General features: G+C 34.4%; 2 protein-coding genes across 3 annotated transcripts in view; one reads left to right on the forward strand and one right to left on the reverse strand.

Annotated features, from left to right (window-relative positions):
• Positions 1–4,852: 4,852 nt before the first annotated feature.
• On the reverse strand, positions 4,853–100,684 carry NCKAP1 (NCK associated protein 1). Of its 2 annotated transcripts, none has more exons than XM_063099033.1 (31): positions 100,342–100,684; positions 86,793–86,903; positions 71,160–71,246; positions 70,902–70,958; positions 70,040–70,182; positions 69,868–69,958; positions 67,938–68,075; positions 67,121–67,169; positions 63,303–63,459; positions 58,537–58,593; positions 56,055–56,151; positions 55,593–55,699; positions 54,694–54,826; positions 52,119–52,200; positions 50,399–50,457; positions 44,376–44,521; positions 42,350–42,482; positions 39,473–39,592; positions 35,809–35,948; positions 34,782–34,913; positions 32,238–32,456; positions 31,931–32,061; positions 31,570–31,667; positions 21,391–21,484; positions 14,774–14,856; positions 14,268–14,348; positions 10,656–10,749; positions 8,734–8,850; positions 8,011–8,120; positions 6,733–6,822; positions 4,853–5,759 (listed from the first exon to the last, which is right to left on the reverse strand). In XM_063099033.1, exons 1-31 carry the CDS (start codon positions 100,447–100,449, stop codon positions 5,643–5,645), a joined length of 3,381 nt encoding a protein of 1,126 aa, XP_062955103.1. In that variant the 5' UTR covers positions 100,450–100,684; the 3' UTR covers positions 4,853–5,642. The 2 variants fall into 2 exon arrangements, with proteins under 2 accessions (XP_062955103.1, XP_062955093.1); XM_063099023.1 differs by having other exon boundaries at positions 71,160–71,252.
• A 24,403-nt stretch (positions 100,685–125,087) lies between these two features.
• Positions 125,088–144,179, forward strand: part of DUSP19 (dual specificity phosphatase 19) — a 19,596-nt gene continuing 504 nt past the window's right edge. Inside the window, exons 1-3 of the mRNA XM_063076526.1 lie at positions 125,088–125,383; positions 130,332–130,378; positions 137,763–137,915. Coding sequence (XP_062932596.1) covers positions 125,158–125,383; positions 130,332–130,378; positions 137,763–137,915 — 426 coding nt within the window. The 5' untranslated portion in view covers positions 125,088–125,157. The remainder of the gene's footprint in view (positions 125,384–130,331; positions 130,379–137,762; positions 137,916–144,179) is intronic.

The raw sequence follows: 144,179 nt of genomic DNA on the forward strand, positions 1-144,179 counted from the left end.
AACATTTGTGTTGACATAGAAAGTAAGTACTCTGTGAGTTTGAGACATAAAAATAAAACGAGTATTGTATTTCCAAACTTGGTAAACACGTGACATATTATCTACTACATATGTGAGGTGGAGGAAGGAAATTTGATTCAGTAGCGATTAAGCTGAGGAGGATCACAGAGAAAAAGCAAAGAAGCATATTAGAATCAGGAAGAACAGACACAGGCGTGGTACGCCTGCACTCACTGTCATTTACCCAGGAAACATTTTGCAGTGCCTTGGGAAAGAGCATGATGTACTAGGACAAATATGGGCTAAAAATCCAGCAGTCATAGATTTTAATCTCTACACCATCACTCATAATTCTGTGACACTGGGGCAAGGTATTTAAAGTTCTACGAGCCAGTTTCCTCGTTAATTTATGAAAACAGAGAAAACAATTCCTACTGGGCAATTTGGGTGTGGAGACCAAATGAGGTAATGGGTATAAAAATGCCTATCTAGTATCGAGAGTGGCATAATGTCAACAAGTGCTCAGTGTTATTTTCTGTCCCTTGAGCTCTAGCTAAATTAACATAAAGCAGCTTTAAATGCTATTAAACAGAAAAGTCCACATTCATATGCGAGAGATCTGAGAGACAGTGTAATGATAAGAATACAGCTCTGAGGCCAGATTTAAATCGTGGCCTCTGCTACTTCCTTGCAGTGTGTTTGTACAAATTACTTTATGTTCCTGAGTTTCAGTTTCCACATCCATAAATGGGGATAATCACCATGTAGGGTTATTGTGAGGAATAAATGAGCAATATTTAGAGGATTAAATTAGATAAGACTTAGCAGAGTGGCTGGTACATAGTGAGCTCCCAATAAACACTAGCTCTCATTATTACTCTAATAGGCATTTTTGGCTTGAACAAAACCCCTATTATCAGCCAAGGTCAAATTTTCCCTTCCTTCCCATCTCAAGTTCTGCCAGCTGGGCCCTTGCTTCAGGCTGCACACAAAGGCCTTTGTACATTTTGGCTGAAGGTAAGAATTAGGAATGAACTGAAGTTCAGCTGCAGCCTGGGAAGTTGTGCATTGTCTGCTCCTCAGCTTCAGCTTCATCCTTTGCAAGGTCTAACTGTTAAATGCCTATCTCAATGTGCTTTCTGGCATCCAGAACTCGGGTGCTATCAATGACCATGGGATTACATAGGTTACAGTAATACTTCATTAGTATGGCATTCTGATTTGTTATTAATAATTGAATATTCAATTTCAAATAAAGATAAACATTAATTATATGACACAGTAGATGTATGCAAAAAAATTAGAAATAAAAAATAAGGGCAATATATATTAGGTTTGTTTCTGAAAACATTCAGAAAACATCGAGTAGTGCACAAAATTCCAGTTTGTGAGAATGCTTCAGTAAAATTATAAATCACCACTGACCACCAAATCTTCAAATACAGGAGTTAAAGAGCAAATGCCTTTACCTTATTCAGTTACTAATGGGAAAAAAAGCAAATCTTAATAATTTGTATCATGGATGGCCAGTTAGCTCAGTTGTTTAGAGCATGGTGCTAATAAAACCAAGGTCCAGGGTTTGATCCCTGTACCTGCCAGATGCCAAAAAAAACAAAACTCATCATGAGTTGCTCCCTGCTCTATATTCGAAAGTAATTAATATCTTAAAATGAGTAAATGAGTGTGGGTGCAATTTAGCAGCTTCCAAAGCTGAGAAATTAATGATTCTGCACTATGTTAAATTTTAAAAACATGACTAATATTCTAATAAGACTGTAGTTAATTTTGAATAAAATTTCATATTTATTCACATATTCTAGACATTTACCTTAATCTTCAGTTTAGGCCTTCGCCAAACATTAATTTCAACATTCAGCCATTTAGCATTTGGTCAACATGTGTACTTAAGTGCACTAGAATGTGACACAGCCATATACCACAGTTGAGACATGGCAATCACCAAAGTCACATACCCAGTACAGCCCCATCTCCAGGTCACCCATTTGCCAAGTTTGTGAATATCACATAAGAGGCTGACCAGGTTGCTTCTGCAGCAAGAACTTGTCCATCCATATTACTTCTCAAATGAAAAGAAGGTAAGTGTCAAGGCAGCAGAAGGGTGCCCTTAATTCAGAAATGAGACATGGCCTCCTGTAGCCGGGTTCCTACCTTCAGATTGCTAATTTATCCTATTTTACCTTTAGGCCAGAATGATAGGCTGAAAACTTTTCTTGGAAATGAAACATTCTCGAGTTAGACATGCTTGATCTGGACCACTAATGACAGCAATGCATATGGAAAGTTCAGTTCATACAAGAGAGAACGAAATTTTAATATACTTAAATCTATTTTCCACTTTGAAAATAACACCAAAGTGGAGTCCAAAAATCACTTTTGTGCCAAGATTAAAACATTTAATATTTCAAACAATTCCTTTTCCCCAAAGGCAGAGGTCATGGCAAATCCTCAGAAAAAGAGCATGTTGTCTATTTAGAAATTCAGGCTAAGACCATCAAATGAAACGATGGTTCATGCTGTTATTTCAAGTGGCTATAAAGAAGAGATGAAAGACAAACGTAAGCAGTTACTACTTTAAGGATTATTCACAAAAGTCTTTAGGAATAACACAGATGAAATCTCCCTTAAATGAGTCATTATAATAGAGTGGGAATGATTATACACTAAATTAATCAACAGATTATAGTTCATGGCCTGACAGAATTTAGGCTTGGTTTAAAAGGCCTAATGGTGTATAACAGACTTACCCATTTTCAGATTAATGCTATAGCGTATCAGTGAATTCATGTTAACCGCCTTATTAACCAACCCACTTTAGATAGGATTTGTGACTCTGAACATATATGTAAGAAAAAAAAAAAAAAGAAGGCAGGCAGACCACAAAAGGAAAAGAGCTAGCTAGGCTAATGAGGCTCCTAGAGGGGCCTCCAGAGCTCCTGAGAGAGAGATGCTAATTGATACACTTCTTTCTAACTTCTCATACATACCAAGTCTGTGCTGGGCCCTCTGGACCCTAACCTTCACTTACTGCTCCCTCTGCCCATGTCTTGTTCCTTCTCATCCTTCACATATCATCGCAAACGTTTTCTCTTACAGAACGCTTCCCTGATGACACTTTCTAAAGCAGTGCCCCTACGGACTCACTCTCTGCCTCCCTGCACGTCATCCTGTATACTTCCCTGTCACTTTCAGAAGTTTGTTCCTTTACTGGCAACCATTATTAAAATGCAAATTCAACAGTGAAAGGGAAATTGTCTCTATTTTGCTCACCATTACAACCAGGCATCTAGAAATATCTACTGAATGAATGACTGGAAAAGTAGGAGAAAGCAAGCAATTATACTTCTGAGAAATTGTTCTAAGGAAATAACAGGTCACATTCACCAAGATATAGAGACAAGATATTTATAACAATGAAAAACAAGAAATTGTCTAAGTGTCCATCCAAATGAAATTTGTTAAATTAGTTATGATACATGAAGGTATTAAAAAAAAAAATCAAAGAACTTTTTCTACTATTGAATGAAATAAGAACAGGCCAGTATGTATGGTATGATCACAATATTGTAGAGAAAACAATAAAAACAACATGTGGTAGCTTAAGTTTAGAAGAAAATAAAAAAGGATAAAACAAACAAGATGTTAGAAATAGTTGTCAGTTTACTTTTAACTTTAACTTTTTCCTCCAAGTTATCTTTGTCCTTTTTGGGGGGGGTTGGGAGGGTAGAAAAACATTCTGTAAAGAATAATTAAGTAGTATGCCAGTCAGTAAGTCTGCTTGGGTATATGAGAAAAAAATTTGGAGAAGAAAAACTTCAGGTGACTACACAAGTGTGTTCTTTTCTTGACCTAACAGTAGTAAAGAATGGCTTATTTACATTCTATCCCCTTCCACATATCACTCCAAAATGCACAAACTCAAATGCCTACTTTACTTCTCAGAATATCATTTCCAACAAAGTTATCACCATTCTAGGATCCTAATATTTTTAGACAAACAGCATTAAACTTTAGTTTCAACTATTCACTGTGTAAACAAGCTATTTCAGGTCTGAAACTATTCAATTTTAAAATATCCATTTTATCAAATTTTCACGGAACCACTGAAATTTTTTAACAGATAATGACAACTATTCCCTGCTTTAAATATAGACTGGAAAAATCATGCACAAAATAGCTGTATGATAATCTTGTGGCACCTCGATTTCATTCCACTCTCTATATCTGAACAAAGAAAAACATTATAACTGAATTCACCGCAGCTTTCTTTTATCTTAACATAAGTTAGCAGAGTACACATAAAAAGCTGTGAACAGCAGAAGCTCTTTACAATATCCAAATAGAAAGCTGTTGAGAAACAGTCTTTACAATGACAATCAAAGAGCAAAACATCTGGTTAGTTTTTAAACTAAATGAGCTGCTTTGCCCTCCATGCCAAGCACCAAGCAATAGGCCCTTTATATCTTTCCCATTCATTCCTGACTGATGTAGCAGTTCTCAACAGCATTCTCACTAGTTCCATGATCATTCAATTTTTTCCCATTCTTTCAAATAACTGTCCATTTTGTTACAGATACAATTAGCAAGCTGAGAGCATATGTTTCCTTTTAGTTCTCACTTTAAAAAAATGTCATATAATTTTATTTTCTAATTTAAATATTTTTTTACAATGGAATGTTTTTCAAATCATTTAAACAAATCTGTAATAGCTGACTTGGAGTCAAATGCTGCAGTTAGACATTCCTAAGGTTTATTTTAAGTTAAGTTTAAACTAAAACTTTCATATTACTAAATAAATTTCCAAGAATCTTAATTAAAGAAATCATTCAAAATGTGATAGTCTAGTGTTTATTTTATGTTATGGCAGGTACACTTGAATCTCAAAAATTTAAAACATATAAAAAAGTGGTTAAGGACTAACATTTGTATCAACAGTTGATAAATGTCTAAGATTGTTTATTATACAGCAGGGTACAACGGTAGTGGTAATGCCAACAGGGCACCATGGAAGTTAGTCTAAAAATTATCACTGGGCTTTATACAAGCAACAACATATGCTGCTGTTTTAGAATTTCAAGACATGATCTGCTAACACTAAGCAGTCCTTTAAATTTTTAATGTTATACAGTGTTATAGTATTTAGTTTGGCAAATGTTTCAAAATAAAGTAGAAATGTATTCATAACATCACAGAAATGCACATCCAATATTGTTTTCAATAAGAACCATAGGTACAGATCAGAACTCTTCCCTATATGAAATAATTTACACACAGATGAATGCTATCTTGCTATCTAAAATAATCACTAAATACAATTCTTTTTCAGAAATAAACAAGCAAAGATTTTTCTCATTATCAAATGTCAAAAACATGTAGATAATGTATTTTTTTAAACAAATGATACTCTAAAATTATAGTAATAATTTCAGTGAATGTGCAACCTAAATCAACCAAGTATACTGTAGTACAACCATATTAGGAAACCAATGATCAGAAAATACAACCGTATGAAAGAAATTTAATCCACAAAACTGTTTTTCAGGCCTTAAGGTAAAATAGTTCCACAGTCTACAGGTAAAATCGAGGCAACAAAAATGCGTGCTTGTCTTAGATAAGGTGATATTTTATGCAGAAGATGTAACACTTTGTTTGTAGACAGCATGGTATGCATTTCTCAGCAAGACATAAGGAAAACAAGATTCCAAAAGATCCATAGTCAGGAATGGAGATTCCTGTACAATCTGAAAAATTCCAAAAATGCATCAAAATTCAAGTTATTTGTAATGAAAACATTTACTGACAACTAGTAAGCCATAATTTCTATATTGTTCTTATTAGAAATAGACACAAATTATTTTCCTTTTACATTAAAATCTAAAATGTAAATGTGCCATGGTAAATACTACCAAAATGTTTATAGGTGCTACTTCACAAATAAATCAATTAATCAACAGGAACATATTGAGCACTTTTCCCTGACCTGAGCAGAGAATACAAAGCTATTTAAAATATGGTCTGTTTAAAATATGGTCTATATCATCAAGTCTAACTGGTTCCAAGACTGAGCTAGAAAGCAAAACCAAAGATAATCCAACTATAATTAAATGGAAAACTGTAAACTCAAGAGGAGTTCAAACGGGAAGAAAGATTAATGTAGGCCAGAGTACTCAGGAAAGACTATCTGGAAAAAGATATGAGTTATGGGGTGTTCTGAGTCATCAGGAAAGACACAGATCTCTGTAGGTAGGAAAAATGACTCTAAGGTTGGGAAGAGCCACATGACAGAAATAAGCAAAGACACTGCAGAAAAGGACCTATCTAGGCATAGAGAATTATAGAAAATTGTATTAGATGGGCAGAATGGAGTTAGAATGTAGAAAACTCAGAAAACCAGAAGAGAGTTGAAACTGATATACTAGGACAAACTAATAAGGCCCAAGTGTTCCCCAATAGGTTGAAAAACTGTTCATAAAATACCTTATAGTTAAGGCTAATCTTTGATTTTGTTTTCTGATATTACTGTAATGGCAAAATGTCAGTAATGTCAGTCTTTTCAGCAATTTTTAGAAAGTATGTGGCTTGGGTAGAGTGAATACAGGGGCTCAAAAAAACACTTCAGCTCTTATTGTTGTTCAATCCCTAAAATGCCAAGAAAAGACTCTCAGGAATGACTGGAACTTTTTTGTTGTTAGTAAAAATTGAAAAGAGACCTACCATATCTAGCAGTAAATAAACAGATTCTCTATTTCTTGTTGTTGTTTTATCTGTCTCTTGGCCAATTTTCAGTAGACTGGAGGATGCAAGCTTAAAAGTACACAAACGTATTAAGTAAGATTTTTTAATAAAATGTTCACCAATTACTTGTTTATTTTCAGTATGCTTCAACTTCTAACAATTTCAATCATACAGTGCTACATTTTAAATACAAGCAATTAAATAACATGATGAGCTTAGATACTTTACATTCAAGCAATAATTTAGAGAGTTATAAAGGTATAAAGAGACACAAGGATAATAAATGTAACCAAAAATTCTTTTTGGTCTTTAAAACTGATTTTTTTCAGAACAAGTCTGTTTTTTAAATGACTTAAATATTTCTGTCTTTCCAAATATCTGTATTAACTATATTTCTTAGTTCCCAAATAGGAAGACAATCTCACACTGGGTTTGAATTCATAGGAACTGAGAGATAAGGACAGTAAGCCCTGAATGAAGTAAATAAAGAAAATGGAAAGAAAAAAAGCTTAATTTTAATACAGTTTTTCTTGAAGTAAAATTATTTTCTCAAGTTAGTACTATATGTGCTTTTAAAAAAAAATTTTTTTTTTTAAAGATAACAGGATTTATATGCTCTAGAATTCATTATGCCATGGAGCATCTTTCTTTAAATAAAATATGAAAAAGGTTATATTGATAAAGGAAAGAAAGAACTACACTGACATAGAAACTAAGAGCCATATTTCATGAGGCTAGATGTAGCACTACTCTCTTTTGGTAGCAAGTAGTATTTTTATTGTTGAGTTTGTCACCATTTATGGTCTTTCTACAAATAAATGGAAATAAGTAAAATATATCTTTTGATAGGGAACATTCTCTCTCTTTGCCTGAATTTTCCTCTGTCTCTTTCCTCTTTCAAAGCCTAGGAAAATTTCTAGGGCAGTCCAAACATCAGCCTAGAAAAAAACAGTCATGTTACAGAGCTCTAAAAATGGGAGAGAGACTTCTGAATCTAAGGAGAACAAAATAAACAGACTGCTCCTTGATTTCAATGCCCTGCCTTCACTTGTTCCTCCTTCCCCCCCCCCAAAAAAAAAAAAAAATTAAAGGAGACTGAAATTCATATACCTGAGAAAAGAATCTGAAAACAAAAACGCCATTAGAGGATACTAAATAAAATGTAAAAATAAAAAGAATGTACTGTTACATCTCACAGTTGTGATTATTAGTTTTCTTTATTAGATGTCATGAGGTTTGAAATTTGATCATACATACCGCCAGAAATTCTTTAAGGCGGTCTTCAATGCTTCCTTTGTGAATTGTAAACAAAGCTGCAGCGATCTGGTTGATGGCTTTGGCCAAGCAATGTATATTGTTGCAGTGCCCTGAGAAAGTGCAAATAGCATTGTGTAGATTCTTTGTGACCCCAAAATATAAAATAATACATAGAAAGTAAATCTTTAATGACTTTACAATCTATACATAAATAGTGGTATGATTAAAAGTAGAGTAGGGACATGGCCCAATTTGTTCTCATTTTTCAACTTCATGAGGACTTGGTGTTTTTAAAAATAGTGTAGCAACAGAGCCACAAATAATCATGTCTGTATTAAACAGGCAAATACTTTCAAAAACCCCAAAAGAAATCATACATCAGTCTTATAGTGTCTTGGAAACTTAAAAAAGAAGTGCACAGCTGCTTTACAAACATTTTATTATTCAATTCTTAAAATAATCCTGTGAGTTGAATACTCCCTCTCTACCCTCTATCACATACATATTCAAGCACACATGAGCTCTCTTACACACATTTCATATATCAGGAAACAGAGGCACAGAAAAAGGGAAACAGACTATCCCACATTATATAGTTATTAAGTGGCAGAACTTAAGTCACATTTTATTATAAAAGAGCATCAATAACTTGAAAAGAAATGTATCTACTGCACCAAAACCCATGATTTTTCCGTTGTCAAAACAATTTTAAACCACTATTACCTTCTATAGCAGGGCTATACTGGGACATCACATTACTCGCCAGTGTTGGCAAAGAAACTGCCACAAAGACCATGAGGAGGCAGGCAATTTTATATTCTTCTTCTGGACTAATGTTTTCTAAGGAGAAAAATTAAGAATAAAACAAAGGTATTTCCTCATGACTAGTTATAAGAGTTGATTATCTAAACTAAACAAAACAAATTTTAGGCAAATTTAAAAACAAATATTAAACAAGTTAAGAATAATAAAAGAAAAAGTATTTTAATACAGCTCCATGGAACTGGTCACAATTCTGTTTTAAGAAATAATAGAATAAAGTTAGAAACAATATACATTACTATTGGCTATTATCAACTACTCAGGCATATTTCAAGGATCTCCAATAAAACAGTAAGGCAAGATTTTACATTTTTTAATCATAAGATTATAGAGCAAAAAATAAAGTTATGATAACTGGAATCCTAAAATTTATTAATTGAAAACTGATAAGAAATTATTTTATAAGAAAATTCTATTTACTACAGTTCAGAATAACTGTTGTCTCATAAATTATTCTGCAAAAATATGGGAGAAAAAAACCTTAATTTTTTTCTGAAATAGACATAAATATGATTTGAAATTTAAAATTTAAAATATATAAATGTGGAAAGTGGATTGGATTTTCAACCTCTCTTTTTAGAAGACAGAAGAAACTAGTCATGAATGAAAATACCTACCAATGCCCTAAAGTTTTAAAGACATAACCCTTTGTAAAATATTTATCATAATATAACTCAAATTGTGGGTTACCTAAGGCATTTGACTTCTTCACTGCTACCTGGGAACTTCTATTTACCCCACTATTCACCATCACGTATAATTAAGAATTGAACATAAGAAAAAAGCCAGAATATGTTTCAAAAATTGTAGCTGTAGCAAATCAAATAACAGTAATAATTATCCATGTGACTATAATTATTGTATGAATGAGGAAACAAAAAGCATCGTTTAATTGGAAAAGAACTGATGAACTCAGTCAAACACCATGCTGCTTCCTCAAGGAAGTGGGGAAGGGCATTTCAGTACCAGAAACAGACAAAATGCTATTTACTTTGTAGACGAATCCAGAGTATTCTGGGTGGGCCCCCAAAATTTCTGAATGTTAAAATTATATAACTATGTGCAAACTCTTTATGGTGAATAATTCTTGTCCAGTTAAAATAGGACACTCTTTTCTAGATATTTTTTTGCTATCTACTGGACCATCTCCCATCAGTTTACAAATGCTGTCAATCTCTCCCACCTTAAAAAATCCTTCTCTTGATTTTACTCCTGCCTCCAGCTACTGCAATTTCATTTCTTTGCTGTTCTTTACAATAAAACTTTTTGTAAGTTCCTTTATACTTATTATCTCCAATTCCTTTCCTCTTATTCTCCCTCAAGTGGTCTCTAATCAGCCTGTGCCCCTAAAACTCCACTGACATTGATCTTGCCATCATCATCCATTAACCCAACATAGCTGACCATTCCCTTTCCATTTTCCTGGAAGCTCCTTTTTCTTGGTTTTTATTTTATTTCATTGGTCCTCCCTTCTCAGTTTCTTTTTCAATGGTTCTTCCTCTTCTCCCTGAGCTCTGAAAGTTGGAGTGGCTCAAGGCTCAGGCCTTGATCCTCTTCACTGCTGCATCTACATATACTAAATGGCCTTAATAATCTCATCCAGTCTTATAACTTAAATAACAACTGTATGATGACTATTAATATAACATAAGCTCTAGGAGGCAAGGATCTTTGTCTTTTCTGCACTGATATATTCCAACTACCAGAAACAAAAGGCTTAACACAAACCATGCATTTGAATAAATGGATAAATACCACATCTACATCTGTGTTGCACTGGTAGTTTTAACTAAGAGTACTACATATTTACTAATCCATTTTACCTGATTTTTGTGAGGAAAGAGCTACCACTAAGGCAGGATCAATCTCACAAGGTAATCCAGCAGCTGATGATAATTCATACACATTCATTGCAACCTGATAAAATTATAAGAATTACAGAGTAAGAAATACACAAATTTCCGAGAAAGCTCACTTTTATAAAAAGATTTACTGTTGAAATTAGAATCTGCCTACAAGAACAATAGAAAATTTCAGAAATTTGACTGAAACAGGAACTACAGTGTAACTAGCCTATAATGAGCAACTGATTTAGTACTCTGTGATGTGTTGCTGGTTATAACTTCCTATTTGTTAAGACAAACAAAACATAAACCCTCTATGGCAAATGCCAATAGAATCATTCTAAAGTTACTGTTTTTTGGAAGCATGGATGTAAAATATCAAGTCAAAAGAGATGAATAAATGAACAAAAGTGAATCAATATTACTGACCCACATTTATATCCATAGTGGTTTAATGAAAAATTATAGTGGTCAATGCCTAATCATATCGTACTTATAAATATGGTAAGTTACTTATTACAATAGGTTTTTTAAGGAGTTAAAAATCTGATAAATGACTAATGACTAAAGAAGTTTTTCTGTATCACATATGGATTTTAAGTATATAAAATATTCTGACTGCTCAATACATCATTAAAAACTATCTGCATAATTGGTTACCTCTGATACTGCAACAAAAAAAACCTGAGAATAAAATACAAAGTAAAACTGTGTATCTTAGAATAAATTGAAACATGCCACAGATTAAGCTCTAGATAAATGTTTGTGATCTATTACTCACTTCACACATTAAAAATTAACTCGAATCACTGATCTAAATGTAAGAGCTAAAACTATAACATTCTTAAAAATATATATAAACATAAATTTTCATGACCTTGGGTTAGGCGATGATTTCTTAGATATGACATCAAAAGCATAAACAAAAAAAAAAAGAAAAAAAATAGATAAACTGGACTTAATTAAAATTAAAAACTTCTGTGCTTCAGAAGACACCATCAATAAAATGGAAAGACAACTCACAGAATGGAAGAAAAGCTTTGCAAATCACGTATCTATTAATGGACTTGCACCTAGGATATATAAAGAACTCTTACGCTCAAAAATATAAAAACAAACAACTCAATTTAAAAATGGGCAAAGGCTCAGAAGACATTTCTCCAAAGAAGATATACACATAGCCAACAAACACATGAAAAGATGTTCAACATCATCTGCCATCAGGGAAATGCAAATCAAAACAGTGACATGCCATGTCATACCCACTGGAATGGATATAATCAAGAAGACAGATAATAAGTATTAGTGAGGATGTATGAAAATGGAAACCCTCATACACTGCTGGTGGGAATGCAAAATAGTACAGCCACTTTAGAAACAGTTTGGCAGTTCCTCAAAACGTTAAACATACAGTTTACATATGACCCAGCAATTCCACTCCTGGTGTATACCCAGGAGAAATGAAAACACATGTTCACACAAAAACTTGTACATGGATGTTCATAGTAGCTTTATAATAGTTAAAAAATGAAAACAACCTAAATGGCCATCAACTGATAAATGGATAAATAAAATATTGTATTAGCCAGACAATGAAATACTTCAGAAACAATTTTTAAAAATAAAGTACTCATACACACTATAAAATGAATAAACCTGGAAAATATTATGCTAAGTGAAAGAAATCAGTGTCAGAGGACTATATTTTATGTTACTTATATAGGCAACCTACAGTGACAGAAAGTAGATTAGTGACTGCCTAGGGCTGGGAACTGGGAAGAAATGAGGAGTGACTGCTAATGGGTATAGGGTTTCTTTCCAGGATGATAAAAATGTTCTAAAATTGACCATAGTTATGATGCACAACTCTGTGACTACACTAAAAACCACTGAATTGTACACTTTAAATAAGAAAATTTTATAAGTGAATTATAACTCAATAAAGTTGTTAAAAAAACATGTTTGGTTTGTTGTTTTTTGCAGTTGGCTGGTATGGGGATCCGAATCCATGACCTTTGTGTTATAAGGCTGCACTCTAACCACCTGAGCTAACCGGCCACATTTGGTTTTTCAAAAAACAGTTAAGTTCTATCGAAAATTTGCTAAAAACAAAATATAATTATGTCAGGCAACAAGAGAATTAGATGGTTGTTCAGAATATTAATTAGTATTCTCATAATCTGCATACCAGAGTCCTCTCAAGGACTGTTTAATTTTTAATGTTTTCTTTCCCTTTTTTTTTTTTTTTGGTGGCCGGCTGGTACAGGGATTAAACCCTAGACCTTGGTGTTATCAGCACCACACTCTAACCAACTGAGCTAACTGGCTAGCCTTCATGCTTTCTTAACTTTACTTTTTTCTGCAGTGTTTCCATTTAAATAATCTTAAGCTATTCATACACAGTTTTCTATCATAAAACCATAGGATAATCATGGACATCAAATGTTTATTTTGTACAAATCACTGTAAAAGAAACAAAAATTAAGAAAACAAGGTCTTGGTCTTCAAGATGTTTACAACCTAGTATAAAATGTAAGTGGGAAACACAACGATAATATCAGGCAGAATATGCTTAGCTCTACAGTAGATAAACAAAAAGTTCTCTGAGAGCACTAAAAAAAATGAAATTCTTTATCACTGAAGAATCTAGAAATGATTCTTAATAAATGGAAATTGAGTCAGACCTTAAAAGACAGGTAGAATTTCAAAAGGCAGAGATAGAAAGGGGCAATATTTTTCAAGTAGAATAAATTAGAAGGTAAATGATAGATGTGAGAATACACACAGAAAAATCTTCTTAGCTCACAGGATATCTATGAAGAGAGGGGCACGGTAAGAAAGGGGAGAGTGTGGGGGAAGGAAGGAACAAGCGGTGGAAGATGAGCCTCAAAAAGTTTGAGTGGCACCAATTTGAGAAGAGACCTGAATCTCTTGTGAAACAAGAGTTTGGACATTTTTTCAGTCAGTGCTTTTCAAGATATGCAAAACAGAAAATAAGTGAAGCATGAAAGCATAGAAAACATAGTTTTGAGTGCTGATATATCACTTTCTAGATGTGTAACCACTGGTAAATCATTGCTGGGTTTAGATTAGTGGTGGTTGGATTGCATGGCTCAATAAATTTTCAAAACAGAAATTGTGCGCTCACATTAGGCAGCCAATAAAAACAGAATACTAAAAAAAAAATTTTTAAATTACAGCCTACAATTAACAGATTTTTATAATAAAAGCCTTTTTAACATCAATTTTTAAAAACTGATTGGATTCAGCTGCATTTAAATCAAAACAACTCTCATTTCATTGGCCCATCTTTCTCATTCTGCTCTATGACCATGTATAAACAGCTATCAGTTTAGGAAAACAAGACAGATTTTTAAACAATTTTACATTGCTATAGGTGATCAAAGAAGATTGACGTTCAGAATGGTAGTATTTTGGTGCTGAGTTCTCAAAGATGCAATTTCAAAGGCAAGCATGCTAACTGATTACTTTAAAATAGAAACTTACAGTAGTTTAGAATTTATTATATTTTATATGTAACTTAAATATTTCATTTTAGAAACTGTAAAATCCAAACAGAAGTTATATTACCTTCATATCAGTTTCCCTTGGAATGTGATCTTTAAAATCTTCAATTGAACTTACAAGAAAAGGAATGTGGTAGGACAAGACCTAGGCAAGACAACAAATAAGAATGTAGAATTATGTTTAAATGGCAACTCCTAAATTTATGAAATATTACCATTTGATTAATTCTAGTTTTCATAAAAATTATTTTACTTTATTTTTGTGTGACTTTCTGAAGTACCTAGATACATGGAAATGGAAGAAGGTACTCAAAATGAAAAATGCTTTAATCCACAGCAAACTTGAAAAAGTAGTGCAATAATCAGGCAAATTATACCCCTCAAATTTCAATACCAAAATGAAATGAGTTCAAATAACTCTAATTTCTATAATTTTTATTTTATATAAATATGAAAAGTGGAATTTTAATTATATCATTGCCAACTGTGGATTTAAAGACAAGTTTTAATTTCTGGGAAATTAAAAGGGATTATTTGGATAGAGAGTATGTACATGTAATGGTTTCTTACATCTCTAAGTGCTTCTTGTGCCAATGATCGGAAGGATAAAATTACACCAATTATTGTCATCCTCTTCAAGACACTGTCAACAGCTAAATGTGAAGGTAGGAGAGAAGAGAAGAAAAATGTGTGAACTGGATTCTTTCTTAACCTTGAAGAAAACTCTAAAACTCATAAAATTCCCATAATAAAAGTCACAATTAATGGCAATTTAATTACAAACAATGATTAAAGAGGCAAAGGTATTGATAGCTAATATTTAAACTACTTAAGCTTCAAAGTAAGTATAGTTTACTTCAAATGGAGTACAGTTACTTCTTTTAAATGGGCTAGAGGGCTCACTTGAATCTTAAAATAATCTTATAAGTAGCTGTCTGTTCAACCCTATTTCAGAAAAGGTGAAGGTAGGAGAAAGGGGAGTAAGACTAGAGAGAAAGAAGCAGCACATCAGAGTGGAGTTAAATCCTCAAATGGCCCAGGAACAAGGAGATATTCAATTCTTAAGTTGTTGAGGTCTTGAGTAAAGAAATGAAAAATGACTCTTTAGACCAAGCAGTTTTGGCAGGACCAGGCTGCTTAAGTCCATGAATAGATTTGATTGCTTATATACTGGTTAGAGAGGATTATTCTAAAAATTATTAACATGTATTCAGTATTAAAACTCAGTTAAAAAAAACAAAAGAGATTAGAATTGAAAGAGTCAATACCTTCACATTTTATAAAGCCAAACAAACATTTATAGAATTTCCCCAAATACAAATCATTGCACTATGTAATAAGATTACAAACATAAACAGAATAATGTTCTAGATCTCAAATAGCAAACAATCTAAAAGGGCTGTCAAGAAAACTAAGAAAACACGGTCATATTTATGTGAGAGAAAAAACATATATACACATCATATATTTATATATAAAAAATGAATTTCTGAAAAGAGGTGTATAGTATAGTAACTGTTATCCAAAGTTATTAGTTAAGGAGTAAGAATGGAGAGAACTGTTTTGTTTTGACTTTCCACCTCCTTTTGTTGCTTGTTTAAACTTTAACCATAAGCATCTTTTACTGAACCACACAAACAGGCATAACATAAGCCAAAATGTGATGTGAATTAAAATAATTGTGTTTAAAAAAATGACATAAGGCACAAGTACATTATTAATTCCATATGACCAAGAACCAGTCTTCTTAATCTTTTTTTTTATCTGTAGCACTCAGCAGAGTCTGATACCCAGCAGACCAGCAGATGTTCAATGAAATAGTGACTCAAGATAAGGCCAGGAAATTGATACTATCCAGAGGAGAAAAGAAATGGGGGGGTGGGGGTGGGAGAGAGACTTCTCTCAGAAAATGTTATCCAAGTTGGGCATAAAGGAAGAGTAAGAAAAGAAAAGCATTCTAAGCCAGAAAACAAAACAATAATAAATCCGGAAAAAATGACAGAGAATAAAGTGAAGAATTAGAGAGTAATTTAGTGTGATACAGTCATATATTTTCCAAAGATGTTCCTCATAATTTAATCAAATAAGTTTGCAACAACTATGCCCTACAACCTCCTCTTGCATATACACAATAATAACATATTAAAAGTTCTAAGAAAATTCACAGTAAGAAATATTGTTTAACTTATTGTTTAATGGACTAGTTGCCATATGTATTTGACCACTGATACCTCCCCTCATCCCCCATAATTTCCATTAATTTCTCAATGAACTAATACTAGATCAGAGGCTATATGGGCTCAGGCCAGGCAAGCACCAGGTAGTGGGAGAGAAGAAGGGAAAGAACAGCTGGATATGAGATTAATCCAAATAATGGCCTTTGAATGTCACGCTAAGGAGTTTATACTAACCTTCAAGCAATGAGAAGGTTGTTCAGGGTTTATAAAGAGCTATATGAAAAGAAATATGTTTGGAAATATGACTCAAAGTTTGATGGGGAAAACTGGGCACATACTAGGAAGCCATGACTGAAGTTCACAAAAAGATGATAAAACCTTAAACAAGAGTCACAGGTATAGACAGAAACAGATTCGGGGCATTACATTTAAGCGGTAGGATATGTAGCAGGAGTGGCAAGCTCAAATATCTACAGCAGGTAACATAACGACCAAAAATTTTTTATAACTTAATGTAGTATAAGGCCAAACAAAGTATATCTTTGGGACAATGTGACCCGTCTATTTGCTAACTCTGCTCTACAAGACATAGCTATTGCATGTGGAATGTAAGGAAAGAATCAAAGAGGACACTGAAGTTTTCCAGTGTGGGTCACTGGATGGATGGTGAGAGAGGTAATGAAATGGTGAGTAAGGAAAGGATATCAGGCTTTTTCTCCCCACCTACTTGTATCTACCATGAGGGGAAGATACTTTCTATTCCAAAGACGGTCTGATCCTATCTGTGGATCACATAGTTGAAAATGTCTAACACAATGTTTCACAAACTTGAGTGTGAATCTGAATAACATGGAGGCTTGTTTTAACAAGCCCCAGAATTTCTGATTCAGTAGGTCTGGGGTGGGGCCCAATAATTTACATTCTTAATAAGCTCCCAGGGGGTGCTGTGGCTTGCTGCTTCTGGTCCATGGCCATATATACTTTGAGAAACTCTGGTTAAACTAGCACTTGGTATTAAATATCTGGAGCTCAACAGAAGAAGAATTAAGGCTGAAGATGAATATATTTAAAACTACCTGGGTAACACTTTCCCAGTAGGATTGTAGAATAAGAATGGAAGAGTAGGATATCACAAACTGATACTACATAAAAGATGAGCCAGTAAAAATGACTAAGAAAGGGTAGAGATAAAAGTATTGGCAACAGAATAAAGTTTCTATAAAAAGGAGAATAAAAGAGATAAACTCTACAGAGAAATCAAGTACAATGACTGTTGAAGAAGAGCACAGCTTTTGCAAATGAGTAATCACTAACAAACTCTTTCAGAAAGGTTTCAGAAAAGTAGCCATATTACAGTGTACCAAAAGTGGAGGGTGGAGAAAACGAAATGGTGAATACAACTAGTCTAAAAGTTTAGCAGGAAGGAGCGTGGTAGGATGAATAAGAGGCAGGTTTACCAACAGGCTTCAAAAGTGTTCTTTTATAAGCAGTACTTGGCTTTCAGAGAACAGGAGACTTTTCAGGGACCAGGGAAATCACTTGGAGGAATGAAAATAACAAGGATATGACAGCACAAGGGAGAATACAACTAAAATCACTGACCAAATTTGATAGTCCAGAATGAAAAAATAAGTAAAGCCAGGAAGAGGACGGTCAGGAAATCTGAGAGGCATCAAAATTTCAATGAGCTAGAACAAGGTCAGTAGGAGCAAAGGAATGAGAGAGATGGCTGTAGCTATGGTCTATGGCTATGGTCTGTGAGTGGGGTTTTAAAGTTCAAGATATTTTTTGTTTTTACCTTGTTTGTCAGGGATGGGTGGCTGGCATGGGGATCTGAACCCATGACCTTGGTGTTATAAAGCTATACTCTAACCAACTGAGCTAACCAGCCAGCCCTAAAGTTCAAGATTTTCACTGGTGGAATAGTTTCAGGTGGTAACATCCAAAGCACTGCTAAAGTAAAGATCTTTGGAGGCAACTTGTAGGTTTGTAGATGGTGGCAGGATGACAAAAGTGAATAGATGATTTTTAAAAAGGAAGAATTACTGTAGGAAAAATGGAAAACAGTCTGAAATCAAGGAGCCAGTAAAGTGATGAACCTTGCTTTAAGCAACAGTGTAAAAGAATAGAAAGTAAGGAATAGGGACATTATGCAATTTGCTCAAGTCACACAGGAAGTTCTAAAACTGAAAATAAATTCCAGTTTGTCTGCTAATTCAGAGCTACTTTTAATAAACTATAATGCTTTATCTTTTTAAAAGAATGTGTTTCTTGATTGTGAAAATCAAACACCTGCAAAAATACAACAACTTCTGGATAGGGGGTAAAGAAAGCACAATGGAGGGGACAGCCTGTGGCTCACTTGGGAGAGTGTGGTCCTGGTAACACCAAGGCCACGGGATCGGATCTCTATATAGGGATGGCCGGTTAGCTCACTTCGGAGAGCGTGGTGCTGACAACACCAAGTCAAGGATTAAGATCCCCTTACCGGTCATCTTTTAAAAGAAAAAATAAATACATAAATACATACATACATACATACAGACAGACAGACATAAAAGAAAGTACAAAGGAGGGGATCAAAGACAAAAAGGGCATTTTTCAAAACAGTTAAACTAAAAGAGTAGTTCTCTGTACTGCCCCAAGTAAGTCATTCTCAAGTGAATCCGTTCTTTTTCCAAATCACAAAAAAGATTTAATAAATTCTATTTAAAGGCAAATTTGATATATATGTCTCATTAAGATTCAACAATTTAGATTTTGGTTTTGGCCAATTCCAAAGTCATGAATCACCACTATTATATACAAAATCCAAGTAAGCAAAATCTATGCAAAGAACTATGAACTTTATTTTGAGCACATGCAAATTCTGTATAGAATTTTAACAAATTCTATTTTGTTTTAATTCCACAAATATGAGAGTTAAGTAAATAAGTTATTAAACATTGCAGTAGATTAGCTGCTTCTAACCAGATGGTATAGGAGGAAATTATGTTAAGTGAAATAAGCCAGACAAAGAAACAGAAATACCGCATGTTCTCACTTATAACTGGCTTCTATGAAAGAAAGGAGGGAGGGAGGGAAGTAGAGAATGGGGGAGGGAAGGAGGGAAGAAGGAAAGAAAGAAGGGAAGAGAGAAAGAAAAGACCACAATACGGTGAACTTTCAGAAAGAGAGAACAAACCTAAGGATGCTAGAGATGGGGGGCAGGGAGCGAGGGAGGGGGTTTGGGAAGTGACAGGTAGGGCAAATGGCATAAAGAAATACCACAATTGGTAAGAATGAACATGCTAATAATAAATAAAAAATTTTTTAAAAAGCTGAGGATAGTCAATATGCATTCTTTAAAAAAAAAGATTGTTTATTTGTAGAAAAGTAAGTAAGCTTAAGGGCAGTGGAGTGGTCAAATGAGTATTAAAAAATAGAAACATGAAAAAAGTAATAATAAAGAAAAAAGATTAGAAAATATAAGCAGATAGTAAAACAATAAATAAGCACAACAAAAGATCAGGTAGAGATTTTAAAAAAGATCAGGTAGGATTTATTCGCATTCCTCCTCCTTATAATGCTAACAAGTCACTTTTCTTTTTTCTTTTTTAATTTTATTTTTTAAAATATCATATAATAAACCTGGCCTTTTTTTCACCTTTGGTGTGAAGCTCCACAGATTTTAACATGTGTAGGAGCACACATTTTTAACATGCGTATGAGCTCTACAAATTTTAACATGTGCAGGATATGTATATGTGTAGGATGTTACCACCATCACCACTATGGTGAACACTTTCATCACCGGAAAACTCCCTCATTGCCTCCCTTTATAGTCCTGGCAACCCCAATCTGTTCCGTGAGGCAATCTTTAGTGTAGTTTAATTTTATACTAATTCCTCGGGAAAACATTTTTATTTTTTAAAACAGGATAAGATAGCCTAATAAAGTGACTCTCCAAAGCATTTTGAAGAAAAATACCAAAGAGGAAGTATTAAAATACATGCATAGCTTTAATCTTCTTCAGGATTATTTTTTATTTCGGAAAATAAACTCTCTGATTTTCTCAAACACAAAGAATATTTTATAGAGGATTTCACTCTTTTTTTTTTTTTAGTGGTGGGAAGGATTTTAATTTAATCAATAAGAAGAATGACTTTTAAATAATTTTTAATTATAAGTTTAAGGGTTCAAGTACAAAGAACAAAATTAATTCAAGTGCATCTAAAACAGTTATCTGGCTAAACACACTTTAACAAATACTTAAAAGTCACTGTTATTTCACAATATACCTCCCACAAAGAATCAATTTCAAGAAGACATTAAAAAAAATTTTTTTTTTTAGATTGTAGGCTTAGGTTTTCATACAATGGAATAGTAGCAACAAAAAGGAACAAATTACAAATTCACTTAACACAGATGAATCTCAAAAATATTATGCTAAGTGAAAGAAATCAGCACAAATTTAAGCTGTAGTAACAGAAATCAGATCAGTGGTTGTCTGGTTTAGGAGCTGTGGGTAGAAGACTGGCTAGAGACAGGAGGCAAGTTTCTGAGGTGATGAAACTGTTCCATAGCTTGACTGTGGCTATGGTTACACGGATGTATAAATTTGTCAAAATCCATCGCATTGGTCACTTAAATGTACACACATTTTATTGTATGTAAATTATATCTCAGTAAAGTTGATATTTAGAAAGTTATAGGCTCAGAAGCTAATTCTCCTTCAGTCTAAATTAATGTATATTTACTATATCATATTTAATAGGTTCAAGAACTAATTGACAATGATAACATTCATTAAATATGACACAATACTAAGAGTACAGTTAAAAAAAGTGAAACAGAGAAACCATATACTTAAGATTCTTTGACTGCAAAAAATATCTAGTTCTCTTCATAAGCTCTTGAGTACTTTTCATAATTTACAAGTTGTATTTATGTTACAAACTTTGAGCAAAAGCTAAATACTGAGTGTCAAGATCTTCTTAATGTTTATAAAAAGTATCATGAGTTACCCACATGATAATCTTTTAAAGAGTGCAGCCATCTGGTCTGGTTTGTCAAAGCTGGTCCTCATTTGTGTTAGCACATCAACATTCTCCACCACAAGTTTCTAAAAAAAAAAAAAGAAAGATCCTGGGTCAGGCACAGACCTCCTCATGCTAATGAGATAAGAGCATGCTTGGAAATTACAATTTGGCAAACAGGAAACACAATTCATGAAATCCAGATGCTCTACGCTATATATTTTTGTTGTTTCAATAAAAGAATCTAAAAATTATTTATATAAGATTAGTGTTTTTTTTTTCAGTTTGCAAATTCAAGAAAGAAGGAGGAGTTCAGGAAAAAGCAACAAAAATAAGTAGTAGGACAAAGGATCATCTTACACGTAGACAGAGAACAGCAACAATAATAATAAAAAGTAGACACTAAAGTGAGTACAGAGAGCAACAAATTCCAACCAAAACAAAAAGAACATGCTACAGTTAAAGTTGGCAAAGACTCACTAGAGTATGTCTTTAGACAATGAGATCATCACTGGATACATCCAAACAGAGAAAATAACTTACAGGTGTATGGTATCACTTGATGGGGACTATATTAAAGAAATGTTTCCCAGCACAAATTATAAAATGGAAGTGTATACTATGTACTTCTCTTTCAGGGACCATGAAAAATGGAAGAGAAAAGAAGGAAGAGATATAAATAAGGGAAGGGAATAAAGGATTCAAGAAGAGTATGACTTATTAAATAATTTTTTCTTAAAAGAAGCACTGGAAAAATAAGTTTAAAAATTATAACTAAAACAAATATAATTAATTTCAGTGTGGCAGAGAGAAACCTGGACAACAATAAATTGAGTTTCTAAACTAGTGAGGGGGAAAGTGAGTGAGACATTCTACTCTGTTCCGCTGCTACCTGTGCCATCCTCCTTCATCACTAAGTTCATCTATCACACTTCCCTAGTTCTTTCATAATTCAAGTGTTCATAACCTAATTTCTGACCTCTATCCAGAATTTTCTTTACTTTTGGCTCTCTATAGGAGTTCTTAGCCTTTACTACACATCACAATCTCCAGTGGAGCTCTTTCCCAATAGTCATGCACCACATAACAAGGTTTCAGTCAATAATAAACCACATATATGATGGTGGTCCCATAAGATTATAATACCATATTTTTTACTTTACCTTTTCTATATGTAGATATATTTAGATATACAAATACCATTGTGTTACAATTGCCTACAGTATTCAGCACAGTACCATGCCATACAGGTTTGTAGCCTAGGAGCCATAGGCTATACCATATAGCCTAGGTGTGTAATCGACTATACTGTCTAGGTTTGTGTAAGTATACTATGACGTTAGCATGACAAAATCGCCTAACAATGCATTTCTCAAAATATCTTTCCACTGTTAAGTGATGCATGACTGTGTATATATCCAGGCTTTATCCCTGAATATTTCAAAACAGCAAGCTGGGTGGAAAAATCTAGCAAGCATATACAATAGCACCTCCTTATCCACAGGGGTACGTTCCAAGACCCTGGATAGCTACAATTTTGGACAGCACTGAACTTTACATGCACTATGTTTTTCCCTATACAAACATACACCTATGACAAAGTTTAGTTTATAAATTAGGCACAGTAAGAGTTTAACAAATAATGATAAAATAGAAGAATTATAACAATATGTTTGCAATAAAAGTTTTATGAATGTGGTCTTTGTCTCTCTCTCAAAATATCTTAGTGTACTGTACTCACCCTTCTTGTGAATAATGTGAGATGATAAAATGCCTATGTGATGAGATGAAGTTAGGTGAATGAGTCAGGCACTGTGACATAGCACTGGGTTCCTACTGGCCTTAAACACGTGAGCTGCGATAACTTAGAGTCAATCTGATAACCGAGATGTCTAGTAAGTAACTAATAGGCGGGCAGAGTATACAGTGTAGACATGCGGGACAAAGGGATGCACGTCCCAAGCAGACAGAGAAGGATGGTGCGTGATTTCATCATGCTACTTAGAAGAAGGTGTGCAATTTAAAACTTATGAATTGTCTATTTCTGGAATTTTCCATTAATATTTTCAGGTGGCAGCGGACTACAAGTAACTGAAACTGCAGAAAGCAAATCCATGGATAAGGAGAGACTATTGTAGTCAAAGTGTCATGATACTTTTACTACAAACAAAAGGTTCTTACAAATGAAAGGTTGATTTAAGGGGAATATGAACAATTATAAAGAAAATCTACAAAAATTATTTTTCCTAAAAAATTAGTATAAGTTTTGTTTAGGTTACTTGATATTACTTCAGATTATTTCTTGTTATGCTCCTAATCAGATGATCAGCTCTAGTCACATTTATTTGCTAAATTCAACTACTATTAGTCTCTGATTAGATTGCCTGCACTCTCTGGGCCAAATCAATACTGTCCCAACCTAAAACTTCACTCAGTACACACTCAAACCGTATGCACAACCCTGGTAGTGCTCATGCACTTTGAACATATCATATATTTGTGAATCAAAGATACCACTGAGCTTAAAATGCACCTTATTTTATGAGCCACTAAAGAAGAAAACCTCTACCAACACTATAAGATATAATTTCAGAAATATTAATAAGAATAAATGTTTCAGAATCAATAAATTATGACATATATTTAATAGTAACTATAATCATTTGCTAAACTCCTATATAAAGCAATTTATAAGCAATCACATCACATTTACTATAACCCAAATGAGGGAGGTGATATTCTAATATTACAGTTGAGGAAACTAAGGCTCAGAGAAGTTGAATAGCTTGGCCAAAGTTACAAAGATATTAAGTAGTAGAATTTGTCAAGTATGTCTGATTTTAAAAATCCACGTTGTTAATCGCTAAAGAAATGGTTCCCAATCTTTAGTGTGCATTAGAATTATTTGGAGGACTTATTAAAACATACATTGCTTAGTCCCAGCCCCAGAGTTTCTGACTTGGCAGGTCTCAGATAGAGTCAAAAATTTTTCATTTCTAACAAATTCCAAGGTAATGTTGCTACTGCTAGTTTAAAAACAGTACTTTGAGAACCACTACCCTAAAGTATTCATTGACTTATTACTCTTAAAAAAAGAAAGAAAAAACAAGGTCAGTGAAATCTCTTCTTGAAAGTATAGTTTATATATTTATTTTTCATTTCTCCCTAGCTGCATCCTGAAACAGACTCCCTATACATTTAAAACCATTGGTTAATATCACTGACAAATGTACTGAAAACTGGAAATAATAATAGAAATCACTAATTTCTATTACTATTTCTATTATTGAGACAAATCAGGTGAAACAAATGGAGTATTTAAAAAATTTTTTTAATCTACTTGGTATTCTGTTAAAAAGGAAGTATTAAAATTCTCAGCATAATTCATATTTAAATTTCCTACTTTATTTGAAAAAAAAGTCTTCTAGGACCCCATGAAGAACTAGAACTGATCTGTAAAATACCAAAACAATTCTTTTGGCAGGATTAGAAGGAGAAATTGACTCAATGGGCACAACTCCAAATGAAACACCCAAGAATTTTTGTAGAAAAGAAGACTGGTTGTTTTCTTCTCCAGAAAGTAATAAACACATTTAACCATGAGTACACATGCATAGTGTTGACTATGTCTTGACACATGATTTATGCACAACCATAAAATATAAAGAAGTTCTGCTTTTTTTATGGGCACACAAATTTACTCTTTGAAACAAAAAGGTACTCAGCTAAAACAGTAATTAAAATAATTAAGGTCACCTTTAAGATAAAAAGATGCAGCCACATGATATTTAGTTTATGTCAGTTTAAACATTTAAAAAAATAGAATTAAAAGCAGTCACAGAATGATCTTAAAAATATTACAATTCCAGAAAAAAATTGTATGGACTAATTTCAAAAAGACTATGCTATTAGAAGCATCATAATGCTCTGCTGGGGAGAATGTGAGCTCTAGTCTTCTCAGAGCGGTATTTGGCAATATCAAAAATATTTTAAACGTTCATTCTCTTTGATCCTTAGAAGTTTTTCCCATAGAAATGCTCAAATAATTATGTAAACTACGTGGAAGAACTAGATAAATGTAGAGAATTCTATACATATGTCTAAAACTGCTCCTTTCTGAAACCCAATATAAAAAAAGAGGAAAAGAATAAAACAGGCATAAACCTACAATAACAAAGGAAACAAGACCAAATGAGAGATGTCAACAAATTTCCAGGAGATGAAAACTGAAGCAAAGAATAAGGAGAGGTGAGAAATTTGATTAGCAAGTTCCTACAGAGGAATTACAACGTAGAAACAAGTTAACTCATGCCTTGCAAGTCAGGAAGAAATCAGAAATTGAAGGCAAGGCACAGAAAGGAAGGCTTGAGACTGAAAACAAGAGCATTATTACATGTCTTTATGGGGTATAGTCAGTTACACTCCCAACTTTCACCATCTGAAGGAGTAATGCCCACAAGAAAGGCTCTAAATTTAGAAACAATGACTTAAGAATCACGGCAGCCAGTCAGATCTAAGAAACCTCCTATCTCTACCCTCCAGTGATCTCCAACAGACTTCCACTTTCCAGCCAAAGGTCACTGTGTTTAAAAAATTATTTGCAGGAATCGTTTAATGCCTAGGATGAAAATTTCCTTCTCCAGAGAAGATATGTGTTAGCGTTTGCCAAGTACCTTGGGGAACTACTAATCGGGGACCACCTTAATCCAGGTTCAAGACTTGAGATTCCTTAGACAAAACAAGAAATCCAAACAGGGCTGCAAATCCTGGGACGGGGTGAATCATTTCCAGTTCACCCTTACCCTGAAGGTATAACCCTTTGGAGTGTCTGTGTAAAGAGGGTGGGAGGAATGAAGCAGACTTCTCACTCCCTGTTTTGGGCAGGCTATGGGTTTTGACTACTGATCCTCTTGCCCCACAAGGCTCCAAAACTACAGTTCAGTTTTACAAATGTTACTTCTGGATCAGCACGTGTCAGGTCAAAAGAGACTTTCAGTACTAGGCTTATGTCTCTGAGTTCCCAGGTTCTCTTTGACATTAGCCTAGAAATATCCCACTATCTTTTTAGCTCTTTTTTAAACAAAAGACTCTTTATATATATATAGATAGATAGATTCAGCTTTTTAAGTGTCCTTAGGAGAAAAGGTGGTCTGAATTACCTAGCCTACCAATATAGGAAGCAAAAATCTGTAAGTTCTTTTGTTTCTGTAACTTCAAAAATTAGTTTATTCTAAGGAAGGAAAGCAATTTTATGGGACACTAAAAAATGCAAAACAACTAGAATCATCACTGATGGAACAGAACTTTTAGAGATTTATCTAAATGAAATAGACTAGTACACAACACATTGAACTTGTATATATACTTGTATATAATGAAACATGATTATATTGTAATCTATAGGATTTCTTACGTAATAAAACACAAGAATACATATGGAAGAATGCCTTAGAACACAGAGGCTGAAAGAACAAAGTCATGAATAACACCTTTTACCTTTTCTAGTTTTTAATAATACACAAGTAGTTGAATCCAGAGCAATCTGGATTATATCTTGAGGTTGCTACAAGGAATCAATCTCAAAGAAAATCACTGTAAAGCATTATGCAATTCCAAAAAAACGAATCCTTAGGACTAACTTTGTTTTTAAGGAACCCAAATGACGAAGGCACAATGCTAGAAATGTAAGGATGTCATATGAAGCCTTCTGAAAGACACAATATTTACAAATGTGTTGTTTGTTTTGGTGGCTGGCTGGTATGGTAAAAATACAATATTTAAACAAATCAGGATGTAGTATTTGAGAAGCAAAAAAGTAAAACTAGAAAGCCCCTAAATACCAAAATGTAATCATACAATTTTTTTAAAGTCTTCCTACAATTAACATTAAATCATTAATAAAACATGGCAGTTATTACGATGATAAAATAAAAAGTTAGGTCAAGTAAAGAAGATCATAGGAGATTACTAAAAAGCTAAAATCAAACATTTTAGAGAAAAAAATATTTTAGTATCCTAAACTATCTTGGTTTTGGAGCATATTACATTTAATGAGAAACCTAAGCCAATTAATGCCCACGTATCTCAAAGACAATAAATCCAAGATCTTACACAAAAAGTATTTTTTTTTGTCTAGGATTTTGACTCAGTTTTAATATCAAATATTTGAAAAAGAATCCAGGCAAGAAACAACAATTTTCAGACAGCAAATTCAACAGCATTTAAAAAGTCAACATTATTTATACTCTTACCATATCAACTTCAAATCAAATTTTAATAACATCTGAGAAAGAGAGGATACAGTTCTCTAACATATGAGAAACGTTAAAATATAAGCTGCTTCCTCTTCTTTTCAAGAATAAATATGTATCTGATAACAGAATGGAAGAAAGTGTTTGCAAACTATACATCAGACAAGGTGTTAATATCCAGAATATGTAAGGAACTCGAACAACTCAATAGCAAAAAACAAATAACCCAATTAAAAAATGGCAAAGGACCTAAACAGACATTTCTCAGAAGAAGACATACAAATGGCCAACAAGCACATGAAAAAATGCTCAAAATCACTAATCATCAACAAAATGCAAATTACAACCACAATGAGATATCATCTCACCCCAGTTAGAATGCCTATTATCACAAGATAGAAAATAACAAATGATAGAGAGGATGCAGAGAAAAAGAAACCCTTCTACATTGGTAAGAATGTAAATTGATACAGCCATTGGTGGAAAACAATATGAGGTACTTCAGAGAACTAAAAACAGATCTACCTTATGACCTATCTCACTTCTGGGTATATACCCAAAGGAAATGAAATAAATATATCAAGAAGACACTGACATTCCCATGTTCATCATAATGCTATTCAGAAAAACCCAGAGATGGAATCAACCTAAATACCCATCAACAGATGAATGGAAAAAAAAAAAACTGTGGTACATGTACACAATGCAATACCATGCATCCATAAAAAGATGTGACATCCTATCATTTGCAGCAACATAGACGGAAGTAGAAAACATCATGTTAAGTGAAGTAAATCAGGCACAGAAAGATAAACACTGCATGATCTCACTCATATGTGGAATCTAAAAAAAAGAAGAAAAGTGGTTCTCATAGAAGTAGAGAGTAGCATAATAGTCACCAGAGGCCAGGAGGGAGACAGGTTGTGGGAGGGAGACGGGTTGTGGGAGGAAGAGAAGTGGTGGACTAATGGGTGCAAAACTATGCTAGGTACCCTAAGTGAATCATTGCATAATATATGCATGTATTGAAGCAACACATTGAAACATATTGTTTCAATACATACCTCACAGATATGTAAAAGTAAACGTTAAAATTTTTTTAAAAAAAAGAAAAATGCAGACTAAAAATAGAGACAATAAACTTAAAAACAAAAAATGAATACATGCATATTTGAGGACCATCTCAATGAACAACTTGTACCTTTAAAAAAAAAAACAAAATGTATCTGACAACAATTCTTAAGTACACAGCTAAAACAGTTAAGTTTATAAAAGAATTGCTGAAAGGCTGATCAAATCCATGCTCAAAGAAAAGATCCTTAGAAATAATGAATAATATTTTAGAAGATAAATTTTACTAAGAATAACTATAAAGCATATACTTAGGTCTAAAAAAAATTGTACAAAATATATGATGTGGAAAGCCATTGTTTAAGGTAAGCACATGTGAAAGAAAAAAGGAAAATTTATCTGACTGCAAGTTGATGTGACAATAGTATGGTATAGCTACCAAGAATGTTAATGCTCTCTCAAAGTGTATTAGTTAAGTATCCAGAACAGATAAGTGCACTCTAACTAATCTGACTTCTATCTCATTCTCAGTTCAGAGCAGTATTTTCTAAGAGTGACACCATGAAGACAGTGCAGAAGAATGAGTGACAAAGATGGTGAAGAGACTGAATGTTAATATATTTCACACGGAGAAGAGAAACTACATGACAGTAGTTTTTAAATATGTGAAAGGTGATCTTTCCTATATTGTAAAATAGTGAAAACACCTGTTTTAAGGATTTAAAGGAATTATATGTAAAGAGCTTTGAAAAGTCCTAGAACAAAGAAAAGAGTCAAGAAAGCTAGTTATTTTTATTTATAAGTGCTTACTATGTGTTGCACTCTATTTTAACAACAAGCTTTCAAGAAGGTTAATACTCTAGAGAGAGTGACATAAACAAATAACATGGCATGAGAGGTCACAAGTAAGATACACATACAGATGGATAGAATAAAATGTGATGTTTGCTATTTTATTATTATTATTATTATTTTATTTTGTCAATATACAAAATTGTGGTCAATTACTGATATGTTTGCTATTTTAGAAAGTGTGGTCAGAGAAGGATATTCTGATAGGTAACATTTGAAAAATACATAAGTGCTAAGGGAAGGCAAGCTATGACAACATCTCAGCTGTCCCATCAGCAAATAGGCCAGCCAGTTTGGAGGAGTAAAGGAAGTGAGGAAAAGTGGAAGGCCAGATCTGACTGGTGCCTTACAGTACTGATAAGGACATGTTTGAACTCTCACAGATATGAATTCAGAGAGGTTCAAAATAGGCTAATTTTTATTACTGTAAATAATACTCAATCCATCAAATTGAACAGCAATGAAGCACTAAATTTAAAATACTGACAATTCTAGAAGTGCCTATTTATTCGGTCTGAAAAAAAAATAATTGGTAAAAGTGAAATTACTGAGCCATAATTCTTCTATTATCTCAAACTGAAAGGAACACAAGAAATCAAAGAGAAGAAATTTTTTACCCGAGAACAGTAGGATAGAAAATAAATCACGTATATCACAGGGGAATGAGTCTAATAAAGAAGAATGATGTTGCTTCTAAAGAACCAAAACTAGCATTACAATTTTTGTTTACTAAAACCATGTAAAGTTTATGTGTTTAAAACCCACACTATGAAGTATCTAAAAGTTGATTTTTACACAAGAATTGCAGAACACTTTAAAAAATAACAGTGAGAGGATAATGATATGATGAATACCAAAATAACATTTACTCAATGCTTATTGTGTGTCAAACACTATGCTGAGTACCTAAAAGCTTGACATGCATTATCTCATATAATTCTCTCAAAGTAAAAGCTTAGTGAGTTTAAACATTTGCCCAAAATCAAAGCTCATCAGTGATAGGACTGAAACTCAGGACAACCTGACTTGAAAGCTTGAGTTCTCAACCACTGGGTAATACTACCTCTCCTTTTTAAATGTTTAAATATACTAAGCTTTTAGTCACACCAGCTCTTGCTATTTTATTCACTCAGCAAAATATTATTAAGCTTATGGGAATTAATTTATTCTATATATTTGCTCAATTTTCAGTAAATCAGATTACACTTAGAACTCTAAGTGCTACATTTGAAATACAGGCTACTTATCAGTACTATATGCCATTTTCTTAAATTAAAAATGCAAAGCACAAAAAACTTCCATAAAGAAACAGACATATTTTTAAACATGCCTTTTCTATTCTGCTCATAAATTCAAAAGTTTTAGTGGTCCAAGTTCAAATTCTTTCAAAAACCACATAGTTATATATATACAGACTCATTCAATATAAATGACCTTAGCACTGAGATATTTTGAAAAGGCTAAAAACCAAAAGTTCTTTAAAATACTGCTTCAGTTCTTTTACGTTTGTTGAAACACTAAGCATTCTAAAGACATTTTATCCATCTTAAAGTGCACAACATAATTTAAAATTATTTTGCTTAATAATAAGAAAATGCAATAAGCCTAATAATGCTTGTATCATAATCTGTGGAAAGCAACACATTCAAACTACAAATCTGAACAAATAACTTTGGCTGGAATTTTGAACCTGGTCATTCAAAGAAAAGCATAGTGATACAACAGAATGAAGGCTTGACCAAAAGCCAAGAAATCTGCGTTTCAGTCCACTTTGGCAAATCAATTCACCTCTTCAAGGTTTTTCATTTTCTCACTGGTAAAATCGAGAGAACTAAACTAAGATGTCACTGAAAGGCCAAGCTAGCTCTTTAATTTCATTTATATATTAGTACTTTCATGTCAGGTTAAAGTAATTAACATTCTAAATTGGCTCATATTCCTAACATGTTTTCTAGGAATTAAAGTTTAAAAGCTATAATTGATAAAGACTGTATTACCTTAAGTTCAGCAACTTGAGATGAAATATGCCACATAAGGCTTTCACTCAGGAACTTCATACCATACGGGCCGAGTAGTTCTGATAATGACCTCATTTCTGAAAGGAAAAGTAATTAATTTTATACTTTTGACAGAACAAATACTTTAAGAAAATGAACATTAGCACAATGGAATGTCACACTATAGAAACAAATTTTTAATGCAAAATCCTGAGGAAAGTCTCTGGAATTAAAAAGCTAACACAAAATGCAGAAGTAATTCTAAGATATAATGTGTAATTATGCATATAATTGAAATAAAATAGTCACATATAGTCACAATAGTTCTTCATTCTCTAAACCACGTTATAGTATTATTCACCTGATATGTCAGAATATTCCTCTGCATTGAATGTTAATTCATTTTCTGTGGGTAAGTTCACAAATGCTTTCATTGCAGGGAAATAAGCTATATGGCCATTGCTGACTTGTCTTAATAAGGTTTCCAAGTACCTAAGGAAAAAAGTAAATTTATAACCAGGAGAAATTATTATGGTATACATTTCTGCATATTATTTTAAATTGAGTGATAACACAAATGAGCACTGATTCATAAAAAATTAATTTTCCTAAATAGTTGATTACAAAGAAACTTTCTATCGCTTCAAATTTCTAAATGTGTTCCTTACCAATTTGTGTATAGACTTGTAATGGTTGGCTCTCCATGACTGTCTAAATGTTGTGTTTGTTGAAGAAGGACATTATTAAATACTCTTGTAATATCAATCTGCACATAGTTTTCTATTGACTGGAGTACAGTCATGTATGCTCTTACACTTGTTAGAAGCTCTGATGGTTTTGCAATTTCCTGTGTGGCTTGATTATACATAGTCATCCCAACAATTGACCTAAAGAAGGAAAAAATAAGACCTCTGACTTTTCTATTTACGTAAATAAGCCATTCAACCTACTGACATCTAAAATTAAATAAGCAATAAATTTAAAAAATAATTTGTTACAAAGCCATGAAATTACTGTCATTATCTTCCCATGAAACAACCTAATAAAAGAATGAATACCAAAAAACTAAAATGAAACAGGAATACAAATGATTAAAAATATCAGTAACAAAAATGATTTAAGCATAAAAAGTCTTTAAAATGCTTTAACATGATAGGTTGCACAACAAGGACAATGGACTATTTAATCCACAGCTTGAATTCATTTGTCACTGTTATATGCCATGAGTTTTTTAGGCTTTAAATAAGTTATCTACAATTCTCATATTTAATAAACTCTGTTATGTAGTTACTATCACCACCATTTCACAGATGAAAAAAACTAAGGCTCAGAACTTAAGTGAACTGATAAGGTCATTTTGCTTGGAACTGGTGTGTCTAGGATTTGACTCCATGTCTGCCTGACTTAGTGCTGTTTCTCCACAAACTGCATGACAGTCAAAACAAGGTAATAAACAAACGAACAACTTTACTGTCCTCTAATCACTCACAAAACATAAAACACAGTTCAGTTTATATTCCAAGGAACTGTATAAACTTAAAAGGAAACATAAATTTTGAAAATACTTCCCCATATGATCTTTTCCTACATTGCCCATCCATATTTCACTTTCTTTAAAACTCCCTGAGCATTTGATATGTAATGATCTTAGACCTGTATTTGTGGGAATGAATCCTTTAAAACAACAGACAAATCGCATCACTAGAAATAGAACCAAAAGAGCCAACGCAAGATGAAAATTGTTATCCTTGTAGATATAGCCCTTAAGTCCTAAGACTGCAAAAATCAACCCACTAATACTCACAAGCTTTTTGTCCTGGCATAAAAATATTTCCCAGGTAAACAAGTTGTTTCTTTTACCTTGATCCTAATCACTAAGTAGATGTTTGGTAAAAAGAACATTTGCTTCTCCATGGATTAACAGACCAGACTTTTTATAGAAGGAAAATGAGGGAACTGTAAACTCTACCTTCCACCCACCAGTCTCCTATACCCCTCCAACCCCCTCCCTAATGAGAATACCAGAAGGCATAATGCTCCTTTGGTCTAAAAACTAAGGTAATTGGGTTTTACTGTCAGGATGCCTGCCTTGCTAAGAAAAGCAAAGGATAATCTTCGTTCAACACCAGCCTCTTCTCTAGTCAACTGATGATTAACACTCAATTTTAAAACTCAATTTAGTGCCCATTTATATACTGTCCTATTTTGTTTCTAATTATTGTAGTTTTATCTCACTAACTATAGGTCTAAGCTTTATAAGCTTTATACTATTTCATTCTATTTACAGTACTTAACACAGTGTGAAGTATATGGTACAAATATACAAACACTACCTGTTAATGACTACAGAAACATTGAAAAACCTTTGGAAAAATTTTGTTTTATAAATTGCTTTAAGGATTTCACAAAAAAATTGTCAAATAAATCAAAATTTTCTTTAATAAGTGTGTAACTTTAGAAAAAGGTTGAAGTAACATTTATAAAATTGAAAGGTTTCTGACTGACTTACAACATACAATATCAACAACATGCTCTAACCAACTGAGCTAACCCTTATCACATGCAATATCATACATAACTTACAACATTCTAATCAGAATCGAGACCTTAAGCGTTTACTACTGGCATACAGCATACATTTATATTCAGAGAAGATATGAGTTCATCTAGTCCTGAGGTTTTCAAACATTTGACTGTGACCTACTATAAAATATGTATCTAATACCACAATTCAGTATACACATACATATACATAACTGAAGAGTCATAAAACAATATTTATATTTACTACATGCAATACCCCGATTTTTTTTCTATTTTTTCTTCCTTCTTTACCTCCCATGTTTTTCTTTCTTTAAATGTTGACTGCAGTCTACTAAACTGACTTCATGAGCCTACTGAGTTGCCTCCTACAAGTTGAAATGCACTGACTTGCTCCATTCTTCTCATTTTGCCTATAAGGAAGCTAAGAGTCAAAGAGATTAACTCCCTTGCCTGGTAATACGAGTTAGTAATAACAGGTATGAAATAAGAATCTAGGAAATTTAAGTAATTCTCAGTTCACTATTCTTTATACTTCTCAGTTCATTGTTCTTTACACTATACCAATTCTACTAAAGCTTATCCTCATAAAAGCCACTGTATAGATATTAATAATATAACAAATTCATTAGCTACACCAACAAACAAAAACAGTTTATATTTTTTCTTACTTAGTAAAGCGGATTTCCAGATGAGAAGTCAAATATTCTCGTGGGGTAAAGGTATGTTCCCATACCACCATGTTTGGTACATAATTTATAGAGAAACATAACTCAGAAAGTGCAGTGTGCAATTTATCAAGGCTGAAAAAAATATTAATAAATAGTAAATAAAATGGTCAATATTTCATCATAGACAGTACACAATTTTATAAACATATCAGACCTTATTTGGAGATAATAATTATAGAATTTGATCTTTTTCCTCTTCTAAATTGACAAAGTTCAAAACCTGTAACGGTATAACTAACTTATAGAGCAATTTTCTAAAGAGAGCATCATTCATTTGTTTCTACATTCAGGTAATAATGACTATACTGAGTTAATATGCAATAGGAAGAGCTTATTCTACACTCATAAAGACAATCATTTCTAACTCCTGCTGTACTTTCTGTAATGGGAGAAGAAAAGAAGTCTATAAAATGGCAAGGGCTTGATCAACTTAGGAAACAAAAAAGTAAAAAATATACTTTAAACAAAAAATATTCACCCAGTTGTTGCCCACTTATGCTTCCCCTCCAAACAATCAAACAAGCAAACAAACAGCCCTGAATTCTCCCTGGTCTAATATTTCTGTTTTAAATTAATGATACCAGGTATATTCTAATATATCATAACATGCCAAAATAAAGTCTCAGATATCTGATTTTAAATAAATTGAAAATCACAGATTGCTTATAGTGTACCCTAGAAAAGTTTTTAGATAGATTTTTGGCCGTCAGTATTCAGTATACAAAGACAAATATCATCTACTACATACATTTTTTTCTAAAATCCAAAATCTATCTTTTGGGATGAAATAAGCACTAACAGGCTAATCAAGTTCACAAAGATTAAAAAAACATGGCTAGAAGATGAAAAATATATAATTACTAACTTTTCCTCAGTACAAATGCCACAGAAAAAAATGAAAAAAAAAAAAAAAAAAAAAAAATCTTCTACCCAGGTCAAAAAGATATAGTAAAAGTGGATGGCTTACTTGGTCACTACCAGCCTGTTTTTCCTCATGCTCTCAACGCCTGGTTTTTCCCTTTCAGGTTCCCCTTTCTTACCAGTCTGTTTTTTCGACTTCTTATTCACTGCTTGACTGATGGTTTTGGCACAATGTTTGGGCAGCAACTAAATTTAGAAAAGAACGAAATCTTCTATTAAACCAATTACTATGAAAGCATAATCAACTATTCTAAGTAAACCTTAGCTGAATCCAGACTATGCAGCAAACATCATGCTAGCACTAAGGACAGAGAATAAGTGAGATGTAGAACTTACCTAGCTAGCTTGGGTAGCCCACACAGCTTGGTGGAAAACAGAAATAGGTAAATCTTGTTTGAACAAACACTTCATAGAAGTTATATCAAAGCTTATTTAAATTATTATTTAAAGGACAAATAAAAATATACCAGGCAAGCAAGGAATGAGGAAGAACATTTTACTGGGAAGATTAAATGGCCTATGAAAACAAAATTATGTAAAGATACAATACGTTCAGCGTCTAGTGAGAACTACTAGCTGGTAGAATGTAAAGTGCAGGGTAAAATAGAGAGGTTTCAGCTATTAGAAATGGCCTTAAATGCCAAGCTATAGATTAGATTTTAAACTGCAAGCAAACTTAAAGATGGTGGCAATTTTTAAAAACAGAGCCACAGTATGAGATATTTTCTAAAGCTAACTCTGACACTGGCCAAAGAAAACAATGAAACAAGGAAAATGGTAACAGGGAAAACCAGATCATAAAGCTGCTAGAAATAGTTCAGATAAGATATGAAAAAGGAGTATGAAATAAGGCAAGTATAATAAAAATTAAGAAAACAGGCCAGATTTGAGAGAGACTTCTGAGATAAAGTTAGCAAGATTCTGTAACTTAGATGTGATAGAGGCAGGAATTAAAGATGACACAAAGGTTTCTACCTAACACACTCTAATACCACTGATAAAAAACAAGGTACAAGTGAGAAATGATTCATTTAGTTCAACAGGCACCATAATAGACAAACAAGGAATGGAAAAGAACATTTTAAGTAGAAAGAGAGATGCACTGTACAGTTCAGTAGCCACATGCCATAGAGCACCTGAAATGTGCCTGGTTCAAACTTAGTTGTGTTGTGCGAGCAAAATACGCAGATTTCATAGACTGAGTATAAAAAATATAAAATATTTCATTAGTAATATGATTACTTGCTGAAATGATAACATGTTTGGATATACTGAGTAAATAAAATACAGTTTAAAATTTAGTTTCAACTGGTTTTTTTTACATTTTTAATGTGGCTAATGGAAAACTTTACATTATATATGTGGGTTGCATAACATTTCTCATGAACAGTGATGGGTCAGAGAAAGTGATTTAGTCATTATACATAGATGGTAACTAAAGTCATGGGAGGGGGCTATATTTTGAAAAGAAATGAATTAAGAAATTATATTGCATTTGTACTGTGACAGATGAAAGTTACTAAGGAAATGTTTAACTTCAAGAATATTAAAGACGGCGATGTGTTGAATCTTTGTAACTCCTGAAAAACAGAGCTATTGGAGCACAAAACCAAAATCCGTGAGTAACATTTACCACAAAATCAAATTTCAAAATATCTTCACAACCACCAAGATACAAGTGAGTGGTGACAAACTACAAATTTGTAAAAATGATCAGCCAGAGGTCTCTGAGGTGTTTAAAGGTCTCTCTTTCTATTGCTTAGAATGAAATCAAAATTGAGCAAGATAAAGACAACACAGATGAAGGAAAGAGAAGGTACAAGTAAACATGGGGGAGGAAAGAGTCAAGAAATCTGGAATAGCAAGTAGTCATATTTGCAAATGCCAAATGCAAACAGTAGGGCAAAATTTGGCACACCGTCTATTTTTGTAAGTTTTAATGGAACGTAGTCACTCATTTGTTCACATATTGTCTATAGTTGCTTTCCCACTATAATGGTAGAGTTGAGTAGTCGTGACAGAGACCATATGGTGCATAAAACCTAAAACACTTTCTAGCCCTTAACTAAAAAAGTTTGCTGATCCTGTACTAGAAAGTGTGCTTCAAACAATAAAAATCACTAGAGAGATGTCAACATATGACACTGTTGGGAACACCAAACACATACTTATTTGTAGAAATAAGAGTAAATGAATGTTAATAAGAAGAGAGTAGGACATGTAATGTCTGTAAGTTTAGTGTGGTACAATTATAAAAAAAAAAATGGGAGGAATACAGAGAGCATATGTAAAAATATTTTTTAAACTTTTCTCAATAATTATATATTGGTGGTGTCAGTATTATTATTATGAGACTATTTTGTATGTAATATTCAAAAAAGTAAATGTGTAATTATGAGAAATTATAATTCTTCCATGTTCTATGTCCCTGAAAACTAGATTCTCAATGTGGAAGAATGATGACATGAATGCAAAAAAGAAAATAACGAATCTTGTAATCCTGATTTTGAACTGGAGATATCAGTATGAACTCATGAGTGATGAGGAAAGAATGAGTCCTGATGAGACATGAATAAGTCCTAAGGAGGTCTAGATGAGACCAATAAGCATCCTTAATATACAGATCTGGGTCTCAAAATACCATTCCCCACTAAAAGAAACCAGGAGAAATGGCTGATTCCAGGTCTGAGTAAGAATATGTACAAGATGTGGCTCATATATCTTGTTATACCAGACAGCAAGTAAGCTCTCAAGTGACTAAAAGGGCTCTCACTGGCCAAACATGGGGCAATGTGAGTTTCAATATAGATAACAGGTATCATGGGTTGAAAATCATCAAATATGTTTAATTCCAGTTCATAACATAAAATAATTTGTCACCTAGAAAATAAAGGCAAAGAACCAAGCATTTATTTTGCCTTTCCAAACTGCACAACTGGATAAGCAAGTAGTAGATGAGGGAACCTCTTTAAAAATGTTATCACAACTGATGTACATAAAAGAACTGATAGAATTAGAATATTTTGCAACCACCAACGCAATACAGTATTTCCCCCTTTTCCATGAGGGATACGTTCTATCTCAGAATATAGATATTCAGGCAACCCCTGTGGCTGCCTGAAACTGCAGATAGTGCCAGGCCCCATATATACTATGTTTTCTCTATACATACACACCTATGATAAAGTTTAATTTATAGATTAGGCACGGTAAAAATTTAACAATAATAACTAATTATAAGTAGAACAATTAAACAAGTAGTGTAATAAAAGTTATGTGGATGTACCACCCCATTCTCAAAATATCTTATTGTAGTGTACGCACCTATTTTCAGACTGTGGGTAACCATGAGTAAATGAAAGTGCGAGTAAATGAAAGCACGGAAAGTCAAACCAAGAAAAACAAAATTTTGGATAAAGGGGAGCCTACTGTACTGGAATCAGGTACTACACCACCACACACACACACACACACACACACACACACAAACCACCACCCACAACTAGACATTATGTATCTCCTGATGAAAGAACACAACCATTACATATAGTCTTGCCAAAAAGTTTATATCTATAAGAAATACCTTTTAATGGAGTTTCATAGCAAGAGGTAATGAGGTTTACTGGGAATTTGCGAATAAAAAACTGGAAAGTAAAATAATAACCTACCAACATCATTTTCTTGACTAACACACAAATTTAAATTATTACCTGGTCACTAAGAGTACACTGTTCTGTGCAAATATCAGTGATGAGATTTCGAGCTTGTTTGGCCATTTCATCCAGGAACATATTACATAAGGAAAGACTGCGATCTCCAATATGATGTCGCTGTTAAAGCAGAATAACAATAATAATCATAAATAATAAAAGAAAGTAGTTTGAATTATAACACTTTTTAAATAAATGTGGAAAATTAGGTTAAAGCACTATTCTGCAATAAAGAGTGGGAATAGGGAATATCACAAATTTTCTTTTTTTAAACCATATTTTTTATTTGTGCCAGTTTAAAACTTTAAAAAATTTATTAACATATTCATTCTTACAAATCATGATATTTCTCTATGCCTTTTACCCAACCTATCACTTCCCAAATATAAATTTCTTTGTCTCTTATAAACAACTAACTGTATTTGCACACAGTCAACATAAAATAAGCACTTGGTGATTATATAAATAATGTACAATTGGGAAGAATCCTGAAAGAGCAGTATTTTCCTTAACATAAAAAACCGTATTTAATTGAAAATTCCACAAAGTCTTATATCCAGTTCTTAAAATATTAAACCTACAATGTGAAAGAACAGATTTAGAGTAATGTTTTCCAATCTTATCTCGTTTTAAAATTTACATCTAATATACAACAACTTTGTGATGTATAAATACAAAAGAAGAGCTCAAAAATTAAAATAAAATCATTAAAAATCAAGTCAGTAAAACAAATCACAAGCCATTCAAATCTCTAAAATCAAACACTCTCCCACAGTGGGCGGGGGGCACAAGGTAGGGAGGGAAAGCTGACCATTCATTCTTTAAACACATGGGGGGAATAAACATTATATTTTAAGAATATCATATATATATGATAGGCACAAACACACTCAAATCTACCTATCTCTAAGGGATTCTATTATCTTTTTAGTTTGGTGGGTTGCAATCATTTCATGGGTTTTTCCTGTCAGTGGTAACTGGAATGTTGAGTATATAATGCCGTAAATTTTTGCACTACACATTTGTAATAATTTACAAAGAAATTTTTCCTTCCCTGACCTTCCATACTTATATAACATATATAGAGATGACATACAGTACTTCTATGATGCTGAAATAAATGTAAGGTACATAAAATATAAAAATACTTGAACATACAAATAACTGTTCCAGATCTATCATGATACCTTATAATGTATTTTATTTAAAACTTCAAGAGGAAGCCAAACTAAAAGAGATTTGCAGCCAAATATAAACTTTGGTCCACTTTAGGAAGATTTCAATTAATAAAGGGGGTGGCCAGTTGGCTCAGTTGGTTAGAGTCCAGCATTGTAATACCAAAGTCAAGGGTTCAGGTCCCCAAACTGGCCAGCTGCCAGGAAAAAAAAAAAAAAAAGTGTGTATTCAATTCGTAAAGGTACTGTTTAATCAAATTCTGACTCTTGATAAAGCATATCCCTTGCTATCAATTCATCCTGAAAAAATCCTGAAAAAATACTGAATTAGGATGCTTCAAATTTATTCTTTGCAGATATTAACTTATATAAAAATACAGATCTGATTTTACTACTCCTCTTCAATAGTTCAGAAATGCTGAGACTGAGGGACAAAAACAACTAACGTATTTTGTCATACAAGTTTCTCTACTATCTGCATTCTGTCACTTTGTGCAGCAGTGTTAAGAATAAGACTTTAGGAGGACAATGGCAGAAGCAGAGAGACCACTTAGGACACTATAACAATAATTCAGGCAAAAGGTGGAATCCATTTAGAGTACATACAAAGAGTATTGAAAATCTGAACTACCACAGTAACAATAACAATGGAAAGTAGACAATGGACTCAAGAAATGATACCACATAAATAAAATAAGGAGGACTTCATGTGTAATTTAACGGGAAGGATGAGGAAAAGGAAAAAGTTAATAATATTATATTAGGTGTCAAGCTTAGTAGAACAAAAATCTATCAAATCTACAAAACCTATAAATCTATTAAAATTGTTGGTATTAATACCCTTACTGGTATTAATTCTAAAAATATTTTCTAATAAACTTTCTGTAGGCTAAACTCTGTCTAAAAGTTTGCTTCCCATAGAATACTGGCATATAATCTGCAATAGATGTTACCTAATGCTTAAAGATATTGACGATGTTACTGCTATCTCTAAGTTTCTTTTCTACAAGTTCTGAAGTTCTAAAGGGATTAAACACTAAATTAAATTATAAAAACATACATTATTTAGTTTTAATATACATTCTTATTGCATGTAAGATGATATTTCTTCTTTAAAGATTAGAAGAAATACTGAATACATTTTTGATAGATACTTAGTGTCAATAAAACTGAGTAGTACAATTACTCAGTAATTATACGTGTGTGCATGTATGTGTGTGTGTGTGTTTGTCTCACAAATATCAGCAAATATGGACTTTGCTTAATAGATCTATTACATTAACAGGTAAGTGAAATCTTTCTTTGACTTGTTCATGTTTACTCAGTAATTTGTAAATTCAATTTTCAAGTCCTTTCAACGATAGTTTAAGAGGAAAAGTAAGCATACAAAATCAAATACTGTATATATCTTTACCATAAATATTAATACTCATATCTGACCCACAATTTATTTTAATAAAGGCAATTCTAAGTGACTTTGTGATGTCCTTTTATATATGTATATATGTTTACCCATCCATCCACATATATATCTATTAGACCTATCTCATATTTATTCAAGCATTTTTCTGATTCTACATAGAAATGCATTAGGTGAGAAGTTAAGTTAGGTAATTATGACTTTGTGAACAATTGATTAGCCACAAATTTGATCTAGTTTACTTTGCGTATCATATCAATCACAGTACTACACCGAAATTACCTCTTCTGGACACAGTTCGTGTGTGCAACTCATAAAATGAGTGCAAAGTAGAGGAAACGCAATTGAGTATCTGGACTGAGAGGGTAGTTCCAAACACTGTTGAAACATCTTCTCAAAAGCACGACTATAAAAACTATGTAAGGAAGAAAATTAAAAATTAGAATCACAATTTTTATATTTTTCATTTTTTAAATAAAAATTTTCCAATACAATACCCTTATAGTTAATTTCATTTGATTCAAGTGAATGAAAGTTACCAAGTGGTAGCATTTATTCCCTTAAGTCATTTTCCCAAAAGTTACCTTTTCTATGCCAATAATCATTTTGGAGTAATAAAAATATTATTTGCAAAATATTAACAAATATTTTAAATTAAAAACTTACACAGAAAATAAATAATATCTATGGTGCATGAATACATAACGTTCAAATCTTACATTATCAAATTTCATCAAAGCTAGGTTACTATCAATCGTAAGAAGCACCATTATTTTACATACTCTAAGAAAGAAAAACAAACCAGTTAAATAATCATACACCATATATTTTAAATTACACTCAGATTGCAGATACAAGGGGACTTGAAAAAGTTCACAGAAAATAAAATTAAAAGATAATACAAATATTTCCATGAACTTTTTGATGTTCCCTCATGTGTTAAATCTAAATGTAAAAGAATATGAATCAATAAAATACAGCATATCTCAGAGTAGTAAGACAAACAGAAGGAGTAAACATGTCTTCACTTTGGATGTCATAGGCAAAACAGAATGTGACTATGAGAAAATATGAGTAAAAATTAAGTATGACTGAAAATTACAAATTTCAAACATTACTCAAAGTACTTTTAGTTCCAAGAAAGGGGAGAGGACTTTCTAATTGCTATATCCTTCTTTTGCAATAGGAACCTTTCCGTAGTCAAAAAATAGCTAAACATAAAATGTTCTATTTTCTTTCTAAGGTCGCCTCCGGTTCAGACAGTAGTATAAGGCTCCAAGTAATCTTAAAAATTTTAACAAATTTGATATGCAACGTATCTAAACTTAAAATAGTGTATTTTCTGATACGTTTAATTATTTCCATTAAGAGGCATGTCTCTTCTGCCTGGTGATTTGGATTTCTTCTGCAATCCTGCTATTTAAAGATATCCTAACAAACTGCCAAAGTCAATGTAGATTGGGTTATTTTCCAAAATAAAAGCAATGACAAGCTTTTCATAATGACCTCTATTCAATACACAGAAACAACTATCACTATCCACTGAGATTATCTCAGCGTTTTAAAAATAAACTAGGTTATTCCAATCCACTTAACTAAAGGTTAAAAAAAAAAAAAAAAAGAGCAAACAGGAAATAGAGTTGGTATCATATGCTTTGGAGCCAGAATACTTGGCCCCACTGTTTATTAGTCTGATCACAATCAAGTTCACTTATTCATTCGAACATTTATTAAATACCTACTGTTAGACATTAAGGAAACAAAAATATAACCTTCTATGAAGGACCACATTTTCTGGAGAGGATGAAAGGGGAGAAAAGTAAACTACTAAGTTTAACAAAAGAGGTCATACAGAAACAAAGGACAGTGAAGCTCACTGCAGGGAGAAATCACCACATCATCATAATATTAATACTGAATTTAATACTATAGAAGTGAAATTACTAGGCATTTTAATTCCAACACTTGCTGTATTTGACCTTGATCCACAACTTTTTTTACCCCTTTGTCATGCAAAGGAGGGCCTTAAGGTAATTTGAAGTGACTGTTTTTCACCTCCTCAAACAAAACATAAGAAACAAAATTTGTATCAATCATAATTGCTCTTACAGAGAATTAAAAATAGACATAAAATTCCAACTTGGTAACTTCTTTATGTTGGCAAGTTTTCACAAAAGTCCATTATTCCCTTTATTAAGAGTCTAGTATTGAAATGTCTTAAGGTCTATGCTAACATAAAAACAATCAAGAAACAAATCTTCAGATACTAAAAATTTCAAATCGAGATTTAAAAAAAATTACAACATACCAAAATATGGAGAGATCTGATGTTTCCACCAACATTTCCACCAAGGAATCTACCATTTTTGTATGAAAAATTATTGTATTCATCATTTTTCCAAGCTCTCTGTGATCTGCAAGGCTAAGTGACGCCTTAGAGACACTAGTATATGCCTGTAAAAGTACAGCAAAAAACAAAACTAATTAGAAAGATTAATGACTTTACACTTGTCATTCTATAGAAAAAATAAAACATTACTGAAAAATATCTTTATTAAACTCTTTATTGTGACACTGTATGAGTTAGATCATTTAAAAAATTGTCTGTAGTGATCCTAACTTGAAATTCCTGTAAGAAATTATTTAAATAAACAAACTGAAATACTAATGTCCATAAAACAGAATGCATATGGGTCATTCATCCTGACCACAAAGCAACTGAAGTTACAATATCAAAAGTATAAAACTAATTGTCATGTTAACCCTACCAAAAGAAATTTTCAACCTAGTTCAAGAGAAAAAACATACAAAGAAAACAATCAGATGGAAGTATTGTATATGTTGATTCAGTGAGGTTTTAGATTATACTGAATCACTAAAAACTAAACAATGTATATAATACGCTGTACTAATCTGACAGATTCTAGAAAAGTACTGAAGATAATACAAATTAATGTAGATTAGCCAAAAATGTGATAGGACCTAACCAAAATCAACAAAATAGGTTGTGGAGAAGGAAATTTCACGATTGGGATGCTAAATCACGAAGAGCAGAATCACGTTCATGGATAGTTGACATTTCAGAAGGGTGGAGAACAAGAACAGGAGGAGTACTTATAAAATAAATACTGTTCATAGCTGGCTGGTTAGCTCAGTAGGGTAAAGCATAGTGTTGATAACACCACGGTCTACGGTTCAGATCCCCACAACGGCCAGCCACCAAAAGAAAAATATTGTTCACTATGGCTAGAGTTTGAGTGGAAAGAAGAGAAAAGAAACGGTAAAAGATGAGATTCAACCAGATCACGCATAGCCTTGTATACCATGTTAAAGTATTTAAACTTTTTGGTGAGCAGCTGAGGATTCTGTGTGATGGCCAGTTTTTGTTTTAGCAAGATGGCTCTATATAGAGACGGGAAAAGGGGATACGGGGCCAGAAAGAGAAAGGGAAGCAGAAATCTGTTAGGACGAAGTGGTGGCAATAAGTCAAACAGGATTATGATGGTCTGGTCTAGAGTGGTGGTAGATTAAAAGAGTTGGGAAATGTCTAGATGCAGTAGGCAATAGAAGAATTATGGATGATGGCCAAGGTTCCAGCTGTTGGGAGACACTCTTTCATGGGTCTCATGTGTTCCTATACATCTCGCTGGGTATGTCAAGAATGCAAGGCCTGAACCACTCATTCCCCAAGCCAATAGGAGTGTATTGCAGCTATCAAGCTTGAGGGTTGAGATAAGGTCTCCTTTGGAACAAAGAGCAAGTATGCTTACTGTTGACAATAAAAATGAGGGTTCCTCAAACTCAGTGTTCCTTAGCTGCATTACATACATAGCATTCATATGTGTACCTCTGTACCACCCCTGCAGGACTCAGGGACACTGGGAAAATGATGCATATATGCTGATGCTTATGCTGTTTCCTGTGCAGTGAATAATTAAGTCCTTTGTCTCTGGTTCAGAAGCCCCAAGTCTTATACAGTATCCATGAAACGGTAAGAGACCAATTTATTGCCTTGTAAGTAGAATAAAAATTAAATCTCAAACCCTACAATGGCAAGGAGACATTAGGTGGATGATGTTACATTCACTGAGATAGTAATATTACAAGAAAAAGCAGAGGCTTGTATTTTATTGTTTTTGTCTACCAGGAAAGGGGAGGTAATGAGGAATAATGATAGCAATAATCTGATGGCAAAATACACTCTGGACATTTATCGCAGACTAAGTTTAATTCGTTTTAGTTACCATTAATCACCTTTAGAGTATAAAGAGTCACGAGTTCAATAAAGACTTCCATCGGGCTGGCCGGGTGAGTTCAGTTAGTTAGAGGTCAGTGTTATAACACCAAAGTTCTAACACCCTTAGATTTGGATCCAACTACCGGCCAGCTACCAAAAATAAAAATAAAAAGACTTCCCATTAACTGACCCTCATTTTTAAAAATCAGAATTTAAATAACATTGTGAAAACAGATTCAGATGAAATGCATGGTAGCAGTATGAGATAACTTGATTTAAAACACTCATCTGAAATCTTGACAAACTATGGAAGGAGAAACATGTTACTAAAAAAAGAACAGGTTTAAATAAGAGTGGAAGATATAAAGAACCCAAATAATTTAGAAGATAGAAGGGAAGAAGATATTTTGAAAGAGCAACTAAAGATACTCAAGGGACTGACAGAATACACAGAGGAATAAGATCCCTTAGGAAGTAGAAAAAAATGACAGAACACATACAAAGAAGAGCTCTTTTAAGAGTAGAAAAAAGACAGAAAAAGATAAAGTGACCTATAAAAAGCAATGACCTTACAATAAAAGTTGGAGAGAACTCCAGTGAAGGCACAGTGCACACTTCTAAAATTCTCCCAAAGGCTTATTCTTCTGCCCTCCTCTACTCAAGAGCTACTGATATCTCTAGAACTCTTCACCTCTCTCTGGCCACATGCTTTTATCTAACAACTTTTACACTTCTACCTGAAACCAACATCAAAGTCAGATCATTCATATCTCTTGTGAATACGTGCTCCTTCTTATAGTAATACTTTATATTCAGAAGTCTCTTTATTTGCTCTTTATTCAATGTTTGCTCTTTTCCTGTATAAGCTATTTTCCTATTCAAATTTAACCCATCTTTCAAGGTCTAGGTAAAATTTTGCTTTCTGTCTAAAGTCATTACTAGCAATTCCAAGTTGAAAAAAGCTTTCTATCTTCTAAGACTGTAATTAATTGATAATCATACTCTGTCACATCTCTTAAATTAATCATTTAGATTTTCAACTACTGTTTAATTTTTTACATCTTTTATACCTTATTGCTATAGCTACATTATAAAATTCAAAAAGAGGAATGTTCTATTCTTCTACAGATTATATAATACTGCTCAATATTTTATCCTCTGTATCCTACTGACCAGTCTATAAGTTTGGAATCTTCACCACTAATCTTCAACACATACATGAACCTCTTAGATTCTGGACATTGCTTCCTACCTTGCACTTTTGTCCTCTATTCTTAGCCAGGACTTCCTTGGCTTAGCTGTGTGTCTCATTCTTCCCTTCCCTGGTATGCTTTGTCCTACTGTCACTAAAAGAATAAAGGTCTATATGCAGTAGAAAGAGTTGGAGTGATTGTATGTCCCAAGTACGGTTAGTAGTAGTGTTATGGGTTGAATTGTGTTCCCTAAAAAAGATATGTTGAAGTCCTAACTCCCAGTACTTTAGACTGTGACTTTACTTGAAAATAGGGTACTTACAGAGGTAATCAAGTTAAAATGAGTCCACTAGAGTGGAACCAAATCAAATATAATTACTGTCCTTATAAAAAGGAAAAATTTGGACAAAGAAATGACTACATGAAGAATGCCATTAGAGTGATGCATCTATAAGCTAAGGAACAATGATTGCCAGCAAATCACCAGAAACTATGAGAGAGACAAATCTCCTTCTCATAGCCCTCAGAAAGAACCCTGCCAACGCCTTAATTTCGGATTTCCAGTCTCCAGGTGTTGCCCTGTTAGCTCAGTTGGTTAGAGCATGGTGCTGATAACACCAAGGTCCAAGGTTTGATCCCTGTACCAGCCAGCTGCCAAAAAGAAAAAAAAAAACAAAAAACTAAACAAACCCCCAAAATAAAGCAAAGATGGACTTTCAGTCTCCAGAACTATGAGACAATAAATTCCTATTGTTTAGTCCACCCAGTTGGCACTTTGTTATGACAGCCCTGGGAAACTAATACAAGCAAGCATAGATTACATGAAATAATCAGATAGATAGCTGGTAATGCTCTTATAAAAATCACATAAAAAGTTTTAAAAATCTTACACATGAGAATGTATCAGTTCTACATTCGTCGTTTTTCTTCCTCAATTAGAAGAATAGTTCTCTATTCTTAATGTTCACTCAGTGCTTTATACTTTGCCATATGATTGAACAAAGCTAAAATTCTCAAGTGAATACTTCAAATAAGTAAATTTAATAATCCTGGAAGTATATAATAAGGGTTCATTTGAAATATATCTAAATCTCTAAAATTCTCTGAACCTAGGTGTTAGTTTAGGCATTCCCACAAACTGAGAGTGGGAGACTAAAACAGTTCAAGCTTTGTGACAATGACATTCAAAGTTTTAGATGTGTATATCCTTTGGCAGAGCAATTCCACCTCTATTTTCACTTTACAATGTCTACTTCAATATTGTTTTACAGTTTTTTAAAATAAGAAAATGTTAATTTTTAAACTTTATTTGTAATAAGAAAATGGCATTTATTAATATCTTTATTTTATTTATTAATATTTTGAGACACTGGTATTTTAAGTGTACTTTCCTGATCTACCACTAACTGGCTCTGTAACCTCAGGCAATTTACTTAGTACCTGTGGCCTCGTTTATAAAAATCTTCATTTCTAAAAATAAGTTCCTTGAGCTCGCCAGTTAGTTCAGTTGATTAGAGCATGGTGCTGATAAAATCAGGGTTCGGGGTTTGATCCCTATACAACCACTTGCCCTCCCCCACAAAAAAGAAGAAAAAGAAAAGCTTTCTGTAGAACCTAGAACAAGATGGAGAAAGGTGCCTATGTATTTTGAGATTGAAAGGAAAGAACCTAAGAAAAGCAGAAGCACCTCAGGAAATTAAGCAGGTTGGCAGAAAAGTATGTTCTTTCCTAGAAGTCATTCCTGAGATTGTATCTATCCATCTAAAAATCTCTTCCACAAACATATCTTCACTTTTTAATTAAACAAATACAAATGTTATTTTTTTAAGTTGTAAAAACAATACACAGTATTATTCCATATACATGTCTGAACAGCTAAAAAGATATAGACAAATTATTAAAAGTGAGTATTTCTGGGGAATGAGATTGGGAAAGGTGCAAACTGGATGATTTGACTTTTTATAATGAGAATATATTATTGCTATTTTTAAATATACCATTTTTTAAAGATGCAGATTATTGAGAATATTGAGCCATTTCCCCCTAATAACTAGAAATATTTAAAGGGAAATTAAATTTCTTATTAAACTTACAATATGTACAAAGATGTTAGGCTTTAATTCTTAAAGCCTTTAAAAACTATTTATATGAGAGCTATAGATTAAGTGAACACTCTTAAAGTCTAATACTATGTATTTCTGTATTGCAGAAAAAAGCTTTTGACATTATTTCAGGTGATGGCAAACTAGAGCATGTGGGCTAACTGCTTGTTTTTACAAATATAGTTTTATTGGAATACAGTAACACCTTTTTTTAAAAAATGTATTGTCAACAGCTGATGTCACAATACAATGGTAGAGCTGAGTTGTTATGACAGAGACTGTGTGGCCCACAGACCTAAAATTTTTAGCAACTGGATCTTTATAAAAAAAAAATTTGCTGGCTCCCACACTGTATTATAAATATTTGTCGAAAAAGATTTTGTGCTTTTGGGCCTGGCTGGTTAGCTCAATTGGTTAGAATGTAGCCTTGTAAACCAAGTTTCAGTTCCCTATACTGACCAGCTGCCAATAAACAAACAAATAAATAAGATTTTCTGCTTTCAATTTAGAATTAAATATTTGAATCAGGGTAATTGAGGAATTCTGGGATTTAAATTTCTGGATATTTAAAAATTAGGATAATCTACTTTTTTCAAAAATCCTTTTATATTTGCTTAAGTGAGAAATATATTTATCCAAATTTAATAACTAGTACAAAATGTTTCTTTTATGGTCAGATATACAAAAGAAGTCTTCTCAATAAGTATACAAAAATGAATATAGTTCTGCTATGAAATTTTTCATGTTAACTAATTTTTGATAACAACACAGAATGACAATAAAAATAAGTTATTCTTACCTGTAACCTGAACCAATCTAATCTCATTCCTCTGAAATCAAATACTTCCCCATCTTCAACTGAATTAATAGGGAAAAAAAGGTTACAAAGCAAATTAAATGTTTTCACAAGTCTATAATTACATTTTAAAATTTAAGAGCTAAGATAATTCCACCTCTGGATATATATTCAAAAAAATTAAAAGCAGGGTCTTCAAGAGATATTTATAACACCCATGTTCACAGCAGTATTATTCACAATAGCCAAAGGTGGAAGCAACTTAAATGTCCATTGACAGGAGCTGGCCAGTTAGCTCAGTTGGTTAGAGATAGGTGTTAAAACATCAAGGCCAAGGGTTCGAATCCCTGTACCAGCGAGCCACCAAAAGAAAAGAAAAAAAAAAATAAGGATGTCCATTGACAGATTAATGGACAAACAAAATGTAATATATAAATACAACGGAATATTATTGAGTCTTACAAGGAAGGAAATTCTGACACATGCTGTATCATGACTAAACTTTGAGGACATTATGCTTAGTGAAATAGGACAGTCACAAAAAGACGAATACGTATGATTCTACTTATATGAGGTATCTAGAGTAGTCAAACTTATAGAAGCAAAAAGTAGAACTGGCAGGAGAGGAAAATGGGTGGTTATTATTTAATAACTAGAGTTTCAATTTTGCAAGATGAAAAAGTTCTGGAGATTGATTATACAACAACATGAATATACTTAATACTATTGAACTACACACTCAAAAATGGTTAATATGACCAATTTCATATTATGTGTATTTTACAATTAAAAAAAAAATTTTTTTAAATTTAAGAGCTAAGACAGTGAAACAATTCTCAAATCCTAAAAAGATGATTATAAAGGAAGCAGTTACGTTAAAAGAAATGCAGACCTCTCTCCTAAGCTCTCTGATTCTCAGCATGCTTACATGTCAATTTGAAGAAACTAGAACAGAACCTGAGGAATCATATAAATAGAAACTTTGAACAGCATGCTGAAGTTCCACAAAATAACTCCATATAAACCAAATATCACCAGGCAAGATTAATGCAATTTCATTACTTAAATGTGGTAACTATAAAAGTTGATTGAATTAAAATAAATATATATTTATTACTCAAGAAGTTTTCAAGGTTTCTGATACCCTTTATTTAAAGACTAGAAAACTAAAACATTATATCAATTTATTGGGATGAAGTATTCAGATAATAGAGAAGCAATCTAGTGTAGGATATCAATTTTTTAGATTGACAGATCCCAGCTTAAATTACTATTCTTACTTAATAGCTGTTAAAGTTTGAGCAAATTATGTTAAACAGTTGATAGGGTAACTCTCAAACCCTGAATTTCCAAAATTGCCAAATAAAATAACAGTGTTGAAAAAAGTGATGTGGCTTACAAGGGATTACATAAAGTGCCTGGCACAGACTAAACATTTTATAAATGTTATCCACTCATGTTAAGCTTGGACCAAATATACATTTTGTTACTATATGTAGTACTCTTCTTCTTTGTTTGATTTTTTTGTTGTTTTTACTTTTGTGTTGTTACAAAATGCCTCTATTTTTTCCTGCTGAATAACAAGAAATGTCAAGCTATAATTACAAATATATCCAAGACTGAGATAAGTGATTCTGTAGTTAACTGCTAAACTCTCTCCTTAATAACCAAGTTTAATAACCTAATTGGAAGAAAATATGCTTTTACTTAAAAGACTGATTACCTTGTTTTACACTTAGGGAAGTCATAGTGTTAACAAAAGAGGACATGATGATTGATTCATCTTCAGGGCAAACAGAAAGATTCTAAAAAAGAAACAAAAAGTAATGTTAAAAACATCTAGTTGAAGGGCTGGCCAGTTAGTTCAGTTGGTTAGAATGTGCTGATAACACTAAGGTCCAGGGTTTGGATCCCTGTACTGGCCAGCTACCAAAAAACACACAATAAAACAGAAAAAAACACATCTAGTTGGGAAACAACTCATAGGTCCAGAAACTAGTGGATGAATAAACAAACTATATAAAATTTTATTTTTTATTTTTATATGATTTCATTTATATGAAAGTTTTTTGAAAAGGCAAAACTATAGTGACAAACAGCAGATTAGATGTTGTCAGGGGTCTATTAGTGAATCCACCATAAAGGTGCACAAGAAAACTTAAAGGTGGTGTTGGAAATGTCCTACATCTTTAACATGGTGGTGGTTACACGAAAGTATTCAGCTGCCAAAATTCAAACTGTACACTAAATATGGGTGATTTGTATTATGTGCAAATTGTACCTCAATGAAATTAGGACCAAAAAAAAAAAAAAAAAAAAACCCTTTCAAACTGGCTAATGAATAATTGATAAATTGTATCTAAAGTGGATGCTAAAAAATAAATCTTTTTAAAAAGTGGATGCTTAGCTCACTGCATAAATAAAATACATTTTCAAAACATTAAAACCTATACAACAATATGAATGTACATAATGTTACTGAATGGCACTCTCAAAAATGATTAAAATGATAAATGTTATGTTATGTATATTTTACCATAATAAAAAAATTAACATCTATTATAATGAACTATATTAACAGGTTCACAATCTTAGTTCTAAATTTACATCCTAGCAAATGGTTAAGAACTCCATGAATGTACTTTGCAACTGAAGAGGGTGGTAAAAAGCTCAGGCTTTGGAATTAAGACTTGAGTTAGAACACTGGCTTTACTACCTATGAACTGTGAGATACTGAGCAAGTTACCTAAGATATTTTTTCCTCAACAAATAATAACTATACCTACTCTCACAGAATTGTTGTACAGATTTAATAAGATAATATGAATAAATCTGGCAATGTTAACGTAAGTATTATTATTGCTGCTGATACTATTAATGCTTTACTATAATCTCAGAAGAAATGCTAAGAATTAATTTTCTCTGTATTGGTAAACTCCACTTTATATAAAAGACACCAACAGATTTCAACTGATAATAATTTTAGCACTACAACAAAAATCTGTAAAATTTATTAATAAATATCCAAATAAACACAGCATAGTTTCAAAATTACATGAAACCAAAAGTTTCGGTTTACTTTTAGACTGTATGAGAGTATGAATAAATAATAAACAGCGTGACAGCTATTTATTTATCAAATATTCTGGCTTATCTGGTAATAACTATTCAAATAAAATTATATAACTGCAATAATACTCTAGGAAGGTAACAGGTTTTGTGTTCCTTTTTTTAATGGCCATTCCAGAAAGAAAATATCTGAGCTCCATCTAGTGGATAAAAGAAGAAATAAACTAGTTTAGGAGAGTAACCTGTAATTATACATAATTTAAGGTAAACAGTTACATGAACAATTATTTTTCTTATCCATATTTTTAGTTTGATTTGAAAAAAAATAGGATTTCAAAATGTGTTTTTTCTCTGAAAAATCAGTAGCTTTAGAGTAGTCTTAATATAAAGAGAGTTGTTATTGCTCTTTGTGCTATTAGCGTTACAGTGGTTTTAGATACCAGTGAAGCAAAATGAAATACAAAATAGAATTTTCCTTACAGTTTATTTGGAATAGAAATAAAGAAAATTTACATTAAGATGAAAAATTCTGAAAAAAGGAAGTATGGAAAGCAAAAACAAAAACACTAAGACTAGAAGTCAATAAAGGAATATCCAAAATGAAAATAAAGTTAGAACATTTAAATTAGAACACCTAGATGAAATCTTCATTTACTGGCTATTCTCTAACATACTATTCAAAAAGATTTTTATTCTGCTTTTCCTCTAATACTAATTATCAATTGCACTGTCTCCATTATCTCTTCTGTATCTCTATAGCCACTGTCCAAGCTCAAGCTCTCAATAGCTCTCACCTAGCCTACTGCAGTAGTTTTTCTTCTGGTTCTCTGTCTCTTCCCTTTGTCCCCAGCAATCCATCATCTACACTAAACGAGAGTGATCTTTCTAAGTAGTGAATCTGACTTATGATTAACCTCCTCTTTCACAATGCCCTCTATAATTTGGCTAGTATACAACTCGATTCCCAGAATAACCAATTCAGTTTGCTCACTCTGAGCTTTGTACACACACTCATGCATAACACCTATCACAGTGGACTACAACTAATTGTTTCCTCCCCTCTAGACAATGATCTCCTTGACAAGACATGAACGTGACTTATTTACATTTGTATCTCTACTGATTGGCACATGATTACATTTTATAAATGTTTGTTCAGCAAACAAATAAATTACTAAAAAGGCAGGAAGTAAGGAACAATAGGAGAAATAATATGAGATAGTTTTTACCTGCACAAGTTCATTGAGGACAACAGCATCAAAGCCCGAAAGGTACTGCACATAATACCTCTGCATTACAGGTCCGTATTTCCTTACATGTGCTCTAAGCTCTTCCATGTAAAATATTAATTCAGCAATGTGCCTTTTATAAAATTTCAGGAAAAATATTTCAAAAAATAAATTTGTTACCAAAAAATATTAAATGCCTTTGATATTACTTCTAAAAGTCTTTTCCTTAGAAATAGCATTGTTTAATATTTAATGTCAATTACTTTTTAAAATTATTTCATATGAATAAAGGAATCGTGGAAAGCAAATAAAAAATACAAAAAAGCCCCAAGCTAAGAGTAAAAATTCATAGCAGAAAATCCAAATTGAAAATAAAATTAGGACATCTCATAAATACATCATTAAAAAAAAATCACAAACAAAAGATTAACAAGAAGTAAGATTTTTCTGTATGTTCTATTTCTCTGCTTATTTATCTAACTTCTGTTGATAGACTGGACTAAAATTAGAGAAAGACATTCCAAATGACATACTGGGTTGTAACATTACTCTGTTAAACATTTAAATTCTTATTTAAATGTTTTGTGTAGTAAATAATTTTGAAAAATGGATTCCATAGAAAATATTACTGGGCATAGAAAGAAAACAAGCAAGAACTTTATCACCACCTAGCGTATTAGAAAGAAAACATTAAAAGCCCTGATTTCAATCTAAAGTTGATTTTGTATTTTAAATCCTATCATCTAATGACATATTACAAATATTTTTCTGTTATGACAAATATGAAAAGCCCTAAAAAAAGTTTTTCAAAATAACTACTTCAAACATAAGTCCCCAGATTCCACAGCCCATAAATTAGAATGTATGGAAAATAATGTTTTCTAATGTTGCTAACTTACTTATCTATAAAGTCGTCTGCACTCTTCTTTGGCATGTTATCTGCATGACGAAGTAGCCAGATAATTTCATCACGGGCAAAGGATAATGCCATAAAAACAAAAAGTGCCTATTAAAAAAAACAAAAAAACTTCATTCAAAGATTAAAAACAAAACCTATTCATAAACTTTCTCCAAGTGAAAAATCATTGGCAAGAAATGATAATATCAAATTCAAAAGAGAGAAAAGACTAACATGAGAGGACAGAAGAGAACTTGGAGGTATATAAGAGGGAGAGCATGCATATAAGGAAATAAGGAAAATGAAGGGAGTGTGATATGAGTGTCAAGTCAGCCAATTCATTCTCAGCTAAATATAAAAATTGTTAGTTACTGACTGAAATTTTAGTAAACGTCCTATAAAAGAAATGTTTTTTTAAAATTTAATATGGCATACTTGGTGAAATAAAAATTAAATCAATTACCTTGGGACCTAGCAAGCCAGGCTGATCAGAGAGGACAGTAGCCAATTCTTTCAGTGCAGACCTTAAAAACTTGCGTCTTTCTCTGTGCATTGAACCACTATGGGGAAACACACCATTATAGTTTCTACTAAAATTACTATTGGCAATTAGAGTGACCCAGCATTTCAGGGTCAATCTTCAAAGTTAGTTTTTAGGAAGCAGAAGTCTCTATAAAATCATCTCTGTGTTTGTTATTAAATAACTTTCTAATCTTATGTTTATCCTTACCTTTTTTGTGTTACTTCTTCAATCATGTTTATTGTTACTTACTCACCACCTATCAAAACCCTATCTAGCCTTCAAGACCAATCCTTTAAGAAGCATTTCCCAATATCCAACTGTTTATTCCTGAATAATTTCTGCAATTTTAGTACCATATAGTTTCGTACTTTATAAACTCGATTGTGAAATCTTTGAAGGCAAACTCTATCTTACTGTATAAATTTTTGCCACTTCCACATAGAAATTAATATATATAACAATAAATATCTGTTTATCTATATCCTTGTTTATTACGTATATCCCTAGTAAATATACAAAACTGACTAAACAAGAGGTATAGTCAATAAAGATATTGGGACGGGATCTATATGACGCTCTTGTTCAAAAATAGAAAGATGGGAGAAGGAAGGAATAATCATGGATATTCATATACTAGATATTTTTAAATTGAAATGCAAATTAGAAAAAAGAATTTATTTTCACATATTAACAGAGGGAAAAAAATAGAAAATGGTCTAAGCATTCCAACTCCTCATACTAAACATAATATATACTACTCCAAGAAAGTTTTAAAATTTAGATAGGTGCATAAAGTAAATGCATAAATATATGAATGACACATATGCCAAAAACCCAACTATAAAGAATATACAACACAAGTAATTTCGCTGTCACACAGTAAATTAGTTTTAGAAGATTCAGATTAAAATCCATCTTTTGTCTGTATGATCATAAGTTCTACTGCTCTATTTCAGCTTCTCATCCATAAAACAAATATGATGACACCTGCTTCAAAAAATATACATCTTTCATGATGCCTAATATCTAATAACATATAGAAATTTTATTATAGTAACATATCTATAATAAGTTACTTTAATTTCAATGACGAGCTCTTTTTACGGACAATAATAAAGTCATCTGGTGTCACTTCTAAGAAGAAAATGGGAAAATGTTATTTTGATTATTTTACTTCATATAATTGCTGTGAGGAGTCTGTGGTGTTTATTACCGCTGAGAATAAATGTCTATAAAGTACTTAGGCCTGGGGCTGGTCGGTTAACTCACTAGGGAATGTGGGGCTGGTAACACCAAGGTCAAGGGTTCAGATCCCCTTACCAGCCAGCTGCCAAAAAACCAAAAGTACAAAAAACAAAAACAAAAGTATTTAGGCCCGATACATGGTAACAAGTTCTAGGAATTACTATTGCTTACTACTTTTAATTATTTTATATAAAGGGAATAAAATAATTTACATGTAAAAGATCCTCATAAAAAATAGCTGTGAGACTATATCTCTGCCTACAATAGAGTCTACCCCATGAAAAAATGAAAATTATATGTATTTCAGGTCTAGAAAATAATTCTAATGAACTCCAGAGTATGTTATTTGCAGTAGAGGATCATTTTTGAATAATGTAAGCACACTAATAATGTCAGTACTTCATTCAAGTGAAAAAAATATGCAAGAGGGATGATATAGCACAGATACAATGAACAGAGATGGTTTAAATTCCCAATATCCAACCATGGCATAAACTTAAATTCTAAAACTTCTTGTGGTTTTATATTTTCACCTACGGAATGCTACTATGTTTACTAATACAAAAAACTAAAATTGGGAAAAGGAGTGGGGTTAACATACTTTCAAATGTAGCCACTACTTGGGACACTGTGAGGATTTATCAATTTTCATGAAGTAGTACAAAAATCAGCACAACTTGCGAATTGAGCACAACTTATAGGTACAGGGAACATAGTAGCGGTAAGAATTGATACCTAAAATAAAAGTCCTTTGTATGGTACTTCCATAGAGCATTTTACCAATACTTCAAAAAAACTTAAAATCTGTCTGCACTAATTCCAAGCTTACTAGATACTGAGGTTATATACTTATTATTATTATTATTATTATTTATTTATTTATTTATTTTTTGTCTTTTTCGTGACCAGTACTCAGCCAGTGAGTGCACCGGCCATTCCTATATAGGATCCGAACCCGCGGCGGGAGAGTCGCCGCGATCCCAGCCCCGCACTCTCCCGAGTGCGGCACGGGCTCGGCCCTATACTTATTATTTTTCACTGAATGAAAGTTCCCCTCTTTTACTATCACATTTTGCCATCTTGCACCCTGTTGATCCACACCTACTTCAACAAAATAATGCTTTAAGAAAGGAATTCTTCTTGACTAAAAGTATCGAGATAAAATAGAACTACTTACGCATGTGACACAGCTGCCTCCTTGCATTCTCTTATGTCATTAATACGTTTATTATAGCTACATGCAAAAAAAAAATTAGAACGATGTTAATCTTAATTTTATCAAGAATAGTCAAAATGAGTAAGTCAAATACTAAAAGTCAATTAAAAATTACTTATTATAACCAAAAAAACTGGCTCTCAAATTGGAAATGCATGGAAGAAGTCTACCCACATCCTTTCCTAGCACCTTATGTGCCCAGTCAAGCCTTCCTAGAAAAATAAATCTCAAATTATACTAAATCCAACAATAAAATGAAACTTTACAATGCAAATTATTTTACTAAATCTTATCACTTCCTTAAGCCCCAATAGAGACATTAAAATTATACTTCTGATGTAATTAATAGTAACTTCCAAAAATCTAAAGTGCTGACAAAGCTTATCACTTCTGACACTTCATCAAGGCTATCTCATAAACATAGAAAAATTCTGAAGAGTATACAGTAGTGATCAACAGTATTGACTAGGTATATGAGTTTTGTAGTGGAGAAGAACAAAGCAGGAAAGCATTTGCTTACTTTAAATTATTTTAAGAGAGAGAATTATAGATGATTTTTACCCACGAGTTTAAAGAAACACACATTTTTCAAATTAAAAAAAAAATCATTCAATTAAAAGAAACAATAGAAACATTGACCAATTTAAAGGTGCCACAAGAAAAACAAATACTAATAAATAATTTAATGAATACTAGATATAAAAACACAAAATTCCTAAAATGTTAAAAATATTCCTGACAATCTGGCTAAAACCACTTACACCAAAATAAACTCCAATGTCTGTGCTTGTTTTTGTGGTGTAACTTATTTTATTCCTTCAAGCACCAAAAATATACATTTTAATTATAAAAAGATGCTTCACAGAGATCATGGAATAAAATGAATTATAGGAAAAATTTCGACATGTAATAATTTTCACAATAAGATAGCAGCAACATTCCCAAGGGCTCAAGGACCTAGTCATATCACCTGACCTTCACTAATGTCTTGTCCATCAGACCATAATTCTGCTTTATGATCCTGTAGCATCTTATTTTTTCCAATTTTTAAAATTATTATTACAAATCATAGTTATTCTTTATGCCCCTTATCCAACCTCTCCCCATCACCCTCTCCCTCCTCTCCCACCTCTGATAACCCTAGATTTCTTCTCTCCTTCTGAAAGATTAACGGTTACTCTGTTGATTTGTTGCCTAGATGATTTGTCCAGTGCTGAGAGGTGTGTTCAGGTCCCCCACTATTATTGTAGAATAGATACTACTTCTATCACTCTGGAATAGGCTTTGTGAAGAGAGATATCCTTTTCTTTTCTTTGGTCTCCACTGGTGACTTTCCTTGTGTCAATGCACTTAAGAGGCTGGCAGGCCATCTGCATGGTGGTTGTGGCATCTAGCCACTTTTGCAGCAGCCATGGCTATTGTGGTGGCTGTGGTAAGACACCCACATGGAAATGGTGTTTTTGGCATGCTCTTTGCCTGGCTGTAGGAGGAGGAGTCATCCCCAGCTCCATACCTCAGGACCCTGGGTGGGCCCCACGGTGGCAATGGCATACATGATTGTGGGAGGAGGGGTTGGTCCCCACTCCATACCTTGGGACCCTGGGCAGGTCCCATAGCAGCAAGTATGCCTGGTTGTGGGAGGAGGGGTCGGTCCCTGGCTCCATCTGTTTTTACATTCTAAGATGTTGTTGCAGAGCAGTTGGATGGAAGGGGGAGAGGGGAAAAGGGAAGGAAACAGGGTGGGAGAAGGAGGAAACGGGAGGCGTGGTTGAGACCCATGGCTGCCCCCTCATTCCTGCAGGGGAGACCAGGTGGTTTGGTCATTGCTGAGCTGAATGCAGATGTCAGGGGTGTGTGGCCAAAGTCCTCAGCATCCCTCTGCCCCAGCTCAGGAGCCCAGGATGTTTCCTGCAGTGGTTTGGTAGTTGTTGCTGGGCTGCCTGTGGGGGTTGTGGTGGGGGGAATGGCTGAGACCCTTGGCCCGCCCCCCACCTTTGCCCAGGTTGCTTCCTGCAGCGGCTTGGTGGTTGTTGCTGGGCTGGTTGTGGGTGCTGAGGGGCATGGCTGATTCCCCTGGCACTCCCCCATCCTTGGCTTGGGGGCCAGGGGCTTCCAGTCCTTCTAAGTTTTATAGGTGTTCTTTGGTGAAGTGAGACCTTTACTAGTTAATATCAAACACTGTCTCTGGACTGTGGGTATTCTGTTTTTTCTTTCAGTTCTGTGTTGGATTATTCAGTTTCCACTACTTAAATTCTGCACTAGAACTAATTTGTTGTCCTTTGCTTACTTCTAAAATGGGGAAACTTCCTGTGGGAACCAGCACTTGAGCCCCGTGATTGAACTAAATTGCTGCTCTGTTGCTGATTCCCTGGGGAAGGCTTTTTGTGCAGTTCAGGTTTTAATAGTTGACTTTTTAGGTACTTCCGGGTCTCTTGAGATCTGGTACACGTGGGTTGTGTGGAAACTCTGGTCTGAGCTTGAGTCTTCTCAACAAACTACTCCCCCTGCAGTTCTATATTCCTGGCCATTCTACACAAAGTGGGCCTGTGCTGACTGAAGAGTAGATCAGCTGTCCTTGCTGTGCCCCAATGTCCCCAGGTGGACCCATCTCCCCCATTGCCCATACTCCAAACACTTTCCATGGAACAGATCAAGACCCTCTTCTCCCCTGATGCCTCGAAGCAACCTCATAGGTAGGGCACAGAAGCATTTGTCAGCTCTTGCTCCCATGCACTCACCAGCTCCAGCCTTGAAGTGGCCAGGATTCCAAACATCTGTGTTTAAGTACTCTAAGATAAATATGTTCTTTGAGCAAATGTCTTAAATAGAAGGGGTCTTCAAAAATCTCATGGAAGGATTTGTACTATCTTTTATTTACATGAACTTTCTGAGATACCCTTGTATACTAATTCTGTAATCATCAGCCTCTATAATTAATAAGCTTTTATACTTATAATTTGACTATGATAATTCATTTTAAATTGAATTAACCACATAATTTAATTAATAATTAAACTTCTCAACTTAAATACAGAGACTCTAAATGATAAATTTATCATTAAAAAAACATAAAAGGAAATTGGTTTCATGGTGCCATTAAATTTACTTGCATCATACATATCATAAGTTTATTCGGTATACACAGAATAACTGGTCTTAAATGTTTACATATATTTAAATTTGATGCCACAAGGAGGTTGTCAGTATGCTGAGACATAATACAAGTTTCCGGATTTTCAATCTGATTAAATTAGAAAATGACAAAGCTCATTTCACATAGGCTACTTCAGGGTATTCCATCATCTAAAATAAGAGCTAAAAAGTATATAGGGTACTGTTTCTAATACTGTGACTGACAGATCACCTGCATGAGAATATCAGAACCACTTATTGTGACAGAAGTCAGAATAGTGGTCAATTGAGAAAGGAACAGGGGAAAGGGGAACTAGAGGTGCCAATACTGACTAGAAAGAGGCATAAAAGAATTTTCTGGGGATGATGAAAATGTTCTGCATCTTGATCTAGGTGGTTGTCCCACAGGAGCACTCATATGCAAAATCAATGAGCTCTACCCCTGAGAATTATTTTTTTTGTTTGCAAATTTTACCTCAGTAAAGTACTGGGGGGAAAAGTGCAGATTTCTTTAACCTTTCCAAGGTATAGACATAGGAGGTTAGGGGTGATGCCCAAGAACCTGAATTTTAATTTGCATCCCAGGGTAATTTTTATGCGCACTAAAACTTGAGATATATTGACTTCAACTGTTAATGCCAGACACATTTTTATTTTCTAATAAGTAATAAAAGCTTTATTTTAGCTCAATTTCATTAGGACCTTATTGAATTAGATGTGAAATAAACGTAGGCAAATTTCATTTAGAATTTCAAAAGATTTCATAATTGCTACCAAGTCTGAGATCAAATTGTCTTTTATATACTGGCTACAGAACATCAAGTGGAGACAATGAAGGCATTAATTTCAGAGAATTATTTGCTTTACAGGGAATGAATGCAAATTAATAAATAAATGTAGAATACCTTCTATAATCACGTTTCAACGACAGGGACACATTCTGAGCAAGTTATCAGAATTGCATCGTTAGGCAATTTCGTCACTGTGCAAACATTACAGAGTATACTTACACAAACCTAAATGGTATAGCCTACTACAAGCCTAGGCTATACAGTACAGCCATTACAATCTCAGGGGACCCCTGTCATAAATAGTCCTTCATTGACCAAAATGTCATTATGCAGCACATCTGAATTATAAGGAAACATGATTTTCCTATGTGTAGCGGTCTGACTTCTACATTTGTTATAATTAATCTCATGAAGTATTTTTTATTGCTTCATATGCTTTTACAAACCTATTCTAAAATAACTCTTCTAAAAATTTCAGAATTTTAATATGTATATTGTGCTTTTAGTAATAGTTGTATCTAAAACCATACATGATTTGCGAAAAAGAACATATCTTCCTTTTCCTACAATACAAGTTTTGAAAGGGTAGGAACCTTCGATTTTTAATCTGTGAAGTTACTTGTAAAAATATGGTTATTCTCAGATCAGGATGACTGTTAAAAACAACTTGCTGGGACCACAGTAAAATGGTATAGGCTATATATTCTAGCATTGATTCGACACTTCTTTATACCTCAAACTTCAGTAAATGTAATCCACTCACCAATCTTCTCCAAAAAAGACAAAATAATTAAAATGCCATACCCTCGGATGTTTACAAATAAGTCTTCTGCAGCTTTGTGAATGTGGAAAACTTCATCCCGAAAGAGAGAGAGGCAAGAGCTGCTTTGAAGAGCTAGCTTCCAAAGGTTCAGTGCTGTAGCATCAGTATTTAGGATCCCATGACACAAAATAAAGCCAACTTTAAATAAAAAGAAAAGCAAATACAAATGTAAAAGTATTCCAAATTTAAATCCTTTTGTTTACAACATAGCTTTTAAGAAAAACAGAAATGTAGTCACAATTACTAAATTGAGATTTTCAAGTGACAGGTAATAATACACATACATCCATGATGGTAAAAATAGTTTTCTTTTCAATGATAATTTTCTATATTCTGCAAAATCAGTCTTTGAACCCACACTGACAAAAGGGGGAAAATGTCACTTCTGGATTATGAACAAAGTCATTTTAATGAAAGATATTTTCAGGAACATTTATAAAATATTTGAAGCCAAAAATCAAAAATTACTAATTAGTATTTAATACCTTAATCATTACAGTTGTTACTGGAAACAGTTGTAACTGGAAAATAAAACTAATCTACTTTCCTAAGTCATCAGAAGAAATAATAGGGTAATAGCATCTCGCATTTTCATAGCAATTTATAGTTTACTAAGTCTTTTCACATATATTATCTCACATGATTATCCTGTGTAGTACATAAGACAGGTGGTATCCTTCTTTACAAAAAAAAGTGAAGGTTCAATGACTTGCCTGAAGTTATACTATTAAAGTAACAGAGCTAGGACTTAGCCCCAAGTATTTCCCATTAAGTCCAATATTCTTTCAATATTATAAGCTGCTCTCTATTACATAAATTCCAAATATCTCTTTTACATTTAGTTATCTAATCTAGAAATCCTACACAAATGTATAATTCTATTTAAGTTGTTGATGTCTTCTCTAGCCCTCTATAGTAGGGCATAAGCCTTCATCTTTCATTCTTCCAACATTTACTCAGTGCCTACAATATACAAGGTTCTGTGCTGGGCCAATTACAAACCAATCCCATTTTCTGCGAGGTTTCCCTATGATTCTTAATAGTCACTCCCATCTTTAAACTCCTGAATCATATTATAGCTGTACTACTATTTTGGCATTTTAACATACTTTGCTATTTCTCTTTTTACTCTTAGCTCACTTTTCCTTTAAAAAGGCCACAACACAAGCAAGCTAACTCTTTAAGTAGGCATTATAGTCATACATACAGAAGTATATTTAACTTCCTTGACTTTCTTGAAATACATAAAAATGTTTTCCATACAAGAGGACCGCTAAATGCAAGACAGTTATTTGATCTGGTACACAACTAAAGAAACAAAATATATGCATGAAAATTTAAAGAACTCTCAAGAGAAATTTTGTTTATAAAAGTTTTTTGCCTTATGTACTGACTTTACCCTAATCTCCTGAGCAAAATGAGATTTCACTTAGTGACTTATTCCTCTTTGTATACTTAGATTTACAAAATACTTGCTACTGATAAAAAAAAGGTCCTTCTGAAAATTTTGTCAGTTATATTAGGTTATAATATTTGTTTGTTTTTTAAGACATGGGTTATATTATGAGTTAAAGTATCTTCATTTGTTTATGAGAGCACCAAAAAAGGCAAGTAAATTTAAAACAGACTGCCCAACATTAGGGGGATGACTTATTAATTAAATCACATATTAACTGCCTTTCTCTGCCCATGTCCCAATAAAAGACAAAAATAAATAAATAAATAAATAAATAAATAAATAAATAAATAAATAAATAAATTTAAAAGAAGCCATAAAAATGTTGGAGAAACACATAGCAACCAAGACTAGACAAGAAAGTTGGAGAAAATCTTTGAAGACAGGAAACAGACAAAACTAGACTATCAACTAAAAAAAAAAGCGGGGGGAGGAGGGTACAGGAATTAGTAATCTAAAACTCCAGAGGGAGAAACAGATTTTCCCCAAGGAGTTTCCCAAGTCCAACCAATAGAGCAAGAGTAGACCTGGAAAAGAATGTCAGAATAATTAATTTTATAATTGCACTACAAATAGCTGGGTCTGCAACATTCTACATCCTCCATAACACTTAGCCCCAGGGTTCAATGACTCTCAAACTTTAGCTTGCATCAGAACCACAGAGAGGATTTATTAAATAACAGATTGCTGGAATTCACCCATAGAGTTTCTGATTCAGTGGGTCTTGGGTGGGGATCAAGATTCTGTATATGTAAGAAGTTCCTAGGTAATGGTGATACTGTTGGTCCAAGGACCACATGCTGAACTAATCTAGAGCAAAAGCTCTAAAGAAAACACTCTTCTGAAGAAAAATCCTAGTGTGGGTACTAGTGTCAAAAAGAGAAATGCAGACTTTTAGATAACTCCTCACCTCTATCTTAGCTCTACTCAAAGTTCAAATACATGAAAGCAGCAAAACTCAGAATAAATACTCCTTATTTTGGCAATTGGGATATCCCCAATCTGTTTACCTTCTCCATGCCCAGATAGCCTCCATTAGGGTAGCCTGCTTCCTGACCTACCTCCTGGCTCTTTACACAAAGCCCTGCAATCAGCATTCCCATTTATGGTAAAGACTTGGGGAAAATAGTCCTATATAACTCCAGAGTTCACCCATAATAGCTAACTCTATTAATCAACCCAATTCTTCAGCCATACATCCATAAACATAAAATAACTAAGAATCAGCACACAAATGAGGAAAATCAAAACTCTGAAAGCTGTTTTTTTCTTTTTTAATCAACTAACAAAGCATAAAAATTTCAACTATCTTTATAGAAGAAAATATAATTATCACAAACCTGGTTAATGTAAAAAATAATGTAATTAACAAAAATGCCTAAGGGCAGGTAGTATGTGTTAAATTCCTCCTCTTTCATACTAAAAACAATGCTACTCAAAGTGCCAGTCCATAAAGAAATTAAGTACAGAAATTGACAATATTTAGAAATTTTCATAAAAATTTGACAGTGATTTCTGAGTAGAAACATAATAATAATCTAATTGTTAGATTAAATTGAATCTAATAATAAAAATGTGGGCTTTGATTTTATGTCTTTGCTTATTAGTTCATTTTTCTGGTAATTTTTGTAGATCCTTTTTCATTATTTTATTAAAGTACCAATCCAAAAAACATTAGAGAAAACTGGCCCTTTACCATAGTTTGAGAAACACTCTAGGAAAAAGTCCACAAACATTATCTATAGGTTAAAAAGTCAAAAATGAGAACCGTAAGAACTAAAAAACACAAAGTATTCAAAATTATTCCCTTCTGGCAGTGAGCCTAGGAGAGGGTAGAAGGAATTTGACATATTATAGCAATTCTCATTCTGTATTATACCTGTGTGTCTATTTCTCCCAGTTTGTGAACTTCTTAGGAGCAGAAACTAGTAATTTTATCCCCCACCCATCTAACAAACACTAAACATACGAGCCATTGGTTATATGTACTGAAGTAAACTAAAACCAAAAACCTTAACTCAACAGATACAAAAAATTATTTAAAAAAAAACCAAAAATTTAGCTTTGAAGGTTATATTGAGAGGCAATATAATGTAGCCAAGAGCCTTGGAGTTAGCCTGGGTTCTTATCTTGTCTCTGTCACTCACTAGCTCTGTAGCCTAAGCTTTAGATTCCTCATCTGTAAAATAGACTATTCAATCTGACAGACGGATCAACATGAGGACTAATGTACGTTGATGGCTTACTACAGTCCTAAGCACAGTGGTAAAACATGTTACCTGTTATATTTCTCTAAAACTTAAAACCTGAAAGGTAATCAGAAAACTAACCCATTTTACTTACAGATAATCCATTTTTCCATTGCATCTAAAGACAGATATTCACAAGGCATCTGAAAAAGAGAATATATACATTTGTGGTTAAAAGAAATTCTGAAAAAATATTCCATACTGAATCACTCCTCCCTTCCTCCTGAAAATTCTTATTACTCAATTCTTGACTCAAATACCACCACAACAAATTTGAAATGCTGGATAAAAGTTTTATAACCTATATTTAAATTTGCTGTCAACAAAGGATGAGAGCTGTGCCCCTTTCACATCTGCACACCCTCAAACCTCTCTTTAAAAAATACTGTTGCTAAATTTTCTTCAAACTGGTAAATAACAAGTTCCCAATTTCTCTATTTCAGAGTTTACGGGATTCCAAAGGATAAAATTTTAGTCATTAAAAGTGATTTATGTGCCTGGATGCTCACTATCTAACCAAAATCAGTAACTATGCGTGTGTACCTATGTTCACATACACAGAAAACTAAAAAGAAATATAACAGAATATAACAATGATTTTCTCTAATTGGTAAGATTTGGGGTGATTTTTGGGTTTTTTTTTCTTTATATTTTTCTATATTTTCAAATGTTTCTACCATGATAGGACAAAACAAACGTGTAAACTTTAAAAGACATTAATTTAACATTAGTTTTTGTTGAAAATGCAGAAATAAAAACTAAACAGTATGACTTAACTAATAATCATTTTACAATAAACTTCCCTGATAGGCTAATGCTAATTTGAAAAAAAACTGAAGTCCCCATTGCTTAACTGACATATTTTTTAAATCACTTTATTTTTATTCAAAAAGGAAAAAATAGAACCATACAGTGTCAGACTGTGCAGGATTAAGCATTGTACTAGGTGCGCTGATGAGACTCAATAATTGGGCATTTCTCCACTGGTCAGCTGAAAGATTCCTTCGAGGATATACCATCTGAAGAGAAATTAGTGCATCTGAAAGAGACTAATTAAAATAGGAAAAAGAAAGCTGAAGAATAAGACTCTTTTTTTCCTTTTCCATTTAAATTCCAGGTACAACTGCTAAGTGTTTCTAACTTTACCATCATAAAACAAGAGGCTAATTACAACCATGATCTCTATAATATCTGAGTTAGGTCGTAGCTCCCCTCCTTTAATTTCTTTTTCTTTTTCTTTTTTTTTAATAAAAGCTACATCAATTCTGTATTCCCAGGCAAAGTAAATTGTTAATTTAAGTTTTAAAATCCTGGCAAATGCGTGATAGGCTTTCTATCAAAACTCTTGAGATATCATGGAATATCAGAAAAATAAAGATTAGAAAATAACTGATCTTATTCAAGTGAACAATTCTCCTAAGTAATTATCAATAATCTACTATATGCTGAACATTGTACTAATGCCTATGGAGAATTTTTTAAAAAGAGCCAAAAGCCTTTAAGAAATTTTCATCACCTAAGTGGAAAAAGAACTAAATTTGAAGGGGTTAAATAAAAACAAGGCCATACATGATTAGAAAAAAATCAGAAATGGATTTAGAGAAAAAAAGGAGAGGAGCAGAAAGACAGCTCTAGATGAGGAAAAAAATACTAACAAAATCAGAGAAATAGGAGATAACCATAATATGCTCAGCATTTTGAGAAATTCTGACACTTTCATATATAGCGCTGGTTTCTTTGTTTGTTTAACTTCAAAACTGATGATCTACTAGCCTCTTGCAAGTAATGATTGAACTAACTCCAAGACATAAAACTTATATAAATATAGCTATGCAAAGAAACTGAAAAAGTATCTTCAGAATTTTCATGAAACTAAGAAAACTGAAAGAAAATTCTTGTTAACTGTATGTCAAGAAAAAGCATAGATTTATATAAAATAGTGTATTATTAAAAAGTTTAATGCTCATCATTCAAAGAGAACAACAAACAGATTCTAATATCCTGGGCTTCAGTTCTGGTTTTGCTACTATTGCTGCCAAATGGCTTACCTTGTCCTAATACTTCTCCAGACCTCAATCCTTATCTATAAATAATGAGGCTGGATGAGATACCTATAAATTTTCTTTAAAGCACTTAGGAACCATAATACTGTGAATTAGCCCTACTGCAGAGAAGTCATAATAGCAAGACTCTTTACAACCAAAATTATTTCATTAAGAACTATTTTTTAATATACCTTAAAAGACAGACATGTCAAATTATTTCCACAAAACTATTGTCACTTTTTTCTCATTAAGAGACTATAATATTTGGGCATCAAGCTAAAAGAAAAAAAAGAGAGAAAGCAAAAGAGACTATAACAATATAGCTAAAATTTATCAAATACTATGTATCTAAATACTTTTTATGAAGTAATTCATTTAATTCTCATAATAACCATATGAGGAAAGGGCTATTGCTACTCCATTTTTACAGACAGGAAAACTGGGGTACAATGAAGTTGGTTAAGTAACTTGCCCGATATTACATAGTAATTGGCAGAGTTGGGATTAGAAGCCAGGCAGATTGTTACAAGTAGACATTCTCAAATACTACATTATACCCTGTACTACCTCCACACATGCTATAACTGAATCTAAAAACTATAATGAATCATATATTCCTGAGTCTCTATATACTATTCTAAATCTAATTAGTTCTCTGGTTCACAAATTAGATAAAACCACAGGTAGCTATTATTCATATCCCAGTATAAATTTTTTTCCAAGTTTATCATTTTACCTATCTATCCTTAAGCTCTCTCATATTCTTATTACAAGACATCTAAAAACCAGCTCTTACTTTGCTATGGGGTACAAATTCTTCCATCATCTTCTTTAAAGGGTTTTCATAATCCACAATCATCTGACCAAGTCGTGGGTATTCTCGATCGCTTAAAATAGATGTATCAAATTTCACTGAGTTGTAAGCCATTAAACTGAAAATTTTATAAGATTTTTATAGGTAGTTCTACCTTGCTCCATGGGTCATTTCATGAGCATAGTTGTATAATCCAATGATTGCCTTCCTTTCTTCAATTCGAGACAGCAGTATCATTAGTGTCGTATAGGTTATAATCAAATCTAAGTAGTTCTTTGTTAAATCAAAGTTTACAGTCTAGAAAAAAAATCAAGTTCAAGTTCTTCCTATTTCTCAAATTTTTAAGCACACAAAAATCTTCACAGCAGCTACTGAAAGCTAATAATTTTCTATAGTTACTTATTTTATCCCCCATTTCTGAAATTCTAATTCCTTTCATTAAAAACATATAAAATCGGGGAGTTACAAATGACAGTTTGTATATGTGACACAATTTTACGGATGAAAGAAAAAGAGCTTGTGATTGCTGTATTCAAACTGGTCACAGTTTAAAAGGACAATAACCAGAATAATAAGAAACACTAGTGCCAATCTCACCAAACAAGAAAAAGGAGTATTAAAAAATAAAAATAAAAATTCATCATTAAGTCAGTGGAGATATTTTTCACTTTGACTTCCTATATATAGAAATTGTCATAGTAAGAAAAATTCTATCATGTATGCCTTTTGCAAAGAAAATTATTATCCACTTAACTTTTCAAAATTGGGTCTACTAAAATACTAAAATTAACAACTATTTCCCAATATATACAAGTCTTATACTCAGTGACAAACAAGTAAAAATAGAGAATACATTATAACTCTTTACTTTAAAAAAAAAAGGTACAAAACAAGCCAAATTAACAATACTAAAATTTTACATACTAGTTACATAAACTTTCTCTAAAGAAAAGCAATCAGTCCCGAGTGCTTGTAAAAACAGGAGAATTGGAAATTTTTCTGAAAATGACACTTACAATATCAAAGAAGACTTGGCAAACATCAATAGTATTCAGCAATTCACAAACATGGTCCTGAAAAGAAAAGCTTATTTTAATCTTTTATCTGTATAAATAATTTTAAATTAAGAAAACACAAACAAATAAAATATATTTTAATTTTCAGTTCTGGAAGAATTCCAATTTTATTATCTACAAGTGACAAAGCAATTTATACAATTAAAAAACATTAAATCTACCTTTGAAATGCTACCTTTTAAATATTAAAGTACATACCTTAAATTCCATAACATCTACAAATGTGAAGTAATATAATGCCAGATTTTTCAGAATCTCTGATTTTTCTTTCTGTAGTTGTGCAAGCTGTTGCTGTAAAAATAAAATTGGAATGCATTGTTCATAGAGAACAAAAGTAATTTCACTACAGACTATCTTCTTTTATGATTGCTATATGGAAGCACAAGCTTTTAGAATAATATTTCTAAATGATTAAGACTTTTTTAAAAAACCAAAGTACTTAAGATAGCAACTGCTAATAGTGATCAGCAACTGACAGTGTGAGGCTATAAAACGAGTCAAAGCAGATTAGTACCAAATTACACTACTACTGAGAAAAACTGGAAAATGTTAGGAAAAAACAATTATCAAGTGAACTCTTTAAAAAAAATTAAAAGCAAGTCATGAGCATGATCACATTACTAGATGTGGGAGAAAAGAAGGTGAAAAACATTACAACTTACACTACAAAAAACAATATGCTATATAAATTTGGAACTTACCAAAAAGAACATCCAGGCAAAGCCACGTTACGCATGCAAAATAAAATGTAGATACAAACATAAAATACAGTAACGGTTCCCTGACCAGATCCACAAAACATAATAATATATTAAACAAAAGCAAAAAACCACAACAACAAAAAAGAAATGAGAAAGAAGCAAAACTAGAGTTAAAACATGAAAGAGGGCAATGTGAAAGACAAATATTATTTCAATCAACTGTATTATTAAATGTATAAAAGTTCTAAGTTTTCTTTTAAATCAACTATTAATATAATTTCTGAAAAAATCTAGCCATATTTAATGCCCTATATCACTGGACTGCCAGAATTCCAATATACCATCTTGAACCTTGATAGTCTGTAGTCTATTGAATAGCAGCTTCCACAACACTTAGGAGCTTGTTAGAAAAGCAGAATCTCAGGCCCACCTCAGACCTACTGAACCAGAATCTGTCTTTTAACAACATACCCAGGTGATCTAAATACACCTTGTATGTCTAAGTAGCACTTATCTAGAATATGAGAAAACTAGAAAATATGAGAAAGTGGCTCAAAGTATTGAATTTGCTATCAAGCCCACACAATTTTGAGGCCCTCATATAGTTCTTATTTATACTCACACAGGATCATTGGGAAAGAAATGCCTCCATACATAATCATACCAAACCATTATGACAAGTCAGAAAATTTACAGCAGTGACACTAACATAAGGAGAAGATTAAAAATAATTACACAAGGCCAATTTAATACAACAGCAAGCACGGCAGTCTGGTAGACCCAGCCATATAGGGTAAACCACCCTAAATATTGCAGTCCCTGAAGGCATTTAAAGTAGTGATTATGTCTGGAAAACATCTGTAAATGAAATATCTCATTACTCCCTGTATATGCCAGAGAAATTAAGGTATATACTTACAATGATGTGCCACTGTTTTTAGCTTTATCTGTGAGAGTAGCTGACTCTGTTTTGTACAAATTACGTGTTTCAAAACAATTCCATGTTTACCTGGCACATATTTAATCATTACTACTCCAACATCAAGCAAACAGTTATTTAAAAATGATCCTATTTCCTCAGATTACACTATCTTTACCTTGGTCAACAACATTAAACATTTATGATTGATGCCTTAGTCCTTCTTCCTGCTTTTCAGTACTTTAAAATTTGAGATTCAAAATACGGCAGATGAAAGTAGCCTCATAATAATTAGATATGAAGAGGATAATTCAGTTGCTACTGGGCTTAATAATTCCAATTTATTTCAGTTGCCCTAGCGTAATTATTAATAGTGTCACCTTCAACTTCAGTGTCCAAGTTTGAACAATAAATGACACAGTCACCATCTCATTATAAGCCTTAATGATGCAAACTTTCATTTTCCATATTAAGAACCTAATACCCACAGAACATAAAAGAACCTTCTGAAAGTTATACAACTACTTAATGACAGGACCAAGATTAGAAATCTCATCTTCTTATTTCCAAAACAGTGTTCTTTCTACTATTCTACATGTCCATCACTTCCTTTTTAATAATAAAATTTCACTATAATCTAAATTTCTCTTTCAATTTTATTCCCCCAAACCATACATGACCAGGCTCTACATCAGCTGCAAACATTTACTGAACAACTAACTACTAGATGCCTGAAATCAAAATAATTAGTCAAACTTTCAAAGCCTTCCACAATCTGGCCATAACTTACCTTTCCAATCTAAATTTCCCTAACACCCATTGACACACTATACACAGTAGCCAAAACAAACTATTCACTATTTTCTACACACATCCCATGATTTCTTACTTTTTCTTCCTCTATTGAGATGTCAAAATTCCACCATTTTGGACACATGTCCAAATCCCACTACTCCTAAACCACTCAGTTTAAATGCTAACCTAATCTCAAGAAACCATCCCTGACTGAACTTCTCTGAATGTAAATAACACTTCCCTCCTCTAATAGCAGCTATCACTTTCTACCTTGTATAACAGCTATCCCCAATGCTGTAAAACAGTATACCAGACTAGAATTTTTAATCTCCCCAGTCCCTCTCATACAACTCTTCACATACATAAGTATCCAATGTATATACATCTATCAGATAAGGGATTATAATAACAAACTTAAAAGACCTTTATATGTGAGTGTCAGAAGACATGTTTTGGTAGGTAGGTAATGCTAGAAAGCCTATCTCATATTGTGCAACCATGACTAAATGATGTATCTCATTATCAAAATGGGAGCTGATGTAGACAATTAACCAAGATAATGTACCTAAGAACATCTAAAAGTGCCTGTGAATAACAAGGGAGGTTCACAGATGACTTCTTCAAAATAAGCAAAAATAAAACTATTTAAATAATCCCATTACTATTCACAGTACTTCTAAAAAGAGCTGATACTTACTGAGCATTCATTACGTGTCCAGCATTTTTCCAAACACTTTACACATTTTCCAAACATCTCACACGATCCTCTCAACACCTCTATATAATAGTTACAGTTATATTCACTATTTTAGTGAAAATAAATTCCATTAAAACCCTATATGAAAGAAGTTAACTATTACAAGAACAAATGTGTCTACAATTCTCAGGCTTCAACTGCAAAAAATGTTACATTTTAGTTCTTAAAGTGAAGGAGAGTAGATACCACCAAAAAGTATTAACTTTAGGTTCAATATCCAGAGCAAAATTTTCTTAATTCCACATTTCACTGTTTTATAGTAAATAAAAAGCAGAAAATTATTTAACAACATAGATCAGTAATAAATTGTTTGATGTTAAACACCAGAAAATTTTTAAAGTACTATTTTGAAAAAACTCATTCTATTCACTAATACTTCAAAAGCAATATTCATGTGATAAAAGCAAATATTTTAGTAAAATATTTGTAAAATGGTTTCATTAAAATTTATAGCTATGGATCTTAATCTTAACATTCAAGTAAAATGTATAAAAACTGAAAATAATTAGGATAAACATCAGACATGCAAACTGCAAAGATCATATTTTCCCACACAAATATAAGTATCTAAAATATTGACTGAAATTTAATATTTACTAGTTTTTCATTCTTTCAAAGTAAAAGTACTGGCAAATTACCATAGAAGCCAATGTCTTACTGAGCTAACCCACTGATTTTCAATACAATGAAATGTGGCTATAGTTTTTTATTTACCCATTTCAATTACCTTCTTTCAATACTGAAACTGCTTACATGTAATAAATTATTTTTCTTGATCTACATTATGCCAGTATTTTGTTCCTCTTAAAAAAAAAAAACAGAAAATTAATTAATTAATTAATTAATTAAATGGATGAATGAATGAATAAATAAATAAATAAAGTCTTAATAATAAAAAATAAAAAACAAACAAAAAATTAACCAAATACAGAAGTTTGGCTTCAGGGAAAGCTTTCTTCTATTTCTTAGTAGGATATTCTAAGGCAGCCTTTTTAAAATAAGAGTACTGAGATCTCTCAAGGAATTGTCCCAACTACCACCCTAGTCATCAGCTCTAATATGGATGCCTACAGTACCCTCCTAACTGGTCTCTGCACTTCTGCTCTTGCCTCTTCAGTATTCTCCACATAGCAGCGGGCATTTTAAGCAATCACGCTACCCCGAAAAAAATGATTTTAATGATGGTTATACAAGAAATTAACACTGGGTGAAGAGTATATGGGAACTCTCTGTTATTATTTTTGCAAATTTTCTGCAAGTCTAGTATTTCAAAATAATTTTTCTTTTTTAAATGAAATGAGTTTCACTTGGAGGAAAAAAGTGTTTTTAAAAAGTACAATGGTTTCCCATCACACTTAGAATAAAATACAAAGTCCTTAGCAGTGCCTCAGAATAAAATCTAGATAGGAGCCTTGCCTATCTCTAAGACCTCATCTTTCATGCTCCTCTACTGTTACTCAGCAGTTCACACATTGGTCTGCCTGCTGCGTTCATAAAATTCAGCAAGCTTGTTCCTACTTCAAAACCTTTGCACTTGCTCTTTTTCTCATGTCTGGGATGCTCTTCCCTATTTCTTAGCATAGCTCACTCCTCACCCCACTTCTCTTTAGAGAGGTCATTGTTGAGCACTCTTTATCTAAAATAATCTCCTTACCCCCATTATTCTCTAACTCCTTGTCCTGCTTTCTATTTTTTCCTACCACTTATCTCCAAATGAAAGTGCCTATTTATGCACTTTAGTTGTTTGTTGTCTAACATCCCAACTTGAATTTAAATTACATGGGGGTAAGGAGTCTGTATTATTTCCAGCTGTATCTCTAGAATCTAAAATATCGGCACACAGTAGATGCACTATACACAAATAACAAGTGGATGATCCTCAAGTTTCTCAACATCAAAGTCATAAAGGGAGTCCTTAATTTTAAAATTCATTGCTGATTATAAATAAATTTGATACCAGGTATAAATTCATGTCTCGAATGAGTTTCTGTACACTAATACATACAGAGTAGTGACTTAATCCCTTAAATAAATCCCCAAAGTTGGGCAAAATATTTCATTACATTCTTCCAGAATAAGAAAGCATAAAAGGAAGAAATGAAAGCAACTGAGAATGGCATATATATATCAAATATAAGCAAATCTCCTAAGATTACCTGAAAATCCAAATTAATACAAAGATTAGTCATTTTTTAAAAGACTCATAATAGAACCCTATTTAAAATCCTTTGTAGGATTTTTCTTCTATCATATACAAAATGATTCTATTAGCAGTAACTATTTCAGAAATGCATTTTTCTGAGCAAAGAGTAGTAAATAAATTACTGAGACTTCTAAGAACACTTCTAATTCAACACCTTCATTTTATGTTAGGTTTTTTTTCCAATTTACATTGATAATCATCTGTTTAAATTAATTCTGAAATACAATAATAATAATAATAATAATTTTATACTGTAAAAACTGAAAGGCAAAAAAGAAAAAGCAAAATTAAAAGTTGTGTCCATGCCTCTTTGCAATAGGATGTTAACATCCCTCCCATTAACAGCTGTAGTCTATTTTAACCACCATTTCAATCTTGGCTGGACTTGTGACTCACTTTGAACAATAGAAAGCAGCAAAACTGACTGTGTCACTTCTAAGGCTAGCGCTTAACTTAAGAGGCCTTACAACTTCCAGTTTTGCTCTTCTGGAACACTGCCCTGAAATGCCATGTGTGAAGAAGCCTGAGATATCATATCACATAAAGCAAAAGGCTCAAAAAGCTTTTCTCTGAATAAACTTCATTTATTCTAGAATACCATTTCTGGTTGCTCAAAATCATATGTTTCTTATTGAGGTACAGTTTACATACTATAAAATTCACCTATCATAAGTGAACAGTTCAATACTTTTAGTAAATTTACAGAGTTGTGAAACCATTAACCCTATCCAGCTTTAGAACATTTCCATCACTCCAAAAAGTTCCCTTGTGCCCATTTACAGTTAATCCTGCTTTCTGTCTCAATAAATTTGCCTTTTCTACACATTTCCTGTGAAACAGAATCACACAATATGTAGCTTTTTACATTTGGCTTCTTTCACTTAGCCTAATGTTTTTGACATTCCTCCATGCTGTAGCACGTATCAGCAGTTTGTTCCTTTTAACTGCTGAATAGCGTTCCACCATATGTATATACCACATTTTGTTTATTCATTCATCAGCTGATGGGCATTTGAATTGTTTCCCATTTGGGGCTACTACAAATTATGAATCTGTTATGAACATATCTTTGGGTAGACGTATTTTCATTTCTCCTTGAAGATTCCTAGGTGTGGAATAGCTTCCTTCCTAGTTCTCAGATGTGATTCAGACAGGCAAGTGATATAAAAAGAGACCTCTAGATAAGTGAACAGTTACTGTAATAATATGGTCAACAAATATCTTAATCTTTTATATTGTCAAGCATTATAAGAGGAGCTGAGGAAAACTATTAATAAAGCAATGATACTACCCTAACTGAGCTTATCAATGAGTGAGGAATGTGTATATAAATGCACAGGGAACCCACTTTTTTTTTTTAGGTGAATATCCAATTTTTTAGCTGGTTACACCACAACTAACTTCTAGGTGCAAGGTTCAAAGACGGTGTAAAACCACAATATGAATTTCCACATTCCCTTCCAGAGAAAGCCTCCCACAAACTGGTAATAATATGAAAGGGGTTACAAAAGAAAAAGAAAAAAAAAAAAAAAAAAGGAAGAACTACACAATAAGTATGATAAAGACTACAGTAAGAAAGATCAGAGCTTCCAAGAGTGGTGAGGCTGATGAGCAAAATAGGGAAGGTTAAAGGACAGCCTAGAACTGAGAGTGCATCCATGCATCATTTTTAGTACATGAATACATACTGACACAGTGAATGATGGCTGATGGTTAGTTTCCTCATTGGCAAAGCTGTAAACAGGAATAAAGTTTATGTTTAAGCTATCTTGGCTACTCTCTGGCCTTTTTGGACATCTATTGTTCTTGGGAGATTTCGAGACAAGGTGAGGTGGCATCAATGGGAGAATAATTCCCACTTAAAACCTCTAATACCCTGATTTCACCAATTCTTTGAATTGAGAGGGACCTCCTATGCATTGATCCTACCATCATTTTACTGCCACTCATCCTCTCATAAGGATCCTCTCCCTTTCTTTTCCATCTTAATTTTAAATAGCCTGTCATTATAATTACTCCCTTGTCCTTCTCTCCATCTATCATAATTGTGTAATAAAACCTATGGTAGGAGAAAACATATAGCTATGCCAACTTGATCTCAACCTGAATTCATGATCATTAACCATACCTGAGTTGCAACACTACTCCACTTTTACTGTCAATTCACTCTCCCATTCTTTTCAATGATTATTCTACTCCTTCTCTTCTCTCTTAAAACCTTCAGTTAATTCTTCTTCAACCTGACTCTCAGCATAACCCAACCCTTAGCTCTAGACTACACTAAAATGCTCATTGGCAGTCTTATTTCCAGGAAAGCAGAAAGCAACCTTGAGTTGAAGAGGTTATGATTGTAGTTTAGTATAACTAGAATATATGGTGCACAAGATTCACAATGTTTTGAAAGCACAGGTAGTTAAATGAAGAGGATAGGAAAGAAGATATTTTAAAGCAGATGTGTTTTGGGATCATAAGAATCACTCTTGAGAATATGAAAAAAACTAAAAAGCTCATTCACACACAAATCCTATACACAAACTCATGAAACCCTAGTGTGAAAGTTCAGGTGAAAATCCTAACACTGAAGACAATAAAGAGAAATATGTCCCAGGATGAAACCTAGGCAACAGATTTATGCAAACCATCCAGACTAAAGTTAGAAGGCAGAAGGTTTGAGGAGAGTTGGCTCTAGAAAAAAAGGAAAACTAATGTGCTGATATGGATGGAACTGTGTCCCCAAGTTTTATGTATTAGAAGCTTGATCCCCACTGTGACTGTAGAGGGTGGGAAATCCTGTTATGGTAATTGAAAGGTGGGGCCTTGAAGAGGTGATTATATTGTAGGACTATGTCATAGTGAATGGATTAATAATAGTGGTCAGGGGCATGGTTCTGAGGGCTTTAAAAGGAGAGCACTTGAAAGTCTCTCTCTCTGTTCCACAATTTTCTGCCATGTGAGACCTCTGCATTGCTGTAAAGCCACTACCAAAGAAGACCTTCACCTGATGTGTTCCCTGGACTTTGAACTTCCAAGCCTCCAAAACTCTAAGCAATAAATTTTATTTTCTTACAAATTACCCAGTTTCCAGGTATTTTGCTTTAAGCAACAGAAACAGACCAATAAAGCTGGTATGATTATTAGGCTGGATAAATTTAGAATACTAAAAAGGCACATAACTGTATTCCAGAAAGTCATGGTAAAATTATGAAAGAAATTAAACTGTGAAATAATTTTAAGCAACTAACAGAATTTAAGAAGAAAGAATCCACTTCACTTTGGTGCTAAATGTATTATCCATCTTAAACTCCAAAGTGTGACAATGGAGTGAAGCAATGCAAACTGAGCACTCAGGTCTTCACTAGTTTTTAATTCTTAGAATCAGCATCTAAAGCAATCTCAGAATACTGTATGATTACAGAATCAAAGAGAAGCATTAACAATTCTGACAACATAAAAATAAAAGGATAAGTGACCAAGAATGAGAGCATAAAAAGAGAGCTATATTATTTAAAGTTTAAAAAGGAAGTAACAATGATCTAAAAATATTAACAAAACCATCAAACATTGAGAAGAGGAAAAAGGGTAAGTAAGAGGCAGGAAATTGAGTGAGCTAAATCCTCATCTTTTGTAGCAAAGAATAAACATTGGCTAAAGTTGGTAAATAAAGATACAAAGGAATAAGCACATTTCTTATAGTTTTAGCCGTAACCTCTAGAAGTACAGTCAGTCCTCCATTATCTATGTGTTAAATATCCATGGAGTCAACCAACCATGATCAAAAATATTAGGGAAAAAATGCATGTGTACTAAAAATATACAAACTTTTCTTTCTTGTTATTATTCCCAAAACAATATAGTATAACAACTATTTACACAGCATTTAGATTGTATAAGGTATGAAAAGTAATCTAGAGATAATTTAAAGTACACAGGAGGATGTACACAGTTTATATGCAAATACTACACCATTTTATATAAGGGACTTGAGCATCTGTGGATTTTGGTATCAGAGGAAGGTCTCAGAACCAATTGTCCATGGATACTGAGGGACGACTATACTAAAAACAGAAGTTCCCTCTGATAATTATGACTGGGGTGAGAAAGAGTGGGGTAGGAGAAACTGACTTTTCATCCTAAATTCTTCTGGACTGTTTGATTCATTACCATGTATTCATGTTATTTTGATAAAAATTTAAAACAAAAGAAAATTTAAACCATTTTAGGAAGGTCATCAGTACTGATCCAATTCCCTGCCAGTACAAGAATTTGACCTATTTCAAATACTTTTCAAATATATCAAAGCAAGGCTTACATGCATCTTCTAATGAGGGGTTCATTCTTTTATTTATTCTCCTTATTCAAGCTAGAATTGAAGACTTTTACATGTGGAAGAGACTAACAACTGAATATTGATGATACCTTTTTAAAAGAATACTAACACTTCAGTTAGTTCTCATTATATATATATTTTTAATTTTGGCAAAGTTTAATTGGTCAAGACCAAATATTCCTTCAAGATTCCACTAGGTTCTATACACACAGATATATAGGTATATTTACTCATAACGAAGTACATTGTCACAGCTCCCAGTTACATTATTGTGTAGTAAGATGACTCCTTTTAAACCAGAGATGAGTGCATGGTCCAGGAAGACAGATGTGAAGTACTGCAGAGAGAGACTGTTTTTGCTTTGTTCTGCTTTTCCTGGTGGGGGCTGAACGAAGGTGCGAAGGGAAGGAGACAGATAAAGAGACTGGGAGGCGTGAAAATCAATGTTCGGATTATCACGGCATTTGTCCCATCACAAGAGGATAAATTCAAAAGACTTTAATAGTGGTAGAACTGACAAACCCTAAATGACTAGCTTGATGTTTTATAAAAGTCGAAGAGGATTCTGAAGGTTCTAGTTTAGGTAACCAAGTGATGGTGATGGCTCAAGGGAGAGAACACAAAAAAGAAACAAAATGGAGGATAATCATGTGTTCAATATTGGATGCAAAGTTTGCTGTTTAGCTTATGGAGCTGTCCAAAGAGCAGCTGGAATTCAGATCTAGAATACAGAAGATAAAAGATAGCATACTACTTAGTTGAAGCCATGGAAGAAAGTGTTTTCATGCATATATACTGCAGGGAGAATAAAAAGTCATTTACAAATACCCATATTTAAAAGGTATCCAGAAAAAAAGCCAGTGAAGTAGACCAAGAAGTCAAATAACAGTTTCCATTTTTTAAGAGCAATTTCTCAAATAGCTAGAGGAGAGGATTCTGAATGTTCTTAGCACAAAGAAATAAGTGTGAGAGATGATGAATTTGCTAATTGACCTGATTTGATCTTTACATAATGGATACATGTATCAAAACATCCCATTGTACCCCATAAATATGTACAATTATTATGTGTTAATTAAAAATAAAATAACTTTTAAAAAAGGGCAATTTGTTCATACTGTGCTAAGTGCTTTAGGAGATACTGAACCACTCCTTGAAATTAGTATTATCGCCATTTTAGAGACAAGAACAATGATGCCTTAAGATATTAAATGCTTTGCCCCAAATTATTTAGCTAATAAGTAGAAAGACCAGAACTCAAAGTCAAAAGTCCATCCTCTTAACCGGTATGCTACTATCACAATAGAAGCCACGACAACACAAGGAATGCTCTCTTAAAGTCTGGCTAGGAAGAAGTTTCCTTACTGTTTTCTTCTAACTCCTTACCAAACCACAATGCTTGTGTCAAGAGCCTCCCTACAACCATTCCCAATTCTACCACCCTATCTCCAAAACACAATTATGCTGAGATTCTTACTCTTTTTCTGGGTTACTTTCAGTTAATACCATTAATAAGATGTATTTGTTTAGCTCTGCTAAAAAGCACAAAAAAAATTTTTAATAGCTAAAATTAATTCAATAACTTAAAGTTATAAATTCAACTCCAGACATAAATAAGTGAAAGATGGCTAAGTTAAACTAGGTTCATGAATTAGTCAAACATACAAGTATATTTAGTGCCTCTTATGTTATACGCCAGGCACTAGGGATAAAATGGTGTTTAAAACAGACTCTAAGGCTATGCCTCTGAACCAACTTTATTGGTGATCATGACACTTAAGAGTTGCTTTATTTTGTCTTTCCCTGAGTGACTTTGTAAGCTATTTAAATAAAAAATATAATTTGTTACATAGGATCTTGCAATACCGTATTCCTTGAGAGATGAGATAAATAGTTATCTGTAACATAAAATAGTCCTCTACCTAAAAGATAATTTTCAAATTATTTCAACAAAGACCTGTGTTCTAGTCCAGAATCCCTACATCACTCTTGTTGTACTCTACTCACTAACAATATCCTTATTTTTAGGTACTCCAAAATCTAATTCAATATAGGATGTTGATTTATATCATTTCCCCACTAATTTAGGAATCAAACACAAAATTTTATACTAAAATGTACAACAGGCAAATACCATAATGACACTTTTCTACCAGATAATATTTTCACCGTTTTAACATCTAAAACCTACTTTGAGTTTCTTAAACTGAAAAACATAGGATGAAAGAGGGGAAAAAAATAAGTTTAAAATTTTTGGAAAAAAAATTAGTAACAAAAGTTTTAACATACACCTGAACATTCGCTTAAAATTAGCCTTTTAGAATTTTCTGGGCAAAACAATTTTTACCTGTTAATAAAACAAGAAAGGAATTTCTACTATTTTCTTCATCTAAGGAAATAACAGATTCCCCTCTATGTACTCAAAAGAATCCTATGAGAAACAAACTCCATTTGACGGTTTCATTTTCGAAATAATGGAAGATACCATCACAGATAAGTTAGACAATCTCTTTGCTCAGAAATGCTTTGCTTAATCTGAAATTAAATGAGCAAACCTATTAAAACATATAGCCTGGCACATATTAGACACTCAATACGTACCTGCTATAATTATAGAACTGGTATGGCTTTTATTCATTTTGGATTTTATTTAATCAGCCTGCTTTGAAGCATATGGAGCATTTAGCTCAACATCATGACCCAGAAAAACTCATTCCTTAGTCCCAGATTTTTCCTAAATCTACAAATGGGGGTACAAAAGTTTATAATTGGTCACAAAGGGACCTAAACAAGACAGTAAAAATGATTCAATAGAGTCCAATATCACCACTGTTGAAGCCATGTTATGTATCAATCCTGCTGTCAGTAGTGCCCTCTGTTGTTATATACCAGATAGCTATGTGCTCATGGCTTCTAATGGGATTAAAAAGTATGGGGGTAAGGACAGTTATTAAAGAAACCATCAAAAATCAACAATTTTTTGGTTGCAAAATAGCCTTTTTGTAACAATCTATTTTAGAAACTTTAGAAAAATATTTTGTGGAATTTTTTACAGAAACAATCTCTCTTTTTTTTGGCTGCTGGCTAGTACAGGGAACCGAACCCTTGACCTTGGTGTTGTTACAAGGCTGTGTTCTAACCAACTGAACTGACCAGCCAGCCCTCTTTTAGAGTGCCTTTTCTGAAATTAGGGACTTCTGAAATTAGTGGTAAGTGAACTTGCAAGGCATGAATCAAAGAAATAGTGTTAATTAATCCTGTGCATGCTCTGTGGCACATGTTTATACAATGACCCAAAGACCAGGAATGGGGGGCGGGGGAAGGGCTATGATATCAATACCATTTCTACAGTGTACTTACTAGCCAGAAATCTGCAACCTCCTATCAATCCCGGATGCTACTCCCATTCCCAGTCTTTAGATATTCATTAACTAATTCTATGGCGCTAAATAGTAATAACAAAACTGAACTCCTCACTTCTCATTTCCTAACCCAAGCTGGCTAAGAACCTCTCACCAAGATTTCAGCAGGCCCAGATCAAAACTGAAATCACAAGACTTCACAAATACCCAGCAGTACATAGTACTTCAGCAGGTAAAAAACAACAGAATAGCATCACATGGAATAGCTGTAAAGACCATATGACAAAATTCAGTGTATGCAAACAAAAGAATCAGAGCAAATTCTACAACTGGTCATAATATTCAGTAACATTGTACAGCAAATTTTATAGGTTAAGCATAGCATTACCACACGACCCAGCAATTCTAATCCTGGGTATACATACCCAAGAGAAATTAAAACATTTACTCACACAAAAACTTTCATGCAATGTTCATAGCACCATTATTCATAATAGCCAAAAAAATAGAAAAAATCCAATCATCCATCAGCTCATGAATGGAGAAATAAAATGTGGTACATCCACACAATGGAATATTATTTGGGCAATTAAAACAAAGAAATACTGATAAACGCTACAACTTGGATAAACCTTGAAAACATTTTGCTAAATGACAGAAGCCAGTCAAAAAAGACCACATATTACATGATTACATTTATATGAAATCTCCAGTATAGGCACAGAGACAGATTAGTGTTTGCCTAGGGCTGAGGTGTGGTCAGGAAATTGGGAGTAACTGCTAATAGGTGCAGGGTTTCTTTCTTGGGTGATAAAAATGCTCTAAAATTGTGTCACTGGAAGCACAATTCTGTGAATATACTAAAAACCACTGACTTGTACACTTTATATGTGTAAATTGAGGGCTGTCCAGTTAGCTCACTTGGTTAGAGCATGATTCTGGTAATACTAATGTCAAAGGTTCACATCCCCTTACTGGCCAGCTGCTAATAAGTAAATAAATAAATAAATGTGTAATATGTAAATTGCATGGTATGTACCAGCTGCCAATAAACAAATAAATGTGTGTATGTTTAAATTACATGGATGTGAATTATAGCTCAATAAATTTATTAAAAATACCAATTTGTTCCTCAAAAGTTGAGAAGGGAAGTAAAACTATTAAAAAACAAAAACCAACAGCATTCTTGCTATAAACAGTTTGCCTGGTACATCAAGAACAGCAAAGAAGAACCTTTTTTTTTTTTAAAACGGCTAGCTAATATGGGCATCCAAACAGCAAGAATTCTTAATTGGCCCTTGAACAAAAAACTTCACAGTTATAAACAGTAAACATATATCTAATCAGACCTTGCTAATTTTCTATGATATCACATTCAAAAACTATGCTTATTCTCACATGTAAGTTTACACACAAACATGTATATAAATTAAAAGATTCTCTGAAGAACTCATGTCACAGAGATTTTATGAGCCATGAGAAAAAGAAGTGTATATAGAATTAAATATAAGGCAGATTTTCTTAACAAAATCTCTCCTTTAGAATGAGTGTATAATTTTTCAGATGAGTGAGCCAGTTAATGTCAATAAGTAAAAAAGAGTTCCCCACACAAACAACAGTGTTCTAAGAAGTGCATGCATTTTAACACCCATTTTATAATCTGGAACTAATTGTGATGCCTTAATATACCAATTATAAAACACAATCTTCTTTGAAATCAAGACCTCTACTGACCTGAACTCCCCAAAACACAGATTTTTTTAAAAAATTACTTATAAAGCACTTTCCCTGACTTATTTTTAATAATTCTAACTGGCATTTTCCTTCTACATTAAAATGTTTTTAAGTAAAAGTGGTATCACCAGGCTAAATACCAATCTTCAATAAACAAACAGGATTTGAGAAAACAAAAAGATAATGATATATCTTTTAAACAGCTTCTCAAAAGTAGGGAGATAATATGTGAGAGAAAATTTCTAGACTAAATTTGTACATAAAGCAAAAGAAACAGTAAGGTTTATAACATGGGAATATATATTTAAAAAAAGTAAAATAAAAGTAAAAAGAGAAGACGTGCAGAAAGAGTCCAAGTCAACAAAATTTACAGGAAAATGCCATGGAAAGGTGGAAAATAACCCTAATTTTCTAAAATGAGTTATTCATGGAAGTTATTAGAAAGAACTATGAAAAGATATGTAAACATACCAAGAAGACTCTGAATATGACTATACTTGAATATACTAAGAAAAAACTTTCCCACCTGAGAAGTAATATGGGGATAATAAAGATCCTAACACCATCACCTTGTTGTATTAATTTTCAGAATTGTTGCTGTCAATCATGAAAATATTAGACAAACAAATATACTTCAAAACTAAACACAGCTAATCACTAAAATCAGTAACAGCTCTATGAAAACTTACTAACTTCAGAAGAAAGTTAAATTTATGACTATAAGAACACCCCCAAGTACTCACTCAAATATTTGGAATATATACATATTTATTACCTTGCTCTTGTTGTAACTTGAAAGTGTATAAGAAATTAACCTTATGTTTACTATAATAAAATGGCAATGTAGCTAAGAGTCATTTTTCCAGTTTCAGAGATAAGAATATTGTCTCGAAAAGCACTTGATCGATGTATATAATGGGTACACCAAAATGTAAAAAATTAGATAAATAAGAGCTACTGCAGACACTATACTGACCATTGCTTTCCTTATAGATGGCTAAAATCAAGTAATAGAAAAATGTAGATGACTTACATTGTTGTTGCGGGTTTCTACAGCAGGGAATTTTCTGACTATGAATTTCACAGCAGATTCCAGGTTTTTGTCAATTAGGTAGGATGGTTTTGCCTTGGGGTCTCCACATGCCTATAAAACAACAGTAATAAAGAAAAGTGAAATGCATCCTTCTTCTAAAATCAAGGAGTAATAGCAAATCTGCAATCAGAAATTAGATATTTATTGTTTTTGGTGAGCAGGTGATAAAATGAATAGGCAAAGTGCAGGGATTGTCACAGCTGAAATATGCAATGGGAGACAGTACAGAGATGTTCTTCTACTGAAAAAAAATGCATGGAAAGTTTCAAAGCAGTTAGCGCAGAACAGCAGTGAAGGAAAAAGCTCAAACCTAAAAAAAAAGAAAACAAAAACAAAAACAAAATCTTGGTTTGAGGTAGGATTGTATTCATCTGAAGCTAATAAAACATTAAAAAATTAAGTATTCAGTAGAGTACTGGACATGTTTCTAAGTGTTATAAAATAAAAGCTTATGTTTAAATGTATTTTCCAAAATGTTTTCCTCATTCATTTTAAACATTTTCATATAAAAGCCCTAGTTCAAAAGAACTGGAAGCTGTAAAATTATCTTTATAGTGCTAAAGTGTGGTGCCTGTTCCTCTGAACATCTGAGTTACAACACTGTTTTCCATCATACCAGCAGCACTTCGAACAATTAATCTACATCTGTTCTACCTCTCATAAGCACAGCAAATGGAAATGTTTACATTTTGACGTCAGCAGTACAGCATTCTCTGTAGTGAATGTAAAGCACTATACAAATGTATTATTTTTACAAAAAACTTTTTACCTGAACTATTAGCAATACAGAATATAATCTTGAATACTGTTCACTGTTTCATTATGTGACATTTAATTAACTGCTTGCTAGTGGGATGTTATTTCCTAGAGAATTCCTAAAATTAAAACGTTCCTATTTAACTTCCTTTTATTCCATTTTTAAAAGGATGTATCCTTTGAAAAGTTGTATCTGTATGCCTTGTGTGAAGGAAATACAGTATTGCAATTTAATGTTTTTTCATTGTTTACTATGGCTATGTTGTGGATTGCAGAAAGAGAAGTTATGAAACATGAAACTGATCTGAAAGCGGGCAAGCGGGCAGAGGGAAGGTGAAAAGCTTTGCAAACCTTCCAAACTTGTCCTTGCTGGGAAGCATTGTAATAAAAAGAGAGAAAATTACGAGTAAACAATGACTGTCAAACTATGACACACGTTTCAGTAGAATATTTATGCACTGCAGACTGAATAACAAAACAAGATTAGAACTATATGGTGCTACAATTTTAAAGGTATTCTAAGTAGCAAGGTTTAGTATACAATAGATTTGTAGAGTTTATACTATTCATATATATTTAAATATTACTGTGTAAGTGTACATCCATGTCAGTTTCTTGGTGCTCTTTCTGAACCAACTTAAAATAATACTAGAAAGATGGAAAAATGAAGACTACATGCAGCTATAAAAAACAGGAGCAAAACCATCAGTGAAATTTTACATACCTTAAAAAGAAATGGTAGCCAAGAATAAAAATAAATCATTACTGGATGACTTTTGCACTTCAGCTCAAATTGAAACTATTTTTTAAATATCATCTAACTTCCTTCCAAGCCAAAATATAAAAATCAATACAAACATTCCTGTATGTTCCAGATGGAAACAGGAATGCAGTAAATCTCTTAATTCTCAAACATAATTAGATAAACACAAAATTAATCTTAAGAAATTTAGAATTTCAAAATCTTTAACCAAATTGACACAAGACTACTAATATAAAGTCCATTTCAACATCATATATATTAAAATATACCTGACTTTTCCTCAGAGTAAACTATCATTTCTTTAAAATATTATTTCTTATATATTTATCTTCTAATTTATCTTCTTCCCCCAAAATATTATATAATAAAATAACTAAGAATAACTAAGAATGACATAATTAAGAATTTGCCCAAAAAAGAAATAGCTACAGATCATTTCCTTACGTCAATGGCATGAAAATCAAGTTTCATAAACATGCCTGAGGTAGTGCAGAATCCTAAAATGATTCCAAATTGTGTTCAGTTTTTTCATGATATGCATTATCTTTCACATTCTAATTATTTAAAAATTCGGCTATCCATTCTAAGCGTATATAGTGACTATCAAATAATGAAATTACCCATTTCCTATGATCACAAATTTTACTGTGTAAGAATTTCATCAACTAAAGAAACGTACATATAAAATGAGAAGCTCTTCCTTCTTACACCGAAAATAAAAGAATGGAATTTCATTTCAATGGAAAAATAAAAGGTTATATAATCTCCTTTCCTTGAAATTGATTTACTTTTTTCCCCACACTGCTCAATGGGTCGTATCTAAACACAGTGCATTGAGAGGTAGTGCGACACAAAGGTTAAAAACAGATTCTGGAATAAAACTGGCTAGGTTCCAATCTTCACCACTTACTAGCCATGGGACCTAAAATATATTACATAACATCTCCTAGTCTACATTTCTTCAACTGTAAAATGGGGAAATCAGTACTTACCTCACAGGGTCATTATGAGGATTGGAAGAGAGATAATCCATGTAACGCACTTAGCAAAATGACTGGCACATAAGTGCTCTAAAAATGTTAGCTGTTGTTAATAATAGCTATAATAATGATGATAATAATAATTACCCAACTAAAAGTCTAATATGAATAGTAATCACAGTAGTAAGTCTTTATCATAGTATTGTACATGGAACTAGCAATTTAGTGTTAACTTCCTTATATGACTACAGTTTCGTCCCTTTTTAATCACATATTTCCTTTATTTACTCTGAGTCTAAATGTATTATATTTGTTGTACTTAGATTAAGAGTTTAGCATAACAGTTGGGAACATGTTTTAAGATAGGCTGCCCATGGGCAAATCCTGGCTCCATCACTGAATACCTGTGTAACTATGAGCAAATAATTTTACCTCTCTGTGCCTCAGTTTCTTTATCTGTTAAACAGTAGATAATAATTATAATCTATCCTAAGAAGTTTTTGTGCTCATTAATAAGTGCGTGTGTCTATAGAATTTACAAGAGCATTTGACATACCATGAATACTTAAAAAATGGCAATAAAAAAATACAAGGTTCATAGATACTACTGTACATAGAAGTATTAGGCTCCATTTTATTTTTTCTGAAATCAACTTATTTGATTTACTAAATAACAAGAGAGACATCTGTATGGGGAATACTCAGGCAAAAAGGAAAAAGTACAAGAAATAAACTATGAATGACTAAAAGTTAACATCTAGGTAAAATATATCCTGGCAAAGAGTCTTAACTAATAATTCAGTTAAGAAGGTTTTCCTACTATATTTAAGCAGTATAGAAAAATTCCAACTAACCAGAAGTCTCAATTTATAAAGATTAATCTTCTTCCAACCCTTAAATCAAAAAATTTCATTTTGAGGACAGAGAAATCATAAGAAAACGACTGCATTTTCAGAACATAGCCTGAACGTGACCATATATCTAATCCTACTATACCTATAACACAAAATCCTTCACTCTTAAAATTACCACCCCTTTAGTACCAAATTTTAAAAAATTATACACACTACTATACTTAGTTATCAATACATTTTAGACTATACATTTCAGAAAGGCTTACACAAAGACTGAATCAAAAGATTTAACAAATTACCAATTAAGTTAAATAAAACTTTGAACACTTCTGTCCCCTCCCCACTCAAGAAAGAAAAAAAGGTGAGTACTGTGCAAAATTACATCTAAATCCCCAAGCTTTATAGCCCTACCAAAAAATAACATTTTTCACAGAATTGACTAAAAAGGCTATTTCACTAAACAGAAAGGGAACCACAGAATTTAAAAAAAAAAAAAAAAAAAAGATCCCCTCAATACCTTATGTTTTACTTTATCTTGACTCAGCATGTTTTCATAATGCATAAAATACTATAATTTCAAATTCCAGAAGCTCTAAAGTGAATTTAAATATGTATATACTTAAATTTTTAGTGCTCAGAACTGGAACTTTATTCTCCATGAATATTCTATTATAATCTTTAAATTCAAAAGGTTAGGACTATTTAATATGGCAGCTAAAATTATAGTAGTGTTAAAGGAAATATGTAAGTATAATAATTAAGAACCTTGTTTCTTGAGTCAAGTGGATCACAGCCTATATGGTTTTATGCAAGTTGCTTAACTTCTGAGCCTCAGTTACATAATCAATAAACTGAGGATGCTATTACTACCTACTTCACAGGGTAGACTGTTAAGATTTTTAAAAGATACAATACATAAAAAGTGTTTCTTTCCATACCCAGCTCATAAGTATGTAAAAAGTAAGTTCTAAATAATTATCTTCTCTTTTTTAAAAAAATAAAACTTTTCAACATACATGGATATCAATAGTGAGTTCCCAATGATCAAAATAAGATTTTCTGTAAAACCAATTCTAGGTCAGTATTAATTGCCAATTCAATATCTCCAAGTTTATTTTCTCACACAACATAAATCTAGTGTTGTTACCAAAAACAAAGTACAAAGATGTTTCAGAAAACCATATCCTATTTTATTCAGGACACAAAATAAACGTCTTAAACTAGAAACAGCAAGACTAGACTTGATATGATTTTAAAATATGACTTTAAAACAAATCTTTCTGTGACCCTACCACCAAACCCCTTCCTGAGCCCTGTCCTCAAGCTGTTACAACATAGGATTACATACCACAGCTTAACTTTACATGGTTAATGTTACGTATTTTTACAAGAACTTACCATGTTGCTAAAAAAAAAGAAAAAAAAATCAAATACATATTTCAAAAAATTTCTTTATCTACTCATAAGAGAAACAAGAAAACAAAACAAAAAGAGTGCAGAGTAAAAAGAATATTTACTGGGCAACTACTGTGTGCAAAACATCTGTACTTTAGAGATTATTTAAATTATCACTGAAAAGAGAGGAAAGAAACTTCAGAGGAATTAAGTGACTTGCTCAAGGTTTTATAACCACTGTATGGCAGGACCCGAATACAAATTCATATCTGATTCAGAAACACTAGAAAAGCTTACCTAAGGGCTGACCAGTTAGCTCAGTCGGTTAGAGCATGGTGCTAATAACACCAAGGTCCCTCTACCAGCCAGCTGCCCCCCCAAAAGTAATAATAATAATAATAATTTTTTAAAAAAGAAAGAAAAGCTTATCTAAAAATGTATGTTCCAAAAAACTAATGTATAAAAACATTCTCCATTCCTTCAATACCTCAGCTGCTTAAAACTTTCATGGAGTAATTACTATCAAGGTAAAAATTTGATCAGTTCAAGCAGTTTTATTTTTTAAGTCCTACTCTAACTCAACAATAAAACACATTCCTTTGCCAAAATACTTAAGAAAAAAATGATTTATTTTTTAATAGAATAAATGAACTGAAAAAAAACATGAACAAAATCTCAGGGGTCAGAGAATGCTATCTGTGAGAGTACAGAAAAGAAATCAGTTCCACCTGAATCATGTCAAGAAAGAGAAGAAAAATACAAAATGTGACCAATTTATGCTACAAAGAGGAATTTAACTTTGACTCAATAATCAAGAAACACCATAGTTTTTAAAGGAGGTTTTTCAAAATTGAAGACATAAAGGGACCAAGATTCTCCCCTGAGTTTTCAACAAATTGAAATTATTACCTAGAGGAAACACAGACATGCACCTGAGATTATAGACTGTAAAAACAATTTACTTATCATTCTTTTATGTTCTAATTTTTTAAATAACTAAAGCAATACAGTGTGAAAATTGACAATAAGTATTGGAAATCAATCAAGAGCAAAACAATCCTTGAATTCTAGTATCAGTGGTTAATTTTATAATTATTTTTTTCTCGTATGTATCACCTATATTTTGGCCAACCAATCACTTTAAATTAGCACTTCCCCTTGACTTTGGTTAGGTGAAAAATAGAAAAAAAAAGAAAGCAGTCCACTGCTAACAGTTTGGTTTAAGAGGCTTGATAAGAAAGTATATTGAAATTATTGGACATGCTTTCAAATTAACTTAACTAATAACTACCTCTTAATTAGAACCAGTAATAGCAGATCTAAAAATACAGACATGACAGTTAATGTTCTTTAAGCACAAGTTCCAAGAAAATCATGAACTTGGAAAAACTTCAACCCATTGTTAAAAATTTTAGTGATTAAAATGAGAGCTATTAATTACTATTTAATCACAAGAAGATGTCTATGTCACTACTGTCCTTAAACATTTTTCAGCTTCCAATATACAGGATCATCTCAATTTATGAAGAAAAGGTGTTATAGTTTTTTAAAAGTATTATATATTGTCATACTTTTGCTGTTTAGAAGTTGTTCTTTAGAGGAACAGGTAATACAAAGGAATAGTTAAGAAACGTTTCTTAAAGGTGCTCTTGAGCTTGACTTAATGCGGGGGGTTGGGGGATGAACATTTATTAAGTGTTGACTATGCCTGAACTAGTAACAGGCAACATTTATTCACTTCTCAGTACCTTTGTACCAGGTACTGTGTTACTATTTCATATGAATTACTCACTTAATTTTCAACCTATGAAGTTAATAAAAGAGTACTCCAAAAATGTGGGAGAATTAGAATATCTTTTTAAGATTACAAGAATTAGAATCAGTAAGACTGGCATAGCTTAGAAAACAAAAAAATGTAGCTTAGAGCCTAACAGGAGCTGAGACCAAATAAGTACCATGGAGCTGGTTTTGCAAGTAGAGAGCCTACATGCAGCCTTACAGAGATGTAGGTATAACCCAGACAACAAAATTAAATCACCACAGTGAATAATTATGAAAGAAAGAAATCAGAGGTATTAAGAACTTGGATTTAACTTATTTCACTGGTTCTTAACATCAGAACTACTTCAGAGGCTCTTTCTGAGTTTGAGCCAGATGTGTGAAATTTTTGAGAACCTTCAAAGATGATTCTATTGTGTATCCCTAGCTAAGAACCACTGAATAAATAAATAAACTGCAGCCCAGAAAAGTTAAATAACTTGTCCAAAGTTAAAAAAATTACCAGAGCTTTATCTAGAATCTAGCTGTCTCAACCCACAGAATATCCTATCAGCACAGAAAAAGTTTAGAAAATAAGTATAAAGTTTAGAGGTTGTATGCCTACAAAAAAAGCACAACTAGGGTATTTTATAACCTTATATATTTTGCATCTTTATATATTCTAATGAACAAAAGTTCTGGAATCTGAAATAATGACTGGCAGCTTGACCCTGTCAGTGCCTGGCTAGCGAATTATCAAATAACCCTAATCAAAAAGTATAAGAACTTTCAACACTGACACACTTTCATCTTAGCCTCCTCATTTTTAACATATCAGATGTAGCTAGCTAAATATGTTCATTTCTTTGTAAGTATACAACCAACAGATTAAGGACCCTAACTTGATTTATACATATACTGCACCATGCTGCTTCTCCAAGTTTATTTTTGTAAAGAATCTTCCTAAGTTAATCATAATATAATAAAACATGCATGCATATGTTAGCATGTGTACAGGAAAGGGTATAAGAATATACAGCTTATTTTTTAAAGTGGGAGATGGTCAAACAGTACAATTTTGAAGTCAAACATTTCTGTAATGTTTCAGTTTTTGACAATAAACATGTATTCCTATTTTAAATCATTAAAAATTCTAGTATTTAAGTTATTTAATAATTCTACAGAGGAAACACAAAAATAGACCATCTACAATTGCCACTTAAGTAACTAAAAATAATTGTTTTTCCTAAGTATTTTTCAGTGCTCTTTATTACCTCAGCCCACAATCCAGCATAAAAAGAAAAAAGGATTATCAAGTCTTCATTTTTACAAGCAGCTTTCTTGAAAAATACATCTATAAGCAGACACAACAGGATTTGTTTAAATAAATTATTTAAATTCAGCTTTATTGAGGATGTTTTCTTCTTAACATGCTTAAGATCTCAATAATGAAACCCCAATGGGAGGAAAAAAATATTTATACTAATAATACTTATATAGAATAGAATTCTACAGTATAGAATTTGCCATAATCCATTCTTTGGAACATGATTCTGTTCCTGATTGACCAACAGAGAAAATACCACACTAAATGAAGACAAACCCAATACTGAAAGGGAAGACTAAAGCCACTTCCCCTCCCTTACCCTGCACTGCTCCCTTCACAAACATCTTTTTTTTTCCCCACTAGATAAGCAGATACAAGCTAAGACTCTAATTTTACACTGCTGTTCCTGTTAATTTTTTCCTCAAGAAATAAATTTTTCCAAAATCATGGGGAAAAAACCATGAGAAAAAAAGAAAAAATACTCTCATTAAAAAAAAACGGAAAAGTGTTGAAACCCCAAAAATAGTACATTAAAAAAACAGTCTGCAATAGTTGAGTGGATCTTCTCCTTTTTTGTCCTTTAGAGATGAGGCAATAATTTAACAAGAAGAAAAATATACAAGTATTAACTGTGACATCTTTTTCATACACAGATCAATCTCATGTTGGTGAAAGTATAGGAAAAGGAAAGAATAAAACACCAAAAATAAATATTTTTATTTTTAAAAATAATTTATTTATTTATTTTTTACATTCTAAGATGTTGTTGTGGAGCAGTTGGAGAGGAGGGGAAGAGGGGAAAGGGGAGCAGGGAAGGGTGGGAGGAGGAGGAAGGAGGGAAGGTGGGGCATGGTGGAAGTCGGGTAGCATCCCCGTCAATCCAGCAGGGAAGACCAAGGGGCTTCTGGCAGAGGTTCCCTTGCAGCTGAGCTGGATGTGGACTTTGAGGTGGAGGAAGCGAGTGGCTGAGGACCTTGGCCCTCCCCCCACCCCAGCTTGGGAGCCTGGGGGGCTTCCAGTCCTTCTAGGTTTTATAGGTGTTCTCTGGTGGGGTTAGACCTTTACTGGTTAATATCAGAATTTTGCCTCTAATCTGTGGGTTTTTTGTTTTTTCTTTCAGTTCTCTGTTGGATTATTCACTATTCTCACCACCTAAACTCTGCACTGGAACTACTTTGTTGTCCTTTGGTTACTTATAAAATGGGGGAATTTCCTGCTGGAACCAGCACTTGAGCCCTATGGTTGAGCTAAATTGCTGTTTTGCTGCTGTTTCTCTGGGGTAGGTTTTTGTGCAGCTCACGTTTTGTTGACCTTGTAAGAACTTCTGGGCCTTGTGAGGTCTGGTACACCTGGATTGCATGGAAACTCTGGTCTGGGCCTGAGTCTTTTCAGCAAACTGCACACCCTACAAGTTCTATTCTCCTGACCAGTCTCCAATGAGTGCTCCTGTACTAACTGGAGGGCAGATCAGCTGTCCATGCTGTGACCCAATGTTCCCCCAGTAGGCCCATCTCCCCCACTCCCCTGTACTCCAAACATTTCCCATGGGACAAGCCATGGCACTGGTCCTTCGCTATGACTCACTGGCCTCTAAGTGGCTCCTTTTTTAATGTTCTGTGGCCCCTTGCTCCTATGTTGGTCCATGGGAACCCTGTTAGTGGTCTTGCTGGCCACCTCTTCTCCCCTGCAGCCACCAAGTAACTTCAGATAAAGGGTACAACAATGGCTTTTGCCAGCTCTTATTCCTTGAGCTCACCAGGGCCGGCTGTGAAGTGGTCGGGGCCTGAACAGTCAGAGCAGTCCTTCCTTTCTCTCATCATGGCTTCTCCTGTCTTCATGAACTCCGTAGGTCCCTCCTCCTCTTCCCCTGAGCTGTAGCGGCCACAGCTTGGCAGTCATTGCTTTTTAATAGTTGTAAATTGGTTGACAGTGGGAGAGGGTGATGCTGGGGACTGTCTATTCCGCTTTCTTGATTGTAAGTCCAAGAAATATTTTTAAACTCAGCAAAATGTTTCCTTTGGGAATTTAGGGTTTTGTTTTGCTAAACACCAGTAAAATTTCATAAGAATAAATGTTGCCCAAAAAAGTTGCTCAGACTCCTAAGTAAATACTGCCTTTCATTCACAGAAGTGTTAAAACATGATAATACGTGAATATAGTTTATCTTCACAAACAATCCTATGATGTAGGAAGAGCAGGCATTAGCATTCCTATATTACAGAAAACTAAACTGAGCTCAGTTACTGTTAAAAATGGCCATAACTTCTATCCTACTACTTCGCAATGAACTTATAAAGATAACATAATACGAACTTTATTGTGTTCTTATTAAGAATCTATTCCTTATAAAGGAATAGACTTTAGTGTTCCTTTTACAGGTCATTTCCCCCGTTTTACAGATGAGAAAAACTGAAGTTCAGGGAAGTCAAATCACCTATTCAATGTTACAGAACTCTCAGTGACCAAATAAAAATTGGAATGCAAGTCTCCTAACTTCTAGCCCAGTGCTCTTAATTCTACCACCACATTACCTGTCATACTATAGTAACAGATATAAAAGTAGCTAAAGGAGCTGGCCAGTTAGCTTAGTTGGTTAGAGCAGTGTGTTGTAACACCAAGGTCAAGGGTTTGGATTCCTGTAACAGCCAGCTGCCCTTCCCCCACCCCCCAAAAAGTAGCTAAAAAATGTTTAAAAATCACTACATAAGTAAGTGGTACTATTAAGTAAGGAAAGTAGAAGACATACATTTTTAGTAAAAATAAAAATATTAAGGAATGAAGGAACAAATAAATTTAAATGTAAAACTACCCATCACTTTCACATCTTTTCCCTAAAAATCTCCCTTTATGTGTTCTTACATCCTCAATTAAACAACCCTAAAATTCCCATAAGTTGTAAAAATTAAGATCTCAAAATTTTTTTGGCTAACGAAATTTTTTTTTCAAAAAGCCAAAACATTTTTCAGTATCTATGTTATACTCCCCTAATAAGCATTAAAGCATATTAACTGATTATAGTAACTTATTTACTTAGTTCACTAAAGTGATCATTGTGCATGCTCACTAAAATATCATTTCCATTGTATACTTCTAATTGAAATAGAGCAGAGTAGTCAGATCTAGTAGACAATCTAATGCTCACATGCATTAATAAAAATGTCATAAATGTTTGGCAGACATGTATTATGAGGTGTAAGGTTTTTTGAGGACTATGAGAGATAGAGGTTGAAAAAATTAAGTGGTTTATACTGCAGTGAGAATGCAGACAGCTGAACCTTATAAACACATGGTGAACAGATCTTACTCATTTCTTCGGCAAGATATTTGAACAAATGTTTTAATCCCTAGCCAGCTGCAAAAGATATGCTAGTCTTACAGACAATTCTATAGGATGAAAGATCCAAAATCTATCTTATGGGCTCATATGCAAAATTACACAAGGGGATCAAACCAAAAGCTATTATTATTAAAACGAGCAACACCCCCCCACACACACACGTTTTATTATATATATTTCATTCACTTCAACAGGGCCTTGCCAAAAGCCTCATGTACCATGTAAGATTCTAAACACCAGTATTTCAAAACAAATTACACTGTCCCTGCCCAGAGGAAACTCAAAGTCAGGCAAGGCAGGCAAAATATTTCTCAAGAAACCATAATCATATGGCAAATACTGAAATATAACATTTCCATAACTCAAAATATTTCACACTTGGATATAATGATCACGGTCAACTCTTTAAATTTCACTAGTTCAATAAAAGAGCCTGAAGGTTCTCAAAACAGGAAGTGAAAAAAATAGTGCTTTTGAGAAAAGGCAGTCCACTGGAATTATAGAGTTCAAATGCTTAGTTAGAATTTAGTTTAATATGAAGGTGGAATATTAAAGTTTGACTTCATTTGTACTATAGCAAATTCTTTAAAAAAGGTATTTTGCCCAAACACTCAAATCACTTTTGATGTTACTCTCACTTCCTCTTCTGTAAACCATTGTAACCATTTCCTTTAACCACAATACCACAGGTCTAGTAACTTTTAGTAATGTTTGACTTGCTCGTTTTTTGGACAAAGTTCATTGGTTTCTAGAAACAGCATAATCTCACCAAAAAGTTCAGGTCAATACAACCTATTTAAAATTAAATTAACGCTAATCTACATAAATTTATAACCAAGGCTCCTTGGTAAATGCTGAGGGCTTCTTTGTAATGACACTAAACTCCTTCCACATAAAATGTAACAAACTGCATAGGCATGTTCCTGTTACTCTCCAGATTGCATTGGGTTTAGTTAGAGTCAATCAATGCTTGCAATCAGATAAACAATAGAGGAAGAACGTAACTATCCTTATCCAAAATTTATCATTATTAAACAAGGACAGTCTTCTCCCTTCGCATTACAGTGTCTACATCAAATTGTTGAAATAAATCAATTTTATACTCGAACACCTTGATAAAAATTTCAACAACAGCAACAACAACAAAATCTCTTCGGCAGTCCTAATTTACAACCTACAATCTATTGCCATGATTAAACTAAAAGGTAGTTTAAGTCATGATATATTAAAAAGCCAACAAAAACAACTATGAAAATATGACCGACTGGAAACGCAAATGGTCTAGTTTGTACTAGATCTTTTTAACTTTCTTTAATGTTCTCTTTACCGAATTCTTTAAAACTTACCAACCTTGTCTTAATAGGAAGGGGATTTTGGTTTCCTCCTAAAAGAATGTAATATTTGGTCTCTCTTTGCACCTACTTTTCTTAACTCCAATTCAGCCTTCCACTCCTTAATCTGCTGAAGACATGTAAAGATTTTCAATGGGCCTATTAGCAATAGCAACTCAAATGATTAGACTATGCTATAGATCGGCAGTAATAGCAACATATTTACAGTTTTTATTTTGTACAGACACCGAACTTTTAAAAAATGGTGTTTTGGTACTTTCTTACAGTGTTCGAAAAACTAAGATGAGGAGGAGTAAACAGGGAAGAGAGAGAAGGTTGTTATTCCTGTTCTAGTGACTCACAGCCTAGAAGTATTTCAGGAGAAAATTGGTTCCACCCTCACTTCCCCCTCCTCTCCACCTTCAAAATGATTATCAACACGCTCTCAAATAGCTTTTATTTAGCAATCTACAATTACGTGCCAAAGTGGAGGGGATACAGGGTCCATCCAATTAGGCATTCCTTTCCAACATTCCCACACTTCCAAACCAAAAAAATCCCTGTTCGCTGCTGCCGTCTCCTCCAGAGTCCTATTCAGCCTCAGTTCTGGAACACCCAAGTTTTCCCATCACCCCTAGAATTTCGCCCACCCACCGCCCTCGCTTCCTGTGGACCCCGTCCCGGAAACGGGGGTACCGGGGAGGCGGCGGCAGCGGCGCCCCTCACCCGGTGCCGGATCCCGCTGCTGGGCGCGGGGAAATGGCTTCTCTCTGCCTCGGGCCGGTCGGCCGGCGAACCACCGGGAAAGGCGCCCGGGATTCTGCATCAGGCCGCGGCGCATCGCGGCGACCCCGGGCCGGGCCTGACGCGGCGATGCCGAGATTGCTGCCCTCGGCGCCGCCCGCCGCCCCCACCCTCCGGGCCTCCCCTGCCCTCCATCCGTCCGGGGCCCGCCCGCCCCGCCGCGGCCTCGCCGGCCCGTGCGCACCTTCTTGATGTTGTAGAGGCGGGTGAGCATGCCGACGCCCCGGTCGTTGAGGATGGTGAGCTTCTCCGCCAGCTTCTGCTGACTGGGCTGCAGCACGGAGCGCGACATGGTGGGGGTGCCGCCGCCGCCGCCGCCGCCGGCCGCCTCGCGCCCAGTCACCAGCCCGCGGCCTCCACAGCAACCTCTCTCGAGCCTCCTCCCCTCCCGCCCGCGACCTCCGCCTCAGGGGAGTGCGCCCATAGCCCTCGCGCCCCAATCCCGCGCCGGTGACAGAGCGAGCTGCGGCGGACGCCTCGGGGCCCCTTCCCCCGCAGCAGCCCGCGCCCCAGCAGCCTTCTGCTTTCCGCCCGCCGCCCTTCCGCCCCCACCCCCGGCGCTCTCCGCCCCAGCCCCCACCGAGCCGCCTTCCCCGGCTCCTCCACTAGGTGTGGCGGCAGCGGCGACGGCGTCTCTGGCGGCTGAGAACGAGGCCGCTTCCCGCAGCCCCGGACCAGCGCTCGGTCACCTGATCGGCGGCGCCGGCGCCCCCGCGAGGCCGGACGGAGAACTGCGGCCTGCGGGCCCTCGCCCGCCCCGCCCGCCCTCTGTGCCGCCGCCGCCGCTGGGGACCTGGATCTCACCCTGGCGGCCCACGGAGCCTGATCCCGGGTTAGGAGCCCTAAGCGGGGACGGAGTGGGGTCGCGTTCTCTGCTCGTCCCACTTGGCCCCACATCTCTGTCTTTCAAGTTCCCAAAAGTTGCTTTTTCGCACCGCCCCCCTAAAGAAACTAGCAGAAACCCCGGGGGAGGGTGTTTTTCAGGCGAGTGTCGCCTAAGAGTGGGCTGGTGGCTCCGAGCGCTTTTTCCTCCCACTGCTTGACAGACGCTCCCCGCAGAACACAGCAGATGTTGTGCTCAGCAAGGCGCGCGTCGCTCTCCCAACCTCCCCACCCCATCTTCGCTCCCCCGCCTCCAGCCAGTTTGTGAGAGGAGGTCGGAAGTGAGGGTCATTCAAGTTCCTGAGATAATCCGAATCTGGAATTTGTCGAGGAGGAGCACCCATCCGGACGAGACACTAATAGGCCCTGGCATGTGGGAGGCAAAAAATAACGTTTGTTCAATGAATGAAGAACCCTCCTTTCTTTTTTCCCCCAGCCTCCACCCCTTCTTGGAAACATTCTACTTTTCCATCTCATTTTTTTTTTTTTTTTTTTTCCTGATCAATTTCTTCTCAGCTACACTCCAGGGCTACTCCCTCTGGTCAAATATATTAGACGTGGTTCCAAAAGTGAGCACATGAAGAATTTATGTAATTGCCTGGGTGAGACATTCCAGCTAACAGGATTTAGGCCACTTTAATATTTTTGGCTTTACCTTCTTACAATGTGTTATTCTTTTATATTACATTCATTAATTTTAAGTCATTGACAAAATGCCCTGCCACCTTCAATAAAGGACATTTTAAGAGTAAAATTGTCATTGGATTGATCAAAACACCTTACGAGAAGAAATTTATAACGAATAACTTCTAAAACACATTTTAAAGGTACTATCATATCTAGTATTCTTACAGAAATCTTCATTTTAATATCCCAACAAGAGATAGGGAGTGGACTGAATGGATTTGATTTCAGGGGCACTAAGAATCCTATTCCCACCAAAAAAAGTCATAATCATACCTGCTGTTGTGCTTGAAATTCTACACACATAAAGTTGCATTACCGTGAATGAATGCTTTGTATCTCAAGAGTCTTTAAAAAATATATATACGAACACCTCAGAGATCACCCATTGAGCTGGTTGAGAGATTTAATTTATCTAGTTGCTTTCCAACTGGATAGTCAACACTTTAATTTAGAGTAGGCAAGGGTCTGAAGCCTAGGATTGTAAGAGCAGAGCTGGAAAGTGGACGCCGTGGTAAGGGGTTTGGAGTAGCCAGAGAAGAAAATTTAAAGGTGCTGAACATTGGGGGAAATTGTGCTGTTTTAGGAAAACAAGCGATGAACCAATTCTAGAGACTAGATTACAGAGTCCTACCAAAGCAAGATTATCTCGTTTTCCAGTTTTTTAAAAGTGCTGTATATACAGAACAAGAAAATGGCACAATATTACAAATTTGGAATACAGTTCTTACTCCTCAGGAAAAACTACTGTCACGTTTCCATATGAACTTGAATACTTGTAGATGCTTATAACTCAGATACTAGTCTCATTATGCGATTTTTATTATAACTAATTTTTCAACATACTGGCCTGTAATGGAATACATCTATTTGAACAAAAGAGATTAGGTCTAGATGAAATATTCACAATTTTTGCATTCTTCTACATTTCGCTTCAAAAAGCATTTTGTTATTAAGATGATATATATAAATATATACATATATATAGTATAGTCTGTCTTCCTTAGAAATAGTATAAAGACTACATCTCCCAACCTCCCTTGCAGCTTTGTGTGGCCATATGACTAATGTTCTGGCCAGTAGGATATAAGCTTTCAATAACCTTCCTCAAGAAACGGCGCTGCTCTCCGTTTGCCAGTCCTTCCCCACTTCCTTCATTCTGCCACGTGTAACAAGAATGCAATGACCATGAGAGCCATTCAGTAAGGATAGCAGAACACAGAGATGGAAGGTGTAGGTGGGCTTCTTAGAGCAGAATTGCCATATCAAATCTTGTGTATCTAGATGTGGATTTTGTGTGAAAGAAAAATAAACTTTTATTTCATCTTTTATTTTGGGTTTTTCTACTACTCAACCAAATTTGATTCTAAATAATGGTTTCTGTGGCCAACATTATAATATTTCTACTAGGAATAAAATAAGGAATAATAATTAAATTTAATATTTATTGAGTGTTTTTGCACTTTGTGTCAAATACTACAAATAGTACAAATAGTTACATTCTCATCTACCGCTCTCAAAAATCCTTTGATCTGTCCGAGTTAGGAGGTGGAAAAAAATCCTTTGAGATATTATCATCCTTCATTTTACAGATGAGGAAGCTGAAATGCAGATAGCATTTTTAAATTACTGAAGGTTCCACCCATAGAAACTGGTAAAGCTGGTATTGGATTCTTTATCAGTCTGAGTCCAAAGTTCATGCATGCTCTTAACTATTGAGATGGCACAGAAGACCAATTGGATGGCATTACATTTTTTTGTGCATACAGGGAACATGATTCTATAATTTCCTCTAGAGTCCCTTAACCCTGCCTAAACCTTCTTAAATAGTCCCTTCAATTAACTTTCTTCAATTCACAGCTACAGAGTGCTATATTTTTCCCTGACTGATACACCAGCTCTTTTAGGTGGCTTTCTTTAGCTTTGCTTTCTCCAGAAACTAGAATTACTTCTGTAATGCTTTTTGCTAATCATGAAGAATGTTTTAGTTTGATTTTTTTTTTTTTTTTTTTTTTTTTTTACTTAGTTGACCTAGCCGTATGTTGCTTCCCTATGTACGGCAAGAAGAGAGAAAAATTGATAAAGGGCATCTCCCTGGGTTCTTAGGAGAAAACCCTTTGATTAGGATGTCTCCTGTCAAGTAATGTTCTTCTTGTTCTTGAAGGTAAATGTAACATTTTCCTCCCATCATACTTCAAACTGAGTACTACTGCTACGTATAACTAGAAAAATGTATGAACAAATTTCTCTTCAAAAAAGCCTGAGAATAGTGTAGTAAACATATATTTACTTTTGTCTGGAGGACTTTTTTCTGCCCTCTATTTCTTTCTTTAACAAACTGCTACAGTCTGATAAAATTGAATGCAGAGAGAGAAAGGTGGATCACGTTGTGTGAAGGGTCAGGCATAAGTAATTACAAGTTAGTAGAGTTTTTCAAGGAATTGACATTTTTAAAAATTGCTTTAAAGACTGCATATAATCAGACTACAATGTAAACAGAGGAATCAACTCTGGGTGAAGAACTATGGAAAGGATAATAGAAGATTTCACTGTAGTTTAACAGTGGTGATAGAAAGGATAGAGACAGTAAGATACATGCTAAATCAATACTTCAAGGTTCTGTTCTCCTACATGGCAAAGACCACCAGGTATAAAATTTACTCCTCTAAAAATGATTAAGAAAGAGAACAGGGAAAAGATGGAGCAACAGTGTTCCAGTATCTGTAGTAAATGAAGTGAGAAGTCAAGTCTTAACCAGAGATTGCACCTTGGTACTGCAGAAGAGTAACCAAGACCGGCCTAAATAAGACAAGATGTCTCCAGTAGTCAGCAGAAGAATTGCCAGAGATAGAACATATCCAAAAAGTTCTAAAAGAAAACACTGAAAAGTTAATTACAGCCTTGATCTTGACTATTTACATCCAATTAGATGCATCTTACCGCCTACCAGATCTTTGGTAATAGAACTCACACACGTTTATCTGCTTGTGTTTTGCAAAACTAAAGGCAGACTTCGCTTTCCTTTTAAAGTCCTTCAAAGAACTTAAGTTTCCTCTGTGGGAAACTTATAGCATAATGAACCTTTTAAGTTTATAATTGGTTTTAATTTTCTCAGTTATCTTCGCAGTGCAAAGGACTTGTGAGTTTTTGTTTTTGTTTTAGAAATGTATTATGCTCGACTTATAAATAGTATGCAATGGAATACATATCAGTGTATACAAATATTGGTTGATCGCTTTGGTTTGATCTTAATTTTTTTTAATATTAAAATGCTGCATGGAAAGTTGGCAATATCAATGGTAGAACAAAACTTGAGTTAGAACACAGGTTACATCTTTGATGTTATCAACTTTCAGCTGAACACAAATGATCCATTTACGTTTTTACATTTGATCTATTACAGAGGTGAACATTCTTTCAAAAATTAGGAAGGATATTGACTAGACTAAACTAGACCTCCAAGAAGAGGCATAGACTAAGATACAAATTTGGAATAATCAGAATATTTGTGTTACTTGGAGCCATGGGAATATATAAGATCATTTTTGAAGAGTATTTTTTGAAAGGAAAATAGTGTCTAATCCAGAACCCTGAGGAACTCCAACTTTTAAGGATCGAATAAAGAAAATAGAGGCAGCAAATGAGACTAAATAGAAGTAACCCATGAGGTAGAAGCAAATCATAAGCAAATGGAATCCCAGGAGCCAGGAGAAGAGAGTATTTCAAGAGGATGTGGTCAACCAAGTTGACTGCTGCTGAAAAGCTGAATAAGATGAAAACTGAACAGAAAGTACTCATTGAATTTGGCAACCTGTAAATTTTCAGTACCTTGAGAAGAGCAGAGTGATGGGGATTAATTAAGGTTGGAATGAGAGGAAAGTTTATGAAAATAGGCTATATAGATAAGCCTTTTGGGACTTTTGATTGTGAGGGGGACCAGAGAATGGGGCAATATCTATGGTTAAGGGAGCGGGGTTTGTTTATCTCCAGTGGGAATTACCAGATAGAGAGGGAGAGGTTTATGATTTAGTAGAGAAAGAAGAGATAACCAAAGGAGTAGAGGCTTTGATAGAACAAGAAGGAAATAGATGGAGGGGAAGCAGATGATATATGGCCAGACTAATTTTTGATTGCAGTGGAGGGAGGAAGACAAAATATTAGCTCACATTTATTGAGTACTTGCAATGTGTCATGCCCTGTTCTAAGTGTCTATATGTATTAATGTGTTCCGTATTTATAACATACTCTTGAAGTAGGTTCACTTTATCATACCTATTAAGCAGATGAGAAAGTTGTGCCTAAGGTCACAACTGGTAAGGAGCAGAGAGCTCATACTCTTAACCACATTATGCACACTGAGGTCAATAGAATTGATTTTGGGAAGATGTGAAAGTTTTCTCGCATCTTCTATTTTCTCAATGAAGTTTGTATTTCATCATCCTAAAAGGGAGGTCATGTGTCAGAAAATGTTAAATTTTTATTTGAGCTTGGTGTCACATATTTAAATGGTAAACAGGAAAAGGCTGAGGCTCTGAAGTTGGACTGACAGAGTTGGAATCCTGGCTTTGCTATCTACAGCAGTTTGATATTGGACATGTGACTAAAACTCTTTAATACTCTGTTTTTCATCTTAGTGGGGTAAATTGTACCCACCTTGCTAGATTGTTATGAGGAATGTATGAGATCATTTTTAGCACGTGTATAGTTGCATGAGCTATAAATGTTGCTTGGTGTTACTACTCTCATGGTTATTATTATTATTGCCTCAATGTGCCCAGTTTTGTGATTTTCTACATTGGTACAGAAAAGATGGCAGGTTGTGGATTTTTCTTTTTTTAAGTGAATGCAATGGAAGGAGTGACAAAGGGGTTGAGAGAAGTGGCTAGGGAATAATAGCCTACTTTAAATAGCAAACTCATTGAGTTTTAGTAGTCAACCAAAAAAATTTAAAAACCTATCTAATTGTATAAATTGCTTTGCTTGACAAACTCCCATTTCAAAGTAATAATTTCTGAAAATGACATTTTTGTTATTTCATGTTAGGCATGCACCATAATCATTATGCTTCTAAGTGTTGATTATGTGCAAATGTTAAGAACATTAAATTTTTTCATCATATAAAATATACATTATGTTAAAATATTGTAAACTCATTATAAGATGATTTTTCCTCATTAAAACTTCACTGAAGTCTAAATGTTTACAATAAGTCAGGTGTTCAATCATGCTTAAATTCAACTTTGTATTCCCACTTAAATTCAAATCCAATCCAGTATTACTTAACCACCATCATACAAATTAAGCTGCTACTGTCAAATCCTGTTTTTCGGCTTTAAAACTATGAACATACACTGCCCCACCTGGATTTGCATATTAAAGTTTTATCATCTCTTACATTATTTTTAATTGTTTTAATTCTTTACTCTTTTCACGAACTTTTAGAGTCAGAATTTATTTACGTTTTTCACAATTACTTTTTGCATTTCTCCCATTCCCAATGGTCTCCATTTGTACTATATTTGAAATAACAAAACGAACAGAGAAGAGAGAAAAGCTACATTTTCTACCTAATATCCAACTTATTTACTTACTTCATATAGTTGATTCTACAGCTGAAATGTTAGGAACATACTAAAGCAAACTTTAGCATATATATGTATGTATAAATACTTTCTTGTGTCAGATTTTAATTATAAAATTGCTTGACTTGAGCAGTAAATATTTGTAAGTCAATTTACATAGAAAATAGTTAGGTTATCTAATATATTAGCTGAAAGTGCTAGTAGTTCTTTCATCTACTATACCATCTAAAAATGCAACTGCTACAGCAGGAGCTGGCTGGTTAGCTTGGTTGGTTAGAGCACAGCCTTGTGATAAAAATGCAACTGCTACATTACAAACTACAGAACTCCCAAACTTCAGAAGAGAACTTTGTGCAATCGATTCTGGAAATAACAGTTAGTGTAGTTTACCCTCCTGTTTTAAAAGAGGGTGAGATAGAATTAAAGTCCGTAAATTAAATTAGAAGAAAGGAATGAATTTAAAAACTCATCTTTACTCATTTCCCCCAAGAAGTCAAAGCATAAATAAAAACAAAGCTGCAATAAGTTTTTTTCTTTACATGCTGGTATTTATAAACCAAATTAATTCTTGGTTCTAACTAAGGTTCCTAATAGCTCTGGGTCATGGATCCCTGTATAAATCTAACGAAGCTATACATCTTATTCATAAAAATGTACAAATTTTAGTATAATTTTAAAGAGTTCAGGGCCCCATGAGGTCTATATAAAGTTCCAGAAACCCTAGATTCAGAAACACGCTGCATTGTAATGAGTCTATCAAAAAAGGCATAATAGGAGCAGTAGTATACCCAGGTAATTATGTATTAAGTGTCCAGGGTTAACCTGACATAAATGTTAAAAAGCAAACTTTTTAGAACATCGTCTAGAGCTGTCAAAAGTGTCTCTTTCCTTATCAGTTCAATGCATTACCCTATGATAATCTTTCCAGGGCAGTAATACAGTAGCTTCTTTAATCAACATTTTATAAAGATTGTAGATCAATTACTCAAGTTTTCTCTTTATCTGCCTCCCGCTGGCTGCCAGACCCTTGGCACCTCCAACGGAAGATGGCAAGGAGAATTGAAAACATGAAACTCATGTTGTTTTGTTTTGCTTTCAATTGAGCACCTCGACTAAACAGTTTAGTGGAAAGGAGGAAATGGAAACTGCTGTTCCGCATGAAAGTCTTTGAATTGCCTGCAAGTTATCATTTGTCTACATATCCCTTTCTGTTATTGCTACAGGTAATGCAGGGTTGGCTGCTTTCTCAATGAAATGTGCAGTGTTTTAAAGAGATCCTGTGGCTTCTGCACATTACATAAGCCATAGTTAGTCAGCCTCAGAATGATTGCAGAAATATTGCAAATTTAGTCTCAGAAACCTGCTGCTAAAGTAGATCCAGCCAGCTTTTCAGTTTTCAAAGCTGCTCTGTGTTTCAAAGCAGCACATTTGGAAATCTGTTGCCTATTCATACCCTATTCCCATAAAAGTTAGCACAAGGAAGAAAGGGACGTAGATATGTGAAAGCATCACAAAAATGAAAGAAGCAGCAACGGGTTCTAAGAAAATTCAGTATTGGGTAGGTTTTCAAATACCTACACATTCATATGTCTTTGAGTAATGACAATATTCTCTTGTTAGCAAAACACCTCCTCCTTTGACTTCTTTGCCAGGTGGCAACCTCCCACTCTACCAAAGTAAAATTGGCCCTGTGTTTAATTCAGGCAGGGAAAAAGCAATAGCAGCATTAAAGTCACCCAGCTTTGACACTTAATAACATTTTTCCAAACTTGAATATGAAGGGTTTAGCTTGTCTGTAATTTATGCTATAATAATAAATAATTGGAATATAAATAATGTAAATAATAAATAATTAGGAATTCTTGAAAGTGATCTCCTTGAATTATTTTTTCAAAAACAACTATTTTTTGTTCCCTCAGAAAGGCACTGGAATTATAAACAGTATTCTAAATGTGGGGTTAATTTTATTTTTACATTTCTTAATGATAATTTTTAGCAGCAGTGACACTCCTGGCAATAGCCAAACCAAGAGTTAAAACATAACAAGATCAGTTAAATACATGCCTCTCTATCAAACTGAAGCTAAGCTAATAGGATACGATATCATAACTCTATGAATAGCTCTTCCTAAATCTTGGTGTCTTTGAGAAGCAAATGAAGAATGTATCCAGTGTTTTCATTGTGCTGAGTCACCAAGCTGAAAGAGAAAAAGAAAAACCACCTACTGAATAATCAAAATTTTTCTTCTAGGTAATTCACTCTTCTTTAAGAACTGGCAGGCACAAAGCCACCAGGCCCTGTGCTACCTGTCCTGTCTATGATACTATACACCCAGTGCTTATTCAGTAAGTATATTTTGATTTCAGGCAACAACACGGTGAGCTGAGAATTTGATTATTTAAAAAACTCTCTGGCTGCTATGTAGGTATAAGCAAAAACAATTTTAGAAATAGAAAATCAGATAATATTTAGAATCATAGTGTAGTATTTTATGGTCTAAAATTTTTTTCAGTTAGTATTAATCATTTGCTAGATATTTATACCAATTGACAAGAAGAAATAAAAAATCATTTTGGTTGACCCAGTATAGAATAGTTTCTCCCTTTTTTTTGTTTCCAAAGAATCATAAAAGGGCATTTTTGCTGGCAATATTGACTGTAGCTTTGGGAAATTTAACTTATTTTATTGACAAGCTTGATTAATTTACTCTTCATGTAATTTTTGTTTACTAAATTTTAAGTTAAGCCTAAGAGTCAATGTAAGAAAAAGAGCTATAATCAAATAGAATATTAACCTTTATAATTTTGTATTGCTTATGAGAACAAATGCCTTTCCCTCTCTATAACACACAAAAAATCCAAACTTAATTTTCTTCATTTGTTTACAATGTGAGAAAAAAGAGGTCTCCAAAATTCAGAACAGTAAGTCTACGTACTTTAGAAAAGAAGAAAAATTGAGTTTTAAAACAAATTGCTTTTATAGTAAAAAGGGTACTTTAATACAGTACTGTAACACTATTAGAAATCAATTCAGACATATGTATCAAGAGCATTCAAATTATTCATGCCTTCTAACTATGAATACAAACTCATACATTTGAATAATTCCACTCTGGGAAATATTCCCTAAATAAAAAACATCTATGTACACAAGGATAGTCTTTATAATAACATAGATTAGACACAACCTAAATTCTCACAATAGGGAATAGTTACAGGAGTTATATATAGTACACCTACCCCAAGAAATTTCTAAGCAATTACATGTCACTGAAAGAAAACATGGACACTCGGGTCTTACTAAAACTTGGTGTATGTCTGCCTTTTTAAAGGTTCTAGAGGGTTCTCACCAAAGATTAGGTAATTCAGACAAATGGGCCTTTCTAGAGGTGTACCTGTTCTTGGTGGTCTGATAAGGGGTCAGGACAGGGCATGCACAGTGGTCTCATGCACAGTGGTCTCAAGCCCCACTTGTCTATGGGCAATGACTGACGGGGTTAGACTTTTGAGATACAAAATTCAAACTAATTTATGGAGATCAAAATGAAGTTTTGTACTTGGGGCATTTTATATCTTATGTGGCACCTTAGTAGAAACCATGGACTGAAGAGTCCATTGTCCAAACCATCCCTTTCATAGGCATTCTATGGTGCTCTCCACCTTTTTTAAAGTCCCCATCATTCTCTACTCTTCAGCCAAAAAATGTAGAGGAACTGATTGCAAAGGACTGCTTTTCAAATGTACCTATGTCCAAAAAGTAGCCACAAATTTTCCTTTTCCTTTGTTAGCACTCACTAGGTCGGTAGGCATCCTTGTACTGAAGGGAAAGCTGTAAGAGAAGTTAGTATGTTTAGGAGTGGGTTTGGGATCGGGACAGAATGACAGTGATAGTCTTGGTCCGGCCAGGTGTGCTGTAAGGAGAGAAATGTATGCCCTGATAAGGAGGAAGCTCTCCTTCACTGAAGAGAGCAGAAATGGAAGGCTTGTAAGCATTCAGGGATGCTGTGAGAGAAAACGTGGCACTCTGGAAGGTAGGAAAACATTTAAAAGGAATTTACTTAGAGTTGGGCAGATGTAAGGATTGCTTTCACAGGAAACACAATGGTGTCACAATTCTGCCGGAGGAGGCTCTGAAGAAAGATTTACCTTTATGTGAGTAAAGAACCTATGTCTTCACAATCCTTCTAAATCTTGGAGCACAGAAAATCTAATAGCACTGGAGGTTGCAGTGTGAGGGAAAGCAGTAGAGCTACCCAAACCCATGGAGCTAGCTTTCCATTTCCCAGGAGCTGAACGGGTTGGGTAGAATTGGCCTGCTTTTTACCATTCTCTCCATTGTCATCTTTTCTGGCTCTGACCATTTGAGGGTCACAAAAACTTTCCCGCTCCCTTGGAGGAGTCTGACATTGAAATCCTAGCAGAGGCAATGTGGAGGGGTATGTGCAGAATGAGCATTTTTGAAACTACAGAAAGGGTTTTTTTTCCCCCAGTGTGAGAACCCTTTCCAATCGGTCCTCATTCTGGAAAATAAGATACTCTAGACTTTAAGAAAATGTGGCCAACTTGAATAGGAAAAAGAAAAAAAAAGACTAAAGTATTTGTAATTTATGTGACCGCTATCCAGTTGTTACGGTATACAGTTCTAAAACTCTCCTTTATCTAGTCTAACCAGGGGAAAAGTTTGCCTGGCTTAAGTTTTGATTGTTTTTATTTCCCCTGCTCACCTTCTCATAATGGTTCAAGTGAGTGGAGAAATCATAAAATCATAAAATTTTAGAGCTAAAAGAGGCCTGGGAGATCATTTCTGCCCTTTCATTTTATAGATGAGAAACCTCAGAAAGGATAAATAGCTAAATGTAGGAAGCCAAAAAGTTGGAAGAGAAGCAGTTAAGTATAGATAATCCATAAAATAAAAATCACATGCCATGAAATCTTGAGTTCATTGTAGAAATCATCATTACACTTAACCATATTTTCTCTGCAGGTCTGGATATGTGTTTGTTGTCTCTATTTTTGTTGGTTAGGGAATGTATCAAGATTTTTCATAATTGCTCTTTGCTGCCATAATGGAATCTACAAAAATGGGTAATAGACTATTTTGGGACCATTGTTCAGAAGTTCATTTATCTTAGAAATGGTTACCATGGAGATGAGCACACGTCATATGACTCTACAGCTTGTGAGTTAGAGTAATCTATGCTACTAAGACATAAATAGCTATATATACACATATACACAGGAGCCCATGCACACTGAAGTTGTGTTGTTCCTCTCTTCCTGTAAAATAATAATAAAATTCCATGAAGTGCTGACCTCTGGTGGTGGAGGGGCCTGCAAACTCCAGACATTTAAAAATGTAATTGTACGATAATATAAAAAAACACTTTTTAAAAACACCTTAAAGTAGTCTGAATCAAGTTAAAAGACTAATAACATTTTTAACATGTAAAATAAATAATGAGAACATATTTCTCAGACATCACTGCTCTTTCAAGTAGAAATGTAAAAATAAGAAGGTAAAAAACAAACGCATAATATATCACACAAAGTTCTTGAGTTATTCATTATTATTCTCCCGAAGCATTCAGTAATATTGGGCATAGTTAATTTCTTAGCCTTTCTCTCTCTCTCCATCTCTATTTATTTAGCTAGCTAGGTCATTTCTCCCCCCCCCACACTTTATTTTCTTTCCTTGCCTTGCCTTTTCTTTTCCTTCAAGAAATGAGGGGTTTTTTGTTTGTTTTTAAAGATGACTCGTAAGGGGATCTTAACCCTTGACTTGGTGTTGTCAGCACCACACTCTCGCAAGTGAGCCATGGGCTAGCCCTTAAGAAATGAGTTTTTCATATGCTTAAATTCCCAAGAGACTAACTACTTTCAGGAGATCACAAAGGCGTATATTTTGATAAGAATTAATTTTTTAAAATTGATTTTTACTTTGTTTATTTTTTGTAATGGATATTTTCAAATTTTCAAACAAAAGAAAGGAGATAAGATAGTATAATTAGCTGCTCTCCCATGTACCCATCAACCAGCTTCAGTACTTACCAACATATGGCTGATTCTTTGATTTAGAACTCTTCTTCCCCCATCATTTTAAATCAAATACAAAATATCACAATAAAGATTATTTTGAATACTAGCCCATAAAAAACCTTTTTTTCTCCATAATTTAAAGTTTTTTCTCCTTTTTTTTGGAAACTTCAAACGTTTCATTGTGCAATATTACCTACTAAATTCAGTAGGGTAAGGAATAATGACTAGAATTAGAATAATAACAATAATGCACCTTACATCATGCAAGTAGTTTAATACACCAATGATTTTGTCACATTTGGCTTTGAAATGACACACCATCATTCATCTGTTTATTTTCTTACATGGAAAAAAAATATTTTTTTATGCACCAGAATTAATTTTTTCAAGGCTAATTAGTTCATATGTAGTTATATTTAAAAGAAGCCATGCACCTTGACTTGTTTTAGAGGAACATAAAAAATGTACAACAAATAAAACAAATATGTGTTTTGATTTTTTTTCCAAGACAGCTCTTTTAACATATGTGATTGGTAAACAAACATCCTATAATTGCTAAAGAGTATACAAAAAGTAAAACTATAAAATTGTACATCGGGCACGCTGGTTAGCTTGGGCACGCTGGTTAGCTCATTTGGTTACAGTGTGGTGATAACACCAAGGTCAAGGGTTCAGATCCTCTTACCAACCAGCCGCCAAAATAAACAAACAAAAAAACAACAGCACATCATCTTTCACAATCTTATGACAAGTAGTCATTCAAAGTTTCTCAATTTTTGCTGCCATCTTCATCATGGGATTTTAGAGCTGGGATAAAATCTTCAGTTGAAAACCAAAAAAACCCAAAACTTAGGTCAGCAAAAACCTGGCAATATAGCCTTTATTCTCTTTCACTTCAGTACTTTTGTCACAGTGCCTGCTAGAATTTCAGCACTGAAAGATTTGTGAAGTTTGCATTTTTTCCCCAATTCATTGATTGAGTATGGTTTACTCTCTTCGTGTTACTTATTTATCAGTGTATTAATAATTAGATCCAAGACTTTGAAAATCTAAAATCCCTTTTTATGTGTTTTTTGGTGGCTGGCCAGTACAGGGATGGAACCCTGGACCTTAGTTTTATCAGCACTACACTCTAATCAACTGAGCTAACTGGCCAGCCCTAAAAATCTAGTCTTTAAATCTTAATCTTTTCAATCTAAGTCTCAGGAAGTAAAAGACTTTATCATAGAATGAGAGCCCTCTCAGAGGTAAGAAAAAAATTTTTTTTACTTTGCATAGCCTCATCCAAAATTAATTAATGTATAAATAACCATGTTTTGAAAAGAATGAGTGCTTTCACCTATATAAATAGCTCTAGTGATCCTAGTGTTTACTATTCATCATCATAGAATATCTATAGGGATATTTCCAGAGAAATATATAATATATGGGTATGTATACATACGTGTGTGTATGTGTGTGTGTATGAACAGATGTATATATGTGTGTGTATTTCCAGGGGGGAAAAAGTTACTAAGGACTCCTGACTCAATTGAAAAAGAGAGGACTGAAGATAAAAATAGAAGCTATTCCATATTTCACTAGACCAATTGGTTGTCCAGCTGAGTATTGACACCAAGACATATTTTAAGGAAAATGCTATAGCTTTTTAATTCATCAATCAAAAATCCAGAAATGCTGATAACACCAAGGTCCAGTGTGCAATCCCTGTACTGGCCAAGCACTGAAAAAAAAAAATACAGAAATGGATGATTTGGTCATTTAAGAATGATTTCTTTAATGAACTCAATCAGTTGATACATGAGGCAAACATTTTCTAAGCTTCTTGATCATTATTGTGTTGTTGCCTATACCAAGGCATAAGAGAATGTATTCAATTAACTTTACTACCCACCATGTCTTTTTAGTTGATATAAAAGAACTTCTTTTAAATTTCAAGATACATTCCCTAATATTTTTAATATACTAGAATTTTATTAACTTAATTCACATTATCCATATTATTCCTGATCCTTTAAAGTAATTTGATCATATTTCTTCTCAGCTTTTTATCTTAACTAACTGGCCAGCCCGTATCATTTTAAATTGTAATGTTATATTTATTTTATATAAATATTTTTTAAATAATTAATAGAATTAAAGAGGTTTAGAGGAGGATAAATTGCTGGAGGAAAGTAGGGAAGTCAACATTCCTTGAGTATGACACTCTGAAAGTGAATTTTCTGTCGTTGAAAATCTAGCATTTTTGGAACATGACTGCTATGATTTGATTGTGTCCCCAAGCTCATGTTAGATCTTAATACCCAATAAGGTATTTGAAAGTTGGGGCCTTTAAGATGTGGGCTATGCCCTCATGAATGGATTAATCCATTCATGGATTAATGGGTTAATGGATGAATGGGTTATCATGAGAGTGGCACTGGTGGCTTTATAAGGAGAGGAAGAAGCATGTTAGCATGCTGTTACTCAGCCCTTGCTATGTGATACCCTGAGTCACCACAGGACTCTATAGAGAGTCCCCACCAGGAAGAAAGCCATCACCAGATGCACCCCCTGGACCTTTGACTTCCCAGCATCCAAAACTGTAAAGAAATAAATTTCATTTTCTCATAAATTACCCAGTTTCAGGTATTATGTTATAAGCAACAGAAAATGGTCTAATACAATGACCTACATCTGCCTCTAATTCCAATCCATCAAATCCTTCAACCCCTTTAATTTGACAGCTGTTCATACCACTCTACTGAAGCTATTCTATGAAAAGTCACCAGTTGACCTTATTTTATCATGTCAAATTGCCTTTTCTTGGTTCTCTGTATTATAGCTTTTCTAACTTTCTACACCATTGGACAACCTTTTTTTTGGTGGCTGGCCATTATGGGAATCTGAACTCTTGACCTTGGTATTATAACACTACCCTATAACAAACTGAGCTAACTGGCCAGGCCAACTTTTTTTTTTTTTGACTCTATTTTACCTTTGATTACATGGTCTGGATTTTCTACTGATTTCTATAACTTCTCCTTATTTTCTTTCTTTTCATGTTTTACTTGCTTTTAGGCCTCCAAAGTTTGTCCCTCAAGGCATTGTCTTTTTCTGGGTTTTCTTTAAACTGGGTCCTTTGAGAAGTTCATATCTTCTCATTCAACTATCACCTCTATGTGATTGACCTCAACTCAAATCATATGTCCTGGCTTTACTCATTCATTCATTTATTCATGAAATATTCATTGAATGCTTACAATGTGGCAGGCACTAAATAAATAAGTTTGACTCCTCAACATCCTAGAAAAACACAACTAATGACCCTTGTAACACTAGAGTCCAAGTTTCCCCAGCTAGAAACTGTCAAGTCACCTCTGATGAGCCTTTTTCTTTAATCATTATATTAATTGTTTCAATAAGCTTTCATTTATTTTTTAAAAAGTACTTTTAGAGTCATCAGTTCTTCTTGTGGGCTTCAACATAATCCAAGTTGTCATGGCACTTATACCTGGATTACTACCTTAGCTTCCTAATTGGTCCTCTGACATTTTTTACAATCTGTGTAGTAATAATTTTTGTCATGTCTTTCCTAATGCTCATAAACAGTATAAGCCCAAACATTTCCACCTAGTTTTTGAGGCTAACATAATCTAGACCCACCATACTGTGTAAATTTTATTCCCAACATGCACCCTTCTGTAAAGGTAGAATTTATAATTAAAAGGAAAATAGGGCATAAAAATTGGAAAACTCTTAGCCCCACCATGTAAAGAGTGAAAAAATGTCTTCAGGAGAGAAAACCAAGGGTGTAGTCCAGTGACTGTCTGCTGAGGAGATTCATACAGAGAGAAGGGCTCATTAAGAGAATAGAAGAAAAAAAAGAGAAAGAATAGGAGAAATATCTTGAAGGCATTTCAGTTATCTTCCTGGCTGTCCCTCCCATCACAGACCCAGAGGCCTAGGAAGAGAAAGTGGTTTCAGATAGCAGGCCCAGGGCACCCCCCAGGTCCCCTTCGAGGTATTACCCCATCTTCAGCTGCCCAAGCCATGACTAAATTGGCACCAGGTGCTGCTGGACCTGGCTGGTAAGGGGATCTGAACCATGCACTTGTGTTATAAGTCCATGCTCTAACCCACTGAACCACCCAGCCAGCCCTCTGGGCCTGCCACTTCAGAAGATACAAGCTAGAACCCTTGGCAGAATCTATGTGGTGTTAAGTCTGCAGGTTCACAGAATACAAGAGCTGTGGAGGCACGGCAGTCTCCACCCAGATTTCAAGGGATGTATGGAAAATCCAGGAAGAGATTTGTTGCAGGGGCAGAATCACCACAGATAGCCTCCACTAGAGCAATGCCAAGTGGAAATATGGTGTTTAAGTTATAGTAGTGAATCTTCACCAGGACCATGCCTCGTGGGGCCATGGAAGTGGGACTGCCAAAGGAATCCCAGAACTGTAGAGCTACAAGTGTACAACACCAGCCTGGGAGAGCTGAAGCATGGGTTGAGCCTAGGAAAGCCATAGGGGCGGGGCTGCCTGAGAACTTGGGGGCCCAGCCCCTGCATCAGTGTGCACAGGATGCTGTACATGGAGTCAAGGGAGATTATTCTCCAGCTTTAAGATTTAATGCCTGCCCTGCTGAGTTTCAGACTTGCTTGGGACCTACTACCCTTCCTTTTGGCTCATTTCTCCCTTTTGGAATGTGAATGTGTTTTATGCCTGTCCCACCATTGTGTCCTGGAAATAGATAACTTATTTTGATTTTACAGATGGAGCTTAGGACTTTGGGCTTTTGAGTTGGTGCTGGAACTCAAAGTCTTTTGAGTTAAAACTTTAGGACTATGGGAATGGAATGAATGTATTTATTTCTGAGAAGGACAGTCTCTGGGCAAAATGATGTGGTTTGATTGTCTCACCCAAGCTCATGCTGGAGTTTGATCCCTGATGTAAGAGTGTTGAGAGTGGGAAATCTGACTATGGTATTTGAAATGTGGGGGCCCTTAAGAGTGATTGGATTGTGAGGACTATGCTCTCATGAATGGATTAATCCATTCATGGATTAATGAAGGAATGGTTTAATGGGTTATCAGGAGCTAGACTGGTGGCTTTATAAGGAGAACAAGTGAGCATGTTGAGGGGCTCTCTCCTAGCCCTCATGGTGTGATGACATGTGTGGCCAGGGAGCTCTGTAGAGAGTTCCCATAGACAAAGGCCCTCACCAAGAAGGGCCCCTGGACCTTGAACTTCCCAGCATCCCAAACTGTAAGATATAAATTCCATTTTCTTTATAAATTACCCAGTTTCAAGTATTCTGTTATCAGTGACAGAAAACAGACTAATACACGTTCTTTATAGCCAGGAAGTTTTCCCACAAACATGTATTATTTTTTACTTCTATGCTTTTGCTAATATTGTTTTTCTTATTCTGTGACTTTTTCTTTCTGGGTTGATTTTTCTCCCTCCCAAAGCAGAATCTATTTTTAGTTGTTGAATTTTATCAATTCAAAAGTGCTCGTTTTTTCATATTATTAACATCTCCAAAATTAGGATACATCTTATCATCAATAATGTCTTCAACATTTTAACACAGTTTAATTGGCAGTATTTATTTTCTTTTCCAGTAGTACATAAGATAATGGTGTGTCTTATAATCAATGATATCTTAAATTCAATGAAATGTCATGTTTTTGTAACTTCACAGCCCTTGATGGAGTATTAAGCTTATTGAAGATACTCCATAAATGTTTGTTGTTGATTTATTTTCTAGTTATATGGTTTTGAAGCCTAAGTTGCTGCAATGAAGATAACCCGCATATCCGGAACATCACCAATTTCAAAATTAAGTTTTAGAATGGTTTGTTTTTTTGAGGGGAGATAGAAATGTGGGGGATAAAACTATATATAGCTGATCCTTAAATATCACAACAGAAATGCAAATAATTAATATTTGCAAGGAAATGCAGAAGATTTCTACTTCTGTTTTTATTGCTTCTCTTTATATTATCACAATAAATAACTAAAATCATGTATATATATATAACCAAAATGTGTAATCAAAATGCTCTAGCCAGTCTACACGTCCTCTATAGAATGACGAGGTGCAAAGAACATGGACTCTTGAATAAGATGGAACCGTGTTCAACCAACCTTGTTACTAGAACATAACATACAAATCTGAATTTTTTAATTTTTTAATTTTTTTGGCAGCTGGCTGGTTTGGGATCTGAACCCTTGGCCTTGGTGTTATCAGCACCATGCTCTACTGAGTGAGCTAACAAGCCAACCCATCTACTCCTTTTTTTAGAGAAGGACAGTTAAATTGGAACTTAAGAACCTAGCCTCCTTCTTAGTCTCCTTTGCTGGATTCTTATCTTCCTGACCCCTGAATGAGGGCATACATGATGCTTCCTATTAATCCTCACTATCAGATCATCTCATGAAGTTCCATAGCTTTAAATGGCATCTGCTATGGGTTAAATGTGTCCCCCAAAAGTTCATGTATTAACAGCTTGACCCCCATTGTAACAGTTTTAAGAGAATAGGAAATCCAGTTTATAGTATTTGAGAGGTAAAGCCTTTAAGAGGTGATTGGATCATGAGGGCCCCACCCTAACAAATAGATTAATCCATTAATGGGTTAATGATTTAATGGGTTATCTGAGAGGGGTTCTGATGGCTTTATAAGGAGAGAAAGTGAGCACATTAACTCTCTTGCTCATGCCATTCTCACCATGTGATACCCTGGTCACCACGGAACCCTGTAAAGAATTCCCACCCAGAAGAAGGCCCTCACCAGATCTATTCTCTGGACCGTGGACTTCCCAGCCTCCAAAACTGTGAGAAATAAACTTTCTTTCTTTATAAATTGCCTATTTTCAGGTATTCAGTTTTAAGCAACAGAAAACAAACACAGCATCTTTAAGCTGATTACTCCAAAGTTTACATTTCTAGCAGATACTCTCCTTATGAAGTCTGGATTCACATGTGCAGCTCCCAATTTGACATCTCCATTTGGTGGACTAACAGGAGTATTGAACTTAACATGTCCCAATCTGCTTTTCATTTCTGCATCATCTTTTTCTTGGTTAATGGCAAATCTATTCTTCAGCTGCTCAGACCAAGAACTTTGGAATTATCCTAATCTCCCCATATCAATCTACTAAAAAATCTTTTTCTCTTGATTTTCATATAAATGTAGTATCTGACTACTTGTTACCCTCCCCCTCTGCTGCTATTCTAGCCCAAACAACTGTCATCTTCCATCTGGACCATTGAGTAGCCTCCTAACAAATCTCTCTGCTTCTATCCTGCCCCCTCTCCTTACAGCAGCCAGAAGGATTCTTCCACAGCATCAGCAATATCATGTCACTTGTCACAGATTGGGTTCCCCTGGAAGAAGACTGAGGTAGAGTTTAGCATGCAGGATTTTTTTGAGGAGTGCCCTTGGTGTCAACACTTGTGGAAGGGAAGAAGGAAACAAAACTGGGCAGACAGAGAAGAAGTCAAGCAGTTATGAGACAATGACAGGCCTGGCCAACACATGTTGGCCTTTAGAGCTAGAATGATCCTCCCAAGTTGTCCAAATTGGGCTGAGATGGCCAGGCCTTTATGTTCCCTCATCAATCAGTCATGACTGTGGTCTATTCCAGAGGGATGCAACTTCGGCAAGGCAGCCCTCTGCAGCTGAGGCAGTCCCTGAAGGGATTGTTATCAGTCAGCCCAAAGTACTTCCAGCAGTGGAGAAAACAGGCTTTCATTGGAGGGCGATCTGGGCAGCACAGCACAGGATTCACCACACCACTCTTCTCACCAGTTCCCTCCAGTGCTTCCCATCTCACTCAGAATACGATTCAAAGTTCTCACCATTCTCTCTATCCTCATCTCCTCCAACTCTAACTTACCCCCCTAAAGCCACATTAGTGACCTGGTGCGGGGGCTCAGGGGTGGCGGGCCCCGAACCTCCCAGTAGCCCCTTTTATCCCCCGCCACTGGATGAGCAAGAGAGGGAACCCATAGGATTACTCCTGCCACCCTAGTGGCCAGGAGAGCCCAGGAGGAAGGTGAGTCTGCCGCCCGCCTATTCAGCCCACAGAGAGACACTCAGACGCGGCAGGGGTTCCGTCAAGCAGTTCCGTTTATTTTCACACAAGCACCTGCTTTTATAAGCATATGGCAAGGGGATTTCCTAACTTCAACCTATCATCTTAAAGGTCATGTGAACATGCATCTTGCTCTAATACTTTGCTATTGCAATTGCGCGGTGAGTACGAGCACGGAAATATCTTTTATCCAATAATTTTAAACTACGTCTTTCCTTGGCCACTCCCCAGCAGCTTCTGTCAGGCGCCATCTTTATCTCTCTTGTCCAGGCGAATGTTTTCAACAGATTACATAAGTGTATGTGGGTGGGGTCATGGCTAGTTCTCTGCCCCGGGAGGAGGTGTGTGGCCTCAACGCCCCAACAACGTGGTGTTTCTTGAAGCCCCCAACTCCCAGCAGTGCATTCCTGTTTCAGCATTTGGCATTGCACTTGGCATAGATACTCTAAATGTGTTAGGAGATATAGACATTTGCTATTAAGCTCTTCCACCAGGTATCTACAGGGGTGGTTCCTGCACTTTTTAAAAGTCTCTGTTCAATTTTCAGTTTACCAGAGAAAGATTCTTTCATCAACCTAGATCAATTAGCAAATAAGCACACTATCCTTTCATTCTGTTCCTTTATTTCACTTGATTATTACTTTTAGCATTTAAATCATGACCCAACGTGGTTCTTTCTCTATATACTTATTTCTTGTCTGTCCATCCCCTCCACTTGGATGTAAGGTCTGTGAAAGAGGGGACTTTGTTTTTATTCACTGCTATATCACCAGTGACTATAACAGTGCCTGGCACACAGCTGGTGCTGAATAAATATTTGTTAACTACAATTATTTTGGGAAAAGGGACTGTTCCATAGTAAATTAAAGCTAAAGCACTGGAATGAAACAAACCTAGGATTTACTTGTGGTTCTAAGCTTATGAGCTGTGAAATATAGAAGACATGATGTGCTCTCTTTGCATCTGAGTTTACTCAGTTGTAATATGAAGTTGATTATAATAGTATGCATATAACAGGCTTGCGGTAAAGTCAAATGGGATAATGTGTGCAAAGCATTGTTAAGCACTTAATGGATAACACTAAATCTACAAATAGTTTATAAGCACAGTGCCTATCATGTAGTAGGTTCTCAAAAATTGGTACTTTTTAAATCATTGTTATGATAAACATATGAATTGATCTATTTTTAGAGTTTATTATGAGCCTGTGATTGTTTAAATGATGCAAACAATTTCTTCAGTTCTTCATTTTAGCATGTCCTATAGATAGCCAGGACTGATATCTCCCTCTTTTCAAGAGGGAGAAGTCTTATGTCTCAGTCTGCTTAGTCTGCCATAACAAAATACCATAAACTGTGTGGCTTAACCAACAGAAATCTATTTCTCACAGTTTGGGAGGTTAGAAAATCCAAGATCAAGGTGCTGGCCTATTCTTCCAGGCTTGTGGACAGCCTACTTCTGAGATAGAAGGTGCTCAGTTTTCCTGGGGCTCAGGTTACAGGACATGCCTCTGAGTTTCAAGACATTCCATAAGATTTCCGACCCCACCTCCAGGCCCTCCCTTAGAGGAAAGTTACTGTTGCTAGTTAGACCTTTTATCAGCATCAACACAGGGAAAATGAGATCACAAAGTGCTGGCTTATGCAAATACAGTGGCTGGACATGCTCAGTAGAGAAAGGTTATATAACTGGTAGCTGAATGACCTTCTGCTAGAAATGATAAAGAGCACAGAACATTCTTGAATATGTTCAGTGTGTGTAATAGAATTTGACCAACCAACACACTCCAAAAGGAGACCAACTGAGCATGTGCAAGACTGTGTTACATAACTGGGAATCACCCACTTAATTGAATATTAATTAGATAGCAAAACTACAAAAGCCAAATCTCAGAAGGCCTGGTCATTGCCCACTCTTCTAGAGCACTCTGCCTGTGGAGTGTGCATTTCTCTTTTCGTATCAAACTTACTTTCAGCAGGTGGTTGCTCACTTTCCTGGAGCCAACCTGCACTTCTCCAGCTGAGGTGTGTATGCTTTCCTTTTTAACAAACAATTTCAGCAAGCAGGTGCTCACTCTCTTGAGTCAGCCTGCACTCTGTACTGAATTTTAAGTGTATATTACTTACTTTTGTATTAACATTGGTGTGGACCCTGCCCAGTCACTGGAGCTAGGCCACACTTTCTCTGTGAAAACCTGTATTTCTCACCTGTTATATTAAACCTGTTCTCACTTTCCACTGTGACTCTGCTCTTGAATTCTCTCCTGTGGTGGAGTCAAGAACCTGGTAAGAGGATGGGGTGGGCTGAAGCTGACTATCAGGCCTCCCAGACCATTCCTCTGGCATCACTTCTCCCTATGTCCTGACATGGCATTTCCCTGAAGCATTGGGGGTAGGGGGATATCTCTTCCTTTTCTCATGAAGCCACTAATCCCATCATGAAGGCCATATCTGTATGATCTACTCTAATCCTTACTACCTCCCAAAGGTCCCATCTCTAACTACTATCACATTGGGGATTAGAGCTTCAACATATGCATTTTGGAGGGACACAAACATACAGTCCATAACAGTTTATTTTAATTTTATGTCCGAAAGTTTCAACAACAAAAATTTTTATATGGGGTGTTGGAGAATAAGTTTTCAGAAGTGCAACTTATTCACTTTATACATGTGTCTATACATTGTGTGTAAGTCTATCTAAAATTGCATTTTATTTTAATAGGGCTTAGGAAAAGTCCTATTTAAAGAAATTGGTTTGGGGTTTTTTGTTTCTTGTTTTCAAAACAGATCATCCTTTTGTAATCTAAATTATCATTCTGTAATTTATCTCTTTTGTACACTTGATTTTCTCACCTCTGTATGAACAGCCTTGCTGCAATGCTTCTTAAAAACAGAAAGTATAATTAATGCATAAAGCCTTCAGCAGGTAAAAATACATGCGGAAAGTCAGAAAATAAATAATTTTTAAAATCTTGTTAATCTCTATATAGAAACATAATATAAAAAATTTTTTAAAAGATATATATATATATTTAGATTTTACTTAAATCGCCTCACAAATATACACGTTTTATCTTGTAAACGTTCCTCTTGGCAGTAACAGCAGAACAGCAGAAGGACACAGGAAGCGAGAAATAACTTCTAACGTCTGCTGCAGCACCCCGTGGACTACCCTACAAGCAGGCGGACAGGAAAGGCTCTGCGGAGTGGGAGGGTCTGCACTGCAACTCCCCCAGCCTCACTAAACCAGGAGCGACACACAGGTCAGCCGGCATGGTTCATGGTCACTACCGTAAGTGACACCAATCGAACATCCAGAAAATCACTGCCTTTAAAGAGCCAGGAAATAGCAGCCCTCTGTCCAATTAAGTCTTTTGTTTTACTATTCTGCGTGTGTAATAAAGGTAGATTAAAACAGCAACAATAAGAGAACTCCCCAAGGGATCCTCTGGGCATGCAGGGAAAACGCAAGTTTCCGACCTACAGGAAGGAGAAACAGCATCCATTCGGTTCGCGTTTCTCAATGGCCAATCAAACCTCGCCTTACATAGCAGCGCTGGGAAGAAGGGAGCGGGATCTGTCTGTCTTCCGGGTGCGGCTGCTACGGTCACCTGGAGGGGCGAGCACCCCGCAGGCTGTCTTTGTTACCTGAGCAATAAGGGACGAAGCAGTTCAACCTCTCTCTGTGCTTGCTGGATTTGCTTGTATTTGTTCCCAGCCACTGCTCATGTAATGCACTCCCTTAACCAGGAAATTAAAGCATTCTCCCGGAATAATCTCAGGAAGCAATGCACCAGGGTGACAACGCTAACTGGAAAGAAAATTATAGAAACATGGAAAGATGCCAGAACTCATGTTGTGGAAGAAGTAGAGCCGAGCAGTGGGGGTGGTTGTGGTTATGTGCAGGACCTTAACTCGGACCTGCAAGTTGGCGTTATTAAGCCATGGTTACTCCTGGGTGAGTATTTCGATTTGCCACTAAGTCATTGAGTCCTTTTAACTAGATAACATTCTTATTTTACCCTTTTATGTGTAATAGTCTGTATTATCAGCTCTGCTGCCAAAAAGCTGAAATGTTTCCTTTTTTGGATATGGAACTTGCATTAGCCAGCTAGAGTTGTTTCTGCCCCGCAATATACCCATAAGCATAAGTAGCATTTAGCACCTGGTATGTGAATTTTAGAAGAGCTTCCTTCCTATTTTTCTAACTTCGTTGGAGGATAACACACTGATGTTGTGCTTTCTCGGATTATAAAAGGATATAGCCTTTTAGAAAAGTCAAATTAAAAACAATGCTTTTACCAGACAAAACCACAAGTGACATGGGTTAAAGTTATCGAAAAGTTAATACTTGAAATAGTCATGTGCCCGTTTGTCTACTCAGCTGTTACAAACCATATGGTATACTCTTACATGCCTCCTGTGGCCCACATCTGTTCATAGTGTCTGTTTTTGGAGTGTTCAGGAGGAGGTTTTCTATTTTATAGCTATGAGTCTGACTGTTTTAGGGTTTCTTGTATTATGGAAATAGAGTCCCTGTATAAGCATAGTCCGCAAATAGCAAACGAAGCAAGATTGTAAAGGTACAAACTTGTTAATTTGGCAAGAATATAGTATGGCGTTTTTTAAAAAAATAGTCAACGATGTTTTCAAGTAGATCTAAATTATTTTTCACTCCTGAATAGAGAAATTAAGACTTGGAAAGATTAAATGACTTGTCAATATTTATGCAGCCAAGGCGTTTTTGAGTAGAAAGAACACTGAACTGGGAGTTGGAAGTAGCCAGGCACTATGCAAGTGGCACATGGCATCTCACTCTTTTTAAGGACTCTGTGAAGTAGAGATTATGAGCTCCATTTTACACATGGGAACTGGGATTTAAGATTGGTTAAGTAACTTGCACAAGGTAAAACATTTAGTGAATAACAGAGATGGGCATCAAGCCCTACTCCTTGCTCTCATTGTTATTCTAGATTGCCTCAGGTAGACCAAATTTTCAGCCCTGCTCTGCTTCTAATAGCTACTGCAAGTCATTTATCCTCTCTGGTCCTCCAAAAAGCCATCTGGGAAGCTGAAATAACAGCATCTGCTTCTCTCATAGAGTTGTCCTGAGTTTGTTGTGAAATGTTTTTGACACAAATCAATTGAAGTATACATATGAGTTATTATTGTATGGTATATATGAATCGTTACATAGGTTATCTTTAAATTCACCAAATAAATATCTCCAACTACTTTCTGTAGCCCAGTGAAAAATTATGCCAAATTCTTGCCTCGTTAAAATTTAGCGTATCAGTTAGCAATCAGGAACATTCACCCAGGTCTTGCTTACCACATCTAGGAAAGAAAATATGTCCAGGCACATTTTTTGGTTGTTTGGCTTCGATTACAGTAATAATGGTTTAAAATAATTATGGTAGAATTTTTATATATCATTCACCAATTCAGAGTTTTCATGAACTTTGCTTGTTATTTTCATATGTGGACTTATCCAAAATGAAATGATAAAGGCAGTGTTCTCATACTGGGGTTGGAAGCCTCCCCAGGATCCTGAGAGAGTCCTGGGTGGGGGGAACCCTATGCTGCCTAGTTTCAAGCGCCTTATTCCTGAGAGACTTGTGGATGGTTATTACAACTAAAATTTTTCCTTTCAATGAAGGAGTTGTTTCTGACCAGACTTCGTTTTTCTCTGGGAAATTGGGATTGTTTCCAGACAGATTCTAAGAGATTCCTTCAACTCCTCAGACCAGCACATGCATGCCAGACAACTTTTGTTTTTGGTGGAGAATAAAGAAAATGAAGAGCTATAAAAACGTAATCTGTCTTTTTCATTTAACTTGTAAACTCTAATAAGCTACTGCATTTCAAAAATCTTGTATAAGCCCTTGAACCATCTAACGGGTAGATAAAAGATCTTAGTAGGCATTTTTGTCCTAGGCTTTGTAAATTATATATATATATATATATATATATATATATATATATATATATATATATATATATATTTTTTTTTTTTTTTTTAAAGATGACCAGTAAGGGGATCTTAACCCTTGACTTGGTGGTGTCAGCACCATGCTCTCCGAAGTGAGCTAACCGGTCATCACTATATAGGGATCTGAACCTGTGCCCTTGGTGATATCAGCACCACACTCTTCCAAGTGAGCCATGGGCTGGTCCTTGCAAATTATATTTTTACAACAAAAATTTAAGGAGGAATTTTCTTAAATCCAACTTGATTTGAAAAAGCAGGAATTTTCATTTCTTTTGGGTAATTAAAAGGCGCATTTGTTATTTGCTATATCCATTCTGTTAAGAAGTCGCAAATGGTGACATTTTGAGATCTGTTCAATTTCAGCTGAAAAGCTTGAGATACTTTATGAGATTATAGAGGATTTCTGAAATCTAAGAAGCTCAATTTTCTTGGGAGGCAGATACTGTTTTAAATTTGTATAGCTCTTTGTTATGTAAACTTCTTTCACAACATTATGTTACCCAACTCTCATACAAAGTATGAAATTTTGAAAATAGTGATTTGTAAACTAAGGCATTCTACATCAGAATTTATACATTACTGGTATTTGGCGTTTTCATAAAAACGATATCTTAGAAAAATGGAAATAGGCTTCTAGAGATCTTCCATAGCCTGTATTTTATGACATATATACTATAATTGCAAAAGATTGAATTTGTTAGAAGTTCTAGCTTCATTAGCATGTAATACATATTCTTTCTAAATCAATTACCTTATCTGTTAAATTTCTATAATAATCCTTGTCTAAGATAATGAATATTAGAGTGGCTTATAAGTGTCAATGTAAAAATATAACTGTAAATTATTATTAGACTTCCTTGTTTAGTTGTGAACACTAAACACTTTCTTTTTTTAAATTACTTTTAAAATTATCATTCAATAATATTGACTTGGTATTCAATTTTAACTCAAGTAGAGATTCATATAACCACTGTTAAGATCATCAAATTCTTAAAATTGATACTTGTTTGATTTCAATTAAAATAATTTATGAAAGGATGACATTCTACTTTTCTAAAACAAAGATTTTAAAAATAACACAATGTCATACTATATGATTAATAGTGTTTATTTCTTTTAAAAACAAGAAAAATTTATTAAAGTCTTGTATTAAAAGTTTAATACAAGTCTGTAACACAAAGCATCCATTTAAAATTGAGGAAAAGCTGATATTTACATCTAGAATTTACAGAGGATTAACTTGAGCTAAATACTACCAGGTATAATTTTATTATTGTTTAAAAAGGCAGAGCATACAAGCTGCATTTTTTGGTCTCAAGAACACTAAATTTATGTCAATATAGCCATATTCTGGAAGTCACTTTCAAAATATGGCAGCCAGCTCTGAAATATGAGTAATCAGCCTGTTGTGTGTTTGGGCTATGTGTGTGTGTTTAATGGAAATGATCAAAACATTCAGTGTGGATTAATATTTATAATAATGACAGTCTAGGGTAAAAAAGGAAAGAAAATTTCATTTAGGTCATGTTTTCAGTTTTTTGCTATTTTAAGAAATAGAGTAGAATTATTATTTAAAAGATGGTATGCATATTAAAACACCACATTTCAATTAACTTATTTGAACCTATTTTTTTCCTGGATATTGTTAGGACTACTATAGTAGAAAACTGAAAAATTTTTTAAAAAAATCATGAGGTATTTCAAATTTATAAAAAATTACAAAAAATAATATTACTGTACATTATGTATCCACCATCTAGCTTTAATATATGTTAATATTTTGATAGACTTACTTTTAAGTAGGATGAAGCTGAATGTGGGCTCAGTAAGGAGTCTGTGAGCTTGGTATCATCAAGAGAATATAGGCCAAATAGCATACTTGCTGGCCTTTTAACTACTTAAAAATCATGTAATGAAATTTGGCTAGTTCCTCAGATAGGTAATGTAAGAAAAACACTGTTTATAGAAATGGAATCCAATTCAGGAACATAAAATACTTGAAATCTTTAAATATAAATGCCCTACTTTTTCAATTTGAAACTCACTTTACTTGAACTAGTTATTCTGCTGTATGAACTTGCTTATTAACTAGATAGAGCCAGTTTCCAAGTGTGGGAGATTTGGAAAGCCAACTTTGACAGGAAGAGACTGTAAAAGGTACAGCTCTAGTGGTGCACGGAGTGTGGGTGGGGTCCTTTAGACCAACAGCATTTGCTCTAAGCTACTGGTATTCCCAACCAGCTGGCACTAAGTCATTTTGTGGGTGTCTGATTTTCTTAATATCCTTTTTAAAGTTACAAGACAAAGAGATGCTTATTGTAAAAAACACAAATGAGCATAAAGAAAAAAATCACCTAGAACTCCACTGTTAACATTTGTTCTATATACTTCCTTTCTATTTTTAAGCATATATTTTTGTTTCTATATAAAAATGGATGATGGCATTTTATAACCTGCTTTTATCACCTTATGTATTAAGAACATATTTCCATGCTATCAATATTCTTCTACATTTCTTATCTCTAATGGTGATAATGGCTGTATATATTTCACTATGTATTTGTACCATCTTTTATTTAACCAATCCCTATCATTGGGCTTTTAGTTGTTTTGTTTTCATTTTTCATATTATCAACAATGCTATCTATGATGATCATCCTTATAGCTTATCTTTGCAACATTTATAACTTTTAGGACAAATTCTCAGAAATGGGATTCAGAATCCAATGGGAAATACAAGATTAATATTTTTCGATGAATATAACCAAATTGCTCTTCAGAAGTTTGGACTGAAGTCCTCCCAAGTTGTTGGGTTTTTAAAAAATAAATGAATAACTAACAGAATTGTTGTACAAATTTGTATTAAAAGGATAATTATATTTATGTTCAAGGTGATATGATTTATTTCTTATAGGCTCACAAGATGCTGCTCATGATCTGGATACACTGAGAAAACACAAGGTAAAAAAAGCTTCAAGTCTAGCACCACATATAGGAAGTCTTTTAACTGTTACATTTATTTAGGAAAAACTGTATTCATCCATATCTGGTACATTTCAGAGTTTAATTGGTAACATTTTGGCTATCATTTTAGTAAAGTTGCAAAAATTATTGCACCTAATTCAAATATGTGGAATTGTAATCCATCTTCTCAGTTTTATGTTCTTCTCAATTTCCTTCACATATACTCAAGAACCTTTGGAGGTATGTCATTATTACCTTTGCTTATGTAGTTCCTCTGTGTGGGATAGACTTATAGATTCTCCCTCATCTCTGCTTGTCAAAGATCTATCCATGCCTTGAGTCCCAACTCACAGACCACTTCTTCCCTAATACCACTTCCTCCCACCCTCCTCCACACAATGTATGTGATTTATTACTTATTTCAGTTTGTACTCAAAATAATTTTTATCCGTGTACCATTTTGTCAAGCACTGTTTCAGGTCATGGAATTGGTATGGTTCAAGGAGAACGAGACCTATTCACATGAAGCTTATGATCTGAGGGGAAGAGAGGGAAGAGAGACAAACAGGCAGTTTCAGTACAGTGTGCTGTGTGCTTTCATTGGGAAGTGCAGGGTGCTGTAGAAGTGCACAGGAGATGATGCCCTTAACCCATGTTCATTTTGTTTTCTTTTGTTTGGGGATAGGAGGGTCAGGGAAGGCTTCCTGGAGGAAGTGATGCTGGAGTTTTGCTCTGAAGGGGGTGGGGAAGGACCAGATAGAAAAGTGTTCAGATAGAAGAAATGGTATGTGTGAAGGCTCAGGAGCAAGGGAAAGGCTGATGCTTTCAGGGACAGAAAAGAAGTTCAGTAACTGTGGAATACAGAGTCTGAGAAAGAAGGGTACCAAGAGACAAGGCCAGAAAGTTACACATGAGCCTGATCACAAAAGGCCATGTAAGCCAGAGTAAGTTATTTGGACTTGATCCAACAGATAGTGGAAAGTAATTAAGAGGTTTTACTCAGAAAAGTAACAGGGTAGAATTTGCATTTTAGAAAGATTGTTAGAAGCAGTGTGGAAAATAGATTGGAGGGTTCCTCAAGCTAGAGATGAGGAGACCAATTATGAGGCTATTGCAGTAATCTAAAAATAAGATAATGGCAGCTTAGATTAGGATGCAGCAGGAATAGAGAGAAGTGGATGGATCTGAGGGTCTTCTTAGAGGGTAAAATTCTCACAATTTCGTGATTGGTTACTTATGGGACAGAGGGAGGTGAGGTTGAGGGAGGAGGAGGAGTCAAGGCTGATAACTAGCTTTTTTTGGTAACTTTAAGTAGGGTTGGTGCCATTCCATGAGAGAGGGAACAAGTAGGAGAAACAAGTTTTGGAGGAAAAACATTGAACTCAGGTTTGAACATTTTTAATTTCAGGTGTTGTGGATCATCTAGGTAAAGTTGTTTAGTAGACAGTATGGATATATGGGGTCTGAAGTTCAGGAGAGAGGTGAAGATACAGATTTAGGAATCTTTAGGTTATAAGTAGTGATTGAGCTCATTGGAGTAGATGAAATCATCTGGGAAGAGGTTTAAGGTGAGCAGAGAAGAAGGCCTATAACAGAACTCTATCATGGAACCAATAGGTTGACTAATACCAACCTATAAGGAATAATCAAAGGAAGGAGAATCTGCAGGTCCAAAATATGGTGTCATGGAAGCCAAAGAAGGGGACAGTGTTTTAAGGAGAGAGTCATCAGTGTTAGATGCTACAGAAATTGAAGGACAATTAGGACTAAATTATGTCCATTAGACTTTGTAACAAGGAGGTTGTTTGTATTTTTGGTGGAAACAATTTCATGTGAATTGGAGGCCAAAGCCAGATTTCAGAAGAAAATGGAAGGAGCCATAGGTTATATTGAGGACAGGGGAGGGAGATGAGAGAGTTGTGAGCATGTTTTAAGGCTGATGGCAGAGGAAGGAATTGAAGATACAGCAAGGTTATGAAGATAAGCAAGAGTTATGGCTAGAGGGAAGTACCAGGAAAGTAAGAGGCCATGTGACCCCAAGCACAGGGACTGGAATAAGCTTTATGAGGATGCAGGAGCACATCATTTATTATAATCAGAAGACAGAAAGAAAGTACAGTTATAGGCAAGGTTGTTAGATTTGATGGTAGGATGTGTGAGTTCCTATGTGATGCTTCTCTTTTTACTGGAAAGTAGTAAGTGAAGTAATTTGCTTGGAGTAAGGAAGAGATGGTAGCACTGAATGTTTTTAGGGGAGTGTGCAATATTTGAAAGAGCTGATATGGAAAATGAGGGAAACAGCCTACTAGGAAAATATAGTTGCCCAGCATTACTGAGGGTCAAGAAAGGTTGGCTGTCATGAATTTATGATAGGCATGAAAAGCAATATTGTGATTTTTCTCTAGCAACGTTTAGCAGTCTGTGTATAGAATGAACATTTGTCAGACAGGTGTGGGAGAGGTGGACTAAGGACTATAAACTGAATAGAAAAGGAAGTGAAAACAAGAGGGGGCTGATAGATAAGAAGAAAGTAGAAAGAGCAAGGAATTAATAGTTCTTATGAAGTCTAGTGGGAGGAACTGAGTGAAAGACCTGAAAGATATGAGTGGGATACCTAAATTAATGGTATCAGAGCTGGAGCAGTTCTGGCATTGACCTTGAAGGACAGTGATTGAAGTGGAGTAGTGATGAAGGTCATTGGAGATAAGATGGCAGGGAATTGTTAAACCTAAATGGAAATTGATGTCATCCAGGATAGTGATAGGACTTGGGGTAGGATTTAGCAAACTGAGAGGTGCCCAAGGGACAGAGTGCAGAATGTGAAGAAGATGGGATATCAGTTTGTTCGAACCCCCATGAGCCAAGATTTTTTACTGCAGGGTAAAAAAGTGATTTGGAAGAAGCAGGGAGTAGCCATAAAGACTGCAACCCTGGGCCGAGCCCGCGGCGCACTCAGGAGAGTGCGGAGCGCGGCGACGCTCCCCTTGCGGGTTCGGATCCTATATGGGAATGGCCGGTGCACTCACTGGCTGAGTGCAGGTCACGAAAAAGACAAAAAAAAAAAAAAAAAAAGACTGCAACCCTGACTCTCACCCACTATACAAATGGGGTATGTGAGAATGAGGAGTCTCCACTTGATGTGGTGTGCTGATATGTAACATTTTGTATCTCGCTCATTTATCTGTTCAGAAAATATTAAGCACCTACTTTGTGCTAGTCCCCTTTGTAGGTAAAGGAGATATGGAAATGAACAAGCAGTAAGGTCAAAGCTCTTAAAATATGAAGGTACTTCAGAAAGTTTATGGAAAGATTCATATTGTTTTTTAATTCTGTTTTTCTATGAACTTTTTGAAGTACCCTTGTATGCTTCTTTCAGATGAGAATATGTTCTCTAAAAGAATCGAGACAAGGCAATGAGAAGAGTGGCAGGGGGACATCACGAGTTAGGCTAGGCCTTTCTGGGGGTGTGACATTTCAACTATGACCTTATGTCCCATGCTTAGATGAAGAAAGAACACTTTGGTCTGAGAGAATAGCAAATGCAAAGGCTCTCAGTGGGGGACAAGATCTGTTCCTCTCTTTTGGTCCCATAATTATTTGTTCTTTTAGATCTTAACACTTTCTGCCATACTTTTTTTTTTTTTTTTTTTTAGGAAGACCAGTAAGGGGATCTTAACCCTTGACTTGGTGTTGTTAGCACCATGCCGTCCCATGTGAGCCAACCAGCCATCCCTATATAGGGATCCAAACCTGTGGCCTTGGTGTTATCAGCACCACTCTCTCCCAAGTGAGCCATGGGCTGGCCCCTTTCTGCCATATATTATTACCATCAGTAAACACGTTTTCCTCTCCTCTACTATTTAGCAAACTTCTAGAGGATACTTTGTCCTACTTACCTTTGTTACACACAGCTCTGAAAAAAATTGTGATTGAAGATAAAAAAAATTTATGTGATAAACACTTACAATTATTTCTTCAAGGCAATAACTACTAGCCAGTTCATTAACTAGTTTTACATTTTTGTTAACTGACTGATGTATTTAAACTGGGCTCTCCTTGGTTTGTTATAATTACTGCCTGACAATAAGAAATAATGGCCTTGACTTGCATAAGGATATGAGAATCACTGTATTTCCCAACAGAAACCCTCTTATATTGATATTTTAACTTAAGTAAAACAAGTTTCAAAGACTTGCTTACACTAATAAATTAATGTTTCTCAGGGTAAAAATGACAAATAGAAACTGATAGATTTTTACATTGGTGAGTGTTTTTATCGTCTCTCCCCTCTATGGTACACAAGTTCAAATTCAACTTTATCCTAGTGATGTGAAACAAGTAGTTGCTTAAGAGATCCTGCTATCTCTACACAGTGATCCTGTTAATAATGCCTGGTAGAAGTGAAGCTAAACTGAACCACTGAATAGAGAAGGTTTCTGTAAAAATTTAAGGATGCTGAAAAACAACATTATTGATTTAAATGCATGGCACATTTCAAAGTGATATTCTAGGATTTAAGTAAAGTGCTGCTACTAGTAGAAATTCTCTTGTGGAGGACTATTTCAAAAATTTCTATAGGAACTTAATGTTTATAGATGGTAATAATGGTCGCTTTATTAATAAAGTACTCCTTAAGTGCCTGGTGTGTGTCTAATAAAGCACTATGGAGGATAGAATATTTAAAATGTTCCAAGTTATTTATTGCAGCATTGTTCATAATAGCAAATCATTGAAAACAACCCACCTGTCCATCAATAGGGAACTGGTTAAATAAACAATAGTACACCCACATCACAGAATACTATTTAGCTATCAAAATCAACACACAAAAAGGGTCTCTATATACTGATATGAACAGATATTCAGGACATATTTAAATAGGAAAAAATTCCCAAGGATGTTGCCATTGTGTAAGAAAGTCAATAAATAAAACATTTACATAAAGAAACACTGAGAGAACATGCAAGACACCAATAAAGGTGGTTACCCTTAGGGTGGGAGATAATACAATAGACAGAGACAGGTTGAGAACAAGGCTTCTCAATGTTTTCTTTTCACAGTCTTTTGATATTTGAACCAGTTAAAAAATAAAATTTTATTAAAAATGGAAATAATATGCGTAAATGTGGGTACTAAGTGAGATAACATGTATGCCTGACACATATTAAGTACTCAGTAAAGGGGCTATTCATATTATTGCTAATATGAATGACTTGCAAATCCAAGGGCAAACATTATTAGGAGCTCTGTAACTAAGTTTTAGAAGTATGTTTTATTACTGGAGGGTTTTAGGTTGGGTCCCCCATCACTACCACCACCTGTGACTCAGTACAATTCTTGTCAATCAGGATCATTCAGTCCATACACATCTAAATTTCATTTCCAAACAGCTACACTACCCAGGCATTGGGTAGTTTAATAATCCACAATATTTGTTAAGCACACCTACCTTTCAATGTGTATTCCCAAGATTCTCATTTGGTCTTATCCATAATCCTGTGATATATAAGGCAATTATATATGTATATATGTGTAATTGATATTATATATGTATAATTTTGTAAGTAGTAAGGCCTCAGTTCATTTCTGGTCTTTTAGAATGTAGGATATAGTTGTGAAGACACATCAGTATTATAAAACACTGAAAGATATTATGTAATTGAGGGCAGAATCATAGAATCCTGGCCAGGAGTACACTGGGGGTGACAGAGGGACTTGATGTAGTCACATAAGTTGAAGGATATTTCAGACTTTAAATTTTTTTTTTTGGTGGCTGGCCTGTGTGGGGATCTGAGCCCTTAACCTTGATGTTGTCAGCACCACACTCTCCAAGTGCACTAACCAGCCAGCTCTCAGACTTATCTTCTAAAAATGCTCTCCATCCTTTCTACTTTCTCCTTCTTCTCTCATTTTAAGAGAGTCTCCTAAGTAGATATTTGAGGGGTTTTTTTGTTGTTGTCTTTCTTCTTCAAGGCAGTTAAGCTACTAAACGGTCAATGGCTCTCTCTTCATGAGGCCTGGTTCTTTAAGTGTTGTAGTCGATACCCTTGGTTGTGAGCCAGAGAAACCAATTTGAGCAACTTGAGCAAGGAAAGAGAATGGGTATAATAATAACAGGAGCTTCTCTGGACCCAAGGGCAGGGAGTGGCCATGCCTCACCAGAGACTGGAGCCAGGGAATGGAAGGCTATACAAGAGAGCCCCTTTCCCCCCTGGCGCCCCAGTCCTCTCTGCATATCTCCTCCATTCATCTTACTTTGCAGCAGCAGTTCTTTAGTAGCTCTGAGCACATAATAGAAAATGGCTGTCTTACAGCTCTCACATTTGTAGCTCACTCTGTCTTTTAATGTTTGTAAAGATAATCTGAACAGCCACCTTAAGTCATGTGCCAGCCCAAATCTAGTCAACTATGTTTGGGGGAGGAGTGGGGTGTTGCCAGAGCATACCTGAGAGGGAGGGGGGCCAGAGAGTCAGGGCTAGACAGATACTCTACAATATGTGTGAAATACATGAAAATATGGAGGTTAGGCAAAACCTAAGACACACGCTAAGGAAGGAGAGTAAATACAGTAAGAAGCATTGTCATGATAAGAAACAGTGACTCATTTTTCTGATCTAATGAACTTTCCACATGGCTCCTTCCACATGCTTCAAGGACTCTAGGAAAAGGGCTCAAATACATAGATGGAGTAGGAGGAGATGGACATGCTCAAGAGTAACATATGAAAAAAGTCTTTCATACTCCCCTTCCCCTCACTGCCTCCCATGCTACCCTTGCTTTTCAGCCAGACTAATTCATCAGAATCTCTGGGTATGAGGCCCTGTGGCATTGATAGTTTTTAAAAGCTCACCAGGTGATTCTAATGTGCAGCCACACTTGAGAACCATTTTGCTAGTAAAGAAAATGAAGGAAATTAGGGAAGTAATTATTGAAAGGGAAGTTTCGTATCATTGATATACTTCTTCTATTTAAGTTTTTATATAGACATTCACTGATTCAATCAATGGATTTTATAAGCACTTTCCGTTAAGCTCCCTGCTCACTCATAGTGCTTACGTAAGTTAAACATGTAACTTATGTTTACATTTCACTTACGTAAGTTAAACATGGTCTTTACCCTTATTTTCTAGTGCAGTGAGGGAGACAGTCTCTAAGTGGTGATCTAAACTAGTGCAACAATAGGGAGTTATTACAGTATATAGAAGGAGCACTTCTGGTGAGGGATGAGGTAGTCAGAGAAGGCTTCTTGGAGGAAGTATCATTCAAGTGAGTCATATTTAAATTTTTGGTTATTCTTGTTACAGATATCAACATCCCAGCATCTTTTTAGATAACCTAATTCATGAGACTTTTAAAAATCATCTTTTTCTTTCTCTTTAAGGTGACTCATATTCTTAATGTTGCATATGGAGTTGAAAATGCATTCCTCAGTGACTTTACGTATAAGAGCATTTCTATACTGGATCTGCCTGAAACCAATATCGTGTCTTATTTTCCAGAATGTTTTGAATTTATTGAACAAGCGAAAATGAAGGTAAGTTTTGTTTCGATCCACAGTTCTTCAGAAGCAGAAATTTGAAATTATGAGTCCATTACCCAATCTTTATTTATTTTTTTATTTTTGTAATGAATCTCTAAAGGGCCATTATGAATTTCACCTTCAACAATATTTCATTAATTCTTACAGTTATTCAGAAAAGAGTTAATTGCTCTTTTCTTAATGAGATAGTTACTTTTACCATTAATTCAGTCTCATCTCCCTATGCCTTACTGAGAAATGTTAGAAGATAGAATCCTCTACTTAAGTGAATTTTTCTGTGTAAATATGTAGTTAGATTTCCTTTGAGGGTTTATAACCACTGGCCCTCTAACCAATTTGCAAGATGATCAGATGGACTATAGGATAGAGAATGTTCTAGTCTTGCTAGTGTATTTATGATGATTAATATGAATTCATTTTTTTTTTTAAATTTTATTTTGTCGATATACATTGTGGCTGATTATTGTTGCCCATCACCAAAACCACCCCTCTCTCCTCCCTCCCGCTATATGCATTCATTTTAATGACTGAAGGAGGATTACAACTATGCATTTTTATCAGTAGAATTTTAAGGCACTCTAAGGACTAAACGTGTATTGCTTTACTGAGATTGTATGAAAATATTATCAGAAGCTGTCCATTGGTTTTTGATGTTAGAAGACCAATAGACAATATAATACTTTAATCTTGATATTGGATCCAAGCCAACATTCTGACAGGCAGGATGTCTAGATCAGCTATTATTAGTAATTATATCTTGAAATGACATCAGTTTTTTTTTTGTTGTTTTTTTTTTTTGGACCGGTAAGGGGATCGCAACCCTTGGCTCAGTGTCGTGGCCTCAGTGCTATGAGCGCCACACTCTCCCGAGTGAGCCACGGGGCCGGACCGAAATGACATCAGTTTTAATCAGGAAATAATTTCTATGAAATTTATGTAAGATAAATAGATAGGAAAGCAGAAGCACTTATAGAGAGAAGTAACTTTCCTGGAACACCTAACAATGTCAGCTAGGATTAGAATCCAGTTTAATTGAATTCTGGTGTAATGGTCTCCCTTCTACTTTCTCTCCTTCCCTTTTTCTCTTCCTCTCTCCCTTTCTTCCTTCCATTTAGTAATATTTATTGAGTGCCTTATGTGCTCAGCACTGTTTTAGGTACCTTCCTACTGAACTGGAAAATTCAGCTCTACTGTTCGTCAGCTTTATTTCATGGCAGATATCTGGCTGGAATCAAAGAACAAGGTTTTCTAATTCAAAGCCTTAAATTGGCCATTCTTTTCTCTTGTGAAAAATTTTATAGGCTCTGGATTGTAACATTCCCGTGTACTAGTTAATAGTGTTAGAAATAAAAATGATATATTCTATATTAGCTGCTGCTCTAAGGAGATAAAGAGTATGCCTTAGATGATAAAGAATAGATATCATCCTTGTTCATATTAGAATTAGAAGATATGTTCCTGTTGCAAGTAGAAATTGGAGAGGATCATAGTATCTAGAAAGAAAAACAAAAAATTGAGTATTCTAATAAACTTTGGAATTAAAAAATTTTTTAAATAAAGTTTGCCTTTATTTGGGCTAATAGTTAATTAGAATGGTTCTTGGCTTGTGTTTTCTAAAAATAGAGCTTGAGACAAGGGTTAAGAGCTCATGCTTAATTTGACAGGTACAATCCCTAGGTAGTGAGAATGAGAAGAAAGGAAAATGATTCAAGGTAGGATGGGAAGCAATGCAAAGTGATGGATGTGTTTACCCTGCTGAGGACAATTTCACAGTGAGCTGACCAGGAAATAGCTGGGTGCTCAGCAGGTACAGCTGCTCTACCCAAGACATCTCTGGACATGCAGTACAAAGAAACTGCACCTCTATACAGAGTTTGGCAGGGTGGAAGGATATCTGCCTGGCTCCCTCTCAGCTCCTGTTTCCATTGGTCAAAGTTGGCTTATGAGGAGGTAACTAACCCCACAATTCCAGTTTATGACATTCTACTCCTTCAGCAGGCAGCTTGAAGCCAAACCAATGCCCTGTGGTGTGACTTTTCATCCAAGTTCAGAAGTAGCAAGAGAAACCAGAACTCAGGGAATGCCTGTCTATGCTGTGGACACCCTGGGGGAAGAGCCAGGCCTTCTTAGACAAGCAAAAATTAATGTAACTTAGGGGAGCAGTCAGTCATGGGGGTCACAGCTGAGGTGAAGCAAACTGAGTGTCCGTGAGATGATGGTACCAAGAGGATCTGAGTTGTTGCATAAGATGTTTCTGATTCAAGATGTATTAGAATTCCACAGTATATTCTAATTTCTCAAGCCTTGTGTCTTATACTGGGATCCTAACCTCAGCCAGTATTTCCTTGTTCAGAAAACTCTTTATTCTTTAGACTAATACGTACTTAGTTTTAGCAATAGAATTCTTGAATTTTCTTCATTGGTTATTCCTGGAAGAGATCTCTTCATGACTTTGTCTATTGTATTTTCAAATATTTTAAAATCTAATTACTCAGTGAGTTGCATATTTCAAAACTACCTTTCTAGGCCCTAGTTTGTTATTTTCTTCTTTTTACATATATTTGCCAAATAGAATGTCTTCCATTTTCCCCTGTCTTTCCTTATTTCCTTCTGTACTTATAAAACCCTTTTTGATTTCTCTGTTCTTCTACTATCTCCACTTTGTATATCACTTGTCAGGTTTATGCCTAAAGGGACAGAAATACACATGAGAGAGAAGCAATAATGGTAACTTCTGTAGCCTCGAGAGTTCTTTCAGGAACTAAATTTATTTAACCACTCTTTTTATTTGCAAAAGGTTTTGTTTGTTAGTATGAAAATGCATATTTGATATCCTCTGTTTATTATTATTTATTTTATAAGATGTGATTTTTAAAACATTATATAAATAATCCAGGTTCATTGTAGAAAAAATGGAAAATACAGATAAAAATTAAGATTGTCCTATTTCCACACTTAGATATAACCACTCTTGCATTTTGATAAGTTTTTCTAGGACTTTAACATTTAACATTTGCCAGCCAGCTGCCAAAAAAAAAAAAAAGTTATTCATTCTTTCATTCATTTGTATTTTATATGTTATATATAATATGTACTATTATATATTATTTGTAATGTATAATATGTATATACATTTTTAATAAAATGGTATATAATTCATGTTCTTTTATAGCCTGCTTGTATACTTAATATCAAATAATATTTAATTTCTACATAGTATTCTAGTACTTAGTGATTTCTATAATTTATTTATCTAATTTCCTACTATGAGACATGTAAGCTGTTTCCAGTTTTTTGTTCAATATAAGTAAAGGTTCATAAGAGAAACATTATGACTCTAAATAAATATCTAAATTCACTACGTTTTTCAATGGTTCTTCCAGCTTGTTTCACATGCTACCCAGCACTGTTTTGTATTTTCCATGTTTACATTGCCCTCTTCTAGTGTGGATTGTCATGAGTGGACTAGTCCAACCTGTGCTACCCAAAGTGTGGTCCAGTTTGCTGCCGGACCTCAGTAAGATAAGAAGTTTGTACCTAAATATAAATCAAGACATTGCTTCATTTATTGAGCAATACTGACTACCAAAAAAGAAAGAAGCTGAATTAAACAGTACATTTGGTAACAGTTTTTCATCCACTGCAAAATTCTTATTTCATCATAGGCTGTTGTCAAGCATTTGCAGAACACATCATGCCCAAGTTTTATTGGAAGTTATATGTAAGAAAAACACCTGAACTTGGCTCAGTCTGTCAGCAAATATTAATCACTTATTCTGAGAAATTGTGAGGGGTACACATTGCTGCCCTCAAGGAGCTTACAATCTAATTGAAAAGCTATTAATAACAGAAGAAAACAAAGAAAACTCTATAAAATGGAGTTACTATCTGCCCGTAGCAAAATGGTGATCTGAACTTTTGAGACAACGCTTTCCTTTCAGAAATGCATAACAAATTATTTTATTCACTTAGCAAACATTTATGTAATACCTACTATGTGCCAAGAATTGCATTATGTAGTAGGCACACCACGATGACTAAGACATTCCTTCTGCCCTTCTCTCACCTGGAGAGAAGCAGTCTTCTTAGAAGCCAGATTTAGCTGTACCAAAACTCTTCCAGGCAGAGGACAACAGCAAGTGCAAAGGAAAAAAATTATAAATTATTTGTCACTATTTTGAATTCTGGAAAAGGAATATAAAGCCAATAATTTCTCTGTAAATACTTTCAAGAATAATGTGATACCTAAGGAATAATAAAAAGGTAGAAGGTAGATAATTCATAATCTGTGGAAGAGCAACTGCTATATATAGTAGTAAAATAGAAGAAAATACTAACATTAGCTAAAAATTTTCATTTCATTGGGAAGGCTAAAAAAATTAGCTAAAATTGGATGCATAGTGTATGAGACTGAAAATAAAGCTGGTTTTATTTTCAAAGGCATATTTATGGATCATAAAATACAGCTGACTAGTATAAAGCCAGGAAATATTTTAAATGATATTGAATGGTATCTCTTGCTTATTAAGCTTATAATTGCAAGCTTCTTTGGAATACTTAATTAATATGTTTTGAGCTTCATGGAATTCATTAATAATTTATATTAGTTACTGTAATATAATTTGTTTTTTTTTTTTTTGTGGCTGGCTGGTACAGGAATTAAACACTGGACCTTGGTGTTATCAGCACCATGCTCTAACCAACTGAGCTAATTGGCCAGCCTGTAATATAGTTTTTAAAGATCTTAAGTGTCATAAAAATGAGCTATTGCCACAAAGTGAGAAAAGTTCCAGATGTATACTGTTTAGTGAATATTTGAATATTTGTCTTTTGCTTTTCTTGTAGAGAAACAAAGTTTGAAAATGAGTCGTGAATGTCTATAAGAAAGCAAGTGAAATTGTCTTTTTGGTAGGAGGATTTTCAAAATATTAACTCATTTTGTAGTTAATCATTTGGCTTTTTTTTGGATGGCTGGCTGTTACTGGGATCCAAATCCCTGCCCTTGGTGTTCTTGGTGTTTTCAGCACTACGCTCTAACTGAGTAAGCTAACTGGCTGGCCCTTTGGCTTTCTTGAAAAGAGATGCCTTGCAAATTTGTTACACAATCCTGGAAAGGAATTTTCCAGCAGATATATGAATCTGAGAAAACTAATATAAGTAAAATAATCTAATGAATCATAGCAATAGAATTGTTAAAGTGTGCTTTGGGTAGAGGATTTTCAGTAGTATTTTTTTCCCCTTCCTCTGTTCCTATCTTTCCTTTGTGTTGTGCCAAATGAAGGATCAGGAAATGAAGTAACTGAAATGTCTAATTCTGTAGGGTGTGCTCACAGTTCACTACATTTCATTTAGATCATTAACTTTTTATTTATTTATTTTTTTAATTAATTTTTTATTTTTTTATTTTTTATTTTATTTATTTATTTTTTTAAATGACCGGTAAGGGGATCTTAACCCTTGACTTGGTGTTGTCAGCACCACGCTCACCCAGTGAGCAACCGGCCATCCCTATATGGGATCCGAACCCATGGCCTTGGTGTTATCAGCACCACACTCTCCCGAGTGAGCCACGGGCCGGCCCTAGATCATTAACTTTTTAAAAGCTTGAGATAAGCCAAGCTGTATCAGGGCTTTTCCATCAGATCTATCACATTTATTATTAATGCAATATTGCCCCCATCAGCATTGGTCTTACACTGTGTCCCTTTTCACTTGGAAAGTATCATTTGCAAGTTACCTGAAACGTTTATCATTTATTGACTTCATGCTGGTATCTGATTACCTTTTCCACTTCATTGTTATGAGTTATTTGTATCATCATTTTACTAACTCATAAATTTAATTATTTTTTGTTATTTCCTTCCAGAACAAAATATGTCCAAGGGTAGAAATTTTTTTTCCTTCCTGATCATTTTACACATAAATTTCCAAGCCAGGGACTCTAGTTTCTTTATGGGAACACTATGTGTACCTGGATTGTATGTGGCTTTCTGCTTAGTTTATGGTTTTATTTATATTTCCATGTATGTCCCTTGTGATTTATCTCTTATTTATAAACATGTGGCTACTAAGTTACTAGGCTTTTATATGTACTTTACTGGATTACTTTAGTTTAATAAAAGATACTGTTCCAGAATTCCAAATCCATCATTAAAGCATTTCAGTCCTGGGGGAGTAGGGAGAGAAGGTATAGGTTAGTTGATTGATTGATTGTTTTTCCATTCATTGTTTGCAATGAATTTTTTTTTTATAACCAAA

Source organism: Cynocephalus volans, chromosome 1, assembly GCF_027409185.1.
Source record: "Cynocephalus volans isolate mCynVol1 chromosome 1, mCynVol1.pri, whole genome shotgun sequence".
NCBI lineage: Eukaryota > Metazoa > Chordata > Mammalia > Dermoptera > Cynocephalidae > Cynocephalus > Cynocephalus volans.

Excerpts from the sequence above, each read along its gene's own strand:
- NCKAP1 (XM_063099023.1), bottom strand. The coding sequence starts at position 100,449 with ATGTCGCGCTCCGTGCTGCAGCCCAGTCAGCAGAAGCTGGCGGAGAAG. Across the intron at positions 69,959-70,039 it reads GAAATGACCCATGGAGCAAG|CGATCGAGAATACCCACGAC; the intron begins GTAGAACTACCT and ends ATCTATTTTAAG. Across the intron at positions 44,522-50,398 it reads TAGATTGGTTCAGGTTACAG|GCATATACTAGTGTCTCTAA; the intron begins GTAAGAATAACT and ends GTACTTTTACAG.